Source organism: Callorhinus ursinus, unplaced genomic scaffold, assembly GCF_003265705.2.
Source record: "Callorhinus ursinus isolate GAN/ISIS: 27379988/994484 unplaced genomic scaffold, GSC_fseal_2.0 scaffold9, whole genome shotgun sequence".
Taxonomy (NCBI): Eukaryota; Metazoa; Chordata; class Mammalia; order Carnivora; family Otariidae; genus Callorhinus; species Callorhinus ursinus.
Genome location: NW_027397071.1, coordinates 6,633,258 through 6,773,987, shown reverse-complemented (window position 1 = coordinate 6,773,987; position 140,730 = coordinate 6,633,258). Strand labels below are relative to the sequence as shown.

General features: G+C 41.0%; 1 protein-coding gene and 3 long non-coding RNA genes across 8 annotated transcripts; 3 read left to right on the top strand and 1 right to left on the bottom strand.

Annotated features, from left to right (window-relative positions):
• Positions 1–24,295: 24,295 nt before the first annotated feature.
• On the top strand, positions 24,296–42,436 carry LOC112824638 (uncharacterized). 3 transcript variants are annotated; one of them, XR_012379316.1, is made up of 5 exons: positions 24,296–25,847; positions 26,653–26,806; positions 27,789–27,898; positions 33,621–33,669; positions 42,306–42,436. It is a non-coding gene; the product is annotated as an uncharacterized lncRNA (long non-coding RNA). The 3 variants fall into 3 exon arrangements; XR_012379314.1 differs by having other exon boundaries at positions 26,483–26,806; XR_012379315.1 differs by lacking the exon at positions 26,653–26,806.
• Positions 35,936–93,137, bottom strand: SLC16A1 (solute carrier family 16 member 1). Of its 3 annotated transcripts, XM_073896119.1 has the most exons (6): positions 81,532–81,678; positions 69,780–69,870; positions 54,940–55,200; positions 49,073–49,216; positions 42,355–43,221; positions 35,936–39,818 (listed from the first exon to the last, which is right to left on the bottom strand). In XM_073896119.1, the coding sequence occupies exons 3-6, from the start codon at positions 55,154–55,156 to the stop codon at positions 39,547–39,549; spliced, it is 1,500 nt and encodes a 499-aa protein (XP_073752220.1). In that variant the 5' UTR covers positions 55,157–55,200; positions 69,780–69,870; positions 81,532–81,678; the 3' UTR covers positions 35,936–39,546. The 3 variants fall into 3 exon arrangements, with proteins under 3 accessions (XP_073752220.1, XP_073752221.1, XP_025728223.1); XM_073896120.1 differs by lacking the exons at positions 69,780–69,870; positions 81,532–81,678 and adding an exon at positions 93,118–93,137; XM_025872438.2 differs by lacking the exon at positions 69,780–69,870 and having other exon boundaries at positions 81,532–81,687.
• On the top strand, positions 81,872–110,174 carry LOC112824524 (uncharacterized). The gene is made up of 5 exons (XR_003208463.2): positions 81,872–82,109; positions 93,135–93,223; positions 103,907–104,074; positions 105,406–105,511; positions 106,176–110,174. It is a non-coding gene; the product is annotated as an uncharacterized lncRNA (long non-coding RNA).
• LOC112824523 (uncharacterized) lies at positions 82,131–87,958 on the top strand. The gene is made up of 2 exons (XR_012379317.1): positions 82,131–82,638; positions 87,649–87,958. It is a non-coding gene; the product is annotated as an uncharacterized lncRNA (long non-coding RNA).
• Positions 110,175–140,730: the final 30,556 nt, after the last annotated feature.

Genomic DNA, 140,730 nt, shown 5'->3' with positions numbered 1-140,730 from the left:
CTCTTATCTCTCCTTTGGCTTATTTTAATACCCTCCTAATTGGTCTACCTGTTTTTTCTCTTCCTCTTCTACATTCTATTTTAGACCAAGTAGCCAGAGTGACAGTGTTAAATGTAAATCATATCATGTCATTACTCTACTCAACCCCTTTCAATGTGAGAAGATGAATAAAATTGGTAAATCTCTCTCTCTCTAGACTGACCAGAAAAAAGAGATGCTGTAAATTACCAATATCAGTAATGAGAGAGGACATCATGACAGATCCTACAGATATGAAAGGGATAATAAGAGAATATTATGAACAATGTTATGCCTGTGCATTTGACAACTTAGATAAAATAGATAAATGTCTGAAATGACACAGAATATCAAAGCTCATTAAAAAATAGATAATTTTAGGGGCACCTGGGTGGCTCAGTCGTTAAGCATCTGCCTTCGGCTTGGGTCATGATCCCGGGGTCCTCAAATGGAGCCCCACACTGGGCTCCCTGCTTGGCGGGAAGCCTGCTTCTCCCTCTCCCACTCCCCCTGCTTGTGTTACCCCTCTTGCTGTCTCTCTCTTTCTCTGTCAAATAAGTTAATTAGTTAATAAATCTTAAAAAAATAATTTTAGTAGCCCTATAAATTCAATTTATAGTTAAAAACCTTCCCCAAAAGAAAACCCCAGGCCCAGATGGCTTCACTGGTGAATTCTATTGAACACTTAAGGAAGAAATAATATGCCAGTTATACACAAACTCTCCCAGAAAATTGAACACTAGGATATACTTCACAATTTGTTCTATGAAACCAGAAATGCCCTGATACCAAAATCAGACAAAGGCATTACAGAAAAAGATAACTGCAGATCAATACTCCTCATGATATCAATGCAATAGCTTTTTTTTTTTAAGATTTTTTTAATTTATTTGAGAGGGAGAGAGAAAGCATGCGTTGGAGCGAGCCAGAGCACAAGAGCAGGAGGAGATGGAGAAGCAGACTCCCTGGTGAACAGGGAGCCCGATGTGGGACTCAATCCCAGGACCCTGAGATCATGACCTGAGCCAAAGACAGACACTTAACCAATTGAGCCACCCAGACACCCCTATACTCCAATTTTTTAAAAAATCGCTTCTCAGCCTTTTGGCTAAGATCAAGTACAATTTTTTTAAAAAAGGAATTAACTACTGATATACACAATAACATGCCTGAATCTCAGTGAATGAAAGAAAACAGAAACCTACGTTCTGTATGATTCCATTTATATAAAATTCTAGAAAATGTAAACTACAGTGATAGAAAGTAGCTCAGTAGATGCCTGGGGAAAGTGGAGAAGCGCAATGGTGAGCAGCAGAAGGGATTCCAAAGGGCACCAGAGTATGATGGACATGCTCACTATTCTGAATGTGGTGATGTAGTATACACATGTCAAAACTTATATTGTACACTGTAAATATGTGCAGCTTACTGCCCATTATATCTCAATACGTCTTTTTTGAAAATTAAACCCACCACAGACCAGCAAACATAAAGGCCTACATGGATTGGAAGATTCATCATAATGGCTTACAAAGCCAGACATGATCTGCCCCCAGAATCTCTCTGACTTCAATTTCTTGCTACTCTCTTCTTTGCTTTCTGATTCCAAACACACTGGTATATTTTTTGTTCTTGGAATACCCTTTGAGTGCTTCTAACCCAGGGCCCTATACCAGGGTTCCCTCTACCTAGAGTACTCCTCCCTCAGATATTTGCATGCCTAGCTCATTCACCTCCCATGATGGTCAGTTTTATGTGTCAACTTGGTTCGAATGTAGGCCCCAGTTATTTAATCAAGCATTAACTAGGAGTTTCTCTGGTTGAACCCCTGACTAATATACCTCCTCAAGTCTTTCTCGAGTGTGACCTTCTCTAGTGGTCCTTGACAACCCCATTTAAAATTGCAACCCCTGACCATTTAGATCTCTGTTCCTGCATTATTTGTCTTTGGTAAAATTATCACTATCTAAGATACTATAACTATCTTATCACATGTACTAGAATTATAGCTCCTGAGGATAGAAATATTTTTCCTAGGGCGCTTGGGTGGCTCAGTTGGTTAAATGGGTGCCTTTGACTCAGGTCATGATCCCAGAGTCCTGGGATGGAGCCCCAAGTTGGGCTCCTTGCTCAATGGAGAGCCTGCTTCTCCCTCTCCCTTTGTCCCTCCCAATCATGCTCGCTCGCTCTCTCTCTCTTGCTCTATCTCAAATAAATAAAATCTTAAAAAAAAAGAAATCTTTCTTCCTTGTTGTCCTTTGTTGTAACCCCAGCAATACCTAGTATACAGTAAGAATGAATGTTTTAGCAAAAGAGGCCAGGAAAGCAGAGAAAGTACACTTAATCCAACCCATTGTAGAGGAATCAGGGAAGATTTTCTAGAGGAGACAATACAGTTAGGTGAAGACATTTGGGGTAGGAGGTGACATCTAGGATAAGGGAATTTAATCTAAGCAAAGGAGAACAGCAAGTTCGGAGGCCTAAAGGCAATAATGGTAAGAACTAACATGTATTATGTATTTACTGTAGACCAGGGACTGTGTGTATGTATTCTCCATGAATTCTCACAATTACATGAGGTAGGTACTAATATTGTACCAATTTTATGAATGTGGAAATTGAGGCACAGAGAGATTTGGTAACTTGCCCAAGATCACACAGCTAGGAAGAGGCATAGCAGGGATTTGACTTTAGGCAGTCTGCCTCCAGAATCTATTCCCACTCCACTGAGAGACCTGACATGGTACATATGTGTGGAAATGCCTACAATTCAGTGAGTTTGGAGGGTGGAATATGAGAGGACATGGAGAGAAAAAGAGAGAAACAGGCAAGTGGACCCCACATTCTGGGACTGGGTCTTGTTTCTACCTCCAACTAGCTGTGGGTATCTGAACCTCAGAAAGGAAGGGTGATTAGATGATGCCCAGGACCCCCTCCAGTTCCCAGAGCTGTGTCTCTGGGGATCACGTATCCTAGAATTATGCTAAGTGTTATTGGAGCAAGGTGGGTGGGGAGGGGAGAAACTGAGATCATAGCATAGTCTCGATGCCAGCTGAAAAACCATGCCAGATGCCAACAGAGCTACTTGATAACAATACATGACAGTCACAACTAGGGGAAGTTATCTGAAGACTTCACCTTAGAGTTTAGAGAAGGCAAAAGTGAGTGGGAGTTTTCTCCCATGGAATGGGACAAGATATTTGCAAATCATATATTTGAAAAACAATCACTATCCAGAATGTATAAGGAACTCCTACAACTCAAAAACAACAACAAACAACCCAATTCAAAAATGAGCAAAGGACTTGACGTTTCTTCAAGCAAGATACACAAATGGCCAATAAGCTCATGAAAAGAGGCTCCATATTGCTAGCCTCTAGAGAATTGCAAATCAAAACCACAGTGAAATACCACTTCACATGGCCATTAGGATGTCTATTATCAAAACAAAAACAAAAACAAAAAGGAAAATCACAAGTGCTGGCGAGGATGTGGAAAAATGAGAACTCTGTTGGTGGGAATGAAGAATGGAAAACTGTTTGGCACTTCCTCACAAAGTTGAACAGAATGACCACATGACCCAGCAGTTTCACTGCTGGTGTATACCCAAAATAACTGAAAGCAGGAACTCAGATATTTGTACACCCATGTCCATAGCAGCATTATTCACAATAGCCAAGAGGTGGAAACAACCCAAATGTCCATCGACAGATGAAGAGATAAATAAAATGTGGTGTGTACATAAATGGAATATTATTCAGCCTCAAAAAGGAATGAAGTTTGTTCTTTCTTTCTTTCTTTCTTTCTTTCTTTCTTTCTTTCTTTCTTTCACTCATGACCCTGAGATCAAGGGTCACATGCTCTACCAACTGATAGAATGGAATGAAATTCTGACACCTGCTACAACATTGGTGATTATGCTAAGTGAAATAAGCCAGCCACAAAAGGATTCTGCCCATACGAGCTAACTAGAGTAGTCAAATTTATATAGAGAGAAAGTAGTAGAGTGGTTTCCAGGAGCCAAGGGACGTGGGGATGGGAAATTGTTTCGTTGGTATAGAGTTTCAGTTTTGTAAGATGAAGTTTTGGAGATTGGTTGCACAACACTGTAAATGTACTTAACACTACTGAGCTGGACACTTAAAAATGATTAAGATGGTAAATTTAATGTTATGTGCATTTTACCACAATTAAAAAAAATTTTTTTTAATTAAAAAAAGGAAAAAAAGAAGCAGTGGAGTTAGGATTCCAGTTCAGGGCATTTAATGACAGTGCCTGGTCTTAACACAAGTCTACCCTGGTGCTGCAGGTAACATTATCCACGATCCGTGCACCTTAGATGGCAGCCTGTCACCTAGTCTTGCCAGAGCATGTCCCTTGGAGTCCATTTATATGAGGCAACGTCATAGAGAAAGTAGAATAGAGGTTATCGGGAGCTGGGAGAAGGAAAGGAGGAGGCATTACCATTGACAGAGCAGTTTCTGTTTGGGATGATGAACAAGTTCTGGAAAGGGACCGTGGTCATACTTACACAACTTTGTGGATGTGCTAAATGCTGCTGAATTAAACGAAAAGTGGTCAAAATGGTACATTTTATGTATGTATATTCTTCCATGAGTTTTTAAAAGGTAGTTTTTAAAAGGTGAGAGGGATGGCTTCTAAGTTCATGGCCCTACACAGCGTTTACCTCTTACCCTCACATTTACCTAGACACACACACTGAAAGCCCCAAAGACCATCCGGGGTGACAGACAGGCAAACCTTTAATTAGACTTAAAAAAACTGGCAAACCTGACTGGCTAAGAGACAAATTCCGTCTTCCCTATCTGTTGCCTTCAGTCAGTTGACAGTTCCTGCCCACCAGCAAGTTCAACCATAGCCTGTCCACTTGAACTTCCTCTTCTGTTGCTCCCCTCTCCCCAGCCTTCTGTCCAGGCAACCTTGAGGGCTGCTTGTGGAAATGAGCGGAGTCAGTTTGGATCTAAACTTCCACTTCCCCTCGCAAATCACTTAACCATTCTGGGCTTCAGTGTCCTTTTCCGGGCAATAAAAATAGTAACTAACTTAGAGGGTTGTGGTGAGTAGTGAGTGATTTTATCTAAAGAACTTGGAACAGTGCCCCGCGCATAGTAAGCACGTGTTTTTGTGATTTATTATTCTCCCAGATGAGGCATGTAAGAGGCCTTGAGGGGAAGGAAAACTAACAGGTGGGAGCAATCCCGTAAACAGGAAGGTCAGAGTGTTCATGGTGCCTAATGGCCTCCTTTCTCTTCCAAGTTTATATTTGCCTCTTTCTGGGTTGGCTTCCTCAAAACAACAGACCCCGCCTTGATGGAGATGTATGTGCAAGGAGTTTACTGGGGAGTACCCTCTCAGGAACAATGCCTGTGGGACGTGAAAGGGCAGGGCTGGGGAGAGGGGAAGTCGAATTGCAGAGCGCCCCGAAGGCCTCAGCTAACCCCTCGGTGAATTCTGGATTTGGACTGTTGGAAATGTCCCAGAATGAGGGCTAGTGGGGCTTTCTACTATTCCAGTGGTGGTGCAGGCTGCCACCAAGAGGGACATGTTGTCAGCAGCTGAGGCAATTCCCAGAGACGGAGTTGCTTGTAATCTGTCAGCCTTTAAGTCATTCTGCAGCTGGGCAAAGGAGCATGTCAGTTCTGGAGGAGGAGGGCTCAGAGGCAAACTGCAGCATCTCTTCACCTACCCTGTCCATCATCTCCATCCACTTGCTGCACAGAAGCTTTGGGAGCAGCTCCACCAGGATTCTGTTTGGCCCCTTTCTTTGGTGAATCTTGCAAAATGAAAGTAAAGGGATGAATTACAAACACAAGTGAGAATCATTGCCAAGGACTTCCCAGAGCCTAGAGAAAGTACACAGAAGTTTACCAAGGAATTTAGAATAGTTCCAGGAACATATAATCCAAGATGCCAGATCTGTATCAATTGGCTCATATGTTTGTAGGCACTCCATGTGCAAAATTATTGGATGGGAAAGGCAAGGCAAGTAGACCCTGAGGGTAACCTAAGAGACCAGAAGTTGGATAAGAAAACAGGGGGGTTTGAAAAACTGGAGACATTGCACAATGCACTTTTGGAAGCTATCCTCAAAGTTTTTCCTATGAGAACAGAATGAACTCTAATTCCGTCCTGCAAGCAAAGGAAGGGTGAGTCCAAAGAAGATGGCAGGAATAGGCTCCTTAATGCCTGTAGAGAGCACTCAGAAACAAACTTGGGGCAGATATGACTCTAGCTCTCTCCTCTCTCTCTCTCTCCTTTTGTTAATGGCCTTAGGCTAGAAATAGGGGATTTAGGATGCAAGCAAAATTTTGAATGGGAAAAGCCCTATTGTCAGATATCTAACTTCTCACTAAACATGTATAAAAACTGATATATAATTTACAAACTATAAAATTCACCTTTTTAAAAAGATTTTATTTATTCTAGGGAGAGAGAGAGCAAGAGCATGAGTTGCGGGGGTGGGGGAGGCAAAGGGAGAGGGAAAGAATCTCAAGCAGACTCTCCGATAAGCATGGAGCATGTTCGAATTATCTGACAAAGAGGTTTTTTTTTTAAGATTTTATTTTTTTATTCATGAAAAACAGAAAGAGAGAGAGATGGAGGCAGAGGGAGAAGCAGGCTCACCGTGGAGCAGGGAGCCTGATGCAGGACTCGATCCCAGGACCCTGGGATCAGGGCCTGAGCCAAAGGCAAACATTTAACCGACTGAGCCACTCAGGCACCCCCCTAACAAACAGTTTTTAAGCAGCTCTAATGTTTCATTGAGCAATTATGAACACACTTGAAACCAATTCAAACATAAAAAGTCTCAGTAAAGAAACTGAAGACAAGTAAGAGCAAATGGAAATTTTAGAACTTAAAAATACAATAACCAAAGTAAAAACTTAATGGATGAGCTCAACAGCAGAATTGAGGGGACAGAGGAAGGAATCCTTTAACTTGAAGATAGCACAATAGAAATTGCCCAATCTGAGCAAAAGAGAGACAATAGAGGGAAAAAAAATGAACATAGAATCAGGAACTTGTAGAGCTAAAACAAAAGATCTAATAATTGTATCACCAGAGTGCTGGAAATAGCAAGAAAGAGGGCAAAGATGAAAAAGTATTCAGAGAAATAATGGCTGAAACTTTTCCTAAATTTCCTGAAAATCTGTCCAAAAGACATAAGCTTACAAATTCAAGAAACTAAGTGAATCTCAAATAATATAAACCCAAAGAAATCCATACAAGACACATCACAGTCAAACTTCTGATAACTAAAAACAAAGAAAAAAATCTTAAAAGCAGCAAAACAGAAAAGATGCATCATCCCTAGGAAATCAATAGTTTGAATGACAGCAGGTTTTCTCATCCAAACCCATGGAGGCCAGAAGGAGACGTGGTATAGTATTTTTCAAGTGCTAGAAGAAAAGAACTGTCAACCCAGTGTTCTATATCCAACAAACATATCCTTCAGGAATGAAGGAGAACTGAAGACATTCCCAGAGGAAGGAAAATTAAGAGAATTTGTCCAGCAGACCTACCCTAAAAGAATGGTTAAAGGAAATTCTCTAAACCGAAAGAGAATGATAAAAGGAGGAATCTTGAACATCAGGAAGAAAGAACAAGAAAAAGATTAAAAGTACGGTAGGAACAACTGGGGTAAAGAATACTTTGCATCACTGGATGGAGAAGGGCACCCACTAGCCCACACCAGAGAATTTAAATCTTGGTTTTTGTAAGTCATTAAAATTTTGTTGTGTACTTTCTTCTGTAGCATTGCCCATAATGCTGATTAAATCATAATAGACTGTTTTAACTTAATTTTGTAATTTTCCTTTTTTCTATTAATTTCATATTCATTATAAATCTTTTAAAAATATTAATATAAAAAATCAAATTGTCGTAAAAATCAGTGTAACTTACCACATAAACAGAATATAGGAGAGAAATCATTTGACCAGCTCAAATGAAGGAAAAAACATTGACAAAAAAAGTAATTAAAGGAAAAAAGTAATTAAAGGAGTATTAGAAAGAGTATCATGGGTGAATTGAACTTTTCAGAGATGGTTTCTTATTTTGTAAAGTGAATTATTTAGAAGACTTAAGGAGATGTATATCAACAACCTGCTGTCTAGCACAGAATAAGGGCTCAGTTGATAGCTGTTATTGATAACATATTATTTACATAGGAAATATATATTACATATATGCTAATTACATTGGAGATATATATATGGGCTTGGAGTCCTATATGAAGACATAAAAAGGAAGGACCTATTTGGGAAAACATATGAAATAATACTTGTATTATTTAACATAGGGTTAAAATCTATGCTACATAAAAATCTTATTTAAAGTTATGATTAAAATGGGCCCTCGGGGCACCTGGCTAGCTCAGTCAGTACAGCATGTGACTCTTGATCGCAGAGTTGTGAGTTCAAGCCCCACATGGTGCATGGAGTCTGCTTAAATAAATAAGTGGCACCTGGGTGGCTCAGTTAGCTGAGTGTCTAACTCTTGGTTTTGGCTCAGGTGGTGATCTCATGGGTGGTGAGATCCAGCTGTCAGCAGCCTCCACTCTCAGCAGGGAGTCTGCTTGAAGATTCTCTCCCTCTGCCCCTCCCCCCACTCATTCACTCACACACACTCTCTCTAAAATAAATAAATAAAATTTTAAAAATAATAAAATAGGCCCTCAATAAAAAGGCAGTGAATAGGAAGACACAACTCACAAATAGAAAATGAAAGACGAGACTGTGATATGCAGATGGAAGTGAAAATGTTACTCTTTAAGAATTTTTTCTTCTCATGTGTGATGGCATTTAATTAAAGAAAGAAAGCATTCCCTTCCTTAGTCTGTGCTCTTGGGATCCACCATTCTGTTGGGATTTTCTTGAGCAGGGTGTCTTCCTGATGATTTAAGAATGCTTTTGTTAAAAATAAAATGTCTCAGGGCTCGTGGATGGCTCAGTCGTTAAGCGTCTGCCTTCGGCTCAGGTCATGATCCTGGGGTCCTGAGATTGAGCTCCACATCAGGCTTCCTGCTCAGTGGGGAGTGTGCTTCTCCCTCTCCCTCTGCCCTTCTGCCTGCTTGTCCTCTCTCTCTCAAATAAATAAAATCTTAAAAGAAAAAGAAAAAATAAAAATAAAATGTCTCTTAATTATAAAAAACTTAGAAAAAATGTTTAATGAAAGTGCCCAATGCTGAATAAGTTGGGGTGAGATAGGCAATACTCATCTAAGGCTGTAGCAGCTCAAGTTGATACAAAATAGGCCTGAAAAGCCAGAAATTAATGAAAAAAATAATGCAGAAGAGAGTGGGTTTTGTATATTACTCTCAAAATATATGTTTAATAGTTTCCTAATTTCCTTAACAGTAGGCTAATATTGTATATGACGACAAACTACGAAAAGGTCAAGATCTAATTTAGACGTCAGAAATTAACATCTCTGCTAGAGGAAAACAGTCTGGGTGAAACTGGAGCATGGCTGTGGCCCTCCCTTCCTCACCAGATGGTGGTCGAAAGGCTCTCATGATGAGTCCCTGGGACAGGTTTTGTCAAAAGTCAGAGTGTGGTTGGGTGATACCCCTTGGCCACGTTAGACTTGTCCTGTGAAGCTAAAAGCCTTCTGGCTGACAGGGATAATAATACTCACGATGGGTAATCAACCATTAGTAAATCATTCCGGTTGTTCTACTTTAATCATCTGTCCTGAAATATTCAGAGCGCAAAATGCATTTCAGTTTAAATGGTCGCCAGGGCTTTCATCTAATCCAGTGGTGGGTTCAGGTTTCATCATATTTTTGCACAGCGTGGGTGTAGAGCACAGGCTGAGAGTTCTGAGAGAAGCTCCAAATGGAGGTGCCACCCCACACTGGAGGAAGGGGACCTATGTGCTACAGGAAGAGGTCACAGGAGGAATGGCCAGAGCTCTGCTTTCAGATCTGGGACTTCTGGGTCCTGTCCCTAGCCCGACACTGGCTCTGCTGAGAGACTCACATGGTCTTCCCCAGTCCGTGATTGTGAGCATTTAAAAAGTTCCCAAGCTTTTGAGGTCATAAAAGGAGCCCTGAGAGTGGAGGGATCTATGGGAACATAGCTGGGAGAGGGGCTCAAACCACCAAGCATTCAGTCCTGCCCAGGAAACTGTGGACAACTAGAGGTTTGGGAAGGCTCAACTCAGAAAGCCTGTCAATATAGAAATGGCTGACATGTCTCTAAATCATGTCTGAGGAGCTGCGGTCCTGATTGGCAGCCAGGGAACCTGGGAAGTTTGAAGGGTGGGTTGGCAGGATTGAGTGAATCTGGGCCTTTCTGCTTGGCGTGCGGAGAGAAGTTCACTTCTTGGGCAGACCCCAACTGATGAATGGGTTTGAGAGCAAGGCCAAAGGGCACCATGTCCTAGACTCAGCAGTCCAGCCCCATAGTCCAGTCTATCCTCTTTTGTTCATTTTTAGGATGTGATTAGAGTCAAAAATGAGTTGTTGTAGGAATCAGTGTTGGGACTACAGTGATGCAAGTGAGCGACCCAGGGTACAAGACTTAAGGAGCCACTCACCCGCAGAGACCAACTCCATATTTGTATGATCTTGAGCAAGCGTCTCCTTAAATCCCACACCTCCTTGCCGCAAGGTGGTACTGGCCCCGGTAGGGAGCTCTCCAGACAACTGAATTGCCTAGGCTCCCCATCACTTGTGGCCCCAAATCCTCTTCTCCTATTTCCCAGATCTCTGGAGTTTCCCACCCCAGGTACAGTACCCTGAGAATCTAATCTTAGATTAGATTTGAAAGAAAGGGCAGTGGTTAGTTCCATTCGGGCTCCCCTGTATTCTCCCTTGCCTGGACCAAAGACGGATACGGGGAGAGTGATTTCCAAGACGGACACATCTCCCTTATCTCCACTCCCTGAGTCCAAGCCCAGCTGAACACTTAAATAGTTTCTCATCCTAATTCTTAAGGAATGTGAATTTCCACTGCCTCCTCCCATCCTTCCATCAGCTCAGGACACTCGAGTGCTTTCACTGTGGATTCCCTTCCCTGTCAGCTCTGGGCGGCTCCATTCTGATCTCAGAGCTAGGAGGTGGACCCACTCTCTCTGGTATAGCAGCCCTCTCAGCTGCAGCCCTTAGTCTTTGCTTAATCTTTGCTTTACTCAGCTGCCTCTTGGCTCTAAGATAGCTGCCAGGAGCCGGCCCCTGGGGGAGGGAGAAAGCCTTACCACTCAGAGTCATCCTAGGCAGTTGGCAAACCGCCAAGTGTGGGATTTCAAGAGATCTTCCCATTTCCTATCAAAAAATTCCTGTTTTACTTCACAGATGTATATCTCTCTATGAAAATGCAGATTCCCCGGGGAAGGAGAACACTTTACTCGGTCATCAAGCACACCTCGTGTGAATACTCATTGCTGAGTAGTAATGCATTGAATGGGTGTATCACAATTTGCTTATCCATTTCCCAGTTGAGGGAGATTTGAGGTGTTTCCAGTTTTGACAATTACAAATAAAGTCCTCATGAAAGCATTCGTGTAAAAGGTTTTGTGTGGACATTTCACTTCTGACCACTTTTCGTCGTTTTCAATGCTTTCATTGAAGGTTTCCAAGGCACCATCATCTCTCCCAGTGGCCTCTACGGTTCTCCTTGCTTGCACTCTTGCCTCCCTACAACTCATTCTCTGCAAAACGGCCTGACTCAAATTTGGAAAATTTCACTCAGCTGTATCTCACTTCAGTTATAAGCTCTTTCATGCATCCAATTACTCTTAGAATAAAATCCGAACTCTTTAGGCTTCCTTGCTCACAAAGTACTCAGGCCTAGTCCCATCATTCGTCTCTGAACACATCCTCTACTTCTATCCTCCTCTGTGCTCCAGCCCAGGGGCAGACCCAGGTTTGGGGGGACCTGAAGCTTATATAAGCTGTGGGCAATGGGAGAGCAGATTAGAAAAATAAGATAAAATGAAAAATCAATACAGAGCTTTGGAGACATCTATGAGGGTCCCTGGAAGCTTACGCTTTATTAGCTTTAGGGTCAACTCCCTCCTCTTCCATGTTCTCCTTACTGCTTTTTTTTTAATTGAAATATAACATTGTATAAGTTTAAGGTATTAGATTCCCCTTACTTCTTTCCGTCCCTTTGCTCTAGCTGTTCACTTTGCTTGGAATGCTCCTACTCTGAATTTGCATCCGACCATTTCTTTGACTTTTGAATTTCAGCTTAAATGTCACTTCCCCAGAGATGCCTCCTCTAAGCACCCAATTTAAGAATCTACCTAGTCATTATGCTAAGTGAAATAAGTCAAGCAGAGAAAGTCAATTATCATATGGTTTCACTTATTTGTGGAACATAAGCATGGAGGACATTAGGAGATGGAAGGGAAAAAGGAAGGTGGGGGAAATCGCAGGGGGAGACGAACCATGAGAGACTATGGACTCCGAGAAACAAACTGAGGGTTTTGGGGGTGGGTGGGAGGGACGGGTTAGCCTGGTGATGGGTTTTAAGGAGGGAGGGCACGTACTGCATGGAGCACTGGGTGTCATATGAAAACCATGAATCGTGGATCACTACATCAAAAAACTAATGATGTATTGTATGGTGACTAACATAACATAATAAAATTAAATTAAATTTTAAAAAATAAAAATAAAAAAATCTACCTAGTCGTTTGAAATAACATCACTCTGTTTTAGTGCTTGGCACAGCACTTGTCCTATTTGATTCTTTCTTACTCATTTATGTATCTCCTACCTGTCTTCCCAAAGGGGAACATCATTCCATGGGGGGCAGGGACGTGTCTGTACTGTTCATTGTTGTATAGGCAATGACTTGAACTGTGCCAGGCACATAGAAGGTGCTCAGGAAGGAACAGAGACTCCACCCTCAAGGAGTCCACCATCCTGTGATGAAATCAGACAACCCATAAAACACCTGAAATGCAAGATAGAAGGGCACTGACATGATAAGGGGGGTGCAGATGAAATCAGAGGACAGAAAATATCTCTTCTGATGGGGGAGTTAGGGATTGCTGACCAGAGGTGGAGTCCTTCGATCCGGGCTTTGAGAGATAGGTGTGATTGAACATGTGAAATGTTAAAGAAAAAATTATGCAATGACAATTGTTTAAAGCATGGTAAGGCAGATTTCACTCCGGACCATTATAAAAGAAATGGGGACCACTGCAGTGGATATTTGCCTGAGGGGAGAGATTGGACTCAACTTTGAAAACAGTGTAGGCAAGTGAGAATTTATAGCCAAGGAGCAGGGTGGAGATCACTGGATGGAAAATTACCAATTGGAAACATTAAACGTAAGGGGGCTTCTGGTTAAACAGAATCTAACAGGATTCTTGCTGAAGACAGGCTACAGTGCTCAGACATCACCTGGAGGATGGGGGAGGGTGAGGAACCTGACTAGATATTAAAAGTGATCAGAATCCTCCAGGAGGAGGATTCTTGCTAAACTGACGTAGTAGGTCTTGTGCTAAAACTGGATTTTACAAACACATGTACAGATGGGCCTAGGAGAAGGATCAGGAGTCTGACTAAAGTTTGGTCAAGCAAAAAATCTTAGTCAGAAAATAGAGCCATGATGGGGCATTTCAAATAGGAAAGAGAATGAGGTTAAGTAGAGGGTGTGTATAGGAAATGGAAACTATGAGTGTATTAGTTATTTAATGTTATGTAACAGACAACCCCAAAACTTAGAGGTTTAAAACAACAAATATTTATTCTTTCTCACAATTCTGTGCATTGACTGGGCTTTAATGTGGCTACACTCAGCTGTTAGCTGGATTGGAAGATCCAAGATGGCTTCACCCATAGGTCTGGAGCCTTGGGGCTGGCTGTATTTTGAGGCTGCTCTATTTTCTTCCACATAGGAAAGGAAACTCTGCTGTGAGGAAAACTCTTCCTCCTCCAACTCCAATCAGTGATTGAAGACTTGTAAACTAACTGCCAATATACAGATTAATAGGAGAAAAGATAAGGGTTTTTTTATATATGCACAGGAGCTTCCAGAAATAAAGTTTTATATATATCAACTTAACAAAAGTGGGGTTATTAGGGCTTCAGTGAAAAATATGGAAGTTTCTATTAGGCTGTTTGATGCTGATGGAAATGATCAGTCTGTCTCCAAGGCAGCTGAACTCACAGGAAATTCCCTTGGAGGAGGAGCTAATGGTGTTTTCAGAAAGTTAAGATAAGTCAGATAAGGGAAATTCAAATAAGATTTCTTTCTGTATCTTCTATAGCTCAAATTTTTCACTTTCTCAACTTTAGGGAATCCCAGTGGGTCCCCCCCCACCTCTCACCCTCCGGAAGGCTAGATTGGCTTCCTATAAGGAGAGTTGCTCTCAATTCCTCTAGGCCCAATTGGGTTATAATTTAAATGACATCATAGTTTGATCTACCCATACAACCTTTTACAAGGGCTTTTTCCTCTGGGTACATTTAGCTTAGGGGAGGAGATCTAAAAAAAATTCCTATCAGGCTCTGAATATCAGCTTCCAATTGGCCAAATTTCTGATCATGGAGTTATTAAATCCTGTCAAATATCTTGTCAGGTTTCAAGCAGGACAAACAGTAAATATTTCTGGCAGTATTGCACAAACTAGAAGACTGTATCAAACATATTTCTAAAAAGCTGAAAAATAACCAAATCCTTACACATATATAATTTAGGTATATTTAGTTATTTGATGAAATAAATAGTTGTATAAAAAAGCAAGGGAAGACAGGATTCTAAGGAGAAACTGAGTAAGAAGCACTGGGAATCCCACTGGGACTACATTTGCATTTTGAAACTCTGCAGTTTATTGAAGACTTGCTGTAAGTTGTGGTTCATTTCAGTCAACTTTAGCTATGACCACAGTAACATCTACCCATCCCTCCCACCAGCCATGTGGCAGGCAGATGTACATGTGTTCCTGACGCAGCTTGTGCACAGATCATGGAAGTCAGGGTGGATAATAGCCACCTTATCCTCCAAATATGTGGAACCCATGCTCTGATTGCTGATTGAGACTTTTAATCATAGAGGTGCAGACAAAGAGATGGGTACTCATCGTTGCAGCTCCCACCCAATATCGCAAGCCCCTACCTCTCTAGCTGAAGTGACTTCCAGGGGATTTAAAATGCCGGAACTCTCCCCACCCCTCATTTTTCTCTTTTTCCCCTTTTGGGAGCCAGACATTAAGGACTAGGACATTCAGGGTGCCTGGGTGGCACAGTTGCTTCAGTGTCTGACTCTTGGTTTCCACTTAGGTCATGATTTCAGGGTCATGAGACTGAGCTCCTGTCAAGCTCTGTACTCAGCACAGAAGTCTGCTTAAATTCCTCTCTCCCTCTCTCTCTGCCCCTCCCCAACCCCATGCATCTCCCTCTCTCTCAAATAAATAAATAAACCTTAAAAATTAAAACTAGGACATTCAGAAACAACTGCATATATAGGGGGAAATTAGAAAGTGACTATGCATGCCCAGAGAAAGTATCAGAAAAGATCTCTGAGAAGACTTTAAAATTTACACCTCAGGTTAATCCTTGGCACAAAACATCCTACACCAAGCCAAATAATAATGATAATAATAAATAACAACCCTGATGAAAGGGAAGAATCTGATTTCCAGAGTTATCACATTATTAAAATGTCCAGTTTTCAACAAAAAAATCAAAAGTCATAAAAAGAAACAGGAAAGTATGACCCACTCAAAGGAAAAAATGATAGAAACTGTCCCTGAGAAAGACCTGATGTCAGATATGTATGCTAGGCAAAACAACTGTCATGGGGTGCCTGGGTGGCTCAGTCAGTTAAACATCTGACTCTTGATTTCAGCTCAGGTCATGATCTCAGGGTTGTGAGATTCAACCCTATGCTGGATTCCATGCTCAGCAGGGAGTCTACTTGAGATTCTCTTCTCCCTCTCCCTCACCCCCCCTCAGCTCACACTCTCTCTCTCTCTCTCAAATAAATAAATAAATCTTAAAAAAAATAAAACAATTGTCTCAGAGAACTAAATAAAGATGTGGAGAAAGTCAAGACAATGATGTCTGAGCAAAATGGAATATCAATAAAGAGATAGACACCCTAAGAAGAAACCAAAAAGAAATCCTGGAGCTTAAAAGTAAAACTGAAATGGGGCACCTGGCTGGCTCAGTTGGGGGATTGTGCAAGACTCTTGATCTTGGGGTTGTGAGTTTGAGCCCCACATTGGGTGTGGAGATTACCTAAAAATGAAGTCTTAAAAAAAAAGCATAACTGAAATGAAACATTCACTAGAGAGATTCAAAGGCAGATTTTAGCAGGCAGAAGAAAGGACTGTGAACTTGAAGATAGGATAATGGAAAGTATGGACTCTGAAGAGCAGAAAGAAAAAAGATGGAAGAAAAGTGAACAGAGCTTAAGAGACTTGAGGGACACACCAAGTGGATCACATTTGTATTGTGGGAGTCCCAGAAGGAGAACAGAAAGTGGCTGAGAGACTATTTGAAGAAATAATGACAGAAGACTTTCCAAATTTAATTAAAGACATGAATACATCCAAAAGGTTCAATGAACTCCAACCAATTCCAAGTTCAGTGAACTTGGAGACCCACACTGAGACATAATCAAGCTTTCAAAGACAAAGACAAAGAAGGAATCTTGAAAGCAGCAAGGAACAAATTATCATGTACAAGAGATCTTTTTTTTTTAACTTTTAAAAAAAGATTCTATTTATTTATTTGACAGAGGGAGATCACAGAGGGAGAGTGAGAGGGAGAAGCAGACTTCCTGCTGAGCAGAGAGCCTGATGAGGGCCTCAATCCCAGGACCCTGAGACCACGACCTGAGCCAAAGGCAGCTGCTTAAGTGACTGAGCCACCCAGGCTTCCCTGTACAAGAGATCCTTAATAGAGCAGCTTTCTAATCAAAAACTGTCAACCAGGAATCCTATATCTGGCAAAATTGTCCTTCAAAAGTGAGGAAGAAATTAAGACACTCCCAAATAGGGGTGCCTGGGTGGCTCAGTTGGTTGCCCCTCCCCCACTCTCTAAATAAATAAAACATTAAAAAAAAAAAAGACATTCCCAGATAAAGAAAAGCTGAAGAAGTTCATTACCACTAAAGCTGCCTGCAAGAAATGCTAAGAAATGCTGTAAGGTAAAATGAAAGGACACTAGACAGTAACTTGAAGCTATATGGAGAAAGAAAGATTTCAATAAAGGTAAATTGCCCACAGGCAATTACAAAAGCTAGTTTTATTGTAACAATGGTTTGTAACTACGCTTTTTGTTTCTACATGATTTAAGAGACTATAAAAAAAAAACAACAATTATTAGTATAAAAGTTGGTATTGTTGTAACTTTGGTTTGTAACTCCAAATCTTGTTTTCTATATAATTTGACTAATGTATTAAACAGTATTAGTTTAGGTTTTGGTCTTTAGTATTAGTTTAGGTCTTTGTATAAAGATGTAATGTGGACTAGAAGGAGTAGGTTGTAGCTATTATAAAGAGGCAGACTTTTTATGTTATTGAAATTAATCTGGCAATAATTCAAATTAGAGTATCATTAACTTTAGGGTGTTACATGTAATCCCCATGGCAGACACACACACACACACACACACACACACACACACACACACACACACACACAAAGCTACAGAATATATATGAAAGGAAATCACAAAGAAATTTAAACATTCACTAGAAAAAAATTAATCTGGGGCACCTTGGTGGCTCAGTTGGTTGAATGTCTAACTCTTGATTTTGGCTCAGGTCATGATCTCAGAGTCATGAGATTGACCCCTGAGGCGGACTCCACACTCAGTGGGGAGTCTGATGGAGATTCTCTTCCTCAACCCCTCGCCCAGCTCACGCATGCACTCCCTCACTCTCTCAAAATAAATAAATAAACAAATAAATATTTTTTAAAAATCAATTAAACACAGAAGACAGTAATGCAGGAAATGAGGGACAAACAAAGATATAAGGCATATAGAAAACAAACAGCACAATGATAGAAGTCCCTCCTTATCAGTGATTACTTTAAATATAAATATATTAAATTTTCCAATCAAAGACCTAGACTGGCAGAATGGAGAAAAACACATGTCTATATGCTACCCACCAAGAGACTCAAGAGCCAAAGACACAAGTAGGTGGAAATTGAAAGAATGGAAAGAGATAGTCCATGAAAATAGTATCTAAAGAGATCAGGAATGGCCATAGAATATCATACAAAATAGACTTTGTTATTATTTTTTAAAGATTTTATTTATTTGACAGAGATTGTGAGAGAGGGAACTTGTGGAACTTGTGTTCCACAAGCAAGGGGAGTGGGAGAGGGAGGGAGAGGGGAGAAGCAGGCTTCTGGCTGAGCAGGGAGCCCGAAGCGGGGCTCAATCCCAGGACCCTGGGATCATGACCTGAGCCGAAGGCAGATACTTAACAACTGAGCCACCCAGGCGCCCCACAAAATAGACTTTAAATCAAAAAAGTTTATAAGACACAAAGAAGACATTATATATTTACAGAAGTTTCAATATAGCAAGAAGATAAAACAATTATAAACCTTCACATAACAGACCAGGAAAATATATGAAGCAAAAACTGATGGGTTGAAGGGAGAACTAGAAGGTTCTATAATACTAGTTGGAGACTTCGATACCCCATTCTCAATAATGGATCCAACAACCAGAGAGAAAATAAGTAAGGGAACAGAGGAGTTCAATAAGACAAGAGAACAACTAGATCCAACAGACATGTTTAGAACATTCTATCAAACAACAACAGCACATACATCCTTCTCACACGCACATGAGACATTTTCTAGGACAGACCATATATTAGCCCACAAATTAAGTCTCCATAGATTTTAAAAGACAGATATATGGAAAAAAAGACAGATAAATGAAGCTATCTTCTCCAACCATAGTGGGATGAAGTTAGAAATCAATAACATAAGGAAAACTGGATAATTCACAAAATTGTGGAAATTAAAGAACACATTTTATTTTATTTACTTGACAGAGAGAGAGCACAAGAGAGCACAAGCAGGGGGAACAGCAGAGGGAGAGGGAGAGAGAGAGAAGCAGACTCCCTGCTGAGCAGGGAGCCCAATGTGGCGGGGCTGCATCCCAGGACTCTGGGAGCATGACCCGAGCCAAAGACAAAGGTTTACCCCACTGAGCCACCCAGGCACCCTAAAGAACACACTTTTAAACAACCAGTGGCTCAAAGAGGAAATCACAAGGGCAATTAGAAAATACTTAGAGATGAATGAAAATGAAAACACAACATAGCAAAATTTATGGGATTCAGTAAAAACAGTGCTAAGGTAAGGGGGGAATTTATAGCTATAAACACCCACATTAAAAAACAAGAACAATCTTACATTAGCAACTTAACTTTACACCTTAGGAAGTAGAAGAAGGAAAACAAAATAAACCCAAAGCTAGCAGAAGGAGGAAATTATAATAAAGAGTAGAACAGAGACAGAGAATAAAAAAATAATACAGAAAAATCAGTGAAACCGAAAATTGGTTCTTAGAAAAGATCAACAAAATTGACAAACTATTAGCTGGATGGACTAAGAAAAAAAGAAGCCTAAATTACCAAAATAAGAAATGGAAAAAAAAAAAGGAAATGAAAGTAGGGACATTACTGCCAATTCTACAGTAATAAAAAATAATTATAAGAGTACTATAAACAATTGTATGCCAACAAATTGAATAATTTAGATGAAATGGACAAAACAAAACAAAAAACAAAAACAACCAAGACTAAATCATGAAGAAACAGGCAACCTGAATAGACTTAGGACTACTAAGAAGACTGAATCAGTAATCAAAAATCTCCTGACAAAGAAAAGCCCTGGACAGGATGACTTCACTGGCGAATTCTACCAACATTAAGATTTATATTTATGTATATATACACGCACACACACGCGCGCGCGCGCACACACACACACACACACACACACACACTAAAAAAGCTAGGAATAGAAGGAAACCACCTCAACATTAAAAAAGCCACAAAGGAAAAATCCACAGTGAACATCATACTCAATGATAGAAGACTGAATGCTTTTCCTTTAAGATCAGGAACGACGCAAGGATGTCTGCTTTCATCACTTCTATTCAACATAGTACTGGGGGTTCCAGCCAAAGCAATTAGGTAAGGAAAATAAATAAATAAAAGACGTCCAAGTTGGAAAGGAAGAAGTAAAATTATTTCTGTTTGCAGATGATATGATCTTTATATAGAAAGATTTTACACACACACACACTGATTAGAACTAATAAATGAATTCAGCAAAGTAGCAGAATACAAAGTCAACACACAAAAATTAGCTGTATTTCTATAAACTAACAATGAACAATCTGAAGAGGAAATTACAAAAACAATTTCATTTACAACTGCATCAAAAAGAATAAAATACTTAAGAACTAACCAAGGAGATGAAAGATTTATACAATGAAAACTATAACACATTGCTAGAAGAAATTAAAGGCATAAATAAATAGAAACACGTACTATGTTTATGGATTAGAAGACTTAATACTGTTAAAATAGCAATACTGGGGCACCTGCATGGCCAGTCCGTTAAACGTCTGACTCTTGGTTTCCGCTCAGGTTGTGATTTCAGGGTCATGAGATCAAGCCCTGCATCAGGCTCTGTGCTCAGAGCAGAGTCTGCTTGAGACTGTCTCTCCCTCTAAAATACATAAATAAATCTTTAAAAATAATTAAATAAATAAAATACAATGTCAATACTACTCAAAGCAATAAATAGATGGGAGTGCAATCCCTGGCAAAATCCCAATGGTTTTTTTTTTTTTACAGGAACAGAAAAACCCATCTCCAAATTCACATGGAATCTCAAGGAACCCTCAACAGCCCAAACAATCTTTTTTTTTTTAAAGATTTTATTTATTTATTTGAGAGAGAGAGAATGAGAGATAGAGAGCACGAGAGGGAAGAGGGTCAGAGGGAGAAGCAGACTCCCCGCCGAGCAGGGAGCCCGATGTGGGGCTCGATCCCAGGACTCCAGGATCATGACCTGAGCCGAAGGCAGTCGCTTAACCAACTGAGCCACCCAGGTGCCCAGCCCAAACAATCTTGAAAAGGAAGAAAACTAGAGGATTTATACTTCCTGGTTTTAAAACTTACTATAAAGCTACAATAGTCAAAACAGTAGTATTGGCATAAAGACAGACATATAGACCAATGGAGTATAATAGAGAGCTCAGATATAAACACTCACAAATATGGTGAAACTATTTTTAAAAAGGCTGCCAGGACCATTCAGTAGGGGAAAGGGCAGTCTTTTCAGGGAATGGTGCTGGGGAAGACTGGACGTCCACATTCGAAAAAATGTAATGTAGTCAGGCCTTTACCTAACACCACATACAAAAATTAACTCAAAATGGATCAAAGACCTAAACGTAAGAACTGAAACAATAAAACTCTTAGAAGAAGACACAGGACAAAACTTCACGGCACTGAATTTGCAATGTTTCTTGGATAAGACACTGAAGGCACAGGTAAGAAAAAAAAGACAAATTTGACTTCGTGGAAATTTTCAAATTTTGTGCATCAAAAGATACTTTCGGGGGCTCCAGGATGGCTCAGTCGGTTAAGTATCTGCCTTTAGCTCAGGTCATGATCTCAGGGTCCTGGGATCAAGTCCCACATCGGGCTCTCTGCTCAGTGGAGAGTCTGCTTCTCCCTCTCCCTTTGTGATCTCTGTCACTTTCACTCTCTCTCAAATAAATAAAAACTTTGAAAAAAAAAGATACTCTCAACAGAGTAAAAATGCAATCCACAGAATGGGAGAAAATATTTACAAATTATATAACAGAAAAAGGAGTGCTATTCAGAATATACAGAGAACCCCTAAAACTCCACAACGAACAAATAAGCTGATTCAAAAATGGGCAAAGGACTTGAATAGGTGTTTCTCTAAAGACATACAGATGGTCAATAAGCGCATGAAGAGATGCTCAACATCACTCATCATGAGGGAAATGTAAATCAAAACGGCAATGAGATACCACTCACACCCATTAGGATGATTATTATAAAAACAAAACAAAAAAAGAAACAAAACCAAAAAACAACCAGTGTTGGAAAGGATGTGGGAAAGTTAAAACCCTTGGGGCAGCTGGCTTGCACTCTTGATCTTGGGGTTTTGAGTTCAAGCCCCACGTTGGGCATAGAGCTTACTTAAAAAAAAAAAAAGAGGGGCACCTGGGTGGCTCAGCTGGTTAAGTGTCTGCCTTTGGCTCAGATCATGATCCCGGGGTCCTGGGATAGAGCCCCGCATCCCACTCCCTGCTTGGAAGGGAGTCAGCTTCTCCCTCTCCCTCTGCCCCTCCCCCTGCTTGTGCTCTCTCTATCTCAAATAAATAAATAAAATACTTTTAAAAATGAGAACCTTTGTGCACTGTTGGTGGGAGCGTAAAATGGTGCAGCCACTGTGGAAAACAATATGGTGGGTCCTCAAAAAAATAAAAAATAGAATTACCTTATGACCCAGCTATTCTGCTTCTGGATACACAGCCAGAAGAACTGAAAGCATGGTCTCAAAAGAAATATTTATATACACATGTTCATAGAAATATTATTCATAATAGCTAAAATGTAGAAGCAACCCAAGTGTCCATGGATGGGTGAATGGATAAGAAAATGTATAATGGGATATACACACAATGGACTATTATTCAGCCTTAAAAAGGAAAGACGTTCTGACACATGCTACAACATGGATGAACCTTAAGGACATTATGCTAAGTGATATATGACAGTCACAAAAAGACAAAAACTGCGTGATTCCACTGAGATAAGAGACCTAGTCAGGTGCATAGAGACAGAAAACAGAATGGGGGTTGCCCATGGCTGGGGGAGGGAAGAATGGGGAGATGTTATGTAATGGGTACAGAGTTTCAGTTTGCCAGGAGGAAAAGAAGTTCTGGAGACGGATGGTGGTGATGCTTGCACAACCTTCTGAATGTATTTAATACTTCAGAATTGTACATCATATTTTATATGTATTTTACCACACTAAAAAAAAAATGGAAACAAAAAGCAAGAGAAAACATGAAATTAGGGTCAGTGAAGAGGAACACAAAGGAAGGTGCAACTTTCTAAATGATTCAGCTCTCTTGTCAGGTGGCAGGTTCCCGGATAATAACTATATTATGTTTTAGAGCTAACATTTTGTTAAATTGTCTTTTGACATGCACGAATATTGACTTGGAAGATACAGGGAGAAAATCTTCAGGGGTGAAAGAGGAGGGCGTGCAGCTTGGGCGCCGGCCCCGGGGGAGCAGTGGGCGCGGGCGGGGGCGCAGCGGGGCCCCTGGGGGGCAGCTCAGCCCGGGGCTCGCCCCTGAGCTCCTCAGCGAGCAGCGCGCCGGCGCGGGAGGAGGACGACGGCGGGGAGCTGCAGCGCCGCTTCCGGCCACACGAGGGCGCCCCGCGCTGCCGCATCCAGCCCGGGGCGCTGGACCCGAGGGGGGCCGGGGAGGGCGCCTTCTGCGGGGCGAGGGGCAGCGGGGAGTAGGGGACGGAGGGAGTCCTGTCTGCCCCCAGACCGGCCCCCTCTCCAGGTTCCTCGTGTGGTCACCCTTGAAGAAGGGCCGTGTGAGGTCCCCCGGACAACTGGTCGCGCGGGGCCGGCTTCCAGGCCTGAGGAGTCGGCGCGCATGTGTCGGGGCTGCCTGCGTGGGGGAGGGGAATGTGTGCTGTAGGGAGGGGTGTGGGTGTGGAGCTTTCCCCGGGGATGCCGTGGAGGGTGGGAGGGGGCGTGGGGAGGGGCAGTTCCTGCCGGCCGAGGGCTGTAACGAGGAGCGGAACCTGAAGCAAGGAGCAGCCCAAGTGGACTCGGCGCCTCCCCCCCATCGGGGTCCGCGGAGGGTCTGGCCGCGGCGAGAGGTGACTGGCCGGAGGTGGCCGGCGCCTCCCTCAGCCTGGCGCAGCGGGATGGATAGGGAGAGCTTCCCTAGGGGCTTGCAACCCCCCACCCCACCCCCCATCCCCACCCCCCATCCCCCATCCCCAGCCCTCTCATCACCCAGCAAAGGCTGTGATGCACCGCGGCTGCCCGGTCCTGGGCTGCGACTCAGAGACCTGGTGCCACCAAGATGTGCCCAGGGGCATAGTCCAGCAGAGGTCTTGTGACCTAAGAAACACCACTGGTCTCACTTTGACCAGAACATTTTTTTCTTCTGAAAGCTGCCTCGGGCCATGGCAGGGAGCCCAGGTTTGGAAGGGGGAGTGAAGTGTGGTGGAATATGCCACCCCCAAATATGCCCTTGGTCATAAGGCTTATTTTGAGCTGATTGTTGTGACAAAATACAGACACCGGAGAAAATAGTAGAAATTACTCTTTTGAAAGGGAAACTTAACATTTGTAGAGGAAATATTCATTTGTAAGGGTGTCTCCCTCTCTGTAGTAGGAAGAGAAGCTGACTCTCAGTCACAAGAGACTCTTACCCAATGGAGAGAGCAGTGATTTAAATCTGCCTAAGAAGCTTTACCCTTGTTTACCCTGCTTTTCCAGGTAACCTCCGGTTCAGACCTCACCCCACCACCCTCGCCTTTTGTTCTTTAGCTGAAGATGTTGTTGCGGCAGCTGAGTTAGGCCCCTGGGAGGATTGACTGTTTTTCCTCTTATCTCAAATATATATAGGAGGTACACATATGAATAAACTTTGGTTTGTATTTCTCATGTTAATCTGTCTTTTATTACAGGGGTGTCAGTAAAGAACTCAGAAGGGTATAGGAAAAATTATTTTTCGGCTCCTACACGGGACACAGCTCCCAGGAGCCTAGAGGCTTCCCCCACCCCCCGCCGTGGGCACTGGGCAGCTACTGCACATGAATAAGCTCTGCAGGCTGTACCCTGGCCTGGCGTCTCAGCTGGGGATTTGGAGAGCATTAGGGTTAGTGGAAATTAAACCCAGGGTGGGAGGCTCAGGCCGGTAGGCTGAGGCCCTGGACAGTGTCCCAGAGCAGGAGGATGAGGAAGTCCTGAGGCTTCTCAGAGCCAGAGTAGGAGAATAGCAAGCCTTAGGAGTCCTTAGGGTCCTGAAACAGGCTGGCGACAAAAGCAGGACTTTGCAGTGCCTAGGAGACCCCCTGCTGGGGAGGGGTGAAGAAGAACAGAGCCTCCCAGGGCTTCCCATCCGACAATCCCTGCTGTCCTTGTTCTGTACCCTTCATCTTTTCCAGGAGCTTCGATTCCCAGGACCAGGCAAACAACCATGAGAAAGATGTGAGAGAACATCTTCCTGGAACGTGACTACTCGAGGGAGTAGCAGGACCTGACACGGAGCAGGGGTTCCGGGGAGCAAGGCTTTGTTACCCTGTAGTCATTTGGAAGAAGGCCTTAGTATCAGGTCTGGGTTGGTTAAAAGTCTAGTTCAGCCACTTAGTAGCCATGTGACCCTAAATGAGCAAATTTCTCTAAGGTTCTAACTGAACCTTAGTTTCATCATCTACAAAGTGGCAACAATAATGATCTCACAGAGTTATGGAGATTCAGAAATCAGGAATGTGGAGTATTTCCGGAACAGAAAGTGCTATTTACTGGCATTCTTTTCCAGGGCCCAGCCCCCCAGGGGATGACTCCAGGCCGCTCACCTTTCTAAAAAAGCAGGCCTCCCTTCTAGGCTCCTATAATTGGCCTGCACTACTGTGATAGTGGTAAGAAGTTACGATATCAGCCAGGCAGTAAGTAATCGGCTGCTGTCTTCCCGTTGACAGCCTCGGGGGAAATGCCTTGGTTCCAAGGAGTGCATCTATTGGATGGCAGACCGTAAGTCTTCGGGGTGAACATGCAGGTGGGTCTCTCCTTTCATCTGGGATCTCACAGCAGAAGGAATGCAGAACTCTAAAAGCAGAAAGAGACTAGGGATGGGTGCCTGTTCCAGCAGAGGTTGGGGCCCAGGGGCTTTGTCTAAGGCTCTGCTGATGCCCTTTGTACCTTTCAGTCATGGGGGTGAGAGGTCATAGGTCAGGGCCCTCCTACATAGGGAGAGGAGAGAAGGCCTGAATGTAGGCTCTGTGTCCACAGCCTCTCCCTGGCCACCCTCAGCCCCCCACCCCTGCTCCAAAGCCTCTCAGTCATCCAGTTCAAATTCCCTTAGGTGAGAAGGGGAGAAGCTTCCCTGGTTCCTGGCACATAAGAACTGCTTAATAAATGTTGGTGGAATTGAATTGCATGTAGGCCATAAGGTTCACGGGAGGGAAGAAGCTTTCTGTGAAGTCAGTCCAGAGGCAGGGAGACTGTGGGTGGGCACCACCCCAGGATCCAGTGCCAGGAGCTGGTGGGGGCCCCACCCTTCCAGGTATATCTGGTCACGAAACCTGGCAGCCACCCCAGGTTTCTCCCTGCTCCCACCCCCACGCCCTCCTGTGCACTCTGCCTCCTCCTAAACTCCCAGCAGTCTGCCCTCTTTTCCCTGTCCTCTTCTAGGCAGGCCTTAGTTCCGGCCCAGGCTGCTGCAGTGTCATTGTTGACAACCTCACCTGCAGTCCTGCCCTCTCCAACCGATTCCACAGACTGCAGCAAAGTGATTTTGAAAAACCAGAACGATGACTCTTGTCCCTGCTTAAATACCTACCATGGCTTCCCATTGCCCACAGGATAAAGCTTAAATTCTTCAAAATGCTGTGGAAGCCCCTGGAGATCTCCACGCCCCTGCATTCCTCTCCAGCTTCATTTCTTACCCCACTACCCTCACTCATCACTCTCGGACTGAACTGTCTACTTGTGGAAAATGCCAAGCATCTTGCAGGGGTTTGTATATGTATGTGCGCCCCTAAAGTGGAAATTAGCATTGTCACACACACACACCCTTTGTTTCTTCCTGCTTAATTTGGTTAATTTGTAGTTTTCCCTTCCAGCCTTGTATTAGACTCTATACTACTGGAAAGCTGGCTCTTACCATTCTGCGCCCCACCCCCACACTGGTACAGGTGCGCCCCCTCTGCTCTCAGCTCCCTGTGCTCCCCAGGCTTTTAGGACAGACACACTGTTACACCAGCCACATTCCTTGATGATTCCAGTCTCTGCTGGCCCTGGAGGGTCAGCCCTTCTTCAGGGTCGGGCTCTGTCTTGTTCGCTGTTGTATCTCCTGGGGCCTGGCCTGGAGCTGGCTGTCACCACCACCGGAGCCTCCCCAGAACCCTCCCCAGAACCGCCTTCCTTCAGCACCTGCTGTGTGCCTTGGGTGGGGGTGGGGGGGGTGCGGTGAGCTCTCTCCAGGCACAAACCCAGTTGTGGTTAACCCTCTTGTGGCCGAGGAGCACCCAAGGCCCCTTCCCCACTATTTCCTGTCCTTTGCAGGCAGAAAGCTACAGCTGTATCTCCCAGGCCGCCTCCTTCCAGAGTGTGGGTGTCTGCTGTGAGCCGGCACTCGGCCCTCACCTGGGACTCAGAAGGTGGAAGGGAGCCAGAGGCCGCCTTCCTGGGCTTTGGCTGCTCCTTCCTGACACACAGGGTCATGCAGACCTGCGTCTTTTCCTGGTGTCCTGGGCGCAGTCCCATCCCTGCTCACAGCCCTGTGGCTCCAGATGCCCCCAGCTCCGGAGGCTCCAGGGCAGGGGGCAGATCCTCTCAAGCCTCAGCCTACCCTCCTCCCCTCCCCCATCCAGCCACCCTGACCATCCCCCAAGCACCTAAGCCCCTGGGTGAATCACTTTCTGCCCCAAATACCCCAGTGTTCGGATTTCTGCACGGAACTCTGGCTGATACAACCCTTGTTATCCTTCTTTTGCAGATGAGGGGACCGGGGCAGAAGTGACCTTCCCAGAGCTACATGGCCAGGGAGTGCTGGAGCCGGGCTCTGAGGCCAGAGCCACCACACCACCTAGCCTCGGTGGAAATGGGGTGAGGTGTAGCAGGTGCGGGAGGTGGCTGGGTGGGCTCGCAGGCCTAACTGCCATGGTGGGTCCCGAGCAGGTGCTCCGGGTGTCTGCCCCTCCTGAGAAAGGTAGCACAAGGGAGGCAGGGTCCTGGGGACTGTCCCAGAGGCCCGGGCTGATCCAGATGGGATGTGTGAGGCAGGGAGGCTGCTAAGAGAGCCAGGCTGCTAAGAGAGACCCTGTTGGTCACCTCCCGTGGTTGGAGCAGATCTGCAGTGTTGGGAGAAACACTTCAGTGATCAGGTCAAAATCAAAAGAGGTGGATGTTATGGTGGAGGTGTTGCCAGGCCGGTGGGGCGGGAGGCTCACTTGGGCGGCACCGCCTTGGTGAACTTAGAATGGTTTGGTCTTGTTGGTGTCCTAGGGTTGAATGGAGCTTGGGAGCCTGACGGACATTGGAGGCTCAGGTTTATACCAGAATTCAGAGGGAGAGTATGGCAGGCAATCAGACTGACTGTTCCTGCCAACATGCTATGTATATCATTTCCTATTAGGCAGCTAAAACTATAGAAGCGGCCAGAGCGTTGTCTGGTGAGGAGAAAAGTAAATCCAAGGAGTTGGCTGGTGCTTCAAGTATTTAAACGAGGCCAGTCTTTGACTGACTACATCTGAGGGCACTGAGCAGGACAGCCAATCTGCCAGTTTCGTCTCCCTGAACAGGTCCTTCTCTGGAGCCCCCATTCATTCATCCTTTCTTTTTATATATTCAACAAATGAGTCCTATCAGATAATAAGCATATTCAGATACTCCCTGCCTCACAGAGCTTAAATTCTAGGGGAGAACACATTTTCCTGAGTTTCCTTGTTGATTATCCCCCTTTCAACATACTGCCTTTCAGCTGGTGAGTACCGTTTTCTTTGCAATGACTTTTTTTTTTTGAAGATTTATTGATTTATTTGAGAGTGAAAGAGAGAGCACGTGCATGTGTGAGTGGTGGGGGGGCACAGAGGGAAAGAATCTCAAGCAGACTCTCCGCTGAGTGTGGAGCCCGATGCGGGGCTCAATCCCATGACCCTTAGATCATGACCAGAGATGGAACCAAAAGTCAGAAACTTAACCAACTGAGCCACCCAGTCGCCCCTGCAATGACTTTAAATGAGCTAGTTCCCTAAGTAAGACTTGGGGAATGCTTCAGGGTTACCCCTGCCCATAATAAGGACTTCCATTCCCAGAGATTTGAGGGAACTCAGATTCTTCCACGGCCACCCATCTGGCAACAAATGTCCAGCCACAGGTAGGAAGAGGAAGGGGTCTGACTATGGGTGTAGAACAGACACTTCTTCATTGATTTCTCTGAGGCCGCGCAGAGCCTCACAGGGATCTCCTGTGTTTTGCCTTTCATCAAACCTGGGCTTGGGCAACATTGTGAGCAGTTCCCTTGAGTTTCTAAGTTTGGCATCTGGACTTTCAGGGCCCTCATCACACTATGTCGTAAGCCTTGATTTCCTTTTATTTCCCACAATAGACTGAGTGCTTCTTGAAAGCAGAGAGCAGGCCTCATTCCTCTATCTTCCTAGCCTAGCCCAGGGCCTGGTACAGTCTGTGTTTAACACCTGCTTGCCAGTTGCTTCTTCCCTGGCCCCAACACAGCTCTCTGAATGCTCTTCTCCAGCAGAAATGTAGCCTTCCCTTTCTCTACCCAGCTCAAATGTCACCTCCTGCAGAAATTTCTCCAGCCCCTAAAATCAAAATGGATCGATGAGTTTGTGTGTTGTTTCCTCTCATCTCAAGCAGCTCACAGCTGGTAGGGTCTAGAAAGGCAAACTGATGAGTGCTGTGCACTATTATGCGAGGAAAAATTGTTAGGTTTTACAAATGGGCAAAGGATTCCTGGGTGTTCTGTCAATGGAAGGCTGTGAGTTTTCTAGGGTTCCGGGCTCTCTGGCTCTATAGGGATCTCCACATCTGTCTGTCTTCTGCTGGGCTATATTACAGCTCTGCGGAGATGGAAGCTAACCTGTAGAGGGCTGAAAGCAGTACAGATGCTCCCTGTCTGGTGTACAGTGCAAGTTGCTCCTATTGATGGCAGTGCAAATGCATTCTGTCCAGTAGAGAAATCTCCATAAATCCACTTCTCAATTGAAACAGTTGTAAAATCTTACTGCTTCCCTCCTTAATGACTTATATAAACATGTATTTTTATATCTGTATGAGAGTTAAGATTTTACCATTTTTTTTTAGATTTGAGAGGAGAGAGAGAGAGTGCAAGCTGGGAGAGGAGCAGAGGGACAAGGAGGAGCAGGCTCCATGCCCAGCACAGAGCCCTACATGGGGCTCGATCCCACGACCTGAGATCATGACCTGAGCTGAAACCAAGAGTCAGACACTTTAACTGACTGAGCAACCTAGGCATCCCTGAATTTATTTTATTTTTTTATTTTTAAAAAATATTTTATTTATTTGACAGAGAGAGAGAGAACACAAGAAGGGGGGAGCAGCAGGCAGAGGGAGAGGGAGAAGCAAATTCCCCACTGAGCAGGGAGCCCGATGCAGGGCTTGATCCCAGAACCCTGGGATCATGACCTGAGCTGAAGGCAAACACTTAACCAACTAAGCCACCCAGGCGCCCTGGTGTTCCTGATTTTACCTTTTTTAAAAAAGATTTATTTGCGAGAGAGGGGGGAAAAAAAAACGTGAGCAGGGGGAAGGGCAGAGAGAGAGGGAGAGAATCTCAAGCAGATTCCCTGCTGAGGGCAGAACCTGACCTGGGGCTCAATATCAGGACCCTGAGATCATGACCTGAGCCAAAATCAAGAGTCAGACACTTACAACTGAGCCACCCAGGTGCCCCTATGATTTTACCATTTTGAAAATTATTCTTTGGCAGTGGGAAGAACTATCTAGGACAGAGATAGTGGTAATTCCTACTGAGCATTTATTCAGGTACTATGCTAAGGGTCTTATAGACCTGGCCGTATTTAATCCTCATGGCAACCCTATAACGTTAAGTTCTCCATTTTATGGTTGTACAAACTGTGGCCTAGAGGTTAAATAACTTGCTTAAGGACTCAGAATTAGTAAGTGGCCTACTTGGAATTTGTACCCAAGGCCTGGGATTTGGCACAGATCCATACTCTGTGCTGTACACGTAAGGACAATTAAAATGAATTGGGGGTGGGCCGCCTGGGTGGCTCAGTCGGTTGGGCATCTGCCATCGGTTCAGGTCATGATCCCAGAGTTCTGGGATCATGTACTGCACCGTGCTCTCTCCTCGCCAGGGAGCCTGCTTCTCCCTCTCCTCCCTGTTCCTGCTCTCTACTGCTCACTCTCTCTCTCAAATAAATAAATAAAATCTTAAAAACAAAAAAAAAAAAAAGAACTGGGGAATCAGTAAGGCCTCCTGTTAAGAGGAGACATGAACTGAGTTTCAAAGGATGAATAGGAGTTGGTGCAGAGAGAGGAGAGAGGGGTTACCAGACACAAGTGAGCACATAGGAAGGCCGGGAGGTCGGAAACTAGGGCCAGCTTTAGTAACACATTCAGCTGGGCGGGAGAGCAGGGTGCGGCTGCGGACTGGCAGGAGATAAGACTGGAGCAGTACACAGGTGCTGATCGCTGATTGAGAAGGGCACCTGGGGGTCAAGCTGAGATCGGACTTTATCCTCAAGCTATAGAATTTTAAGCAGAGGAGTGACACGGTTAGATGAGTTTTATTATTTTTATCTTTATTGCTTGTATTTGAAATTATAAAAGCAGCTGAGAGACTTGGTCTTTTTAGAGAAATCATTTCGACAGCAGTGTTGAGGTTGGATTGGAGGTGGTGAGAACAGAGGTAGGGAGGCTGTTAAAGGCTAAGCCTGTGGCAGGGAACCAAAGGAGGGAATGAAGGGAGAAACAGGAAAGCAGTTCAGTCTACACATTTGGGCAGCTGATGAGGCACGTGGGGGTAGGAACGGGGAGACGGAAGGAGGGGCTGGGGCAAGAGTGGAAGTTTAGGAACCCTCCCAAGTGCTTGCCTGACCTACTGCAGGCCAGTTCTTGCTCATTCTCATCGTTGGAGAAGCAAGATAGTACTTGGAATTTAAAAGGAGAAGGGTTGTTAATCAAAAGTAAAGCTCTCCTTTTGAGAAGCATAGATAAATAGGGCCTGACAGATAGGCACCCAGGCCCTTCTCTTTTGGTCTCAAAAGGGGGAAAGAAGCAATGAGAAAGGAAAAGAAAGACAAATCACAATGACAAGAACCATTAGAAACCTTCTCTTGATAATTATTGATGTACAGATTGTTAGCACACCAGGTGATTTCTAATCCTAGCCCAGTTCCCCTCCTGGCTTCTTAATGGCTGCTGGCCACTTTCTCTTGGGACCTGGCCAGAGTAAGCTCAGGAAATGCAAACTTTTAATTCTGGAATTAGTAAAGCATATTAGGAAAGGAAATCCACAAGTGAAGAAATCACATTATGAATTCCAAAGCCAAGGAAAAGGATTGTTAAATTAGATTGTGAATTCACTGGGGGCAGGACCATTTTACTCACTTTGGTGCAGGGCCCGAGTGATTGGTCTGGTCACTGTTCCAAGATTACCCAGGATTCGGCCTCTTACACTCTTGGAGGTCTCCAAACTTCCAGCCAGTACCTTCAGCTCTAGCCGCTGAGCTGTCTGCAGTCTTGCTCTTCTGCAGCAGGGGAGATGCCCTGCTCAGATAAGACCCAACTAAAGGGTCAGTATTCTTCATTATACCTACCTCCCCAGGATTTTGCATGAATCAGGTGAACAGCATATACTCAAAAGGCCTTTGAAAACTCTGATTAGCCATACAGATGTTACCAGCCGTTCTTTATTCCTTGTTCTGGCTGATGACTTAATTGACACTTACTATTTTTTAAAAAGATTTATTGGGGCACCTGGGTGGCTCAGTCGTTACGCGTCTGCCTTAGGCTCAGGTCATGGTCCCAGGGTCCTGGGATCGAGCCCTGCATCAGACTCCCTGCTCGGCGGGAAGCCCGCTTCTCCCTCTCCCAACTCCTCGTGCTTGTGTTCCCTCTCTTGCTGTCTAATAAATAAATAAAATCTTAAAAAAATATATAGAAAGATTTGAGAGAGCACACGGGGGAGGGGCAGAGGGAGAGAATCCTTAGCAGACTCCTTGCAGAGCCCATCTCATGACCCTGAGATCACGACCTGAGACAATATCTGACACGCAACTGACTGAGCCACCCAGGCGCCCTGCTATTTAATTTTTAACACTATGAGCTCAATGTAATGCTACTATACACTCCACAGAATGCTGGGTAATTTTACACTGAATCCTCACAATTTTGTTTATTTTACCAGAGGCTCAGAGAAATTAACTTGCTCAAGAATATACTTTTTGTCCTTTTTATGGTTCCATGTGCTGCCCTTGCCCCCACAACACTTACTACACAGTCCTTCCCATTAGACTAGAAGCTGTGGGTGCCAGGAACAAAATTTTGTTCACTGTTTTCTCTATTCAGCAAATAAGCACATAGATGTTAAAAACACACCAAAATACTGTTTTCCTTATAACCTGATGTTCACTGTCTGTCTTCTGCTCCTAGAATATAGGATACATGGGAAGACCTACTGTGCTTTGCTCATGGTTGGATTCTCAAAGCCTAGAACAATGCTTGGGACGTAGTTAAGAATCCAGTAAATACTTGCTGGTAAATAAATGAGAGCGGTGCAGGCAAGCAAATTCTTTTTGTGACATCAGTGCATTTTTTTCAGATGCTGATTCCAGTAAGATAATGTTTAAGACTGCAACACTGTGATGTGGGTAAGTGCTGAATGCTCTGGCTTTCTGAGTTAAACATTCACTTGCAGCGAAATGATGATCTGAGGGGGAACCACAGGAATGCTGTCCCCAGGAGCACGATCTCCAGGGAGGGGGCACCGCAGGCTGACACAGGTGGCCCATGGAGTCATGCTCCACAGTTCTGGTCCAGACCAGCAAAATCATGACTTGAGACCACTGTGCTCTTGAGTTCCATGTCTCATCCTCCACCCTTTCACCACATGCAATTCTCGAAGAAGCAGGAAAAAATAACCTGCTTGTAAACAATCATCAGCTTCATTTTCTTAGGAGTCATGTTTCTTGCCAGAACCCTTAACTGTACTATTTTTTCCCTGTGTAAACCAGTATTACGTGCTACATTAAATATTTTTAGTGTAAAAGTTACCATCACATTAAGAAAATTTAGAATGTGGAAAAATATAGAAAAAGTCACCTCTAATTTTACCAGTCACAAAATAAGCCTATTTGTATATGTTCTTTCCCCTGCCGTGCATGTGTATATATGCATGTGTATGTGTATATATACATATGAACTTGCATCATGGTAGTTTGTGTTTTTTTTTAATATAAAGATTTTATTTATTTGTCAGAGACAGCGAGAGCATAAGCAGGGGGAGTGGCAGGCAGAGGAAGCAGGCTCCCCGCGGAGCAGGGAGCCTGATGCAGGGCTCAATCCCAGGACCCTGGGATCGTGACCTGAGCCGAAGGCAGACGCTTAACCAACTGAGCCACCCAGGTGCCCCTTGTGTTTTGCCTTTAACATCGTGCCATGTTTATACCACAAGGATATAATAACCATTCATTTAAATAATTACTGATATACACTTTAAGATTAAAGACAGACATTTTTCTTCTGTCAATTCCAAATCTGGAATTCTTAGAAAGATATGAACTCATGGCACTTGACACACATCATGAAATTGCTGTCAGTATGTTAAATACCAATTTATTCGGCCACTAAGTGGTAATTTATAATTTAAATCATGTTATCACTACATTATCAACGTAGTACAAAAAAATTAAGACCTCATCAAGTCTTCAATTTGCATTTAAGAACACTGCTGAGACAGACAACTTTAATCATGACTGGTTACTAGTTGTATTTCTTCTTTTAGAATCATCACAAATATTGAGAGGAAATGTTTATCTGCCGCTAGTTGGGCCTCTCTTCCTTGAAGATGGTGTACTATTAGAGCATCAGGAGCAAGGGTTTTGGGACTCATATCCCTCTTGTGAGCAAGAGCTGGGCATGTATGCCCCAACCTCATCAATTGTTCATTTCATCCATTCATTTACCAAAGAAAGACCATTACATTTATAAGAATAAAAGGATCTGATCAAAAGGAGAATGTGATAATTTAGCTAATATTCTTTATTTTTTATTTTTCAAGTAGGCTCTACACCCAACATGGGGCTTGAACTCAAACCCTGAGATGGAGAGTTGCATGCTCTTTTGACTGAACCACCCAGGTTCAGTCAAATTTGGGAATTTGCTAATATTTATTTAGCTAATATTATCAAATTTAGCTAATATTATCTTTAAAAGTCACTTCCAAACTATCCTAAGTAATGATCCATCTTGGGAATTAGAAGAGCAATTTTTTCCCCAAGTATTAATTTTCTTTGATTTTTTTTTTATAGTCAGGTATTTACATTCGTGAAGCCCTTATTTAACATAAGCTGTCACATATCAACTAACCTTCCTGATAACCCTGGGGGGGGTGGGGGGTGGTACTAATTATTATTAACACCTTACAGAAGAAAGAACCCTGATGCTTATGGAGGCTCGGTAACCTGGTTGAGGGCACACAGCCTCAATTTGAATTCAGGTAGCTTATGTGGTTAAGCGAGCAGCAGGCTGCAATCCCACGGCTGGCTATCCTGGTCTCCTCTAGGCAAGTGAGGGTCAAAGTTAGCAAAACGAAGTAAATCAGTGCTGTTCAGCTCAAGAAGATAATCTACACATACACATGGGTACTTTTCCCAATCACTGTCATTTGAATGATTTTGTCACTATGGCCCAGACTGGATGAGGGGAAAAAGGGGAGACTGAATCTAAAATGCTAAAGCTAGAACACATTTCAGAAGTGATGTACTTGAAACCCTCTAAATGCTTCTACCCTCTGAAGTAACTTGGCTTAATTGCTCAAATCTGGGCAAGCCAAGCAAGCTTGGACTGTCACTTCCTGTCAAGAACTGAAAGAATTTTCATATTGACACAAGTCTGTCATTAACCTCTTTCTTCATGTCTTCTAGGCAAATGCCTGCCTGACCTGATTATTAAGACAAGCCATGTTGCAAAGGTGGAAATTTACTGTTCACCTCCCTCATCTTTCCAAGCAAAACAGGGAGAGGGGGGTGCACACCTGATTATTAGGTTTGTTATACTGTGAACCATTTTCTAGGTAAAACCCAGACATTTAGGTTTTTCATACAAACCAATACCCAATTTATCATTCTGAAATTCAATACAGTCAAACACTGGTACAAAAATATTAAATGGCTTTTAACAAATTTTTTTCCTTTTTAAAATACAGGATTAATATTGACATGTGTATCTATGATACAAACAAACTAAATTCAGACAACCCAAGAATTCAGAGGATTAGTCATCTGCGTGATTAAATCAGGGATAAAACACCTCTGAATTTTCCATAATTTGTTTTTACCATCATGCTTTCCTGAATATTTTGTAGAAATTACTTATTTATAAGATAACTTAAATTCTCAACAGACTGGAGTATAGCACACTAATTAATACAGTCTTGTCACCATGATCTTCTGCCATTGACCAACGTACCAGTTTCTTAATTTTCCGCTTTGGCTGGGGAGCCTTTTCAGAGTATGCTCTTAAACAAGACTTTTTAGGCCCTACAACTACCTAAGAGCTGTATATGTTCTCTCTGTGACTTATGGAAGGTGTGGGACAGAAAACAAAGATAGGCAGGTGCTCTTTGCGTACGTTTGTTTCCAAAGCAGCCACTGAAACTGTGTGAATTGGAAGAAAACAGTCCTCACATGGAGTAAAGGACAATAGACTGGATCAGAAAGCTCAGCTGCTTCCCGGTGTTGAACACAACCTACAACACAAGGAGAATTCACTGACTGATAACAAGGAACAGATGGCACAGAGTAGGCCTATACTGGGTTTTAGTGTTGGCTGTTACCAAAACTAATCTTGAATAAATACTTTAATGCTGCCTCTTCAGGGGGAAAAAGTCAGGGTTGCACTGGGCAATAAAAGGTTTAATTCCAGCTTTGAAACAGTTTTTAACCCTTCACTAACAAGATTCAACTACTGAACAAAGACTAAGCAGGGTCTTAGGTATGGACGTAGCTCAACAACTGGGATGGAGTGATGGGGGTTCAGGACAAGGCTGCCCCAAAATGTGCCACTTTGGCATGTGGAGTATTTGAGCTGAAGGCAGCCAATGCCTAACAGACTTAAGGGCTTTTTACCTCACCTGCAATTGCCTAAAAGAATTCAGATAGGGAGCCTGTACCAGGAAGAGTGGTATTACCTTTTTGTTTTTTAAACTCAAGACTTCTCTGCATGGCATGGTTTACCAAACAAACATTTGCTCTTTCCATCTTCTTGTAAATTGTCTTTATTCCTTTTGAAGCCGCAGACCCTACCCACCCCTCCTTAGCTTTGGATGGCTTGTAAGTCTTAGTTGCCTGATTGTTTTTGACCCTCTCGTGTCTATGTGAAGTTCCCGTTATGTATGAAATTAAATTTTTCTCCTATCTTATCTGTCTTATGTCAATTTAATTATTAGGCCATCCAAAGAACCTAGAAATAAGGGTAAGGTTTTCCTCCCTTACAGGAGAAAATAATCCTGTACTACTACTCCTCCACCCTACCCCTTCCCATTTCCTTTACTTATATTACCTCATGGACAGTGATCCTCATTTTTATGGACAGGGAAAAGAGGCACAAAGAGATTATGGACTTGGGTCGATGGAAAACAGCAGAGTCCCAACTGGAGCCAAGCCTGCCAACAATCACAGCAGGCTTCTCACCTCAAATTCCTTCTCCATCTGCCATGACACTCAGGCATTGAAAGGGAATTTTCATTGTGTTTTTAAGGTTAACTGCTTTGGATGCTTTCAGAGAGGTAATTTCAAAATTCCCCTCTTCTTTGCCTTTAAGAAAAGGAGGAAAGAAGAAAAGTAAAAATAAGCCATATACACAACTCCCACAGCACATAAGCTGAATGGTTTAATATTAGCAAGGGCCAAATTGGATCTTGATAATGAAAATGAAGACACAGTAATATTTTCTCAAGAAAATAAACATTTGGAGGGAGAAGCATTTCTTAAAAAAAAGGAAAAAAGAAGTTTATTTGGAAAAGCCAGCCTCTTACACAAAAGGTTTTGTACCTATACTTCACTGTGTCAATTACAATGATATTTTTAAATGCACTGAATATAATTTATTGAGTGTCTATCATTATCTTCTTGTGCATTTTAGAAGATATTAGGTTAAAAAATATTTACAGATTTCATTCTGGTCCATCCTCCCTATCCTCATACTAAACTCATTTCTCTACTTTTCAAGTAAGTAAAAAGGGTCACAATACTTTAGTTTTATGTGGAGTAGTAAGAATGTGTCCAATAATTATAAGCAAAACATAATTCTTTTCAGGCCTCCTCAGAAAAAGAAAAGGGAGCACCTTCCCTCCCAATCTTATTCTTACTGGTTTGCCTGGGGCCAAATTACTCTGGCTTTCTTTAATTAGCAAAGATTTAAAAAAAAAAAGAACAAACAAGCACACAAAGATTGAGTATCTCACACACAGCTCTAAGCTAGACACAGATATAAATGGAACCACTATGAATCAATGGGGGAAAATTCCAGGAAAATCAACAACAAAAAAATTCTAAGTCTCACAGTTTAACTGAGGTTTTGGTAAAACTGAAGCTGAATTCAGCTGATGTTTGAAATATCTGTCTACATTTAATTAGATGTGTTGTATTTACTAAGGAGGTACAAATATATACTTTTGCATATTTTAAAATTAACTTTTATAGTGAAAAATACTAAGTAATTTCAAAGGGGGCAATGGTCTATAACCACTCAAACTTTGTCTTTGAAAAGGGAAAATAGTAATTTAATAATTTTATAATTTTATAATGAAATAATTCTCAAGCACTAATAATATTAGCATCCCAAGAAAAGATTCCAGAGGGGTGCTGATGAGTACAATGTGTCTAGAACGGCCAAGATGTTTCCAAAGTTTTATGCCTTAAATTTCCTAAATATATAGCTATCAGGCACTATGCCAGGCAACTACTGATGCAAGGAAAGTATTTTAGTCAGGATTTTATAAAATCCCAACTTCCAACCAATATTTCTATTCATAAATCTTCCAGTGGTGATGTCTGACAGTATATTACAAATAACAATGAAGCAAGATTAATTTTAAATTTTAGATTTGTCAGAAACAAGTTAGTTGTTATTTTTCCTTATAACATAACACTTAAAATAGATGAATTCAGCAGAATGGTTTAAAAAGTTAAGGCTCCCTAAAGAGTTCTAAAGACTAAAACTTAAGGCACATATTAAAATCTTCTGGACACTGTTAAAAGCTAGGATTTAAACAAACAAACAAAAAAAACCCCACACTACGTCCTTCTCTCATTCTTTGCCAACCACTCCCTCCCCAAAGGTATGGCATTTTTAATTCAGGCTGCTGGTAAGGAGTGAAAACAAAACTTCCATCACTGAACACCTGGTACAATTCCCACACACATGTCCACTGTTGGCATTGAGCACCACTGCTGGATTACAGGCCAGTAGATATTTTCAAGGATCTTGGGTCACAGATGCTTCACTGACCCTTGGGCCCCAAAGGTTTAGACTGGACTCTCCTCCTCTTTGGGACTTCCTTCTGTGTCTTTCTGCTCTGCAGATTCTGCTGTATATTCTCTTGGCTTCTCAGCAGCATCCACACTGGTCTCCTCCTCTTTACTTTCCTTTTTCTGCTGATTCTCTGCTTTCTGCTCTTTTGCCACAAGTTGATAATTGATGCCCATGCCAATGAAGAGATAGATGCCTGCTATAATGAGGATCACACCACATGCCCAGTAGGTGTATTTGTAGTCTCCATAGATGTCATTCAGACGACCTAAAGATATCCAAAACAAAGTTATGTGGACAAAAGTAAACAAGTATACCTTCCCCAAAGAGAGCTGAAGGATCCACTCAGAAAGAAGATGTCAACCAATCCTCAGAGAGCCCACAAATGACCGTTTCATCTAAAAAGGAACTGCTAACAATGATCTCATCTTTTATGATGTCACATTTGGTTTTAGATGGCCTTACCTATCCTGTTACTTTTGTACCTTGAAAGTAATGAAATCTTGGCCAGTTGGAATGGGGAAAGACCCAGAGATCACCTAGAATCAAGTCTCTCCCTTCACAATGGAAAAATTTGTTGCTCAAAGGAGATGTAGGAGTCTTGCCCCAGGCCCCAGAGCTAATTGCAGTCTCCCACCAACGCTCTTTTGCTGACATCAGCATTCCCAAAAAGCAGCCCTGGGGACAAGTTACAGAATTAACTAATAGCAACACCTTTCCACCATCCTAAGTGCTTAGCCCTCACGACAGGCAGCATCTGTCATCACGCTCACTGTGTACAAAGTCAGACTTAAGAAATGGCACATCCTAGGCTCCTCCAGTGAAGAGTCACCACGTGCATTAGCATATTAAAGGTTTTGCAAGGTCCTCTAGTAGAGCAATCTATCAAACTTGGTGTTCCCCAAATTTTTTTGGCCATGAAATCCTCACGATAGAATTTATTAGCATCTCATCAAATTGGCATGTTAAGGAATAAACTCTGGAAAACCCTACTCTGTACCTCGGAGAAGGACTGAATATAACCAATTCAAACAGGATTCCATGTGCTTTTGTAACTCAGGGCACTGGCCATCCAGCCAAACTTACTGAGCCTACGCATGCACCAGGCACTGGGCTACTGGCCGTGAGGATAAGGGAGAGCAGAGGAGAAAACCTCCACAGTTCACTGGACAAGAGAAATGTTAATCAAATAATTACACAAACCTGACAAGGAGGGTTTGCAAGCAGAAAATAGGGGGTTGGCAGCAGCAAGCAGGGTCAGGAGGCTTCTCTCAAAGTATAAATGAAGCAGAGACCTAGAGGGGGATCGGAGTTATCCAGGAGGAGGGCATGGGAGAAAGCTGTGGCCAGGGAACAGCAAGTGCAAAGGCAGGTGGGAGGAAGCCGGGTGTGAGAGGGAAGGAAGAAGGGCGGGGCTGCTGGAGCAGAGAGAACAAAAGGTGAGTGACGGGAAATGAGGCTGGAGACATTGGTGGCCAGGCTGGGGGGCGCCTCGTAGGCCACATTAGGGAATCTGATCTCCACCCTGAGAACAATGGGAAGCAACTGGAAAGATCTAATCAGCTGGGTTATCAGGTTTGTATTTGCACAGATAAATTTTGCCTGCAGAGTAGAAAACAGATTGAAGTCCTGATAGAATGGAAATGGGTAGACCAGCCAGGAGGCTCATGGAGTAGCCCAGATGGGAGACAGGAGCTGTGGACAGGGTGGTGGTGTGATGGAAAAGTGGACCAATTAGAAAGAGATTTAGGAGATGAAAACTGACAAGACTTGGCAATCACTGGATATGGGGAGGAAGAGAACAATATCAAAAGATAGCTGTAGGACTTCTTTAATGTATCCTCACTCACTAGTCAAATCATACTTCTAAGAAGTATACATCTAAAGGGAGGGCCAGGGCGCCTGGGTGGCTCAGTTGGTTAAGCGACTGCCTTCGGCTCAGGTCATGATCCTGGAGTCCCGGGATCGAGTCCTGCATCGGGCTCCCTGCTCAGCAGGGAGTCTGCTTCTCCCTCTGACCCAACCCCTTCTCATGCTCTCTCTCTCTCTCATCCTCTCAAATAAATAAATAAAATTAAAAAATAAAATAAAATAAAAGGGGGGCCAAATTATATTTTCACTAATGTTATCTAATGAGGTATTAATTTAAAAAATGAAGTATTTAATAACCTTAGGAAACAGTTCCCAAATTATATACTCACTTACTAGCCATGTGATATAAGGCAAATTATTTAACCTTTCAAAGTTTCTATTTCTTATGAAGTAGGAACTCTAACAGTCCTATTTCATAGGCTTGTGAGATATAAGAGGATATAGAAAATGGTTAGAACAGTCCCTGGTAAACCATGAGCTTACATGGTAGCTATTATCAGCGATGGAGTTGGATTTTACATGTTTTTCTACAACAAGCACATAAGGTTTTTTGTTGTTGTTTTTGTTTAATTTTTTTATTATTATGTTATGTTAATCACCATAGTTTTTGATGTAGTGTTCCATGATTCATTGTTTGCATGTAACACCACAGAAGCAAGTAAGTTTTTTGAAGAGAAAACATAATTCAAAAAAAGAATGCCATTCGTAAAAATATTTGATTCACCTTTCAGGTTGTTGGTTCAGTGTAATCAATTCTGTAAGAATCTGAGCAATTATGCTGTGCCAAACATTGTGCCAACACTCAGGCTACAGAAATGAGAAATACTTTCTGCCACCAAGCAGCTTACTAATCTTGGCTTTCTATCACCTTTTCCATCTTTAGTGCCTATTTCATGTTAACAGAACCAAAGAGGTAGTAAGGCATACTATACCTAAAAGCGGTGGCCCCAGGAGGACTGGACAGCATTCCACAATGGTCACCAATCCCACGGCGCTGGAGAACCTCTGGGGTCCAACGAGGTCCATCAGTGTTTCAAACAACACTGAGCTGAGCCACCCAAATGCAAATCCAAAGAATCCCGCATAGACACAGAACCCAATGTAGCTGGAGGATAAAGGTGCTAGCAGATGACACACTCCATTTGCAACAATAGAAGCTGCAAAAAAATACTGAACTCGAGGTCTTATCCACTTGGTGTTGGCTACAAGTCCCATAGAAGGTCTGGCTACCATGTCAACAAAAGCCAGAATGGAAAGAAGGAAGGCAGACTTCTCACTAGAGTAATGTTGACTCTTGCCATAATTACTAAGAAAGACCAAAGGGGTAAACAGTCCAAAAAACATGAGCACGTTTCCGGACAGGTATAGCAAAAAGCCTCTGTGTGTGAACAGAGATAAGTCCAGGAATTTATTAATTGTTTGGAAGACTGATCGTTTCTCTTCTTTGCGGTTTCCTCCAATAAGATCTATATTTGCATCACCTGCTCCCTTTTTCTCGTCAGATTTTCCAGGTTGCTGAAGGGATTCTTTAGACCTATCTTTCCCTGCACTTGTTGGTGGGGGCCCTATTGGACGCATCAGGGCTCCAGCTACACAGCAGTTTAGTAGGAGGCCCCCAAGAATTAGGAAGCTCCCTCTCCAGCCAAAGATACCAAAGAAAGCCTGATTGAGGGGGGCCAGAGTGGAGAGGAACACAGGGCTGCCTGCCATGGCCAGTCCATTTGCCAAAGGTCGCCTCTTGTAGAAATACTTGCCAATCATGGTCAGAGCAGGATTCAAGTTGAAGGCAAGCCCAAGACCTGGGGAAGAGGGAGAAAAACAATCACATAAATGTCAGAAACATATTTGGAATTACATAACCAGACTAAGAAATTAAAATGAGAAGTATAAATAATACAAAGGAGATAAAAATCCTCACCACTACAGGACATACTGTATAGTGGTTTAAAGTATGGGATCTAGAACCAGACTACGTGGGTTCAAACCTCAGCATCACTATTTACTGGCTGGTAATATCAGACACATGTGTTTCCTCATATGTAAGAGGGGCACACAGCACTACCGTGAGTAAAACACTTAGAAGAGTGCCTGGCATGTAGTAAGCACTCAATAAATGTTATTTTTATTATTGTTGCTTATATTATTTGTCTAGTCTTAACGGAATCACCCGAGGAGTCACTGTAACAATAGAAGATCATTAAGTAGATAGTTACAATTAGAGACAAAATTTTACAACAGAAAATGCAATACAAAATTATTCCTTTTACAATCGCTCCAAAAAGTAAAAAAATGTGCAATTTAGAATCGCTATAATTGTGTAACTTTCCTAAAGGGTTAGAGAATTAAAAAACCACAAACACACACATACACACACACACACACACACACACAGTTTTTGGATAATAAAACACAGCATTATCGTCAGTACCCCGTAAATGAATGCATTAATTTAATGTGATTCCAATGAAATGTAAGTGCATTTCATTTTGGAATAGGTAAAATGACTCTAAAACATAGAATGCATGGGAGTCAACCAGAAAATTTTTGGTGGTACTGGAGGAGTGGGACAAACATTAACAGATACTTAAATGGACTTCCAAAAGCTACAATCACTACAACAGTGTGGCTCTGACTCAGTATAGGTAAACACTTATCGGTGAAAGTGGACAGAAAGTCCACGAACATACCTGATTTTGATATATATATGATTTAATGTAAAATGATTTAACATAGATATGTGATTTAATGTAAAAGTGAAATTTTAAATTACTGTAGAATTGTTCAATAAACAGTGCTGTAAAAGTAAATATTCAAATAACTTCTAGATGCTCTCTCTGGCCCCCACTTGCTCCAACTCCCTACTATTTATGTTTAAGTGATTCACAGAGGCTTAAACCAATACATCAGGGCTGATCACTCCCCCTTTTCAAGCCTGCTAATGGCTTCCCATCCATAACCTTTATGTTGGCCCTTACCTCTCTTCCTCCTCTCATACCAGACCATTCTCACCTGTGCCAATAAGCACACTGTTGACCTGGGGCTTAGGTTCCCCTAAATTTTCAACAAAGCTTGTTCCCTGTTGCTACTCAAATCTCTTGGTTAAGGTCATCTCTTGAGAGTGACCTACCTTTGTAGACTACCCAGTCCTTCCCTGTCAGAACATTTTATTTTGAGGCTTTGTATAGCATTATCACTACCTGATATTTTTCCTATTTCTTCATACATTTGCGAGTAGTATTATCTGTTTCCTCCCATTAAAGACTATGATTTAGCCCTCGTTGTTGCTCTATTCCCAACAAAATCTAGAACATTGCTTGACATATACATGGTTGTTAATAAATATTTGAGGAACTAAAAGAGCAAATGAACAAACTGACTAACCATGTGGGAACAAACAGAGTTTCATATTTCTTTCTTCTCATTTTATGTAAAATGTTTTCTTCCATTCAGAAATTTAAAATGTAAGAGAACATATGTTTAAGAGAATATAATAAATGGAAAGACATTCCATGCTCATGGAATGGAAGAACAAGTATTGTTAAAATAGCCATACTACTCAAAGCAATCTTTGGATCAGAGATTGGATCCAATCTTGATCCAACCAAAGATGGATCAAAGCAGATTAAATGCAATCCTTATCAAATTACCAACAGCATTTTTCACAGAACTAGAACAAATAACCCTAAAATTTGTATGAAACTACAAAAGACGCCCAAATAGCCAAAGCAATCTTGAAAAAAAAGGGAACAAAGCTGGAGGTATCAAAATTCCAGATTTCAAGTATATTACAAAACTGTAGTAATCAAAACAGTATGATACAAGCACAAAAATAGGCACATAGATCAATGGAACAGAATAGAAAGCCCAGAAATATACCCACGATTATACGGTCAATTAATCTTTGACAAAGGAGGCAAGAATATGCTATGGGAAGAAGACAGTATCCTTAACAAATGGTGGTGGGAAAACTAGACAGCTACATGCAAAAGAATGACACTGGACCACTATCTTACACCATATACAGTCATAAACTCAAAATGGATTAAGGACCTAAATGTGAGACCTGAAACAGAGGCAGTAATTTCTCTGACATCAGCTGTAACATCTTTCTAGATATGTCTCCTGAAGCAAGGCAATCAAAAGTAAATATAAACTCTTGGGACTGCATCAAAACAAAAACCTCCAGCACAGCAAAGGAAACAATCAACGAAACAAAAAGACAACATACTGAATGGGAACAGGTATTTGAAAATGACATATCTGATAAAGGGCTAGTAGCCAAAATATATAAAGAACTTACAACCTATACACACACACACACACACACAAAACAAATAATCCAGTTGAAAAATGGGCAGAAGACATTATAGATATTTCCCCAAAGAAGGCATACAGATGGCCAACAGACACATGAAAAGATGCTCAACATCACTCATCACCAGGGAAATGCAAATTAAAACTACAATGAGATATCACCTCACACTTGTCAGAATGGCTAAAATCAAAAGCTCAAGAAACAACAAATGTTGGGGAGGATGCAGAGAAAAAGGAACACTTGTGCACCGTTGGTGGGAATGCAAGCTGGTGTAGCTACTGTGGAAGACAGTATGGAGGTTCCTCAAAAAACTAAAAACAGGACTACCATATGATCCAGTAATGCCACTACTGGATATTTGCCCAAAGAAGACAAAAACACCAATTCGAAGGGATATATGCACCCTGATGTTTACTGCAGCATTATTTACAAAAGCCAAATTATGGAAGCAACCCAAGTGTCCACTGATTGGTGAATGGATAAAGATGTGATGTGTGTGTGTGTGTGTGTGTGTGTATAAAGGAATATTATTTTTGTTAAGGATTTATTTATTTGAGAGAGAGTGCACACATCCGTGCATGGGAGTGGTGGGGGGGGTGGGAGGGGACAGAGGGACAGGAAGAGAATCTCAAAAACACTGCCCACTGAAAACAGCCTGAGACAGGGCTCAATCCCAGGACCCTGAATGATGGCCCGAGCTGAAACCAAGAGTCAGATGCTCAACCGCTCAATGGACTGAAGCCACTCAGGTGCCCCTATACAATGAAATATTATTTAGCCATAAAAAGAATGAAATCCTGCCATGTACAACAACATGGATGGATCTAGAGAGTATAATGTTATGTTAAATAAGCCAAAGAATACAAATAGCATATGATTTCACTCATGTGTGGAATTTAAGGAACAAAACAAATGAACCAAGGGGCAGGGGGGAGACAAACCAAAAACAAACAAAACACAACAACAAAACCCCAGACTCTTAACTATAGAGAACAAGGGGAGAGGGGGGTGGGGGGATGGGTAAAATAGGTGAAGGAGATTAAGAATACATTTATCTTGGGGCGCCTGGGTGGCTCAGTCATTAAGTGTCTGCCTTCGGCTCAGGTCATGATCCCAGGGTCCTGGGATCGAGCCCTGCATCGGGCTCCCTGCTCAGTGGGAAGCGTGCTTCCCCCTCTCCCACTCCCCCTGCTTGTGTTCCCTCTCTTGCTGTATCTATCTCTGTCAAATGAATAAATAAAATCTTTAAAAAAAAAAAAAGAATACATTTATCTTGATGAGCACTGAGTAATATATGGAATTGTTGGAGCACTAGATTGTATACCTGAAACTAATATAACACTATGCTAACTACCCTGGAATTAAAACACAGTTTTAAAAAAGTAGGCAAATATATTCATAATCTTAGAGTGTAGAACAACTTTGTAATAATGATATACAAGACAAAAATCATGAAGTATTGAGAGTTTTGAATACCTGAAATTGTAGATGAAGAGGGAAAAAACTGGAAGACTAAATTAAAAAATTTTCTTCCAAACAAAATTCAACAGAAAAAATTAACTGGGGACAGATATTTGGGGGGAGGGGGAATGGGAAGTTACTGTTTAATGGGGACAGGGTTTCATTCTGTAAGATGAAACAGTTCTGAAAATGGATGGTGGAAATGGTTGCATAAGAATGTGAACATACTTAATACCACTGAACTGAATACTTAAAAGATGTTAGGAATGTAAATTTTATGTGATATGTATTTTACCATAATTAAATGTAAAAAAATTTTTGGAAAAATAACTGTCTATTTTTTTTAAGATTTTATTTATTTATTTTGAGAGAGAGGGAGTGTGAGAGAGAGAGCATGAGCAGGGGGGAGGGGCAGGGGGAGAGGGAGAAGCAGACTCCCTGCTAAGCAGGGAGCCCAACATGGGGCTCAATCCCAGAACCCTCGGATCATGACCCGAGCCGAAGACAGACACAACCGACTGAGCCACCCAGGCACCCCAAAATAACGGTCTTATGCAAAGGGATAATAATTTAACCTGTAAAGTTATTACACGCTATTTTTAAATAGGTACACAAAAGCAGTCAATAAGCATTTTGTACAAAGACAATAAACAAAAAACCCGAAATACATAGCCACAAACATATTAAAAACATTTACTTTCCTAATAAAGAGATTTAAATTAAAATCAGGAAATACTGTTCACCTGTTAAATGATTCACCTGGCAATAATTAAAAAGGATAATATCCCATTGTTGTCAAGGCTGTATGCCCTCTCACATTATGGTGAGCATGATCCTTTTGGCAATTTAGCTCATATGTATCTTTAAAACACACAGCAGTTCCACTTTTACAAAGCTATCCTAAGAAAATATTCATGTTCACAAAGATTATCAACACAATACTGTTTACTAATAGTAAGAAAATGTAAGAAATCAAAAACAAAACCCTAAATATTGAACAATTAACTAAGAGACTGGTCAAATAAAATTATGGTACGTATCGGGATGCATGGCTGGCTCAGTCATTAGAGCATAAGACTCCTGATCTCGGGGTTCTGAGTTCAAGCCCCACATGTGTCATAGAGCTTACTAAAAAAATTATTGTACATATCTATTCAATGGAATAACAGATTAAAAATCTTGTAATATTTAATGACATGGAAAGATGTTCATGGTATCCTGTTAAGTGAAAAACTGGTTACAAAACATATCTGATTATTTTTTGTATTAAAAAAGGTTTTATCTTTGTGCACAGGAAAAAGTATGGAAAAATCTAAATCAAAATGTTAATAAAGTCTCTGGATTGTGAAGTTATGAGTAATCTTTATTATACTCATCAGCAGTTCATTACTTTAATTTGGCTATCAAAAGAGGAGGAAGGAATTATTAAGTGGGTCTTCTATCCCTCAGAAATGTATTTGGACATTCTGCCAGATAATTCCTGCTTTATATTTTATACTCTCTCCTGCTCCAGTAGAAGCCTATCCCCTGTGGGAAGAAGAGGTAATGAGAAAGAGTAATAACCAATGATCACCCTTGCAAGAAATTGCCAAACACATTTTATCTACCACCACTGACTATTCTTAGGACAAGGGATGCAATCATCTCTTTCATTATTCATTCATTCAACAGTGAACACCCCCTGTATAACAGGAATTTCCTTAGAAGTTTGCTTTTCTAGTACCCTTTAATGTATTTATAGCTCTTCAAAATGATAATCAAGTAATTTCTATAAGGTAGGAATTTCACTCAAAAGATCTGAAAGATGAATGTTAAATGAATACCAAATAGCCAGCAATAAATTAATGCTTGAAAATGAATCAACAGTAACTCACCTCCAATGACTCCAACACACAAGTAAAGTTCCTGAACAGTATTACAGAAAGAAGCCGCAACCAAGCCACAGCCTGATAAGCAGCCACCAACAATCATGATTGGACGACTGCCATATTTATTCACCAGGATACTGCTGATAGGACCTAGGAGAAAAGCAGAAATTTAGTTAACACAGAGGAAAGGAACCAACTCCCTCCTATCTACACAAGGCATTGACGCTAAATGACAAGTCCTTTAAAATAAACAGATAAAAACAAAGACAATGGGAAGAATATTGCTTTCTACATTTATTTCATAGTCAAAGGTGTATTAGAAAATAAAGATGCTAAAGAACATCATTGTATATCTTCTTTATCTATAAATATTGGATGGAATTTTATTAAAATATCAGACTCTGGTTCTCTCCTTGATCTTCCTCTTATAAGGCAGAACTGGCTGAAAACACCTTGGTAATGGATGTTGATAGGCTTGTTGATGTATCTAGGATATGATAAACATATTTAGTAAGTTTGCTCTGTTTTAATTTTTGGACAGGCACTCTAATATGATGATATTAGAGCATTATTTACACATTATCATAAATGTAGTTTGTGACATATTTTTTAAAAAGAAAAAATCCCTGAAAAATACGTAATTATTTTTTCCAAGTTTAAGTAGCTTTGCAATTAGGAAATCTAAATTGAGGGCGCCTGGGTGGCTCAGTCGTTAAGCATCTGCCTTCGGCTCAGGTCATGATCCCAGGGTCCTGGGATCGAGCCCCGCATCAGGTTCCCTGCTCCGTGGGAAGCCTGCTTCTCCCTCTCCCACTCCCCCTGCTTGTGTTCCCTCTCTTGCTGTGTCTCTCTCTGCCAAATAAATAAATAAAATCTTAAAAAAAAAAGAAATATAAATTGAAAACAAAAAACTTCCCAGTTATACCTAGATGTCTCAGGTACTGAATTGAATATTTTAGAGTTAACCTGATTCCATGCCTAAATTACTGTTTCATGGTAGCAATACAGTGAAACTAAGCTTGCAGGAGATTAAATCAAATAATGGTTAAAATATCTTGGATCTAACAATTCAAGAAGATAGGAAATAGTGTTATCTAAAATAATCAGGTTAAATTTCCTCTGATAAAGGGACGCATACCAAAATTATCAGTTTTTCTTCAATGTGAAAGGAACCAAATAAAATGTGAAGTATTATAAGGATCAGGAAGAAAAAGATTTGATGCATTTAATGTATGTTTTCAAATATGAGTATCAAATGGGCTCTCCTTACTTGCTATAAATAGGTATAATCTGTAATTCCCCTTTCCAAGTTTTTATTTTTAAAGATTTTATTTATTTGTTTGGCAGAGACACAGCGAGAGAGTGAACACAAGCAGGCGGAGTGGGGGAGAGAGAGAAGCAGGCTTCCCGCGGAGCAGGGAGCCTGATGTAGGGCTCCATCCCAGGAGCCAAAGGCAGACGCTTAACGACTGAGCCACGCAGGCACCCCCCTTTCCGTATTTTTAAGTGTTAATTATAATAAAGTCCTATTCAAACCAAACAATGTTTTAAAAGCTGTAACATGGGGTGCCCGGATGGCTCAGTCAGTTGAGTCTCCAGCTCTTGGTATTGGCTGGGGTCATGATCTGGGGTGGTGAAATTAAGCCCTGCATGGGGCTCCACACTCACCAGGGAGTCAGCTTGCAGATTCTCTCCCCCTGCCCCTCCCCCCCCATGCTTGCGTACAGGCTCTTTCTCTCTCTCAAATATCTTTAAAAAAAATAAAAGCTGTAACACAACTCTTAAGTAGACTAACATTATTTTCTGATTACACTGACATTCATTGCATTTCATTTCTTTATAAAAGAATATGCCTCTGTCTGTACTTCATGGATAGGGACTTGGGGGAATGACAACTTTGTTTACATGACACCATACCTTACCTGCCTGGTTAAGGTAGAGGACTGCAAACAAGAGGATCACTGCAATGCATCAGTAGGGAAGGGCACACAAGGAAATGAACTGATGTTTGAACTTTGCAAAGTCACAAAGCTACCAAGAACCAAGTTTCAAATCCAGCCCATTTTCTCCCTATTACACTGTACTCCATATTTTTGGAACTAAGCTATTAAGCAGAAGACATAAAAATTGTGTTTTCCTTCTATTAGCACAGTAAATTCTGACCTTATTCTGCTCATTCTATAATTAGTTCCTTAGAAGACAGTAAGTCTATTTTTTAAAACAAATATAGAATGTACGTATTCAGAATATATTATTGGTTATATGTTGACATATTCTATTTCCATAAACACTATGGGAAATTCTGCAGTTACTTATATTCTAGTACTATACTCAAAGCTGCAGTATGATTCAATTAAAAGGTCAGCTCTGACCCCAGGGAACCCAAATTTAAATTATAGTGTATGTAAGCATGCAAGAAGGAAACAAACCTTTTTTCCTTTTTAAAGATTTTATTTATTTGAGAGAGAGAGAAAGCGAGAGCACAAGCAGGGGGAGTGGGAGTGGGAGAGGGAGAAGCAGGCTCCCCACTGAGCAGGGAGCCAGACTCGGGGCTTGATCCCAGGACCCCAGGATCACGACCTGAGCTGAAGGCAGATGCCTAACAGACTGAGCCACCCAGGTGCCCCAGAATCAAACCTCTTGATATCCTAGTGTTTCAGAGGACTAAGTCTCTTTAAGGCTGGGTCAAGAACTGGCTGCCAGGAGAGATTTCAGGCCCAACCAAGGATATGTATAAAGAAGTTTTCATTGACTTTCTAAGTCACTTCAGGAAAATACTAGACCACAGCTGGTTTGGAAGTAATTTGAATTTACAGCTTGTGTAAGGTGAAAGAATTAAATACTGAAAGAATATTCATGAAATATTTTCACATAAACTGGTCATGAAATAGATCTTGTATAGTCAGAATTACAAAGATCAAAATATTGCCACACTATCGACTTGTGAAGTAGAAGTTAATACTGTAACATCTGCAATATTAAACTAGGAATGTTAAAGACATTAGTGTGAAACTGAAAATATGCAAATTACTTTCCTGTTAAAAAAAAAAAATCGGAAAAACTCAAATAAAAAAGAGAGTAGGCAACTAAAATCTCCTCCCCTAAAAATATACTTACACTCCAACAAGCATCAGTATGTATCTCTGAACCAAAGTACTAAAAAAAAAAAAAAACTAAACCACTGGTAGTTCAAAATATATTAGTGTTGAGGGTGTGGCCCAAATACATTAAGTTAAAGAATTGTGGCAGTTGAAAACTGATGATAATTCTTAGGGGATATACCACTTAGGAGCCAATCAAAACAAAATAACCCATTTAGTAAAAATTCTGCCACAAGGCTCTCGATAGGCAATTTGTCTTTCAGAGTTATTTCAGGAAGGATGGCCCCAATTAGCTATCATTAAAAATAGAGAGGGGTACAGTTCATAGGCCTATTATAACACAAATTCAGAGAAATGTGCTAGTTATCTCTGGGTGAGGACAAAGAAGGAACTGTTTTCCCAGAAGAAAGTGTCATGTGCCATTAGTACAACTGACATCACTTACTTTTGATGCAAAATGCAAGTGGCTCTCAAGCTCTTTGGCAGCTCCAAATTATAACATGTGAACCCCTAGTTTATAGTCAGCTTAAAGATACCCTGAGCACCTGGAATACGTCTGGATAATATTTATACCAATTTCTTCAAGCCATCATAGTCAAAACCTGATTAGAAAATCCTGGCAGATAGAGTCCAAAGCTTCCAAAACTATTGGCTCTCAGAAACTAGATAATATCCAAGGTCCCTTTTGATTTCTCTGAACTTATAAAAAGAAAATAAGTACTACAATTTAGCACTTATATTCTCTAAAAGTACTTAATAGACAAAACAGGCATACCGTCAAAATTCAAAAGGCATAAAATAAAAAGATATATAGTAGAAAAACATAAGTCTTCCCTGTCACCTAATTCACCTCTCTCTAAGGCAACCAGGTTACCTGTTTTTTCTGTGCAATGAAATTATGTATTTAGTTAAATTATGACTTCAACTATTTATTCTTGTTTCATGAGTTTATGTTATTGTTTCAATAGGATTATAAGCTCCCCAAAGGCAGGTATCAGGATCAAGTGTTCTCTATCACTCACAATATCTAATCTAGTGTGAAATATGTGCATAGGGCTTAATATTGGTTGACTCTGCCAACAGCTTACTGGAATCCCAAGAATTCAAATTCTAAGGTTTTACAGTTGAAATATAGAATCTTTATACTGGCTATTAAGGAACTACATGTGAAAATAATGAGATACTAAACTGCCACCAAAAAGTAGTATTAACAGAGATGAAAGTTTGGCTAACTAAGCAGCATGAGGCACTGTCAATCTCAGTATCACTTGGCTTTAGAATCTCTCACTAAGCAACTATATATTTTAAGTATTACAGAAGGTTTTGACTTTTACATGTTACATTGTGATTTGATGTTCCAAGGTGAAATGAACAGTATTTTATTTATTTATTTTACAAATTTTTATTTTATTTATTTTTATGTTAGTCACCATACAGTACATCATTAGTTTTTGATGTGGTGTTCCATGATTCACTATTTGCATATAACACCTAGTGTGCATTACAACACACGCCCTCCTTAATACCTACCACTGGGCTAACCCATCTTCCCACCCCCCTCCCTTCTGAAACCCTCAGATTGTTTCCCGGAGTCCACAGTCTCTCATGGTTCGTCTCCTGCTCTGATTCCCCCCCGCCACCCCGCTTCAGTTTTTCCTTTCTTACCCTAATGTCCTCCATGCTATTCCTTATGTTCTACAAATGAGTGAAACCATATAATTGTCTTTCTCTGCTTGACTTATTTCACTTAGCATAATCCCCTCCAGTTCCATCCACGTCAATGCAAATGGTGGGTATTCATCCTTTCTGATGGCTGAGTAATATTCCATTGTATATATGAACCACATCTTCTTTATCCATTCATCCACTGAAGGGCATCTCAGCTCCTTCCCCAATTTGGCTATTGTGGACATTGCTGCTATGGACATTGGGGCACATGTGCCCCTTCTTTTTCACTACATCTGTATCTTTGGGGTAAATACCCAGTAGTGCAATTGCTGGGTCATAGGGTAGCTCTATTTTTAACTTTTTGAGGAAGCTCCATACTGTTTTCCAAAGTGGCTATACCAATGAACAGTATTTTAAATAATGTTAAGTAAGCAACTTACTCTCCGTATATTTCCTTTAAACATGTCAAGGAAAACAGCAGGGAAAAAAATGATAAAACTTAAGTTTAAGATTCAGCTGAAATGCTTTTAGGGTGAATAACATCACAAGGAAGAAGAGGAAGACTTTTTTCAGTTAATTCTAACACCATGCAAAGATTTTACCTGAGACTTTGAACTATGCTATTCAGGTGAGCCTGATTTACTTTAATTCTCCCAATATCAATTTAAGAAAAGTCTTTATTTGTGGGATGCCTGGGTGGCTCAGTTGGTTAAGCATCTGCCTTCGGCCAAGATCATGATCCCAGAGTACTGGGATTGAGTCCCGCATCAGGCTCCTTGCTCAGGGGGGAGCCTGCTGCTCCCCCTGCTTATGCACTCTCTCTTTCTCTCTGACAAATAAATAAATAAAATTAAAAAAAAAAAGGAAGAAGAATCTTTGTGTTTATATCTTAAGAGTCTAGCAGAGAGCAGTAAGAAAAATCAGCTGCACACATGTCATTTTTCTGAGAGCTTTTTAATGATACGGAGTTGGACCAAATCACAGGACCTCACAGTTTCTCATTTCTGTTCAGAATACTACAGTGGAACAAACAGATCAAGAGTGGTCATGGTTAATGGGAATGAAAAAAATGTGACTAAAACAGCAGGCCTTGGGGGTACTTACCTCCACCATACATGACAGCCAACATGATTGAGGATATCCATGACACTTCACTGGTGGTGGCATTGAATATGCCTTCAATTTCTTTGAAGAACACAGTAATGGATTTGGGAAATGCGTAAGAGAAGCCGATGGAAATGAAAGCTCCAACTACTACTGCCCACCCCCAGCCTCCATCTGGGGGAGTGTATCCAACTGGACCTCCAACTGCTGGTGGCATTTTAAGTGTAGATGATTTCCAAAATGCAGTTCAGATCCAAATATCTGAAGGATATAAAATTAAAATACCATGTCAGTAATAAAGCACTTCCACCCTTTATAGCCAGCTCTCAAGTAACTGAATTGTTTCCCAATATTAATTTTCCAATAGAGATGATCTTCTAAGGACATTATTAGAAAAAGTCTTAGAGCCATGGTATTGCCCATAGTAGCTTAAAGGAAAACAGCTCCATACCATTTAAGGAACCATAACTGACATAAATCCTGTTCAGTACATATAGCCTTTCTATTTCAAATAAGCCTACTTGTTTCAGCAGTTAGTATAATTCCTCAAATTACTACTCAAATTACTACAGAATGCTGTTGCTGGTGGTAAAGCAAAATGGTACAGCCAGGTCAGAAAACATTTTGGCAGTTTCTTAAGAAGTTAAACATACAAACATATGACCTAGCCATTACATCCCTAGGTATTATCCAAGAGAAATGAAAACATACATCTTCACAAAGACTTACATAAGAATTCTCTAATAATTTTATTCATAATAGCCCCAAACTGAAAACAACCCAAATGTCCATCAACAAGTGAATGGAAAAATCATGGTATAGCCATATATTGGAACAATAAACACGAACAAACTAACGATGCATGCAAGAACATGGATGGGGCGCCTGAGTGGCTCAGATGGTTAAGCATCTGCCTTCGGCTCAGGTCATGATCCCAGGGTCCTGGGATCGAGTCCCGCATCAGGCTCCCTGCTCCTTGGGAGCCTGCTTCTCCCTCTGCCTCTCTCTCTCTCTGTGTCTCTCATGAATAAATAAATAAAATCTTTAAAAAAGAAAAAAAAAAAGAACATGGATGAATCAGAAAAGCTTTATGTTAAGTGAAAAAAGACCAGACATAAAAATATTCTGTATGGTTACATTTATATCGTTTTAGAAAAGGCCAAATTCTAGTAATAGAAAACAGATCAGGGGGTTGGGAGAAGAGGTTGACTGCAAAGTAGCCTGAGAGAATGTCTCTGGGTCATGGAAATGCTCTGTTATGATTGTGGCTGTAGTCACCCATCAAATTGTATTTACTGTATGTAAATAATACCTCAGGGGCGCCTGGGTAGCTCAGTTGGTTAAGTGTCTGCCTTCAGCTCAGGTCATGACCCCAGGGTCCTGGGATCAAGCCCCAGTTGTCGGGCTTCCTGCTTAGCAAGGGCCTGCTTCTCCCTGTCCCTCTGCCGCTCCCCCTGCTTGTGCTCTCTTATTCTCACTCTCTCAAATAAAAAATCTTAAAAAAATGCCTCCACAGAATTGATAAAAAAAAAAAATAGTTCAAAGACAGTGACAAGGGGAATAAAATCTGTTCAGTGGCATGTGGAGACAATACAGAAGCAAAAGGTAATGGCAGGCAAATTCTCTCTCTTGGCTATCTGGTGGTTAAAGAAGAGGAAAAGGAAGAAGACAAGGAAGAGGAGATGACACTCTCTTCTGAGAATTCACAACTACAGGACTGGGTGAGCTTGTGCTTGGCAGGTCAATGTCTGTGGGAAACCTCTGTTGTTCTTTTAGAGATATATTATGTTTAACTTTACTAGCAAAGATTTCCCACAAACAAAGCCCTGCCAAACATAAGCTGACAATATAAAATTTCCTATCTTTCTATCTATCTATCTATCTATCTATCTATCTATCTATCTATCTATCTATCCACTTAAAGTAGGCTCCATGCCTAGCGTGGAGCCCAGCACAGGGCTTGAACTCAGAACCCAGAGTTCAAGACCTGAGCTCATATCAAGAATCAGATGCTCAACCGAATGAGCCACTCAGGTGCCCTGACAATCTAAAATTTTAAAACACATCAAGAATCAATTAACCATGAGTGAAGTAAAGTCAATTCAATATAGCTGGATTAGACACAAGAACTACAGACATTGGATGTGAATATTTAAAATGATTAAAAGCATGAGATAAGAAATTAAGACCACTAAATAAAAACAAACAACATATTAAATACTATTAAAAGACCAGTTGACTTGAAACAGAACTTCTAGAAATAAAAAGTATGCTCAATGAAATAATAGGTTAACCAGCAGACTGAACATAGCTGGAGAGACCATGAATCTAAAGGCTAAATTTGAAGAAAATAGAATTCAGGGGAGAGCTTTATTCTGGAGCTGAGAGAGGAAGATTTAGAAACACGGAGTTGAGAATGGGAGCATCTGGCATACATCTAATGGGACTTGGGAAGAAGAGAATGGAGAGAATGGGAAAGAGGTATTTTCAGGGGTTAATGGCTATGGCTATTCCAGATGTGATGGAATAATATGAACCTACAGTATGAGGAAACCCAACAAGATAAAAAGAAAAACCTTATAAAAAACAAAACCATTGAGAAAATAGAGATTACATAACCAAGAGACAGTCACACTGACAAAACAAAATTCTCATCAATTTTGAAAAACTCTCAGCCACTATGTCTTCAAATATTCCTTCTTCCCTTTTCCCTTCTTCCACTCCCCTGAGACTCCAATTGGATGTAGGTTGAACCTTCCCATGGTATCTACTTTCTTTCTCTTCTGTGTTTTCCATCCTTAGTGCAGTTCCATCTATACTGAGAATTTGAGGCTTAGGATAGTATCTTCCTCCTGAGTGATTTTCATTTACCTAGGGCTATATAAAACTAGAATCTCTTCAAGAATATTTCAAGGACCAAGATGTTTTGTTCATACAGATGACTTGAAATCAGGTTGCAGTTCATTTGAGGACTGGTTTACCTCCAATGCACCCTTATTCCTATGGCACAGCCCTTTAGGATCCCAACCATTAAGAACAGAACAGAACTCTTACTCTTGATGGGCCCTAGACTCCCAACATTTGTTCCCTTGGATCCATGAAGCTTTCCAAAGCACTACTCAGGCCACCAAGAGAGTTGCTCCTCCTTCTATAACCAGAAAGCCACTGACTCCATAATCGTATCGCTATTGGCACAATTAGGAAGCCAACAATATAAAAAGCTGCCAAAATCAAGTAATCATCAAAATCAGGAAGTTGCAATCAAAGGTTGTTAATTTCTGCAGTTAGCTCCAGAACCATATGTGCCTCCCATGATAACATCATCAAGATGGATCCCACATGCCCTGCTTCTTAAAATCTCAAAGCTAGTGAGTAGACATCAAGAACTCTGTTCTAATTCTGCCTTACAAATGTCATATGAAGGGGCGCCTGGGTGGCTCAGTCATTAAGTGTTTGCCTTCAGCTCAGGTCATGATCCCAGGGTCCTGGGATCGAGCCCCGCATGGGGCTCCCTGCTCCGTGGGAAGCCTGCTTCTCCCTCTCCCACTCTGTCTCTCTCTGTCAAATGACTAAATAAAATCTTAAAAAAAAGTCATATGAATACATGTGACTGGCAGAATTTAAATCAAATTCATGAATATAGTTGCAAGGAAGCCTGAGAAATGAAGTTTAGCTTTAAAGCCTCTGCAACATATTAATGTACACTAGAAAAGAGGATGTGTAATGGATGCTAAACCTCATTTCCAAAATACACCTTAGACATACACAGTATGATTTATGTAAAATTTTAAATCATGCAAAACTATGTATGTGTATACCAGTGTCTTTATAAAGAGTATATATTGATACTATTATATACAAACATATACAAAATGGGTATATACAAAAATGAAAAAAAATTGCTATAAAAGTTACTAAATGCTTACCATTAATGTCTGTACTTATCTCATCATGGATTGGCAATACACAACAGACCAGCACTGGTCCCGTGGGCATACTTGATAGTGCTCCTTCAGAATTGTCTGGGAGAAGTGGTTCAAGAATGTTAGGCAAGGGCATCTCCTCCAAATCCTCCTGGTACTGGAACTTCCAAAAGGAAGTACTAGCCAAGATTGATGTAATCAGATATAGATTGGAGGCCACCACAACAATTATAAATTTGTTCCTATCAGGAGTTTCATTACTTGTCAGGATGGGTGAAATTGTGTCACAATATAATTCTCAACCTATTCTTGTTCATTGGTGAAACAGACAAACATGGCCGATGAAAAGGTGAAATGCCCAGGAAAACAGAGAACATACCATCCATTTCCTTTACAGAAGTTTAGACAGTATGAGAAGACATTTCTGAGAGTCAGTCACAAACTCACTAGAGTTGCAGATAGGTCCTAATCTCCTGAAGCATAATTCTCCATTGTCAAAGAATACTTTTTGCACAGCCAGAATTGCTGGCTTATCCTGATTCCAGGCACTTGGCGGCCTATCCGAGGATCCCTAGCTTGTTCTCTATGTGAAAATAGTGTCAACATCCTAAAATAATATTCTTTTCCTTGGAACTCTAGTTTGTTTTACTCAGTATGTACATTATTATGTGACACATCATTACCCGACTCCATAGTTTGCCTTAAGGTTCACTCTTGGTGTTACACAGTCCATGTGTAGACACATTTATAATGATATGTATCCACCATTATAGTATCATAATAAGTAGTTTCATGGCTCTAAAAATCCTTTGTGCTCCCAATATTCATCCTTTCCTCCTCTCTAACCCCTAGCAACCACTGATCTTTTTACTGTCTTCATAGTTTTGCCTTTTCCAGAATGCCAGAGGGTTGGAATCATACAGTACACAGCCTTTTCAAATTGGCTTCTTTGACTTAGTAATATGCATTTAAGTTTCCTCTAGGTTGTTTCATGGCTTCATAACATATTTCTTTTAAGTGCTATATAATAATATTCTACTGTCTACATGTACTACAGTTTATTTATCTGTTCACCTACTGACAGAATCTTGGTTGTTTCCAAGTTTTGGCAATTATGAATAAAGCTGCTATAACTTCCATGTGCAGGGTTTTGTATAGACAAAAAAATATATTTACTGTCTTGTACATTAATTTTACATTTAAAATTTGTTAAGCTTAACAGTTACATAGAACAGAATTTCTGGCATATCATATGTTGTATTCTATGTGCTTTAAATATATTTGTCAAAACTCTGGTGCTAACAATTTAGCCCAATTTATAGAAAATACCATATAGTCTAATTGGCCGGATTTCTGTCAAACAAAGTCATACCTCATTTTAATTGAAATACATGTATTGACACCATCCCTGTGGTAACTATCCCACTTTTTAAATCTAATTCTAACTTAGAAAACAGAGAAAGAAGGAGTTTGTTGTTCAGAAGGAATAAAGTCCTGCCTCCCCCAATATTTCCCACCTAACCCCTCTTTGGATTTCTGTCATGGGACACTGTGGGACAACGCATTCTGCAATTTTCTATTGTTTGGGGGACCTCAGAGATTTTGATAGTATGGGGGCAATGAATCATAGTCAGAATTAGGATAAGTGAGAGATATACCTTTCTTTCATAAAGGGGTTAAGGGCTCTTGGAGAAAACAAACTGAAAAAGGAAGGAACAAATTGGAAAAGAAAGGAGAGGACCCCAGGCATCCATTTTCAGGAGAGATGATTTTTAGTTCAGAGTACATTTGAATCTGAAAATCTGAAGAATAATTCCCTTAAAAATATAACTCAGTTTAAAGATTAAAGTTCTTTGTCCTAGGGTATTTTAACTACCTATGGCAGGAGGGATAAAGATATTTACAAGTTGAAGCTTCCTAAAATTTCTACCAGAATAAATATAAAAAGCTATGTAACTGCTTTGTTCTGCTAAAAGAAACAGTCTCAATTCTAAAATTATGTTAAACAGAACTGCTCCAGGCATTACTTTTACGAGTTTTCCCTTCATCTAAGTATGAAAAAAGAGAAAAGCACTTGAAATTTTTCAAAGAACACTAAAAAGATTAATTCGCCCCAGATTGTTTACACATAGAGAGATATCCACACAGACGGCAGAGCTATTTAATGCATCAAGCTCTGACTCGAACAGCTAATACGTGCTGGACGTGATTAAACTTTGAGCTTAGCTGCCAGCTATGATTTGTCCCGGTTAGTTAAAGCAGTTACAATCTTTAGTCACTAAGACTTGCCTCATCAAGTTAGTAATACCTTATTCCATAGTGTCAAAATTAGATTTAAAACTTCAAGAAGCTTTTTGGGGCGCCTGGGTGGCTCAGTCATTAAGTGTCTGCCTTCAGCTCAGGTCATGATCACAGGGTCCTGGGATCAAGCCCCATATTGGGCTCCCCACTCTGCGGGAAGCCTGCTTCTCCCTCTCCCACTCCCCCTGCTTGTGTTCCCTCTCTTGCTGTGTCTCTCTCTGTCAAATAAATAAATAAAATCTTTAAAAAAAATAAAAAATAAAACTTCAAAAAGCTTTAAAAAGATTCAGAAGGAAGCAAGAAGTATAAGAGAATACAAATTTTGAAAACAACACTTCAAAAAAACAGATATGGATTCAACACAGTTCTGCTACCATCTGACAAGTGGCTCTCTGTATTAACTTAAAAAATTCTGATGGTACACAGTAAAAAAAAAATGTGTATTATCATTATCTAAATATATTATTTCCTTTTAAACTGACCACATCTCAGCTATTAACAAAAGGGTTCATACAACAAGTAAATTATGAGAACAGGCTCCCTCACACAGTATTCAGAGCCCCGTTGAGAAGGAGTACTCAAGTCCAGAGGCTAAAAGGGATTAAAGTTTAAGATTTTAATCCTTACAGTGTGCACAGTAGCTTTTCTATTAGCTTAGTTATTATTTGATGACTCTCCTGCAGTTCCCTGAAAGTGATGGGGAGATTAAAAAAAAGTGATATAATGATGAGGAAGTTCATCATCAGTTTGCCTTGTAAAGGACAATGGGAAACAACTTTAACTTCTTGACAATGACCATGGTGCAAGAATCACCTAATTTCTCCTCTAATCACCTTCTGACCTTTTTTCCTTTTCTCGTGACTCTCAGGAATTGTGCAAGTAAACTAATCTGGAAAGCTGAAGTTGTGCTACCTACTTAGCCCCATGCTCTGCCCCCACTCCTACTCATTATGTTCCCTACATTTTCTCCATCAACATTTAAAACAAAGCCACTGTCATTTCCTAAAATGACAAGGGCCAGTTGGTGAACTTAAAAGAGGCAGAAAGTATCTAAAATCAATAACCTTAAAAGAATTTGTTACTAAGTGTAGACTAGTTTTAGGTTTCAAATTCACATGGAAACATTCACATGGAAAATCCAGAAGGCTGATTTACTGAAGCTATTGCTGTTAATGTGGATAAGCGACTACTCTTTACTACCGGCCCTAGTCAAGTTTCATGGTTTACAGAACTACCTGTGTCAAGGTAAATCCCAAGATTCAAGGTCTAGGAAACCTCACCTTCTTTTACCTTCTTTTCCACTTGAAACAGAACAGAAAGAAACAAAAGACTGTGAACAAAACATTAAAAAAACATAAAGCACTAGTGAAAGGAGAAATATAACTATACTACTGTTAAACTAGCCAAAAACTCAGCAGTTATGAAATGCATGGTTTTGATCAAACTCAATATAAAGAACCTAGAAAAATATAAACCTGGCTCTGCAAACTTCCAAATGTTTGTATCTCCCTTACCATTGAGGGCAAATCTGACCAGCGATACAAAGAGTTAAATACACTATTCTTGAAGAGAAATGAACAATTTGCTAATTGTTAAAGAAAGATTCTACGTTTGTCCTTCATAATATATGAAAATTGTAGATCTTACTTATGTTTAGCTCATATTTATAATCTCTAAAAATATCAATATTTTAATTACTAATAATTTCTAGATTTTTCACTATTTATATGGTCAGACTATCCTACCCATAGATATAAAATAGATTTCTTTTTTTAATATAACAGATCTCAAAGTTTTTGGTCTAAAGCAACCTTAAGCAGATACATAGTTGTACAAGGGAGTATTTTAATAGTCTTTTCAGATAATTATGGATATTTTACCTTGATACACCAAAATTTGATAAACTATTACCTATCATCTTTTTTTTAAGATATTTATTTATTTATTTCACAGAGCGAGTGAGAGAGCACAGGCAGGAGAAGCAGCAGAGGGAGAGGGAGAAGCAGGCTCCCCGCTGAGCCAGGAGCCCGATGTGGGGCTCGATCCCAGGACTCCGGGATCATGACCTGAGCCGAAGGCAGATGCTTAACCAACTGAGCCACCCAGGTGCCCCTATCATCTCTTAATGATTAGTTACAATGTGCAATCTAAGGATTCCAACCCTGAATCTTGTGGTCCTTGAGGGGCTCATAAACCACACTTTGAGAATGGCTGTTGTTTCAAATCATTAACTCTACTTGATTGCAAAAGTAACTAAATTGATATCTATTGGTTTTTGGCTGATTCAGATGGTATATCATCTTGGTGCATTCAGAATCTCTGTGGGCTAGGCAGTATTTTGTAAGTGCTTTAGTAAATAATGATGTGTAACTTGAATGTATTAATTACAGAAAAAAGCTGATGCACATGTATACAGGAAAGGGTGGTAGGAGATGATGCAGAATGGACTATTTTTCATTGTTAAGTCATGTCTATTTGAACTATATATATGTATTTTATACTTTGATAAAATTATAAATATATAACCTCTCATGTATTACAGTAACTTTGAATAAGGACGTCAAATCTTTGCTCTTTTTATTTAGTCAGTTGAAAAGAAAAAAAAATGTGGTAATTCTATTATAAAACAAAATAATAATTTCCTTTCCTTTAAGAGTTCTTTGGCTTAGGGCGCCTGGGTGGCTCAGTTGGTTAAGCGACTGCCTTCGGCTCAGGTCATGATCCTGGAGTCCCGGGATCGAGTCCCACATTGGGCTCCCTGCTCAGCGGGGAGTCTGCTTCTCCCTCTGACCCTCTTCCCTCTCGTGCTCTCTATCTCTCATTCTCTCTCTCTCAAATAAATAAAATCTTTAAAAAAAAAAAAAAAAAGAGTTCTTTGGCTTATTAGGCATTCCCTGTCAGTCTTGTCACATTTTTTTTAAGGATTTGAGAGAGGGAGAGAGCGAGCACGTGTGCACATGCGCATGGGTGGGAGGAAGGGGAGAGGGACAGGGAAAGAGAGAGTCTCAAGCACACTCGGTGCTGAGTGCAGAGCCGATGGTCGAGGTGGGCTTGATCCCATGACCCTGAGTTCATCACCTGGGCAGAAACCAAGAGTCAGACACTCAACCGAATGTGCCGCCCAGGCGCCCCCTCCTCACATGTCTTTTTGTTGTCCCAAATACCGTATGTATTCTTGGAGAGTATTTTCTACCCAAACCAGGAATTTGGTCAAAGTTTTCCCAACAGAAACCTCACAATATATACCTGTCAGGACCCAGAGCACCATGAAACAGATGAAACCTAACATTTGTATCTGTCCTCATTTCTACTCTGATCTAGAAAAGAACTGCTGTTTCAAGTAAATGTATCAGGTGCCAAAGGGTATGTGATGAAATGAAGGGTGTTTGTTTGAACTAAGGGCTTTTCACCGCCTAAAATAAGACTGAGTGGTGTGTCAGAAATCAAGGGACAAGGGTTTCTGAAACATAAACAGTCAATACCCTTAATTTCCAGCCCTCCTGCTACCTCTCTATCCCCTGCGGTCTTATGTACAGATTGTTCAAGCATAACACTTTTCTATGTTATGAATGACAACTTTCTATGGATCTTCCTTAAATACTAGTCAACTACCTTTTGCTCAGTTGAGGAAAACCTCAAGGCTAAAATTTTTTGAAAAGGCAGAAATACAAATTTATCAATAACACAGAGACATATGAACATTAAGACCCAGTATTGAGAAAGGCTTCCAGAGAATAGAATTTAGTGCCACCACCAAATGACATGCATTATAAATATTCCTGGCTTATTTCATGAAATGGGTTTAAGCTATCCTACAAGGTTTCCTGGCAATTAATATATATCACCTTTTAGATCAATATATCACTATTATAGTATCAGAGCTACTTTTGCTGTACCATCAACAAAGCCAGGCAAGCTATTCAATGAATGACAAACATGGGGAAATTTTGGCCATTTGCAACTTCAACTACAAATTCCCTAAGAGGGGCACCTGGGTGGCTCAGTCAGTTAAACATAGGACTCTTTTTTTTTTTTTTTTTAAGATTTATTTATTTTAGAGAGGGAGGGAGAGAGAGAAGTGCGTGGCCAGGAGAAGGGGCAAAGGGAGAGAGAATCTCAAGCAGATTCTCCGCTGAGCCCTACATGGGGCTCAATCTAACAATCCTGAGATCATGATCTAAGCTGAAATCAAGAGTCAACACTTAACGACCGAGCCACCTAGGGGCCCCTAAACATCTGACTCTTCATTCTCAGCTCAGGTCTTGATCTCAGGGTTGTGAGTTCAAGCCCCATGTTGGACTCTACACCGGGCATGGAGTCTACTTAAAAAAATGAAAAGTAAAAAAAATAAATTCCATAAGAATCTACAGAATGCCCAAGACTTAACAGTAAGTGAAAAATCAATTTTTGCTTATTTCTTCTTGACTGGGACTACACTGATGCAGACTTCCAATTAATTTATCATGACTGTGTTTAATGCTCTAATAACAGCCCTACGATGTTGCTATAACAACCCACATTTTTAAATGTCAAACCTAATCTCTTGTAGTTGTTTTAAAAAAGAGGATTAGGAGCGCCTGGGTGGCCCAGTCAGCTGGGTGTTGGACTCTTGATTTTGGCTCAGGTCATGATATCAGAGTCATGAGATCAAGCTCTGCATCAGGCTCTGCCTCAGTGTGGAGTCTGCAGGAGATTCTCTCCCTCTTCCTCTGCCCCTCCTCCTGCATGCTCTCAAAATAAGAATAAATTTTTATATATTAATAAAATTAAATAAAATCTTATTAAATTAAATAAAATCTTATTTTTAAAATTTTACTAATAAAAATAAAATCTTTAAAAAATTGAAAAATAGAGGATTTAATGTTTTTTAAGTACTACAGAGAACTGATGAAGTTGATCGTATCTGCAAATGAACAAAGTAATATGCAAGCTTAAAGGTAGTGAATATACAAATATTGTAACGTGTGTGTATACATATGTATGTACACATATTTACTTATTTAATTCTCTTTTGTCAATCTCAACCAATATCATGCTCAATAATCTGAATCTGTAACACTCTTTAATTCTCCTTGTAAGACAATGATTTCTGGCATCCATTCAACCAAATAAGCATAATTTTAGGCAAGTGGGTGGGGTAAAGAAGTATGGTCCCTGATATGTGTAGAAACTCTCAATTCAAGGTTCTGGTTTCCCTGTTGAGAGTTAATCTTAGTATTTTATTTCTCTTCTCCCCATACCAGTGCAATTTCTTTCAAAGGTAAGTAATCTACTTGTAGACTTTCAGAATATATAATATTGATATATATTAATATGCATTTTAAATTGAGAATCAGAATTTTCAAAATTAGGAAAAGAGAAACTTCTACTTACTTTTAAAGTCTGATTTGCAAACTATAAGCATAACAAACTAATTCCAATAAAAATTTCTCTCCCTTTGGGGCATATGGGTGGCTCAATCGGTTAAGCATCTGCTTTCAGCTCAGATCAAGACCTCAGGGTCCTGGGATAGAGCCCCATATCGCTTCTCCCTCTCCCTCTGCCCCTCCCCCCCTCAGGTTCTCACTCGGTTCTGCACGCGCGCACTCCCTCTTTCTTTCAAATAAATAAATAAATAATCTAATATAAAACTCAAGATTGCATGAAAAATTGTGAACTTGTTAAAATGTTTATTATAAAAAGGTTTCAAGAAACTAGCAACTAGGGGAACCTGGGTGGCTCAGTTGGTTAAGCGACTGCCTTCGGCTCAGGTCATGATCCTGGAGTCCCAGGATCGAGTCCCACATCGGGCTCCCTGCTCAGCGGGGAGTCTGCTTCTCCCTCTGACCCTCCCCCCTCTCATGCTCTCTCTCTCTATCTCATTCTCTCTCTCAAATAAATAAATAAAATCTTAAAAAAAAAAAGAAAAGAAACTAGCAACTATTTCTACTACAGCTGACAAATAGCAAAACATGAGACCCCACTTAGCATCTTTTAATACTAGGGTTCTGGCTCCCAATTTTCTAAGAGTAAGTAGACTTCTAAGGGGACATAGTATGAAGAACAATAAATCTTCAGTTTAACATTGCTCCTAGTGAATTACTACTTCAAGAAGAAAAAAGTGAAGCTCATTAGCTATTAAATACCATCCAGGATGAAAAGTAATAGTCTTATAACACAAAGAAATGAAAAGACATTCCATACTCATGGATTGGAAGAACAAATACTATTGAAATGTCTATGCTACCCAAAGCAATCCACACATTTAATGCAATCCCTATCAAAATACCAATAGCACTTTTCACAGAAGTAGAACAAGCAATCCTACAGTTTATATGGGCAATCCTACAGTTTATATGGAACCAGAAATAGCCAAAGCAATCGTGAAAAAGAAAAGAAAAACTAAAGGGATCAAAATTCCAGATTTCAAGTTAAATCACAAAGCTGTAGTAATCAAAACATTAATGGTATTGGCACAAAAACAGAACCACAGACCAATGGAACAGAATAGAAAATCCAGAAATAAACCCACAATTATGTGGTCAATTAATCTTCAACAAAGAATATCCAATGGCAAAAATATACTCTCTTCAACAAATGGTGTTGGGAAAACTGGATAGCTACATGCAAACGAATGCAACTGGACCACTTTTTACAATATACACAAAAGTAAATTCAAAATGGATTAAAGATCTAAAGATCTAAATCCATAAAAATCCTAGGAGACAAAACCGGCAGTAACTTCTTTGACATTGGCCATAACAACTTCTTTCCAGGTATGTCTCCTGACCTAAGGGAAACAAAAGCAAAAATAAACTATTGGGACTACATCAAAATAAAAAGCTTCTGTGCAGTGAAAAGAAACAATCACCAAAACAGAAAGATAACCTACAGAATGGGAGAAGATATTTGCAAATGACATACCCAATAAAGGGTTAGTATCCAAAGTCTTTAAAGAACTTATAAAACACCCAAAAAAACAAATAATCCAATTAAAAATAGGCAGAAGACATGAACAGACATTTCCTCAAGGAAGACCTATAGATGGCCAAAAGACACATGAGAAGATGCTCAACATCACTCATAATCAGGGAAATGTAAATTAAAACTACAATCAGGTATCACCTCACAATTCTCAGAATGGCTAAAATCAATAACTTAAGAAACAAAAGGTGTTGGTGAGGATGTGGAGAAAAAGGGGCCCTCATGCACTGTTGGTGGGAATGCAAACTGGTGCAGCCACTGTGGAAAATAGTATGGAGGTTCCTCAAAAAGTTAAAAATAGAACTCACAATCCTGCAATCGTACTTCTGGGTATTTACCCAAAAAATACAAGAACACTAATTCAAAGGGATACATGCACCCCTATGTTTATTGCAGCATTATTTATAATAGCCAAGATATGGAAGTAGCCCAAGTGTCCATCGATTGATGAACGGATAAAGAGGTAATGTATATACATACAATGGCATACAGTCATAAAAAGAATGAAATCTCGCCATTTACAAGGATATGGATGGAGTTAGAGTACAATGCTTAGCGAAATAAGTCAGAGAAAAATAGCATATGATTTCACTTATATGTGGAATTTAAGGAACAAGTAAGCGAAAGTTAAAAAATAAAAGGGGGGCACTTAGGTGGCTCAGTCGTTAGGCATCTGCCTTCAGCTCGGGTCATGATCCCAGGGTCCTGGGATCGAGCCCTACGTCGGGCTCCCTGCTCCACAGGAAGCCTGCTTCTCTCTCTCCCACTCCCCCTTCTTGTGTTCCCTCTCTTGCTGTGTCTCTGTCAAATAAATAAATAAAATCTTTAAAAAAAATAAAAAATAAGAGGGGGGGAGAGAGACACAAATCAAGAAACAGACAATTAGAATAAACTGTTGGTTACCAGAGGGGAGGTGGGTGGAGGATGGGTGAAATAGGTGATGGGGATTGAGGAGGGCACTTGTGATTAGGTGATGATACAGGGTGAAGTATGGAAGTGCTGAATTACTATATTGTACACCTGAAACTAATAAAACACTGTATGTTAACTACTAGAACTATAATAAAAACTTGCAGTCCTTTAAAAAAATATATTTTATTTATTTATTTTAAAGAGAGAGAGGGTGTGCGAGCCAAGGGAGGGGGGAAAGGGAAAGGGAGAGGCAGAGAATCTCAAGCAGACCCCTGCGGAGCCTGATGCAGGGCTCGATCTCAGGATCCTAAGACCATGACCTGAGCCAAAACCAACAGGCAGCTGCTTAAATGACTGAGCCACCCAGGTGCCCCCAGTAATAGTCTTATAGTAGCAGATTAATTCTTTATTCTTGTATTTAACAACTTCCTAAGAGCCATACTGCATTCCTTGGGTATTGCACCCTTCCTTTCCACTACCCAAGCACAAACTGTGGTGTAACTTTCTTTATAAACACTACAATCCCAAAGAACAAGGGTTAGTTTCTATTCATGCAAATGAAGGGGCATACCTTGTTAATAAAGATTCATACAAAAGCAGGATTTTAGTGTTATGATCCCAAAGAGGATCAATTATCAATGTCCTAAATTTCATGAATGTTTTTGCAATTCAGGTTTTTAAACTTAAATATAATAGGACTATATAATCATTTTAAGAAATTATATCAGGTTATACACCAACCTTTTTTCCATTCATTTAATAAAATTTGAGTGCTTGGAGCGAAAGCAGTAAACTAAACAGACATGGTCCCTGCCCTCATGGAGTTTAGATTCTAGGGAAGAAAGAAAAAAAAGGTAATGTATCTGAAACTTTATACTGGTTGGAGGTTGTGAGGGGTAGATAATAATCCTCTTTCCATATACTGTGTTGTTTGATTTGTTCCAACCAACATTACTTTATAATTATATATATATAATACATTACTTTATAATAAAAAAACACAAAGTAGCAAAGTAATAAAAGATGACAAGTTATACATACTCATTATAGAGAAATTAGAGGATATACCGATATAAATAGAAAACAAAGTCTGCCCGGGGGCACCTGGGTGGCTCAGTCTGTTAAGCAGCTGACTCTTGGTTTCAGCTCAGGTCACGATCTCAGGGATCAAGCCCCACATCGGGCTTTGCACTCAGCAGGGAGTCTGCTTGAGGATTTTCTCTCTCTCCCTCCCTCCTATTCCCCCACCCACCCAACTGCATGCCATCCTCATATCACTTATTCACATTTTGATGAAGATTCTCTTAAACTTCTAGGATAGTGATACATAAGCATATATGTAATATAAACATGGGGTTATATTTCATGCTGCTTTATAGCCTGCTTTTTCCATTTAGTATCAGAAATATTTTTCGGGATGTGTCCAGATCTATAGTATTATTTCTGAATCGTGGCTTTCTACTTTATAGTAAGGTTTAAGACAGACAATAACTGAATCTTCATTTTTTTTTACATTTAAAGTTCATGGATTATTTAACATTAGATGAGTTAAATAACAGGTAACTCTTCAACATTACAGGTCTGTGGGTTACTCAGGGCTGAGCATTAAGATTCCTGGGCCAAAGTTGGACACCTAGTCAAATGAAGTGGTAAACTCATTTTTACTTTTTACTGCAAGCCCCTAACTTCAGAGAACTTTCCCACTTCACTATGGTTAGCTACCTAGGCTACCCCTTAAAGTCACGCCACAAAGAAATTAATGTATGTTTTAATATATATTAGGAAATAACAGTATAATAAACTAAGACAAAACCCATGAAATCAAGTTAGTTTCGTTCTCTTTAATAGTGGGACTTATTTGCAGGGATAAGGAGGCAGATGAGGATGTCCAGAAATTGGAAAAAAACTTCTACGGATATTTCAAAGCTTTAAGCATAGTTCATAGAACCAATTCTTTATTATATCAGTCACAATTAAAATGTATACTTAAAGTTTCCTTTTCCTTCATACTGTTGTATCATTAGCACTTATCACACTTATTAGCAAAGATTGAGGCTTTTTTATCTCATAAACCAGAAAGGAAAGAAGGAAAGGGAAAAAGAAGAGATATTCTGGTAATGCTACTATGGAAGAGTTGGAAGTAGAGGAGGGAAAAGTAAGGGACTTTTGAAGTATGTATTTAGAATTCATGATGGAATCACACTTCAGTTAATCTCAGTTATGAGGGGCACCTTGGTGGCTCAGCCGGTTAAGTGTCTGCCTTCGTTCGGCCCAGGTCATGATCCCAAGGTCCTGTGATGGAGCCCCGCATTGGGCTCCCTGCCCGGCGGGGGGCCTGCTTCTCCCCCTTCCCTCTGCTGCTCCCCTTGCTTGTGCTCTCTCGCTCTGTCTCTTAAATAAATAAATAAAATCTTTAAAAAAAAAAATCTCAGTTGTGAATGAGCAAAGGGAAGAGAAAGTCAACTGCATGATTCCTTAGGAAGAAAAGGACAATTCAAGAGGCACCACCGCTTTAGGAGACCTTAAAGACCATATCAGAAACAAAGGCAAAAAGATAGTATAGTTTTATTCCAAATTCACATATGTAATAAAAGCATTTAGTAATTTATAAAAATGAAATTTTCATTTACTGACAATTTCCATAATTCTAATTTTATCTAATACTAAAAATCTACTCTAGCCCACCAATATCTTTATTGTTTTTCTGAATACATCATGCCACATGGAGTTAATTTCCTCCATGATATCTTAGCGCTTCTTAGGTAGTGTTCTGAAAACTCTAAGACACTAAACTGTATGTCTACTTCTCTCTTTTTAAGTAACTATTTCCTGGGGCCCCTGGGTGGCTCACTCATTAAGCGTCTGCCTTAGGCTCAGGTCATAATCCCAGGGTCCTGGGATCGAGCCCCACATCGGGCTCCCTGCTCCGCGGGAAGCCTGCTTCTCCCTCTCCCACTCCCCCTGCTTGTGTTCCCTCTCTCACTGTGTCTCTCTCTGTCAAATAAATAAATAAAAATCTTTAAAAAAAAAAAAAAGTAACTATTTCCCTAATTAGTTTAGGTGTGTGCTTTTAGATCATGAATTAAGGACAGAGACTATTCTTACTAATTTTGAAAAATTTAACCTCCTGGGTGGCTGAGATGGTTAGGCATCTGCCTTGGGCTTAGGTCATGATCCCGGGGTCCTGGGTTCAAGTCCTACATCAGGCTCCCTGCTCCTTGAGCCTGCTTCTCCCTCTGCCTGCCACTCCCCCTGCTTGTCTCTCTCTCTGACAAATAAATAAAATCTTAAAAATAAACAAACTTAAATAGCCTTCTAAATTGTTGACAATACTATACTGTCTTTTAAGATAATTATCGGTTCCTTTATTAGAAATATACAATTTCAAATGAGTGTTTTATTTTCCTGTAAACTACAGTAATTGTTAAACCATTCGTTCTCCCTCTACTAACTCCATCAAGTAGTATTCTAGGTGACAGAGTAAATACAAACAACATCATTACACAATCACAATAGAAAGCATGTGTCTTGGGCACCTGGGGAGCTCAGTCAGTTAAGTGTCTGCCTTCAGCTCAGGTTATGAACCCAGAGTACTGGGATTGAGTCCCGTGTCAGGCTCCCTGCTCAGCGGGGAGCCTGCTTCTCCCTCTCCCTCTGCCCCTCCCCTCGTGCTCTCTCTCTCTCTCACTCCCTCTTTCTCAAAATAAATAAATAAAATCCTAAAAAAAAAAGGATGTCTTTTTTTTAAGATTTATTTGACAGAGAGAGACACAGTGAGAGAGGGAACACAAGCAGGGGGAGTGGGAGAGGGAGAAGCAGGCTTCCCGCTGAGCAGGGAGCCCGATTTGGGGCGCCATCCCAGGACCCTGAGATCATGACCTGAGCCGAAGGCAGACGCTGAACGACTGAGCCACCCAGGCGCCCCTCTTTCATTTTTATTTAAGTAATCTCTACACCCAACATAGGATTCAAATTCACGCATGATCAAGACTCGCACACTCTTCTGAAAGAGCCAGCCAGGCACCCCAAGGATGTGTATTTCTAATCTCCAGAGGAGGTATTTCAAACCTGAATTCCACTGACACCATTAGGGATTCACTTAGCTGAGCAAAATAAAATCCTGCATCTAATAGAGTAAACTTGTGAAGATAAGATATGAAGCACCTTTGCTGATATATCCAAAAGAGGGCAGGAAAGTCCCAAGTCAATAAAGACACCCCCTATTCCACTTAACTTATGGCATTTAAGAGAATTTGGGGGGCACATGGCTAGCTCAGTCAGTGGACCGTGCAACTCTTGGTCTTGGGGTTGTGAGTTCAAGCCCCATGTTGGGTGTAGAGATTACTTAAAAATTTTTAAATTTTTTAAAAATTAAAAGAGACACAGAATTTTGGAAATGTAATTTAAAGTTATATAAACCTATACTTCCTGAATACAAAGGAAAATTATTCCACCCAATTTTATAGAAATCATCTCACTAGACCCTAGAAAATACACACAAGCATTTTGTTCCCTATTATTTGTGAGGTCAAAATTTATGATTTAGTACACAAAAGTCAATGACCAAATAATTTACATAAACCTGTGACACCATGATTTGTATGCTACATTTCATCATAGCTTCTGGCTAACCATTCTTGTATCAGAACAGACATGTAAGAGTTAGGAGGAGTTAGGAGCAGAAGTTCTTAGCCTCTTTGGTGCCACAGATTCCTTTGAGAGTTTGGTAAAACCTGTCATTATTCTTGTCAGAATGATGTTTTTAAATGCATAAAATACAAACATAATTGTCAAAATATATTTTTAATTGATATGTGCTTTTAAAAACAAATCAGGTAAGATCTAGTAGTAGGTCTAATAACCACAGTAATTTTGAAGTAATGATGAATTTAAATAATTTCAAGATGGCTGCAACCACCATATTATATGAAAATATGTGATTTCTTTTTTTTTTTTAAAGATTTTATTTTATTATTATTTGAGAGAGAGAGAATGAGAGAGAGAGTGAGAGAGCACAAGAGGGGGGAGGGTCAGAGGGAGAAGCAGACTCCCAGCTAAGCAGGGAGCCCGATGTGGGACTCGATCCTGGGACTCCAGGATCATGACCTGAGCCGAAAGCAGTCGCTTAACCAACTGAGCCACCCAGGCGCCCCGAAAATATGTGATTTCTATTGATGACAAAGTCACAGGTACTGCTAAAACTACTTATGGTTTGTTGCCTACATTCATAGTTGAAATAAATCTAAATTTTATGTAGAAGTTAATGAAAAGATGTATTTTTTTTTTCTCCAGCAAGTTCAGAGACTCCCTGAATTCCATCCACCATGGAAGACCAATCTGCAGATCACAGGTTAAAAACCCCTGACAGGGGAATAGAAGAGAAAGTTAATCAAGTAAAAGCTTTGAGTCTCAAAACTATATAAGGCAATTTAAAAAGGCTTTGTTAGAAGTACACTTACCATGATGAACACTGAGTAATGTACAGAATTGTTCAATCACTATACTGTATTTCTGAAACTAACGTAACACTGTATGTTAAATGTATTAGATTTAAAATAAAAACTTAATTAAAAAAAAAAGGGGCGCCTGGGTGGCTCAGTCGGTTAAGCGGCTGCCTTCGGCTCGGGTCATGATCCCAGGGTCCTGGGATCGAGCCCCATGTCCGGCTCCCTGCTCGGCAGAGAGCCTGCTTCTCCCTCTCCCTCTGCCTGCCACTCTGCCTACTTGTGCTATCTCTCTGTCAAATAAATAAATAAAATCTTTAAAAAAAAAAAGCCCCTTTACTATCCAAAGCAGTTTAACACACTAGAGCAGCATTATCAAGCTTTCATTCACTCAATAATCTTTGGTGATTTACATAGTAAGAGCAAAGCAAAGGGAAGAAATATTTTTCAACAAATGATCAAATAAATATGCAGCTTACAATGCTTGTACATTTTGAGTAATTTCTTTTATATGAAGGCTAAGTCATTGTAATCAAATTAGATTAAACAGTATTATGAGCTGTGAGTAGTAATGGAATAGTATGGACAACCAACAGAGCTGGATCCTGCTTCTTCTGCATAAATGGTCAGTTGTACTCCTCAATAGCTTAGCCCTTGCAGCCAAGTCTCCCTGTTGGTAGATGTGAGCTCGTGCTGTGATTGTGTGTACTGTGATCCCAGAAGAGAAATCACCATTTCCTTAAGATCATTATTACTGTTTTATCACTTCTTTATAGGATATGAGGGCTCAAACATCTCAACTATACTAATCTTGGCACACAGATCCATTATAAAATGGATCCTAGGACCAGGAAAAAAGAAAAAAAAATTACAGGGAAAAAAGCACAGAGAAAAATTTCAGTTTGTCAGTGCAAGTTAAAGAATAACATACAACTCAGAAGGGTAACCTGGAGTCATATATTGAAGACTAAAATCTATCCAGACAAATACTAAATTTGGTAGGCACTAGAAAGCCATTAGAAGATTTTGATTAGAGAAATGACATGATCAGAACTGGTAGCACATTATAGAACAGACTGGAAAAGGGGGAATGGCAATGATGGTACAAAGCCACCACTGCAACAATCATGGCAACAGCCGAAACTAAGGAGTAATGATAAAATGAAAAGTGGGGTGGGGTTGGGGGGAGAGAACGGACATGAGATATAACAAAGAAGAGAAGCGTTTGGCACATAATTGCATTTGGGAGGGCAGGGGGCCCACTAGGGAAGTATTTAGATGACTGACTCAGAGGTTTTAAGCCTAACTGCTTGAAAGAATGTAGTCAGAAGAAAAGACAAGGTTTGGGGATGAAGGGAAGTTGAAAACAGGCAGAAATAATTAACCTTAGGCAACATTTTAAGTTTGAAATGCCCAAGAGATAATTAGAAAAGCACATCACTGATAATAGTAATCAATCTCTGTACTTAAGGAATTTAAAATCTGTATTCTGGGGCGCCTGGGTGGCTCAGATGGTTAAGTGTCTGCCTTCAGCTCAGGTCATGATACCAGCGTCCTGGGATCGAGTCCCGCATCAGGCTCCCTGCTAGGCGGGGAGCCTGCTTCTCCCTCTGCCTCTCTCTCTGTCTCTCATGAATAAGTAAATAAAATCTTTAAAAAAATAATAATAAAATCTGTATTCTGGTTACAGCCTGAGATTTAGATTTGGTAGTGATTCTACCAGAAATTCCCCAAAATATATGGGAACAAATAAGCTCTTCAAAAAAGAGCAGAGAAGACCAAAAGAAACCGTATCAATGTAGGAATAGAAATTCTAAATATTCCAAATGCTAAAAAACCATTTGAAATGTTAATATCAAGTGCTAAAAACATTTTAACAAAATACTGGCTTTTAAAGAGGATGTACCTTGATACATTTAAATACATTTCTCAAAAAGATAGTATCTCAATCATATATGACATTGTATTAAAACACAAACTTTAACTTGCTCTTTCTATTCAAAAACCACTTAGAAGAAGGTGGTCAAAAGGTACAAACTTCTAATTATAAGATAAGTACTAGCGATGTGAGGTACAACATGATCACTATAGTTAACACTGTATATGATATATATGAAGGTTAAAAGAGTAAATTCTGAGTCCTCTTCAGAAGGAAAAAAAATTTTTTTGCTCTTTATCTAACGAGCTGGTGATGGATGCTAACTAAACTTATTGTGGCAATCATTTCACAATATATACTAGTCAAGCCATTATGCTGTATAACTTAAACTTACACAGTGATGTCGATTATATCTCAAAATAAAACTGGGGGGGAAAAAACCCCTACTTCTCTCTATAGAGGTATTCTAGTTAATCAATTATGAAGGAATGTTAAGAGATGCCTGGGTGGCTCAGTCAGTTAAGCGCCTGCCTTTGGCTCAGGTTATGATCCCAGGGTCCTGGGATCAAGTCACACATCGGGCTCCCTGCTCAGTGTGGAGATTGCTTCTCCCTCTCCCTCTGCTCCTCCCTGCACTCTCTCTCAAATAAATAAATAAAATCTTTCTCTCTTAAAGATGTTATTAGAGAGAGAGAGAGAGAACACAAGCAGGGGTAGCAGCAAGCAGAGGGAGAAGCAGGCTCCCCGCTGAGCAGGGAGCCCGACGCGGGACTTGATCCCAGGACCTTGGGATCATGATCTGAGCCGAAGGCAGACACTTAAAAAGACTGAGCCACGCAGGTGCTCTAAATAAATTTTAAAAAACAAAACAAAAGGAACGTTAGAGAATTAAAGGCTATTTGCAAACCACTAATGAGAAAATGGAACGATGCCATTAATACAGCAGAGTCAGTGATAACCAAACATAGGCCTCCTGATGGAAATATACGTCATCACCTAGGAATTATACTTGTCCTCTCCCCCACACTGTCCCTACCCTCAGAAATCAAACCTGAACTGATCTAAGCATGCTTGAAGTCTTCAACCTAGCTACCAACTTACAGGATCAAGGGACATGTTGAACTAAAACATGTTAAAACTATTCCAGAGGGATATATTCAACAAAATCCAGAATGAGGGAAACTTCAGGAAAAATAACCTGGTTCCTTCAGCAAATAAATTATGAGGAATGAGAAAGGGGGAAACTGTAGATTAAAAGATCTATCAACCAAATGTAATATGTGACTGTGTTTGGATCCCAAATCAAACAAACCAATTATTTAAAAGCAACTTGGGGGGGGGTGGTAGTGCCTGGGTGGCACAGTCGGTTGAGCATCCAGCTCTTGGTTTTGGCCCAGGTCTCCATAACAGGGTAGTAAGATAGAGTGCCACATCAGGCTCCGTCTGTACTCAGCATGGAGTCTGCCTGAGTTCTCCCTCTGTTCCTCCAAATCATGCTTTCGCTCTCTCAAGTAAATACATAGATCTTAAAAAATTAAAAAGAAAAAGCTGAGGGATATGACGCCTGGCTGGCTCAGTCAATAGAGCATGTGACTCTTGATCTCGGGGTCTTGAGCTCAAGCCCCACGATGGGTGTAGAGCTTACTTAAAAAACAAAAAAATGCCAACTGAGGAAAATTTGAATACTGCCTTGTTATTTGGTTATGTTCATTTTTACAGGTGAGATAATAGTATGTGGTTATGATTTTTTGAATAATATCTTTTAGAGATATACTGAAATATTCATAGACGGAGTAATTATACACATATAACTTGCTTCAGAATAATCCAGTAGTAGTTGTGGGGGAGTAGAAAAGGGTACAGATGAAACACTGGCTCTCAATTGTGCTTGAAATTTTTCGATAATAGTTTGTTTAGAGGGGAATAAATAAAAAAAAATCACTATCAATCACACCAATAGAACTACAAAGAGGACAGGAATGGATTTGTTTTATTTCCCAGACTTACAACCTGAGCAGCCCTGGGCTAGTCATACAATGTCTTAATTGCCCCCACTGGTTAAATGGAGACAAATACCATCTGATAAACCCACAAAATCATATTTGCTCAAGCTAGAAACCTCGGAGATACTGTTACCTCTGGCTGCCCCAGTTTCCCACATCTGGTCCGCCACTGAATCCTGTGTTTTCCCCCCTCTTCCCTCCTACCACTAGTGTCCATCACTGTGGTCTCACACACTCCCAACAGCCTTCCTTCAGCCTTTTCCCCACATTGTATGCAAAGTGAGGTTCCTAAAATGCAAAATATGATCCTCAACTCCACTTAAAACCCTTAAACCGGGGCGCCTGGGTGGCTCAGTCGTTAAGTGTCTGCCTTTGGCTCAGGTCAGGACCCCAGGGTCCTGGGATCGAGCCCCACATCAGGCTCCCCGCTTGGCGGGAAGCCTGCTTCTCCCTCTCCCACTCCCCCTGTTTGTGTTCCCTCTCTCGCTGTCTCTCTCTCTGTCAAATATAAAATCTATAAAAAACAAACAAACAAACCCTTAAATCGCCTTTGATTAGCTTCAAGGCAGGAGTGCTTCCTCAAATTTTTAACCTAGTCCTTTCCCTAATTCTTTAAAATGACTTATAAGGCCTTCCGTTATCTGATTATCTACCTCTCCAACTTCCATCTCTCCCTAATTTCCCTTCTCCCTCTTATGCTTTAGCTTTGGTAAATTCTTGCAGTTTTTCCAATGTACCCTGTACTCTGACTGTAGCTTCAGCATTCATGGCTGGAATGCTCTTTCCACCACCACTTCCTGGCCTAGTTAGCTCCTAACCTTCAAGTCTAAAAAGTTAAGTAGCATTCCTCAGAGAGGTGTACCCAGATTGCTTCTATACTAGGTTGTTGGGTATCTTCTCCTAAGTAGAGAATACACTATTTCGTTCCACAGGAACCTGTACTTCCTCTATCATAACACTCAATATTTGTTTATAAAGAGTACTTGTGGTAATCACTGTTACCTGTCTATCTGCTCTCCAGTTAAACTACAAACTCCAGGAGGGATAGGGCCAGAATCATTGTTCATTGCCGAATCCTAAGTCTCTCATAGTGCCTAATAGCTAATAACAAATTGCTGAATACAAAAATATTCACAACTCTCTGGTCTGTTTTTCTCACATCCAAGTTCCATCTTCCTAGTCTTCATCTGCGACAAAAACAGACTGGCCATATAGGCATTTACAGGGACCTAAATCCTATATACAGTAATGCATTATAAAGTGGATTGAAAACACAATGGGAATGAAGGACATAAACCGGGAAACAGTTACTCAAAATATCTATTTTAGTATAAATTTATATCCATATTAACAATTTTACAGAAAGCTCAAGAGTGCCAATCTGATTAAATGGGAGTCAAAAGACACATTAATTCCCACAAAAACATCAACAAGTTTTCACACCTAAGATGTTAAGTCACTTAACTTACTCCAACTTCAATTTCCTAATCTGTAAAATAAGGGAATCTGACTAGCTGGTCATTAAGATCTTTTCCAGGGTTTATATTATATGCATTAATATTAGAAGATAAAAAGACATGTAAACTATTGAAACACTATCAAATGGTTTCATCCTATGACCTTTTTAATCCTTTTTTTATCTGTTTAGGGATGTTATAGCCTATTATGTTAAGCTTACAACCAAACCTTTAAACCTATTCAGCTATAAAAATCTCACAAAATGCTTTCCAGACCATTAACTTGCATATTTAACAAGAATCACTGCAATATGATTAAAGAACAGCATTTATCTAAACCCTAAATTACTCAAGTATGTTAAACTTTTAAATAATACTTACCCATTACCTATATTAAAGGCTAGATGTCATGAATTCCTGGTATTTTCTATGGCAGTTTGAAGGCAAAGTTGTACTCCAGGGCATAAGACTTGGACTTATGGGTACTACTTAACACCAAACTAAAAAGCTGAAGATACATAGTCTCTAACTCACTCATAGTTCTGGTAAACGACACTGACATTGTTTATTAATGCCTAATTCTTAGTCATACTCTTCCAAACTCTCACACAATTCAGAGTTCACCCTATCACGACACTCCACTAGTTACTAAGCCCACATTTGTTTTATCAGGGCACTGACGTGTACGCATTTTATTTCGAAACCGGAATAACTTTTGAAAAAAAAAAACATTTCAAAACTAGTTATGGTAAAGAGTAGCTCTGTAAACATTCTACTGCTATCAGGCGCCTAGTTCGTAAGCAAACGCTGGAAACCCGGCTCAAGTAGAAATCCGTTTGTTTCTTGGTCGAAAATAATTACAAAGTAGTTTGGGCCACTGCTTGTCACACCAAATCAGTCGTGACAAAGACATGAAATGCTTAAAATGCACGTGGAAAAAAAGGATGTACTTGGAACAAAACGAGTGCATCTGACCAAGAGTGTAACGCTATCCTTCAGATTCCTCCCCACAGGGCCGCCTTCAAGACCAGGAGCGCGAGGGCGCTGCAGTCGATGTTCCGCAGCCACAGGTTGAATGACAAAGAGTCCCCGTCAGCACCAGTCCCGGAGTCGGCCAGCTGCCCTGTTCCCTCCGCAAAGTCCCCTCGAACCTTGCAGTCACGTCCTGGCTGCGGGGGCTGCGGCTCCCCAAACCACTCTCGCAAGTCACCAGGTGGGGCAAGGATTGGCTGGCCGAGGTTGGGGCGGGCATGCCACGAGTCCAAAATAACTCCCGCCCGAGTCCCTTCCCTCGGAGCAGAACGCGGCCAGGAGAGCCGGGAGGCACCACGTGAACCAGCCCCACGTCGTCCCTTTTCCAAATCAAAAGCATCTCTTGAGGAGACTCCTGAACGCTACGGGAAAAGCTACTTGCCCAAGGTCACCGGCACCCAAGCCCAACTCCCCCGCCAGGCCGGTGGCCCGCACCTGACTATGGGGCCGCAGCTCGGCGGGGCGAGGCGCTGTCCCCATCGCCTCAAGGTCTCCTTCCCCAACGCCGCGCTCCGGGGCTAAGCGGCTGCCCGCCGCCACGACGGCCCTACCAGGCCGCCTCCCTCCCCCGAGACCCAGGTCTGCGCCCCCCCCCCGAGGCTCCCTCCCACCCGCCAGGGCGGCAGGGGCACCGCGGGGTCCGCGCCCAGCGCCGCCGCCGGCCGTTACCCAACTAACCGTTATGCGCTGTTCGCGCCGCCAAGCGTGTACGTGACACGACTGGAGTCCCGCAGGGCCCAGGGTCCAGGTCGCGTCCTTCGCCAGCTACCTCGTTCGCTCTCTCGGGCACACACGCGGCCGGGAGGTCACGTCGCAGCTCGCCAGCACTTTGTCGGGCCGGGCCCGCGGGGCTGCCTTATAATCCTCCGGGGGCCGGAGCATGCGCACAGGGGGCGGAGTCGGCCCTCCCGGCCGCCGCCCCCTCCCCCCCCCATACATACGCCCGAACCGCGACTCGCGCCTCCACACGCTCTCAGGCGCGCGCGCCCGCCCGCGCTCTGACGCGCGCCGGCGCCCCCTCCCCGCCACGTGACCGGCGGCCCGGCACGACCCGCGCTCCGCGCCCCCGCTATGCGCTTGCCACAGGGCTGCTGTGTTCCTCTGCGGAGCTCGCCCCTCTGGTTCCCAGTCCAAGGAGTTCGCGGTGACCTACACGCGTGCGGGACATCGGCGCCGGCCTCCCCCTCAGTCTCTGGCAGAGAAAAGGGAAAAGCCGCCAAGGACGAATGGGGCGTACCCCCGGGGGCCTGACTCAGGTGTGGGGGGCGACGGGCGCGCGGAGGAGCAGGAAAGCGACTGGAAGAGGAGGGACTGGGCAGGGTGTGAATGGATGTGGAGCCACCTCGGGCCCGGGAAGAGGCCTAAGGGGCGGGCGGTGAGAGCGCTCGGGCTGTGGCCTCCGCAGAGTTCGGTGAACTCGGGGAAGTCACTCAAACCCTCGGGGCCTGTTTCCTGTTCTCTAAAATGGCAACAGTAGTAGAACCAACCTCCTGGGCACTTTTGATGAGAGAAGTGATGGAACTTTCTTAATACAGAGCCTCCCCTGTGGCATTTGATGAATGCTGAGTGTTAAACACAGAAGTCGGGAAAGAAGAGCAGGTCAGAGGGTGATGAGACTGGTCCCTAGGGAGGTGTGTATGTTGGAAACATGGAGAAACGAGAATGCAGAGGCCAAGTTTTTCTGGACACTGAATGTTCGCGACAGGATATAATTAGAGCTAGCAGTTCTGAGGGACTGATTATATACTTAGCAGTTCACCTGAATTATCCTCATAACCTTCTGAGGTAGGTAACTATTATTAACATTTTACAAATAAGGGGCTTGAGGCTCAGAGAGGTTAAGTAACTTTCCAGAGGTCACAGAGTAAGTGACCAACATCCAAAGTCAGACTCCAGAGCCTGATTTTGTTCTAAGAGCCATTGTAAATTCTTGAGCAAGTCCAGACACTGGAAGTGTATCCTTTTAAGTGATCAGCTTGAATAATCATGAAGTGTCTCTTTGTTAGCTTTTGGAAGATACCAAAAATGTATGAAGGCCCCTACCTTCAATGAGTTTACAAGTTCTTTGGAGGGTTGAGTCAGGCAGAAGAAATCAACCAATATTTGATGACCACTTGCTGTTGTCCCCAACCCTGCCCTCTCTCCCCTTAATTCTCACAGCCTTGTGAGGTTGGCCTTAAGGTTTTGTCTTGCAAATGAAGAACTAAGTTTGAGGAGTGGGGGCTTGAGGGATCAGGTTCTGAGATGTAAATGTTACTTTCCCTTCACCCACTCTGCCTCTGTTTCACACAAAGGAAGTTTTCAGTTATAGTTCAACACCTCAGAAGACAGTACATAATCTATGGCCCAGCACCGCCTATGAGCAGTAACTGCTTTTCACTTGATAAATGCAGAGAATTAAGGCAATTCAGGCCACCCCAGTGGCCAGGATTTAGAACTGCAGGGCTTTAGGATTGTTAGGGTGGTAGCAGCAGCATTCATGGTAGATGGTAGGAGAACTGAGTTAGGGAGAAAAACGGGACTGGTTCAGACATGAGCTTATCAGGTCCAGAACCGTAGAATGTAGTGGGAAGTGGTAGAATAAGTTGACTCCCAGGAAACCCGAAAAGAAGGCTTATGTAGGAACAGAGTGGGGTAGGTTTATAATACCAAGCCAGGAGCCAGGTCTCAGTTCCAATTTTGTTACTTTGCACTTACAAGCTCTGTATCCCTAGGCAAATTATTTTACTCTCCAAGCCTCGTTCTCTGCTCTGTAAAACAGGGATAGTACCTACCTCATAGGGTTTTTATGATAATAAAAATAGTATTTTACTTAAGAGTCTGGCATATAGTGAGGATTAAATAATCGTATAACCATGAAAAACCATGAGACTGAATCCTAAAGATTAATTCTAAAAGCACTTGAATAGACCGCTTCCAGGGCCCTGAGGGGGGCCCTAACAATGTGTTCACAGAATCATGTTAGTGCTTTATTGTAATTTTGTATTCCTTTTCTTGAAAATGTCCACCAAAATTGTATACACCTCAGGCTCCACAAAATCAGGATCTGCTCCTAGCAGTAGTGTTGTGATAAGGGTATAGACTTTGGAATCAGAAGGCTTGTTCCCATAACTTATTATCTGTGTTACTTTGGACAATTCAGTGAACTCTTCTGGGCCAGCCAGGTAAACTGAAGATAATACATACCAGCCTGAGGTGTTGTGGTAATCAAATAAGAGTATTTGCAGAAGGGGTTGATAAAACTTGGAAAGCACTCTACAAGTGTTTGTGATTAATATTATAATTTGTTCATAAAGTGCATAAGAGGGAAAGATCACAAGCAAGGGAAAGGTTCTCAGCTTAAAAGTAGAAATAGGATGGGTGAGCTGGCAAAACTGATGAAATGATGCAGGTAAAATTCTTGCTTTTCTCTAGATTTCTTCCTGATTAATCCATGAGACACTGAAGAAATAAACTAGTAAGCACAGGATCAGAAATTTAGAGCTGAGAGGCAGTTTTGCAGAATAGAAATTAAGGCCCAGAGAAGCTAACTTTTCTAAGGCTATTCATCTAATAAATGGCATGACCAGAAGAACCAGATCTCCAGCCTCTAGGTTCTTCTACGGTACCAAGTTGTGGGGTTTTTTTGTTTTGTTTTGTTTTGTTCGGGATTTGTTTGTTTTTTTGAAAGGCTGTCTTTTATTTTCCTTAAGATTTTATTTATTTATTTATCTTTTGGGAAAGAGAAAGAGCGCAGGTGCCAGCAAGGGTGAGAAGTGGAGGAACAGAGGGAAAGGGACAAGCTGGCTCTGTGATGAGGGACACAGGCTGGAACCCACGACACTGAGATCATGACCTGAGGCAAAATCAAGAGTTGGTCGCTCAGCAGACTGAGCCACCCAGGCACTCCCTAAGTGCGGTTTTTATGATAAAAGCATTTTAGGGGCGCCTAGGTGGCTCAGTCAGTTGAACGTCTGCCTTCGGCTCAGGTCATCCCAGGATCCTGGGATCGGGCTCCCTGCTCCGTGGGAAGCCTGCTTCTCCCTCTCCTACTCCCCCTTCTTGTGTTCCCTCTTTCACTGTCAAATAAATAAATAAAATCTAAAAAAAAAAACAAAAACATAAAAGCATTTCATCATGGAGTCTTTCAAAATCATTACATCAAAACCAGAAAAGGCGTGATGTTCTTTAGTGGCTTCCGGCTTTAGCATGGAATTCCCCAAATTCACTTTCCTGTTTTAAAGGCTGATAGACTGGATGATGCATGGGTAATCTGCTGTTGGCAAGCTTGTTAAGTGAGCAAAATTTCTGAAGATTTTAAGGTAGGAGTTTTAACCTCAGAAATTAGTATTGGGATGAGAAATGCAAATGCAACAAGTTTGAAAATTGAAAATTTTCAATTTTCAAATTGAAAGCTATTTAAGCTGAGTAAGTTAACCATTTATCTAGAAAAGGAAAATAATAAAGTTAGAGTGTATTTTCTCTGGAATTCAAATACTTCACTTACATTCCCTTAATTATTCCATCATTTCTGTGGTGGAAGATGCTATTATCCTCATTTCACTAACACCAAACAAAGCAGGAAGGGGTTTTTTAAAAAACACAATAATAGTTTATTGATTAAGAATACTTCCCTACTTACAATTTATAAGAAGTCAAAGGGGAATATGGAAAATGAAATTTGAAATTTGCTTTTGTACCATGTATGAAAAAAAGTCTGCTAAGCAAATACCTAGCATAAAGAAGATAATGTCAATGCTAAAAAACATTCTTTAGAGAACTCTTGGGGCACCTGGCTGGCTCAGTTGGTGGAATGTATGACTATTGATCTCTGGGTTGTGAGTTTGGGCCTCATGTTGGGCGTAGAGATTACTTAAAAATAAAGTCCTGGGGTGCCTGGGTAGTGCAGTCAGTTAAGTGTCCGACACTTGGTTTTGGCTCTGGCCATGAGATCAAGCCCTGTGTCGGGCTCTGCGCTCAGCATGGAATCTGCTTGAGATTCTCCCTCCCTCTCCTGCTTGTGTGCGTGCATGCGCTCTCTCTCTCAAAGAAATAATCTTTTTAAAAAAGTAATATCTTTAAAAATAATAATAGAGAACTCTTTCATTCAGAACATCTCTAATTTTATGTTATATATCATTGTGGTCTTGCTGCATCCTAAGGGCCAAGTCTGGATCTAAGATGAATTTGCTACCCGTTGAAGGAAGACTGACTCAGTGTTGGTGAGATGTATGTGTTTCAAGCATTGCCCTGAGCTCTCCCCATTTTTCCTTGGCACTTCTCACTCTGTTTTGACCCTTCCCTTATCTCACCAGCCTGCAGTTTGGCATCCTAATCAGTTGGCCTCTTTGGCTCTCTGCTGGCAAGAGATGATTTGGTTAAAACAGTCAAAACAAACTGCCACATATGAAGAGTGCCTCAGCAATTTGGTAGAAAACAAAACTCTCAATAAAAATTTCCTCAACGTGACAGATTAGTCAAAAATGATTATATCCAATTACTGAATTTTTGTGTGTTTAGTAGTTTTGATGGCCAAATATTTGCTTTTCTACTTCTTTGAGTCTTTGAGAATTTTTTTGTGAATAAATATGTGTTTTTCAAGGAATCATACTGTCCTACATTTACTAGCACACATGTACTAATTGTAATTATACGTGTACTAATTGTTTACTGTGTTTTTTAATATTTGCAATGGCTTTGATAGTGAGGGATATTTATATTGTTTTTTAATAATTGTCTGAAATTGAGATTAAACCCCAAACTTGGGGGGGGGACCTAAAAAATTATGATAAACTCGCGCTAATGCTTAAAGACTTCAAAGTTTTAAAAGATTTAAAGACTTTAAAGGTCAGAAAACAATACATATGTATTGTTATATACCTTGGTAACAAGTACCAAGGGTATTCCTTTTGACCTGTTTAGCCTCTCATTCAGTTTGTTTCAACCAAACTGCCTGAGGCTCTGTTTGTATATGGCAGTACAGTTCCCATACGCTCACTTCATTCCTGGTCTGATAAAGCTTGTGTCCTGCTTCTTATTTCTGCCAGCACAGAGACAGTTTTGGTGTCTGCTCTTTTTAACCTGTATCATTAATTAGGGTCTTTCCTGGCAAACATTCCTTCTAGGCATGGTTCTACATATTTGCCAGACCTGTCTAACTTCCTGGCTAACCCAAAGCTCCTTCCTTCCTTTTACTTTTTCTCCCTCCTTCCCTCCCTTCTTTCCCATCTTTAGTATTCTAGGCAGATGGGGTGGAGATTGGAAATAATAATGATAAATTGATGATAGCTAGGATTTAGGGAGTGCTTACTATATATTAGGCATGGATCTACGCACTTTACACATATTAACTCATGTACTACTCATAAAAATGCTATGAACTAAGTACTGCTATAATCCCCAGTTTACAGACAGACACAGATACAAAAGGTTAACTTGCTTAAGGTCACATAATCAGTATTTTCTGGAACCATCAGGAAGTATTCATCATTTCGTTCTCGCCAAAAATACATGAGCAGAAGTTGTCATTTATAACTATTAATACCGTAGGAGATCACTCCCTAGAGTTTGAAGGCCATCTTGACTTAGGAAAATCCTGTTCTAGTTTCCTTATATCCCTTGTAGGGCTAAACAACCCTGACAAAAGCTGTTGGCCACGAAATCTGCCTTCGAAACCAAAAAATGCACTACAGGGAACTACTCCCTGCTTATCTGAATTTGGGATAGTTGTGCTCACTTCTTGTATTCATAAGGCACTTCTAGGCACCAAGTTGGGGGTGGAGGTATTGAGACCTGTTTCTTAAACTTCATTTTAAGATCACCTGTATTCTGGGAAGTTCTGCGTGTCCTGGCGCCCATATTCCATGCTGGGAGATCTTTCTGAGAACATGGACCTTTCAGCCCCTACTCAGCAGCAGCAACAAGCAGTTGGAACTCCAGAACAGCTGTACCTCAAGCCTGATGTGACTCAGAAGAGTGGTGCATGCAATGAAGGAGGCCTCTTAGGGCATAATGACTAGCTTTATGTATCCCCCTGCCTGGGTAGCCAGACCTGGGTGTTCTAACTGGACCTTGAGGCTGCTGCACTGGTGAACATGAGAGGCTGAAATAAAGCATGAACTCAGTCTGTGGTGACTTCTGAGAACCATCAATCTGCCACAGGGCCCATGCCGTACAATATCTTATGTCGCCTGTACCCAAGTGAGGTCCAGGGGCTACCAACCCCACTTTTGAGCTGTGTATTAATGAGAGGGAAGCCTCTTCCCTCCCCCCAGCTTACCTTTTATACAAACCATTAGTTCAGATGTTATACCTGTTGTACTCTGATAGGATTATTTTTACGGCCATAGAATAAGGTTATACCCCCCTTTGAGTAAGGTGGAATGGTTTCCTTAAATAAGACATTTTCATTATCAACCAATCATAGAGGAAGAAGGTCCTCACACACAAAAAAAAAACTTGGAACATAGAACAGGTAGAAGGGGCACTTGTGGATTTACCTTTTCAGGGTTTGAACTTAGAGGAGTTAAAAAATGTTGAGGGCCCTCCTTACTGATATGAGGGAAATGGCCTTTGCCACAGAGTTGCCTAGTAGGAGCCAGGCCAAAAGGCTTTCCTAGAGACCCAAAAGGGAAGGTAAATACTCATGTTTTGTAAGTCTGTTTATTGCTGCATTACTCTGCTTATCCCTGAATTTTAGTCAAGTTTAATCTGAATCACAGATTCAAACTGGGAAGTCTTCAAGGACTAGGAAAAGTTAATCAGCCTGGTATAAGATAATAGGGAGTGGAGCAGTATGTGAAAGTACCCTTCTAGGCCTCAGAGTTCAGATGTTTCAAATGTGCTTCATGAAGCCCTTCCCTTTATGGCACTAACTACAGTACATGTTTGCTTGACATTTCTACATCATACATTATTCAGTAATACAAAAGAAAATAGAATTCTTTAAACTAATACTTTATTTTTAATCAGCATAAAGGAGAAAACAACAGTGACAGAAAATTGTGTGGGGGTTAGAAAATGAGGAATGGACAGGCAGTTAGGGAGGGGAGGGAAATACATATTGCAGCACCTAGTTCCAGCTCGGGCTCTGCTGTGCTATTTAAGAAGCAGGCAAAAAGGGAGGGTACCTGGGTGGCTCAGTTGGTTAGGCATCTGACTCTTGGTTTCATCTCAGGTCATGATCTCAGGGTTGTGAGATCCAGCCCTACGTGGGCCTCAGCACTGAGCGTGGAGTCTGCCTAAAGATTCTCTCCCTTTGCCCCTCCCCCCCATCTCGGGCACCCATTCTCTTTCTCTCAAAATAATAAAATCTTAAAAAAAAAAAAGAGCAAGCCGAAAGGGAAGTGCTAACGCACCCCCCAGTCTTCCTCATGGTGTTGGTGATAATTTGTGTCACATGCCCAAGGGAAAGTTTAATGTCAGAACAAGAGCTTAGCAACAACATTTGGCAGTCTCCTCCCTCTATGGAGATTCTCCTTTTAATGTCACCTTTGGCAGATCAGGATTCACATTTAAGAGACCCAGTGGACCTCCTGACAACTTCCTCAAAATTCCACAATTTTCTCATCTCAGGCCCATGGTTCCATTTTGGTCATCATGGCCACAGTGACTGAAACGGCCCACTACATCCTTTGAAATGGACAGCCTTCAGCTTCCGATTCCAAGCTAACTGCTTATAGACAAGTTCTTTTCTCTCTCGTGTCTTCAAACTCATGGTCTCAGACTGAGGGCTTTAACTCTATCCTGCTTTGGCAGGGCCCTCTTTAGGTCTTCTAGGTTTACAAATATACCTTCCCCTGTTCACCACCTCCAATCTGGTAGCAGGAAAGAAACTGGAAAATCTTGTAGTAGGGGAATACCCTTTGTACTATGCTACCAACCTCCAGGACTGCTAGTCTACTCAGTACCTCAGGGCCAGAAGTAGAGTAAATCTCACCAAGCTCAGAATACGGTATTCTGAGGAAGTCATCGTTTTTACCACTCCCTCATCCCCACCGTGCACACACATCTCATGTCGTTTTATGTATACTCGCCTTAGCCACAGCAGTGGGAACCAGAATTGAAAAGTTAAATGCCACAGAAGTTAGTGAGAGGCACAAAGACATAAATTGCAAACAGGTAACACTCATCAGGGTAGCCATCCAAGTCTAGAACTACATACACTGCCTTCATCTCATGTTCTATCAGGCCCAGACAGGCTAGAAAAACAGGGGTTTTTGCTCCTGTTTCCAATGAAAAGTTAATCTGGAAGCCTTCTTCTTCTTTTTTTTTTTAAGATTTATTTATTTATTTATTTGACAGAGAGAGACAGCACAAGCCGGCGGAGCAGCAGGGAGAGGGAGAAGCAGGCTCTCCCCTGAGCAAAGAGCCCAATGCAGGGCTCAATCCCAGGACCCTGGGATCATGACCTGAGCCGAAGGCAGTCACTTAACCAACTGAGCCACCCAGGCGCCCCAATCTGGAAGCTTTCTAACTCCATCTTGTATAACCCCTGTGGTCCACTAGTCATTCCTTTGACCAACCCAGGTGTGAGACCACATTATGCATGAAACAGCCAAGATGTGCTTCAACCATAACATGGAAGTACATGATTCAGGCTGTGTTGGCAACCAAGCCCACTTACAGAATCCAGTGGAGTGAGAGAGAGATGGATTCCAAGTGTTATTGGGGAGAACTCTTCATCACTGCAGCCATGCACCTAAACAAAGGTTTTTCTACCAAGAACTTAGGGAAATCCCATCCCATCTCCCCAAACTTACAGATATGTTGCTAAGCTATTTTTAGCTTATAAGTCCTTTAAAGCTGAGATTTAAACCTAGGTCTGCTTAACTCAGCCTGTGCTAAAGTCTAGGCTATTTTTTATTTTATTTTGTTCAAAATCCTCAGGTTATAGGGAAGGATAGTGATGAGGAGGATAATAAGAGGCAGAATATGCGGGGTTGTTTCAAATTCCTAACCCTGACCATTCAGCCTTTGTACATACTGTTTCTTCTTCATAGAAAACACTTCTTCTTTCTACCTAGTAAGCTGTGTACAGGACAACCTGGAGATGAAAGAGAGCCAGATAGGGCGCCTGGGTGGCTCAGTTGGTTAAGTGACTGCCTTCGGCTCAGGTCATGATCCTGGAGTCCCGGGATTGAGTCCCACATCAGGCTCCCTGCTCAGCAGGGAGTCTGCTTCTCCCTCTGACCCTCTTCCCCCTCGTGCTCTCTATCTCTCATTCTGTCTCTCAAATAAATAAATAAAATCTTTAAAAAAAAAGAGAGAGAGGCAGATAGACTAACAAGGGAGTAGTTTTAGTAATTCTATTATGTAATTCAAACCTCTTCATAATGCAATTTATGTTCCCCACTGATTAATGTGAATTAATAAGGTTTCATAATTATAACCAGATTCTTTTTACATAATTATTGTTTATACTTGAATAAATTGCTTAGGAAGGCCTCCTCCTCATCCAAATTGAATGTAATGTTTCATTTCCTATTTCCTTTATGGGGGTACATGATTATTTTGGGAAAAGCATTGGTTTGAGAATTAAACGCTACGTCTTGCTCTATCTCCCCTGGAAGACCTAGATCTCTTTTATTTTTTTTTAAATATTCATAAGTCTTACCAATCTGTGGGAAGGGCTCTTAGTGGATCCTCTCAAGTATTAAGGACCTCAGGCAAACATGTATGCAGTTTTTGTATTTTAAAATTCAGGTATTCCAAAGCCCTCATGTATTGTCCACTATTAACACAAAAGCTGCAGAATTCAGGAATTATCTTAACAGTATCGGATAGCCGTATAAACATGTTGTGATCTAATTTATACATTCTCCATGTAGAAAACTTTTCCTCAGGTTAGGAAAGCAAATTAAATTTCTCCTTAATTTCCACCTGAGAAGTGAAAGCTGGGGTGTGTGAGGGACAGGGTATATTTTAAGGTAGATAAGAAAGACCTAATACCTCAAGGATAGATTTTCTACTGTATGTCGGAGGGAAGTTTAAATTATGTGTTAGGGTTTGGTGTGCCTTCCTGTCAATTTGGGAAGTTAACCTTTCCAGGACAGTCTCTACTAGAAATTAAGGCTTTCTTTTCAAAAAGATTTTTGCCTACTCCTTTTCAGAGAGATTGCAAGACAGTTTTAACTCACTGAAGAACATTTCCCACCTTTCAATTATCCAGTACAGCTGTAGTACAGTTCTTTTATTCCTCTTCCTTTTCTTTTCCTTTCCTTTCCTTTTCTTTTTTCTGTTTTTTTCTTCCCCTTTCTTTTCATAGACTAGAAGGTATCCAAAAACAAAGGTGTTCAAAAATGGAAGTATACATACATGAAGACTAAGGACAGTTCCATGTACCCAGGTCTCTAGGCAGTCTTCCTCCTGGCCTTTTCCTCTTGCATTCTACCCTTGTCAGGGGGAAAAAAAAGATTATAGATTCCCACTTAAGTGCCTTACTTCCCTGAGAATTTTGATTCTTGTATTCAAGACCTATATGGAGTTTGGTTTAGATAGATTTTATGACACCAGAATTGTTGAAAAGCAATAAATTACTACTGTAATTTGTTTCTGTTTATTTTAAATATTAGTGATCTCTGTTTTTAACTTGTTTGGGAAAGAAGGAGCTATGAACTTTTCTCAGCCTTTGATGCAGGACTCTAGCTAAACTAGCAAAAGATGCTGCCTCAAAGAAACTAAACATTTTTTTCTTTAACCATTTAACTTTCTATTCTCCTTCAAAATGTATCACTATAAACTTCTTACAAACAGGGACTGTTTCTTCTCTTGGTATCCTACAGATTGCTATATATAAAGGTACAGCATGGCTAATAAAACCTTTTGACTATTCTGAAGTGGTAAGTGTCATTATAATAATGATGATGATAAATAGCAGTTAGCATTTACAAAGCCAATCTACGGTGCCAGACACTGTTGTAAGCATTTTACATAGAGTTGCTCAACGTAAAACCACTTATCCAGTTGTCTTTATTTTTTTGGCAAAACTCTTTAAGAATCTGTGTGCTTTAGTGAATTCCACAGTTCAGCCTTCATCTCCCCAACAAGAATAGCTAGAATTCCACTGTCATCCCTTTTTCATTTTGATTCCAAGAAACTGTCACTTTTTAGATCCATGCTTGTCCATAAGGTTTGACCTAAATACACAATAGGTTACTGGTCTGCTTATCTTAGCACATAAGGCAGTAAACAAAGCCAAAGTAACTTTGCACTTAGTGTAAACTCTTGATTACCTTCACTGAAGTAAGAGATACAATAAACATATTCATTTGAAGTCGTTCCTACCTTTTATTATTTTTCAGAAAAATATCAGGACCAGCTTCCTCAGCAAATGTAGGGAGATACAGATCTTCCTGGACTTATGATGAGGTTACATCCCAATAAACCTACTGTAAGTTGAAAATATTATAAATCAAAAATGCATTTAATACCTCTAACCTACCTTACATGGGCTCAGAACGCTTATGTTAGCCTACAGTTGGACAAAATCATCTAGCACAAGTCTATTTTATAATAAAGTGTTGCATATCTCATGCAGTTTATTGAATACTGAAAGTGAGAAACAGAATGACTCTGCAGGTACAGTATAATTGTTAAGTGTAGGGGTTGTTTACCCTCGTGATCACATGGCTGATGAAGCTGCAGCTCACTGCTCCTGCCCAGCATCACGAGAGAGGATCATACTGCATGCATATCACTAGTCATGGAAAAGATCAAAATTCAAAGTACTGTTTCTACTGAATGTATTGCTTTTACACCATGTAAAGTCAAAAAAGTGTAAGTCGAACCATCCTAGGTTGGGGACCATCTGTATATGAAACTTCCTTGTAATAAAGAGTAATGGATTGTTCCATTTAGAAATATAACAAAGTGACAATAGTTTTTTCCCCAATTCAGCCTTTATTTCTGTTTTAAAAAGCCATTTAGGGGCACCTGGGTGGCTCAGTTGGCTGACCATCTGCCCTTAGGGCTCAGGTCATGAGCCCATGTCCTGGGATCTAGGCCCACTTTGGGCTTCCTGCTCAGTGGGGAGTCTACTTCTCCCTCCCCCTGCTCTTGCTCTCTCCCTCTCTCTCTCAAATAAATAAATAAGAAACAAAGAATAAAAATAAAAAGCCATTTAGTAAGGGTACCTGGGTGGCTCAGTCTGTTAAGCCTCCAACTCTTGATTTTTGGCTCAGGTCAAGGTCTTGGGGGTCATGGGATCGGCCCCTGTGTCGGGCTCTGTGCTGGGCGTGGAGCCTGCTTAAGATTCTCCCTCTCCATCTTCCCCTTCTCCCCCCTCCAAAATAAATAGCCATTTAGTCTCATGCAATTATGAAATTTCACTGTTAAGCAGTGAGTGGAAGGTTGATAAAACTGCCACTAGACAAGCTTGGGACCTGACTTATTAACAATAGAGTTAGTGCATTTTCTTCTAGACCGTAAGAGGTGTTTTTGCCAATGAGTGGTAATTCTTTCACAGATTTGGGGGATGGAGGATAATCTGGCTTTATTACTTAGGAATTTTTAAAGGACTAGCCTAGAGCCACTTATAAAAATGCTGTTCTATCAACCAAAGCTCTTTTCTTGGCTATGTCACAGTTCTGCCATTTCTGAAGATTTACAGATATTGACCATTTACAGCCTTAAAGTTTGCTGCAGTCTGGGCACATAACACCACAAGGCTTTAGTGCAAGTTTAAGACATTGATTCATTTTACTTAATTCATTTATTCATTTATTCTTTCATTCCATGTTTATGAATGCCTACTATATGTAATAAGATTTTTATAATTAAATTCTATTTTTAAATTGTTAGTTCCTGTACATGGAACAAAATTTTTAAGGTTCAGGGAATATACAGTGAAAAGGAAATCTTGCACTCCTGTTAGCCAGCCATTCATCACACCTCCTAGAGTAAACCAGTATTAATAGTAACATTTTGTTATGTTGTATCCTGCATATATTCTATGTATATAAAAAATACACACATTTTTAATATATAATGGTATATGGCATATACTATTCTGTTCCTCTTTTTTCACTTAACAGGTTCTAAGCTTTATTGTTCTTTTGGTACATTAGATTAATTTCAGTATCATAACCAAGACATTTCAATATTAAATTGTTAAAAAACAGGATGCTCCAGAAAAGACCTTAAAGTGATATCCTTAAAGTCAATAAGGACAGTGTTTGTAACAAATCAAAAAGTTATCACAAAGATTTGTCTTTTCTAAAAAAACAAATTCTAAAAAGAGTTATACACATGAAACAACCCAAAACAGAAATTTAAAAAGAATAATATATATTGAGAAAAGAATAGATAACAGGCTCAGAAAAAGGTAAAGGGGCAGTAAGTTATGTGAAGATGTGCTTTGTTATTCTGTACATGGCCAGTGAGTTATAATTTGTTCTTTTGAGTGATCAACTATCAACAATAACCTGCTCAGCCAGTAAGTCAGAGCCCAGCAAGGGGGTTCTGTGTCTTTCCAGTGTCTCTAACTTAGTATTTCTTCTAAAGGCTCTAAAGAGCACCACATTTGTTAAGATCACTGAAGGCTATTGTTTTGTGTTTTTTTTAAAGTTCTGGTGAAGGTAGCCACTTCCAAGGTGTTTGCCTGTTTATTTACCTAGCTAGTCCCCCCACAGAATGTGATGAATTATAAGTACATACCTGAATGTAAATCTTTTGCTGCCATAATTTTGATACACATTGTATAATAAGTTGTACATTTAAAATCAAATACCTGCAATGCGCTAACTTTCTGCCAGTTTATCCAGTATTGGCCTACCAGTGTTTAAGATTTATTAATGTTCAATGCATAAAATTAATGAAGTCTTAGTATTTTATTCAAAATACTTCATTATTAAAATGTTGTTGGAAAAGGTGCTCCAGAATAGAGCCCTAAAATGACTGATAGGTTGAGATTTAAAAAGCAAAATGAAATCATAAAGTGATTTGTGGATAGGCCAGAGGAAAACGGTAAAAAAAAAAAAGATATTAATTGATGTTTTGGTCTGGGACCATAATTAGGGCGATTATGATCTCCAAAAACAACTTTGAATCTCCCTGAATCTGCAGGGCAACATCAAAAATAATGAGGAATTTGAGGTGTCTCAAAAAAAAGTGAACAAGTAGAAAAATGAACAAAGTAATGGAGTAGACAACCAAAGAAAAAAGAAATGTAAATGACCAAAACAAAACAAAAATATTCAGTAATAATCAGATATGGATATTGACAATCAGATATGGATATTGAATTATAAAGCCTACAACCTCAAGGGTTTTTCTGTAAATTATAAAACCTGTTTTATAACCTCCAGGGTATCTGGAGCACACATAAATTACTAGTAGGAATATCTCTAGTTATAAAAAAATGTTCTTAGGAAATAACCACTTATCCTTGTAAAAATTTGTTAACTACAATGTTATTTATCACACAGAGTATAGTGCTCGCTTCGGCAGCACATATACTAAAATCACACAGAGTATAAATAACCTAGATGTCTAACAATAATAGATGAGTTAAATTGTAGTATTTAATAGTGGATTGCAAATGCAGCATGAAGAAATATTATGCTTTAGAAGAATGTGAGGAAATCTTTATGGTGTATTATTAGGTAAAGAATTCAGGTTTCAAAACACTAAGTACAACATGATCACAATTTTATTTTTTAAATAAATATGCATAAAAATATGGGCACTGAAGTAATAGAAGATTATAACTCAATTGTGGGGTTATAGGGTGGTATTTATTTTCTTTATATCTTTATTTAGATATATTTTATAATTTTTAAGTGGTGCCATGACTACTTGGAGGGAAAAAAAAGGCAGACGTTCTATATAGAGAGCTTTTTATTTTAAGCATCTGTGGTAAGTGATTTAAAAAAAAAAACTGGAAAAAATTAAGCATTCCATGTACAACAAGGATGGCAAAGGGGAGAGTTTGCTTGTCAAATGAAATCACAGAAAATTCAAACTGGAGGACGTTTTAGAAATAATTTAACTCAACTCCCTCTATTTTACAGATGAAAAAATTAAGTCCAAACGTAACCAAGGCCACAAAGACAGTGTTTAGAATCCAAACAATACTTGGATTTTCTTATTCCTAAGATCCTTATTTCATCTTTCTTCCTTTCTACTTATGTATTATAATGCCATAATTGGCAACTATGTTCTTTTAAGTCTGAAAAAAGAAACGGAAAACTTTAGGATAAGGAGAAAAAAATTTAGGATAAAGGATATCTCAAATAACATGGTAACATAGCTTTGCTTCCTATTTTTGAATTAGCATTTGCCAAGGAAAAAAGAATACACACATACTTTGTACTTGTCTTCAGAATAGCCCATTTGAAATAAAACCTCTAAATACAACTTCAGGATGGTGACTTAAATATCCCTCTTTCTTACATTCTTCCTTTTTCCCCAGCCAGTGCTATTAACCTCAAGGCCACAGACTGATTACAAGAAGTAAAAATTAAAATCAACTGTTTCCACAGGACCTACTAAAATCTGATACTGGCTGATACTGAAATGTTTATGCAACTGTAATCACAAACAATGTGTTTGTCAAAGAATGTAGTACACACGTATTCGAAAAGGAACATCATGTATATACCTGTTCATACATTTATACATCCAACTAATATTTATTGAGTACCTATCATGAGACAGACACTGCTGTACTTGGGTATAAAGTGGTTCTTGAAACAGACCCCAAACCTGACCTTGGAGCATACAGTCTAGTGTATAATAGTCTCCCACTAAATTATATATTATAAGGCAGCAATCAAGTCTTATTCAGTACAATGAATATAGATTTTCTTTCAATATAGACTAAATGAATGAATTTCCCAGGAGTTACTTTGCCCTAAAGTAAGAAGTTGTTTATTATTACTTCAGACTTGTACTTGTGGCAGTTGAGGAATAATGTGGCCTAAGGAACGCTGATAAAACCTCACTACTAACTTTAGCATGCTTCTTCCCAAGCCAACCTGTCTTTCAAATACCCCAAATTGGGCCTAATGTCTGGTTATGAAAAGATTTCTGACAAAAAGTCATGTAAATGTGGCCACCCAGTGATAAAACAAGCAGGCTAAGTGCTCAGAGACTGCTGTCATTTAGATTAGAACAAATTATTGTTATTATTGTAATTTTGTTCTTTAAAAAGAAAACCCTCTGACATTTATTTTACAGTGATTTTCTTAGTTGCATGAGATATTTGGGAAAGTAATCTGAGAGATTATATGACCCAGCATTTTTAGAATAAGTAACAGATTTCAACACCAACACTTAACAGAAATATCTAAAGTAATACATTTTTAAATGATCAGAATATCAGGAACTTTTAAATTTTTAGAGATTAATTGGTATGCAAACATACCATTTGCTGACATCTCAGTCACTTCAGGATCTGTGCTCTTGAATCAAAGAATCAACCTATAAGAGCTTTCCTGTTTTCTCCCCTGTAAATAACAGATTTTTCTACCTCAGTTTACCTGGGGAGGTAAACACAAAATGAAAGACAAAGACTGATTAGCTCTCCTAAGCTCTGGTCTACCTAATGGATAAAGTGGCACTTACCTGGGACTTCCAAGAGTTAGCCTTTACTGTGTCCTCCAAAGGAAAGAGAATGGATTGTCCTCCGGGCTGATATAAACGGGAGAAGAGGGCAGCTATAAGTGACCTTGTGTTCTGATATGGTCCTGGCATCTGGACAGAATCTTTTTGGTAGCCTGTGCTTTGTCACTTTCTAGCAAGTACAGAGGCTGGGCACCATGAGATCCCAGGCCTCCTTGAGAGTAGGAGAAAGGGATCTCAATATCCTCAGCATTTGGTTGTCCGTCTCAGATGAACTTTTGAGTCCAGTTAATGAGCAGGCATCATGCCAGGAAGAGATACATGAGCTTGGACCTCGAAGGGTATGTACTCTGAAGCTGAAATCATAAACCAGAACATCTGATTTGTGTCTCACACAATGAGGGAAGGGAGGGCTGTTGATGGAAATGTCACATGCAGCTGCTTTTAGCGCTTGGCTCTCACTGAGGAAGCTTCCCCCTCTGCCACTACACCGTACCCTCTTCCTGCATGAAAGCCATTTAGGGCACTTTAGTTCTTATCCTGCGTGCTGTGAAACAGGCTGAAAATTTATATCTGTTACATCAGTCTGGTTCATGGCTGATTGATGTACCTGATGGGCTTACGGGAGTGAGCTCAGTTATGTTTGGGTCAGGAAAGAATCTGCCTTAGACAATTGTGTGCCATGCTTTGTAAAGAAAAGAATATGGCTTAGGGTCCTAATTAAACTATTTGTTAAACATCATCCCTTGAACAAGTCACTTTCTTCTACCACTTCTCCAGCTATATGATTAAGCATATAATCCTATTGAGATTTCCTAGTGGGGTTGTGAAGACAAGCTATTCCCTCCATCTGGAATTCTTTCCCTTGCTTTTCCATGCCAAATCCTCCTTATTCTCGGTATTTAAATTCAAACATCAGTTTTTTTAATTCATTTATTTATTTTTAAAGATTTTGTTTATTTATTTGATAGAGAGAGAGCACAAGCAGGGGGAGTGGCAGGCAGAGGGAGAAGCAGGCTCCCCGCTGAGCAGGGAGCCCGATGTGGGGCTCAATCGAGGACCCTGGGATCATGACCCCAGCCGAAAGCAGACGCTCAACCAACTGAGCCACCCAGGCGCCCCCAAACATCAGTTTCTTGAGATCTTCCCTGATCCTACTTTCTTACTGCTGAAAACCAAGAAGTTTCCCAGTTCACGCCATAGTACCTGTTACTTCCCCTTTCGCAACCTATGTCATGCTTATTATATAGTTCAGTGTCTAGCTTCCCTATTAGACTCTAAGTTCCATTGTGGTAGGACTCTGTCTTTTGCACCTGAATCTCCAGCACCAAGCATTGTGTGTGCACATATTTGGTACTTAATAAACATTTGTTGAATAAATGATGAATTATATCTTATAATCACTTTGAGATTCCTTTGTGAAAACCAAATATTGAACTTTCTGTGCCCTCCTATCATGCAGGTAATGTTAAGAACAGGTGTTGAATTAGAGCCAAAAGGACGGCTACTTATTATGCTTTCCCCATGCCTGACTGCTGCTTGCCTTCTCATATCACCACAGTCTAAATTCTTATCATCATGGCAAATTGTTCCCAACTCCCTAAGCGATCATTTCTAGGAAGATTGCAGTCTGTGTTCATTTTTTAAATGAAACCAACCATCCAAACTGGCTTTTAGAGTCGAGTGTTGTATTTCCTCATATTTTAGTCAATTTAAAGAATCATTAAGCTCCCATAGAAAAGATTTCATGTAATTTGTAATTACATTTTAGAATGAGTTTGCCAACTTCAAATAAATTCTTATCAAAACGTTGTCTTCTTGTCAACACTAGGTGTTTCTGAAATGTTAACCTGAACTTGAATACCTTAATTCTTTCTGAAAACTTTTCAGATTCATAGTTGAAATGAGGAAAAACAGCTTCAGATGCCATTTATTAATTCATTGATTTATTCATTCAATAATTGTTAGTGAACACTGGAAGCCAGACACGATTCTAGATATTAGGGGATATCAGTACATAAAACAGATTCTTGCCCTCAAGGAAATAATTATAGGACTACTGTGGTATGGACAGTACTCACCAAATATTCCATTGCTGCTCTGCATTTCCCAGCCTCCCTTCAGGTAGGTTGGGGTTCTGTGATTACTTCTGGCTAATGGCCTGTGAAAGAAGTGACTTGTATCACTTGCAGGCATCACTTTCAGACTGAACAAGTTATAAGCTAATAAGCCTCCCATAACCCTTTTTACCCTGTCACAGCAAGCTTGGAGGTTACATATTGCCCATGGTACAGCTATAAGATGGGAGAACCTGAGTCCTGTTGGCTACTGAGTGAAGGGGTGGAACGACACACGACCTTCACCACCTGTCACCCTGTGCTAGATATATGACATGTGTGAGATAGAAATTTTTGTTGGTTAAGCCACTAAGGATTCAGGGTTTGACCTCTGGGACAGCCAGCATTAACCATCCTGAGTAATACAACGTGTATTATTTGTTTAACATCTTTTATATTTGTAGGCTGTTTGTAATAGTGATTTATTATTGTTAAAACCCTGACAATTCACTTTCCTTGCCAAAAGGGAGACATATTCAATGTTTATCCTGAACTACTGTGTCCATTCTCATCAAAGCTGCTTTTATATATATATATATAAAACAGTAGCACTAAGATTGAGATCAGCCTTGTAATTTTAGAGGGAAAAAATGGATTTTAGGCTTATTCTAGAGGACTGAATTAGGATGAATCCTTATCCTGATTCTATAGCTGTTTGAGTAGGTTATTTCATCTGCCTTATTTTTCCCATATATAAAACTGGGGCTAATATTCTGCTCCTGATATTATAAGGTTATTATGATGATGAAAATGAGTTAATATATAAACCATGAAGCACTTATACAAATATAATATGACCATTCTCATTGAATCTAAGACACCACAGATTATAGGGTACACCATTATTTTATATTCCACTGAGAAAGAAAATAATGGTACAAGTTAATCTATGGCACAATACTTTCTTATCACTCAGCCCTCATTAAAGGGCTTATTTTGCTTTATTTATTTATTTATTTATTTATTTATTCACTTTTTTTAAAAATATTTTCTTTATTTATTTGACAGCGAGAGAGGGAACACAAGCAGGGGAAGTGGGAGAGGGAGAAGCAGGCTTCCCGCTGAGCAGGAAGCCCTATGCAGGGCTCGATCCCAGGACCTCAATGCGGGGCTCGATCCCAGGACCCTGGGATCATGACCTGAGCCGAAGGCAGACACTTAACGACTGAGCCACCCAGGCGCCCCTATTTTGTTTATTTAAACATTGATTTTCGGGGCGCCTGGGTGGCTCAGTCGGTTAAGCGACTGCCTTCGGCTCAGGTCATGATCCTGGAGTCCCGGGATCGAGTCCCGCATCGGGCTCCCTGCTCAGCGGGGAGTCTGCTTCTCCCTCTGACCCTCCCCCCATCTCATGTGCTCTCTCTTTCATTCTCTCTGTCTCTCAAATAAATAAATAAAATCTTAAAAAAAAAATAAACATTGATTTTCTTTTTTATCATATATAAAAGCTTTGCTTTAAAGGGAAACAATTCAGTTAAGGTAGTCCAAAATGTCATCGTATTCATAGTCTGTCTTCTGGAATCACTTTTCAACTCTGAAAAATTGATGAACTGTGTTTCTCAATGCAGTATTACCCTCTGTGCCATCAAAAGCAGTGGCAGGGGCACCTGAGTGGCTCAGTCAGTTAAGTGTCTGACTCTTGGTTCCGGCTCAGGTCATGATCTCAGGGTGGTGAGATTTGGCTCCAGGTGGGGCTCTGTGCTCAGCGCAGAGTCAGCTTGAGATTCTCTCCCTCTGCCCCGCCCCCGCTCATGCTCTAAATAAATAAATACATACATAAATAAAATAAAATTAACATAAAAGCAGTGGCAATGCAGCAGTGCTGAGGCAGGGCTTCATTTTTTTCCTAAGATTTTCTTTCAACCTTCTGACATCGATTCTACAAACTTTTATGTCGACACTTTCTTGTTCTTATGGAAAGGTGTCGATGGAAGGTTTTCAGACAACAATTAGGATTCATATTTCTTGTGCAAATGTTGCTTAAGTGATTGGCTGACTGAAATGTCCTTGGGTTTCAGTTGTCCAGTCATTCAACCAAGAGTAACAACCAAGTTTGTAGGTAAGCAGACAACAGCCATTACATCAAAAGTACTAAGCAGTGGAAGAAGCTGAAAAACATCAATTGCTTCAATTTCAGAGATGTTAAAAAGTGAAAATATATGTATCTTGGAATAGGTAAAATAAAGTATTGGACTTGTTTTTATTTTTTACAAATAAAGATATATAATATCTTTAACCTGATATCAGCTATGCAGGAGCTCACAGGTCATTCTTTGATCTCCATCTCATCGTTAGCACTCTGATCCAGGCCTTCACAATCTTCAGTCTAGCACAATGCAGTAAGAAGAGTCTGGGGTGCAGGGCAAACAGAACTAGCTTTGGGGTCTGAAGACCTGAGTCTGACTCTCAGCTGTGCAATTTTTCAGATGTGCCACTTTTTAGGGTCAAGGTACTACTCTGGGGGCAGTAACTAATTCACAAGGTTTTAAACTGTAAACAAATCCACATGCAAAGGGAGGGAGTGCCAGGGACTGTGCTGGGTGCTTTGCATACATTATCTCATTTGACCTGATGTAAATGTTAAGGCATATGGTGTCTTGATGGTCACCTTGCTATCTAATCCAATTTAGGCTGTATTAATAAAATACCCTTTTCATTGCCTCATACTTTAAAGCAGAAATCTTCTAAGGCTATTGTTTGGATCATAAACTAGTTGGTGACCAAGAGCCCATTACAGAGCTGAAGCCTCTCACTTATTCTTGCCTTGTAGTCCAGAAATATTTGAAATAAGAGACCCTTGGGCTACCAATGTACCATCTTTTCTGTGACTCTGGTGCCAAAACTAGCCCCAGAGGACCATGCAGAAAGTTTTTAATCAATGGTAAAAAGTCCAAAATGAATCTGAGATCCAGGGTGTGGATTTAAACAGGCACTAGGCAATTTATACAGATTCAGGTGACAGAAAGTGCATCCAAAAAACATGGTCGTAGAAACCAGAGGCCCCAGTGACAAGGAGATAGTTTGGGGGGCCATAACTCTATTTTGGGGAAGGAAAGTTACCAGCAAGAAATCTAGTACTGAGGAATAGAGATAAAAGGCAGAAACCGCCCCAAAGCCCAATTACCTTTGAGACTGACTGTTTGAACTAATGACCCACTCTCTTCATATTCTTCTAGCAGGAAGAATTGGGATGCTTGATTTGGAGCAAAGCTTAATCTACAGGTTAGGGTTATAGATGATCAAGCTCAAAGGCTAGATAGAGGATATGAATGAAACACGTTATTACACCAGCTATATGAAGTGCTATCTTGGAATACTAATAGTTGGGGATAAGGTGGAGTTGGTAGTGGGGGATGAAGGAGGGTGGTTAAGCAATAAACTTTTTTATGTTTCAGATGTCCACAGGATAGAGAACTTTGTGAAGCCACAAAGGAGCAAAGACCTACAAAAATTAGGGGACTTCCAAGACCCATCTCAAGACTACCTTTTTTAGGACACCTTCTCCAACAGCAATGCTATAATCTTTAATCTGTAACACTCATATTGTTCTTTGACTAGTTTGGGTATGTACACAAATTCCCCTGAGGATTTTAAGCATGAGGTCAATAATAGCATTAAAAAAATATTCTTCATGTACAGTACCTAACATAATGCTATGTACTGCTAAGAAAACTTATTAATGTCACTCCTTCCTATTTGAATCTAATGGAGATTATATCTTGCTATAATGATTGCTATAAAGGTGAGTACCCAGATTACTTTTTGCCATTCAGCCCACGTTTTTCCACAAACCCAGCCACTCCAGAAAATCTATCTTATTTGCAGAACTATTGCAAAATCTGACACTCCACTTCACTGGAACGCCCTTGTAATTGCCAAATGTTGACTTGCCTCATGGAAATTCTTGGCCAGAAACCTATGGATTGCCAGCCTTTGCAGCTGTTGACCCTAATTCTCCTATAACATCAAATCAAACAACATTTCTTAATGACCTACTGAGAACAGACACTGAGCTAGTTGTCATCGAAGGTATAAAGATATGATCAGTGCCCTCAAGTAGTTTATAGTATATATAAAAACAAACATATGAACATTTAAATACCAGGTAAAGGCTTTGTGACAGTTATGAGCAGTAGGAGAAACAGCAAGGGCAATGATGCAGGAAAAAAAAATGGCTAAGAATTCACTGCAAGATGAGGCATGATTTCTACCCCTTCTATCTAGAAAACCAAGAACCCAGTGTAGGAACTCCTCATGTCCTGTTTTCTTTTGTGTCACTATTTTGAAGTTCAATTTATGGAAGAGATACGGTGTCCTTATCCCCCACAAATCTTTTTTTTTTTTTTTTTTTGAGAGAGAGAGAAAGAGAGCATGGGGGTGGGCGGTGGGAGGGGCAGAGGGAGAGAGAATCTTAAGCAGCCTCGTGGAGCCCGATGCATGGCTCCATCTCACAACCTTGAGATCATGACCTGAGCCAAAATAAAGAGACACTTAACCGGCTGAGCCACCCAGGCACCCCTGTCTCCTACAAATCTTTTGTATACTGTAGGCCACCTCCTGGGTTCTAGGTTCTTACCTCTTGACCTGAGGTTGCTTAGTGGCACCCTTTAGATTCCTGCCTTGGGAAAGCTTCACCTCCTCTCTGCTACTAATTCTATATGTTAGAGCCTAGACTCTTTTTGGTTTTTGTTTCCTACATAAACTCTGCCCAACATGGGACTCGAACTCATGACCCTCAGATCAAGAGTCACATGCTGTGCTGACTGAACCAGCTGGGTACCCCTACTCTTGTTAGTTTGTTTTTAAGTTTTGTAGACCTGGGGACCTTGGGCTGGTACTAGGCCACAAAAATGTATTTATTCATGTTGCCACAAGACTTACTCTCTTCTCCTAGAATGGTGGACCAGGATATATGATTTCTACTCATCCTCATCATGCTGCCTAGAATATGATCTTCCTGGAACAATCTTTTCTTCTGAGATGAAGAGACTTTGTCAAAGGTAGTACAACAGCCACTGTCCCTATTCCTTCACCTCATTTTCCCTGTTCCCTCCCTACCCTCTCTTCCTTGGCGACCTCATCTGTTTCTCTATGCGAATGAATGTTATCCCATTCCAAGTCTTCAATCAATGTGTTCTAAAAGGAGAGAAAGCCTAAGAGTATGAGTCAACTTTATTCCTGGTACTGAACCCTGTTTGTTCTCTTGTTAGTTGCCCTGAGGAACAGGGAAGAGAAGTTCAACTTCTCTTTCTCTTGCTATTAAAGGGAAGTGAATGGCAGTCAACCCACTTCATTAAATTAAAAGAGATCCCTTTAAAGGAAAGTGTTAACACACTGAGCTCCTGTTACATACACCTAGAGCATTACAAAATATTTGCTTTATGGTGCCTAACATGTTACAGTTCATCTTGGCATTGGCTTCTGAGGCCAAAACAGACTCAGACTACCCCAGCTGATCAATAGGCATATGGCTAGTGGCCTGGTAGGTGAAAATTCTCACCTTTAACTTTTCCAGGTGTGGAGAGTATAACAGTGACCTGTCCTTACATACTTACCTTTTATTACAGTGATTTCTGTGTGCACCTATGTCTCCATTATGATGTGGCCTTTTTTGAGGAGAGAATCCCTTCTCTCATTCATCTTTGTTCTCCTCCACATCATCAGGTGGTACATTGCACTTGCCAATGTTCAACAGATGCCTTTGAATCGATCAGTGGAGCAAGACTTGCTAAAGTGGTAACCTGTTGCCTGGCTTTGTGGAAGTCTTTCAACTGTGTGTGCCAGCTCTCTAAGTATTAAAAATAACAACAACAACAATTATAATAGGAGTTACCTGTGGAAGCCATGAACAGCAATTCCCCTGACAGCCAGTGACAACAAGAGAAAGGGGAGGGAGTCATGCTGGGAGTCATCGAGAACCTAGCTAACGCAGAGCCAGGGAGCAGCTCTGAGGAATTATATCTAGAATAGAGCTGCTGGAAAACGCCCACATTCAACAACAGCATCCCCGACTTTCACTACTCGGCAGATAGCCTCTGAGAGACCTTGCTCCATGCGTTGCACAGTGAGTGAGGAAGGGGAGATTCTGTGGCCCCAGCCTGTAAACTTGAGAGATTCCCTGACATGAGGATTGCTGAGAGACTGAGCAGATGCAATAGGAATGCCTGCGTTCTTCCCTGACTGCCTATTTTGGCCATCTCCCTGCTTTTAGACTCTGCAGTGGAAGGGTCAGAGGCTTTAGCCAATCCAAAGATACAGGAGAAAGATGTGGAATCTACCTCAATGGGTAGGGCCAATTAAGACAAGAAGGGAGTGTTCAGAAAACAAAGTTGCAAGAATCTGGAGTCGTAAAAGGGCCAAGTCTTGCTACTCAGTTAACCCCTAAACACTGACGGGAACTTCATTTTAATGTATGAATGTTGGGGAGAGGTGGCATATGGTAAGAAATCATGGCATCTTGAGTGAGTGGACTTGATTGTCTAGTCCCCCGGTTGGCCTTCAGTGAAGAGAATTAGTAACTGTATCTTGACTTCCCTGATCAGCCCTCCCCCTCTCTCCCAGCATCATCTAGAGATCTTTTCAGGGAGAGGCTGTGCAGTCATGTGTCCGGGCACTAGGAACTCTGGGGCTCCCTGAGATTCTTTCCATCCTGTAGAACGGAACTGGCAATGGTAGGCCTTGAAAGCCAAGGGCTTCAGTTCTTGTACCTTCCCAGTAATGCTGGGAAAATCCCTCCCCCTCCTCTCCCGCCCCCCACCCCCGGGTGCTCTGCCTTTGCTTTGTGTCTGAAAATACGGAAACGCCTCACCTGCAGAAGGAGAGGAGAGGAGTTTTTCCACACTGTACTTTCCTTATGATCTGCTGTGCATGGCTGTCACATGGCACGTGTACACAGTGAGGCATCCATTCCTTGCCTGGAGGTTCTGAAGTTACCCTGAGCCCAAAGGTTCTGGGGTAACTGCCCTGCTTTAAATCTCGGCTGCTGTAGCTGGTAGAGCTTCCAACCTCTTTGGTTCCAGCCATTCCATATTGTTATCAGCAGGAGACTCCCAGGCATTCTGGAAGTCTCTGCACGAGAGGAGCAACCGCTGCTGTTGCCATAGCTGCCTGGACCTACAGCAAAGAGCCAAGAAAAAAATCATTTCACACCCTGTACACTGATTTCCCCCAGAGCTGGCATAGCCAGGCGGTCAACAGAGCCATGTAAATCTTCAACAAGCCTGTCTCTTTCAGTAGCTACAGAAACGGTGTTTGCTACCTTTTAGACTGTAGTAGGTGGGTGAAAATTGCTAGCAACAGTCTGTTTCTGAAGCTGGAGAGCCAACCAGCAAAAGTTCCTTTTTCTTTTTTAATATTTTTTATTTTTTTAAAGATTTTATTTATTTATTTGACAGAGAGAGACAGCGAGAGAGGGAACACAAGCAGAGGAAGTGGGAGAGGGAGAAGCAGGCTTCTCACTGAGCAGGGAGCCCCGTGCGGGACTCTATCCCAGGACCCTGGGATCATGACCCAAGCTGAGGGCGGATACTTAGCAACTGAGCCACCCAGGCGCCCCCAGCAAAAGGTTCATAGAGAAGGCAGCTTCCATCAGAGGGGTCTGTCTCTCATTGCTTCTCTGAGTCCTTTGTGGCCTCAGAGCAGACTCCCCTCCGGAAGAACCTGGAAGTCCAGCTGCCCTTTTAGATTTAAACCTGCAAATCAATGCATAATGCATCTAAGTATAGCTGTTCAGAATCTTAGTAAAAAAGAATTATGCTGTAACCTGAAAAAAAATTAACCTCAGTTCAAGAAAGAACATAGAGTCAGCATGAGTCGGCCCTGAAAACTTAGGAAGAGGATCTAGGAGGCAAATCCTGATGGTGTTTATCCAAGTGTTTTTAGGTGAGAGGTTACACTGGTCTGTTCAGTTTTGGAAGCAGGTAAATTGCTGCTTTGGAGTTGGATGGATTTTGTTCTATCAAACATTCACGCATAAAACAGACATCCTTATTTCTAGTTCCACACTCCATAAGCAACCTGCTCTTAGAATCAGATTTCCAAGTGTTGGTCACAGGACAAGAATGTTTTTATTTATTTATTTTATTTTATTTTTTATGTTTTAAGTAATCCTAACGAGGGGGTTCAACTCACTACCCTAAGATCAAGAGTTGCATGCTGTATTGATGGAGCCAGCCAGGCACCCCAGGATATGAATGTTTTAGCCCTTAGCTATTATATTTCTTTCTATTTATATTCATAATTTTCATTATGAATACACTGGTGTTCTGGATTTGAATACCAGGCTCTGGGAGAAGAATTCACGATCTGTGTGTTAACAGATTGGATTTCTAAGCCTTTAGGGCTAAGGGCCAGAACCTCACTCTGATGAAAGATAAGACCATATCATGGAGGACCTTTTGTGGTTCCTGGAAACTCCTTGACTGGCCGGTGATCAATATCTTTACTACTCAGACTGCCAACGTTATCAGGGTTTTGTCTGTATTCAGGGACTGGCAGGATAGAATTATGTTTGGGATCCTGGTCTGGAGTCAGATAGACTTGATGTATATGTCTTTTCTTTCACTTCTAACTTAAGCAAATTGCATAATCTTTCTGTGCCTCAATTTTCTCATCTGTGATTTGGGCATAACAGAAGTGTCTACTTCATGGAATTGTTAGGAGACAATGAGACAGCGTGTTAAGCACTTTATGTATACTAGGCCCGTATGTAATACCTAACACAAAATGTTGCTTAATAAATAGTAGTTACTCTTCTCTCTAGAGCTCTCACTAGATGCTAGGCACTGTGCTAAACATTAATATATTTGCCCAAAATAAAACAGTTGGCAAGTGGTAGATCCAGGCCAAACCTAATGTATGTGACTACTAGCTTAAACTGTCTCTGATGGTTTAACAAACACAGCAAACCTTGAGCTTCCAAAAAGTATTGTCTCCTTCAAAGGAATAAATTTGGAAGACTGTATATTTATTCCTCAGCCTATTCAGGACTCCTCTCTTGAACTCATCTGGACAAATCTTTTTTTCTTTTTTCTTTTTTTTTTAGAGGCGAGGGGCACTGAGGGAGAGGAAGAGAGAGAATCTTCAGCAGGCTCCATGCCTAGCACAGAGCCCAATGCATGGCTCGATCATGAGATCATGACCTGAGCCAAAATCAAGAGTCAGATGCTTGACTGATGGAGCCACCCAGATGCCCCAAATCTTTGTTCTTTAAGAGAAGATTTGATCTTCCTTAATAACCAAAACTTACTTAGTGCCAAGCCCAGTAAGCAAAGTGGAGAATTACAGTGGGACATGCTATCTTTGGCCTAAAGATGTGGCTAAGAAAGCAATTCCACAGAAGTAGCAAATACCTCTCTGTCACAAAGCATTTTCTATCATGGCTGACTTCACTTTCCTATCACATTGGTTTTGTATGGAATGAAGTAAGAAAATATGTATTATAAAAAAAAAGAAAATATGTATTATTATTTGTAAATTAGGTTAGCTACAAATGGGCTAAATTATTGTAACTAGTTAGCAGATTAATACAAAATAAAGTTTGCCAGTGAAGGCCTTATCTTTTTAACAGTTCTATCATTGACATGAAAATATGCTCATCAAACAAAGTTGAGAATGAGTGATTTTTTTTTTAAGAGGAGGGCGATTGAGGGGCGCCTGGGTGGCTCAGATGGTTAAGGGTCTGCCTTCGGCTCAGGTCATGAGCCCAGGGTCCTGGGATTGAGTCCCGCATCGGGCTCCCTGCTAGGCAGGGAGTCTGCTTCTCTCTCTGCCTCTGCCTCTCTCTCTCTCTCTCTCTCTCTCTCTCTCTCTCTCTGACTCTTATGAATAAATAAATAAAACATTTAAAAAAAAAAAGGAGGGCGATTGAAAATTTAGTTTAACAGAGTTAAATGTAAGACCCTGTACTTCAAGCTAGAAAAAAATAACTACAGGGGCGCCTGGGTGGCTCAGATGGTTAAGCATCTGCCTTCGGCTCAGGTCATGATCCCGGAGTCCTAGGATCCAGATCCACATCGGGCTCCTGGCTCAGCGAGGAGCCTGCTTCTCCCTCTCCCTCTGCCTCTCTCCCTGCTCATGCTTTCTCTCTCTCTCTCTCTGTATCTCTGTGTCTCAAATGAATAAATAAAATTAAAAAAAAGAAAAAAATAACTACATGTACAGAATATAAACAATATAACCTAGCAGAAGTATGTCAGAAAAATGCTTGGGGAGGACCTGGCTGACTCAGTCAGAACAGCATGCGACTCTTGAGTTGTGGGTTCAAGCCCCATGGTGGGTGTAGAGACCACTAAAATAAATAAATAAAAACTTAAAAAAAATGCTTGGACGTTTTAGTAGAACTTAATCTAAGCTAGTGACTGCCAAGAAAAATACTAAGATATTTAGCTGAATTAAAGGAAGCATAGATTCTAGACAAAGGAAGTGATATATCCACCCTACTCTGCTGATTGGATTTCTAAAAGCTCCAACTTAAGAAGCTACAGTTTGAATCTGACCAAACTGAACTGCATTCAGAAGAGAGTAATCATGGTAAAAGAATCTGAGAAATGTTGAATGATTAGGAGATGTGTTGTTCAAAGGTGAAAATATTGGGGCCATGAAAGAGTCCTTTAAATATTTAAAGTGCAATCATACGGGGAAAAGATTCAGTTCATTTCATATGGCAGCAATGGATGGTATTAAAAAAGTGGGTGGAAGCTTCACTGAGATAGATTTTTAGTTCAAAATGCAAAAGAAGTGTATAAAATTTTGACAAAAAATTAAAAATGAAATGAGGTTTTGGGAAAAAGTTTCCCCATCGCTTGAGGTGCTCCCGTAGAAACAGAAAGTGAACTAGTTCTTTCTCCCTAAGAAAGGACTTAAGCCTCTCTAAAAGGATAAAGATCCTATTTATAATCAGCACCATCATCCAAAAGCAACTTTAAAGCACCCTATGTTTTGTGAAGCTAGAGCCACCAACTGTCCTGATTTTCCCAGGACTGAGGGGTTTCTTGGAGTGTGGGAGTTAGATGGCTAAAACTATAAAAAGTCCCATGCAGACCACAGCAAATTCATCACTACAGAGCTGAAGGAGTTTTGGTTAAAGAATGTCCTTTAAGTCATGTTGAAACACACATAGAATATACAGAATCAAGCCTTCATTGAATCAACACATGAATTAATGAAGGCATTGTCGTTTATTTTCCATATAAATGAATTTTCCAGGTATTTATTTATTTTTTTAAAGATTTTTTTAAATTTTATTTATTTATTTAACAGAGAGAGACACAGTGAGAGAGGGAACACAGGCAGGGGGAGTGGGAGAGGGAGAAGCAGGCTTCCTGCCAAGCAGGGAGCCCAATGCAGGGCTCGATCCCAGGACCCTGAGATCATGACCTGAGCCGAAGGCAGACGCTTAACAACTGAGCTACCCAGGCACCCCAATTTTTTAAAAAGATTTTATTTATTTGAGAGAGAGAGAGATTGAGAGAACGAGTGGGGGGAGGGGCAGAGAGAGAAGCAGACTCCCTGAGGAGCAGGGAGCCCAACTTGGGACTGACTTGGGACTCGATTCCTGGATCCTGGGATCATGACCTGAGCCAAAGGCAGATGCTTAACCGACTGAGCCATCTAGGCACCCCGAATTTTCCAGATATTTAAAGTTTACTCTTTAAATACCAAGAAATTTATATGTATTAGATTTTAAATGTCTTAAAATACATTACATAGTTCCCTGTGCTTTTTATCAGACAATATGGGATATAGATGTCTTTGTTTGAAAATATATTAGGAAAGAGTTGGGATTGGAATATAGAGCAGTAAAGCAAAATAGGTAGGACTTAAGTTTTGAAGTTTGACAGAGGTGGCTTTGAACTTGCCTCTGTCCATTGTAGCACATCAAGTTATTTAATCCATGTCTCAGTTTTCTCACCTGTAAATTGGGGATAATAGTTACCTACTACATAGAATAGTGCCCACTGGACCATAGTAAGCACTTAGTAAATGGTAGCTATTTTATCATTGTTGTTAATAACCACAGAGTTATTTTCTGGGCTAAACAGATCTAGCAAGTTGCTCTGTCTTCTAGATCATCTGAATGGACTCTGCTGTCTGCTATCAGAATCTCTGGTTTGTGTACTTGATCTCTTTATTTTATACACAATTGAATGACTGTGTGAGCGCACTTAAACTTCTGAAGGAACAAAATGCATGTACTTTTTGATGGCTGTTTACTCACTGATATCTAGTCCCTCGACTGTATTCCAAATACTTGAGAGTTTTGGAAACATCATCTACCTGTAAGTGTGGCATTGCCAAAATCAGTCAATTAATATGCTTACTTAACCAGCAGTTTGAAGTTTAAATGATTGTTGTGGGGTTTTTTTAAAGATTTTATTTATTTATTTGACAGAAAGACACAGTGAGAGAGGGAACACAAGCAGCGGGAGTGGGAGAGGAAGAAGCAGGCTTCCTGCGGAGCAGGGAGCCCGATGCAGGGCTCGATCCCAGGACCCTGGGATCATGACCTGGGCCGAAGGCAGATGCTTAACCAACTGAGCCACCCAGGTGTCCCAGAGGGTAACATTCCTAAAGCACAAGAATGAGACTTTTTAGTCCGTAATTGCTTTTCCCTGGTAACTTTACCCTTGATCCTGTATGAAAAAGCAGTAGATAAACATGCGTGGGAGATTCACAAAGAGAAGGGTTGAAAACAAGAACATGGAGGCACACTTAATATGGCTGCACTGACATTCCCTATCCTCTCTCCCCTCCTTCTACCTGCAGACTTAACATGCCAACACAGATCTGTGGGTCATCACTTAACCAACTGCACTCCTCCTTACAGGACTGGACCGAGATTACCCCTTAAAGTTGTTCTCTTAAATCCATACCACTCCCCTTCAGGTGTGCCCTGGAAAGGAGGAAACACTTCAGAAGAGTAGATGAAATCAAGCATACTGGCATCATTCACATATCTGTCAGAAAATTGTGGAATTTTTAAAAATCTCTTGAGGGAGGCCAAAGTTAACCTGTTTGAAACTGACCACCGGGAGTTGGCCCTCTGTCTAAAGGTTTGGCTGTAAGTAAACAAACAACAAAAAAAATTAAAGACCTTGTTTTTGATCAGACTGTTCAAAGAAAGACTTTTGTAGGTAAAAGTTCACTAGGTTGAAACAATAGAAACATTTGAGAGTGGAATATCGCCTTCACCCTGAGAGCAGAGGTCTTTGTTCACCTTTGCTGGCCTCTTTCGAGAGCGTGGATACGACTTGCTTCACCTCTCAGAATATTTTGCACGTTCATCTTTGATATTCGGAGAGTCAGAAAATACTATGTTCAGCAGTTGGGCATTTAGGTCTAGGAAAATTTGGCAACAACTTTCAGCAGGGTTGGTCTTTACTTGGCAAATAACCTCTTGAAGAATTTTTAATGATTAAAAAAGCAAGAGGAAAAAAAGAGCAGAAACTCTCTCACTCCCATGGCTCTGTATAGATCCCACTGTAGATTCTCAAACTGCTTCTAAAAACCACCAAGAAATGAAAAAGTAGCCAGCCTGGCCCTTCCCCTGATTTAAGCCTTACCTTTTTTTTTCTTTTTTCCTGGAACTAGATTTATTGAGTGAATGGCTATTTTAACTCCCTTCCTCCCCATTCCACGCCTCCCCCCTTTTAACCTTTAAGAGATAGAAAAATGAACTTAATCCTTAATTAATGAAGTTCTAAGTGAGAAAAGACCAAAAATAATTACTTTTTCAAGAATGTTAAGGTAATTATATGTCCATGCATTTGCCTGTTTGTTCCAGTTGTGGCAAGCATATGTCCTAAATTTTCAGGGCAAGATTTGATATATCTTCTCTCAGAAGTCCTTTACTCCTCAGATTATAAAGTTAAGAAAATTTTCAGTTTGTAAAATATGATTATTTTAGCTGTGGCTAAATAATCCCACAAAAGACTACAGAAGGGAGGCCAGCAAAATTAAGTGCCCTGACCTCTCCCCCACTGTAAAAGTCTGAGGTTGGAAAACAAAATGAGATTAGTGATACTAATTGATCAAGTTATATATTTTTTGTACATTTCTGGTTTTAGCTCTGTTAAAAATAATGGTATGGAAAGCTGTTCGTTAACCTTAAGACTAAAATTGTTAGTTATTTTACCAGCAAAATGGGTTTATTTGGGAATAATGGAGAATTGCGATTTCAGGCACGGAAGCTGTGACAAAACCATGGGAAAGTCCAACAAACGAAGGAGAGGAATCTTATTTTATGGAGAAAAAAGAGGTTGGAAGGGATTGTTTTGAATGACAGCCCATTGAAAGAAAGCAAGAGTTCGGGGTGATGATGTTTTCTCATTGGCTGGGTTGCTGGGGTACTCAGTTTCTTGAATGAGATGCAATGCATGTCCTTTCCTGTTGGAACCTGTAATTGATGATTCTTTCCTGTTGATTCTTCTTTTGGGGTCTGTAATCGACAATTCTTCCTCTAAGTAATGTAGGGCTCCCCCTTCCAGCCTCCCATTCTAGACTCCCAAGTCCACTTTAGTGAGGTTTCTTTTTATTAATTTTCACATGTTTTTGAGGGAAAGCTTGTTAAAATACAAATAGTTATCTTATCTTCTACCATCTATGTCCTCTTACCAAGGTAATAACAAGTCATATCCCCTGTATGATTTTAATGCACACTAAAAGAACAGGGCATAACACAATTATTGCTTGAATTATCCTGACCTCCGTACTCTAGTGTAAGTGGAGAAAGAGAGGAGTATTGGTTCATGTCCCTTCTGAGTGTCCTCCTCCTAATGGGAATTACATGCTCTTCCCAGGTACCCAATGCATCATCTGCTACTCACCATCTATTTGCTCCATCATGGACCACCACTCACGTAACTGCAGATCAATGCCCCAAACTCCTGGATAGAGTTCTCTTATAGGATGTTGTTCCCTGTGATGGGTGCAGCATAAGAGTAAATGTGAGGCAGGGCATGCTTCTGTTTACTCTTTCATCCCTTTATCCTCCACGCCTCCATCACACAAGGTAGTGTAGGCCTATTAGACTTAGGAAATGGTTGGAATAACTTAAGGAAATCACAGTGTGGAAAGAGAAAAAAAATTTAAACTGAATGCGAAATCTGCTGTAATCACCCAACTCACAGTGCATTTGATAGGTAGGAGCTCTATTTAAACTGCCTTCCTGATAATCCCATCAAGACTTCCACTTAATATCATTAATTAGAAACTTAGACTCCTGGCCAAATAGACCTGCTGCTTCAAGAGCGAAGTCCATATTCTATTCTTGAATTTCTCATGTCACTCTGGTTTTAGCCTAGTTCACTAGAGAGTGCAGAAGGGAGACCAGCAAAATTAAGTGCCCTGACCTCTCCGCCGCTGTAAGAGAAAGTCTGAGGTTGGAAAACAAAATGAGATTAGTGATACTAATTGATTAAGATATATATTTTTTGTACATTCCTGGTTTTAGAGTATCAGTGGTAGTTCAGCTAAGTAACCTTTATTTTTTTAAGATTTATTTCTTTAGGGGCGCCTGGGTGGCTCAGTCGTTAAGCATCTGCCTTCGGCTCAGGTCATGATCCCAGGGTCCTGGGATCGAGCCCCTCATCAGGCTCCCTGCTCGGTAGGAAGCCTGCTTCTCCCTCTCCCACTCCCCCTGCTTGTGTTTCCTCTCTTGCTATCTCTCTGTCAAATAAATAAATAAAATAAAATAAAAAAAGATTTTTTTTTATTTGAGAGAGAGAGATAAAGAATGGGGGGAGGGGCAGAAGAAAAGGGAGAGAGAGAATCTCAAGCAGACTCCCCACTGACTGCAGAGCCCGACTCGGGGCTTGATGTGGGGCTTGATCCTACAACCCCAAGATCATGACCTAAGCCAAAATCAAGAGTTGGATGCTTAACCGACTGAGCCTCCCAGGCACCCCTAACTAACCTTTACAATCATCCCAGGAAAGTGAACAAAACATTACACCTTTGCCAGGAGATTGCCTTGTAGATAACCCAGTCTATAATCTTTCTACCCTACCTTCAAGTCTGAGAACCCTGCCATTTCCTAACCTTTGCTGTGTGGCTGCCTGCATATCTTTGGCAAGCTCTAGTCATTACCCATGGTGTTGGTGTCATCCCAGGACCTGTCCCAGTAGTTAATTCTTCAAGTCTGTTATTCAGTCAAAACAACCCAAATACTTTAGACAATTCCCACAGATCGACCAGTCGTGGTTCTTAAGTTCTACAGCCCTACAGAAGAGTCCAGATGGGCATATTAGACCTCCTGCTGTGATTCCTGTTTGTCTCCTCTCTGCTGTGAGTAGCAAATATGCCTCTTTATTCTTAAAATTGCCTAATCAGTAACTGTTGGAACACAAATGCATGCACACCTTTCAAGGTCAAATGTTAAATCACAGAGACAATATAAAACCTAAAGCTCTCAAACTGCCTGCAAAGCAAATTTTTCCTAAAGACTTATCTGATCTGCCTATTGTTGTTTTTTTTTTTATGGTCTTTAAATGATTTTTAATGTCTTTAGAAGGGGGAGGCAGTTCCCATTTTCCCCCAATCTCTACTCTTCACTATTATTTACATCCAACTGCATCACCCATTTATATACTGGCCTGGCCTTCGAAAATGTTTGAGTTTGAGATCCCTGCATCTAAACCCACAAGGAGATACACATTTTCCTAATTACCCTATAATATGTAAACATCTCTCCTCTCTCCCCCTTCTGCTTTTAAACCTTGCCCCTTGGACCTTCAAGTTATAATAGGCCACTCCTTTAGCCATTCCCAAACCATGTGAAGTTTTTGAATGTTCCTTTAAGGATCTAGGCAAGTCCTTAGCAGACTTCTCTTCCTGCCCCCCACCCCCAGCCTTTGAGCTACTAGAGATGGAGGGGAGGTTTGATTCTTCGGGCCACATTAACAGTAGCTATTTTCCAAATTCTTCCTTGGCATTCTCAGATATTGTTTGGAATACTGATAACTGAGCAATAATTCCTTCAGGATTTAGTTTAATACTTTTTCATTTCCTCTTGTTGTGCCACCATACATTTTCATGTGTTGAACAAACATGTAGTGAACTCCTGCTATGATTCGGACACATTTGTGCTGGGAATAGAGCATTGAAGAAAACAAAGCTCCCTGCCCTCATGAAACTTACATTCTAGTAAAGGAAACAAGACTTCTGGAAAGATGGCAGAGTAGGAGAATCCTAAACCCACCTGTCCCATGGACACACATAGAAAACAGCCACATCAGAAACCCATAAAACAAGCAGAAGACTGGCAGAACAGACTTTTCACAGTTAATCATAGAGAGGAAGCCACATCTATAAAAGAAACAATTTCAGTAACCACAGTAGAATCCCTATTGTTAATGTCTGTAATGCTGAAGATTTAATAGACTCTGACTTTAATTTGGAATTATCTCATTCATGTAATCAGGAGATTTTATCTCAACTCAAGTAAAGTAATTGCATGTTGTTAAATACCGACTTAGTAATAAAATGGTGAAATGGAACCAGTCTGTGACTAGTTAGCTCAATAGATAGGGAAAGGTATGACGACATCAAGGTCATTAACTCTTGGGCTTATTCTACGCACAAACTAGTTAATATCTTTCAGTCTCATTGCCACAGACTACTTTGCTAACCTGGGCGGTCCTCCTCCAGAGGCATGCAGTTGGAGACAAGAGAAATCAGGGGATGATAGATTAGGTGTCTTTAGCACTGTTAGAAAAACAGTTTAACGTCCACATCCTGATGATGGTGTTTTAAGAGGACTTCTGGACAATAGTGTCATTGTGATCAAATGTGGCCCAGGGCAGTCTTCAAGCTGAAAGCTCTCCAGGCTTCCTTCTGTCTTCACCAGCCAGGAGAATCATGAGGGAGTTCTTTTCCTTGAATAAGATCCTTGAGATGGGATGGCAGTCCTTTGATTTCTGCACTGTTTCCGTGGTATAGTCAGTCTTCAAAAGAGTTTCTGAATTAGACTATTAATGCCCATCATTTTAAGAGCATAACAAATATGATGGGGGTGTTTTGAGAACTTTAGCTGACACATTCTTGTATTCAGGCATGTCTGGAGGACCTGGCTGCCAAGGTTCCATATATGTGAAGAGTTAAAAAAGAGCTCATTCTAATGGAAGAGAGGGCCGCAGGACAGGGTAAACCACAAGAGAGGAGTGATTCTGGGCACAGATCAGATTCATATTTAAAAGGGAACTAAAATAAAGGGCCTATAAAACCCAAAAGAGTCATTACCATAAAATCTCTGAGTCATCAGGACCTTAAAACAGCCTTCCAGGTTGACCGTGTCACTGTGTGAAGAAAAAATGGGGTAAAGAGTGCTTTTTCCAGGTGGGATTTCTATTGCAAGCATTAAGAAGCTGAAACGGTCAACATTAGGGCCCCCAAAGAAGCAGGGGCAACATCACCCTTCAAGGAGCATTGGTGACGTATTAAAGACATCCATACTTCAGTGCTTTGGCCCTAGCATCAGTGTGTGTGTACAGTTTGGCTTAAGGATGACAGGAGGGCTCCTGGGTGGCTCAGTCGTTAAGTGTCTGCCAGGGTCCTGGGATAGAGCCCCACATCGGGCTCCCTGCTCCATGGGAAGCCTGCTTCTCCCTCTCCCACCCCCCACCCCGCTTGTGTTCCCTCTCTCGCTTGCTGTGTTTCTCTCTGTCAAATAAATAAATAAATAAATAAATAAACAGATCTTAAAAAAAAAAAAAAAAGAGGATGACAGGAGATTGCACTGAAGTGAAGTGGAAAGGAAAGAGTACCTGTAGGAGTGGTTAAATGTAGTAGTTGAGACTGTGGTTCCACAGATTTCTCACTGTCAGAGAAAGAAGTTATAAATGTATGGAAAGGAGAAAGGCTGGGATGAATCCTGCAGTGCCGGACTGAACACATTGTTTCTAAGTGTGTGTGTGTGTGTGTGTGTGTGTGTGTGTGTGTGTGTGTGTGTGTTGGGGGTTGGGGAGGTTGTCTTCTGAGAGGACCTGACAGCAATGGCACGCTAGTGCAAATTAGCACACCTAGAATCCAAGTCTTTCTAAATACTATTCTCCACTCACGGAATCAGAGCTTAGAAAAGTGGCTGGTTTCAAGACTGGTGCTAGGAGAATACTAGGAAAACCTGGACCATCTTATTGTATGATAAAGTTAGGAAGCTCAAAGAATTTTAGGGACATGTCAAAAGGACGGTTTGAAGGGATTCCCACTAGTTGTATCAGGGACAATTTGAGTATCATAATAAATAGTGTCAATAACAGATTATAACCCATTGAATAAAATAGGACTCTGTGAGTCCCTACTGGTATAAATGAACAGACAAGCAAATCATGGAGAAAGGTATATTTTTCCTTACAGTAGAATACCAACTAAAAAATATAAAAGGAATGAAAGAATTATGAAATCACCATTTGGCAATCATCTCAGTAATAATTGAGTCGGGCAAGAATCATCAATGCATGCTAAAACTAGTGGGTAAAGTTTGATGAGGGACAGAATATGTATATAGTGTCAAAGTATCTCCCCACAAGGCACTTGTTAATGATGAAGGGAAAAGCAGTAATTTTAAAGTGGAGAAAATGTAACCAAGTCATTAAAGTTAACTTCAATAGTAATGGAACAAATCAACTACTATTATGTACTGAGAAGATCACAACGTCACTTCTGTGGTATTTCTGCTAAGAATGCATAACCTGAATCCAATCATGAGGAAACATCAGACAGCCCAAGTTGAGAAACACTCTACAAACAACTTGCCTATAACTCTTCAAATATGTCAAGGTCATGAAAAACAGTATGGAAAATCTAGTCTAGATTAAAGGAGACTGAAGATACTTGACAGCTGAATGTTGATCTTGACAACAATGTATGATCTGGAATTTTCTTTTACTGTAATGGGCATTACTGAGACAATTGAGCCAAGTTTGAATGAGGTCTATAGATTAGAGAGTTTAATTGAATCAATACTGACTTCTTAATTTGCATAATTATATGGGATTGTGCAAGAGAATGCCCTTGTTGTTTGGAAATACACACGGAAGTACTTAGAGGGGAAGAGCATCATGTCTACAACTTATTCTTAAACAGAAAAAAGTTTAGAAAAAATTATAAATAAATGCAGAGAGTACACAAGCATGCACAAGTTTGGCCTAGGTTGCTAGGAGAAAGAATTGAAATTAAGAAGCATTATTTACATGACTAATCAGAAATTCTGAGAATATGCCTCAAAGCCCTTTTTATTTGGTGCCTGGTGCCAATTTATGATGTAAGATAAGGTAGCAGCCCACATGGCAGATAGTCTTGAGTACCGGTGAGTCATTCTCTATGTCTGAGACACCTACAGAACACTCTTCTAACCCAGTCAATTTAACTCACCTCAACTTCAACACAACAAGCTCCTCTACCAAAAATTCTTCCTTTTTTTTTAAGATTTTGTTTATGTATTTGAGAGAGAGAGAGTGTGCTCATGAACAGGGGGGAGGGGTGGAGGGAGAAGCAGACTCCCCACTGAGGAGGAAGCCAGTAGTGGGGCTCGATCCCAGGACCCTGAGATCATGACCTGAGCTGAAGGCAGACGCTTAACCAACTGAGCCACTCAGGTGCCCAAATTATTTCTTTCTTTAACTTTCATATTCAGATTGAGTTATTGCAGTCACAAATTCCATGCAACTCTTCTGCTTGAGCAGTAAAATAATCCATTTACTGATGACCAGGTTTAATCCAAACAAATTCCAAACACTTACCTTAATATAGGGATAAAATATTTTGGACCTAAAAGTCAAAGCTGATTAAGAAACAGCACAGACTGAACCACCACCAACCTCTCTTTGCTCTATTATTTCTGTATCACTTGTGGGCAGGAAGCAGCCATCTTGAAATACAAATTTTACTTGTTTCTTTAAAAAAAAAAAAGAAAAACAAATAGATGGTTTATTCTAAGAATGTACAGGAACTTATATTCTAAACGTCCACCAATACATATTCCAGAGACTCTTATCACCTCAGAACCCTACTACAGCTTCTCTTTAATCTTTTTAAACATCCTGTTACATAAACCGCAGCTGCATCTATAGCAGGAAAAATAATAAGATAATAATTGCTCCAACATCAAAAGCACTTGGGTGGGTCTTACATAGACCTTTAGTCTTCTCTCCCACCAACACCACGTTCTAAATTTTTTTTTTTTTTTACCCACCCACATTAATGTATTTTTTGTTTGTTGTTTCCTTTCCCCTGAGTAATTACTATGAAATTTTGCCAGGTCAGAAACTGTTCCCAGGAAGACACCCTGAATATTAAGAAAGCAGACAAATAGTACCTGAAGATAAGATGTGACTCTTTCCAGGCCTGCCCCTCCTTTGATTTCTGTCTCCATTTGAATGTGATTAATTGGTGGAATTGCACGTCCTCAGTGTTGTATGAGGGAGAGTTCCCCTGCCTGACCTATGCTAGGAATTTCCTATTCACTTTAATGGGAACTTAACTGTCCTTATCACCAGTATTAGGGTAAGAACCACACAAATTGTTTTATGAGGGCTGTGAATCTAATATGTGTATTCCTCTAGCAAGCATTTCTTGATCATTTATTAGAGTTAGGAAGAGTTTTAGAAGTCATTTTGCTTGACCTGTCTTCCAACGCCAGCATTTCTTCCATAATTTTTCTGGCAAATGGTCACCAGCCAAGACTCGGTTATTTATTATGAAGAGGAGCTCCCCATGGTGTTGGGCAGCCCATTTCATTGCTGGACAGCTCTCATCATAATTCTTGCTGCTTGCTGTCGTTCTTTGGGACTTCCACAGAATATGTCTACCCTTCCTCCATATGCCAACCCTTCACACATCAGGTGGCTGCTAATTTTTCCTAAGTATCATCACTCATAATGATTTTTTCAGATCACGTTGAGTGATGGATAAACATCCAAAAGTTAATAGTAGTTAACTCGGGAAGGTCAGATTGTGGTTATTTTAAAAATTTCTTGCTTGTATGTAAATTCTAATTTTCACAATAAATATTTACTTTAATAACTGACAACATTATTTTTATTGGACTTATTCTATGCCAGTCCTGGAATGCATATGTAATTATCCTGCAGTAATTCTGAGAGATAGGAATTATAATTGTTCCCATTGTACAGATGAAGAAACTAAGGCATAGAGGGATTAAATAATTTGCCACGGTCAGAAGGTAAGTGACTGAAAAGAAATTAGAACCCAGGTTTGCCTAATTCTTGACCATTCCTCTTATAACAAGAAAAACAATTTTTTTGAGAGGTATTTGTTTTTAGTGTGGTGTCCAGAAATTGATACAATATACTAGGTTTGATCTGAACACTGTAATTACTACATCCTTTGATTTGGACACGGGACAATCTATTAATGTTCCTAAGACTTCATTTGACTTTTTTACATGTTATATGACTCCTATAGGAGCGTTAAAAAATCCTTTGGCTCTTATTTTATTTTTCCACCTTGACTCCCTCTTTGCCCATCCTCCTTTGTTACCCCAACAGCTCTTACCCCTCCATAACCATTTTTTTTTTAGAGATTTTATTTATTTATTTGACAGAGAGACAGACAGACACAGCAAGAGAGGGAACACAAGCAGGGGGAGTGGGAGAGGGAGAAGCAGGCCTCCCACGGAGCAGGGAGCCCAATGCAGAGCTCGATCCCAGCACCCTGGGATCATGACCTGAGCCGAAGGCAGACGCTTAACAACTGAGCCACCCAGGTGCCCCATAACCATTTTATCAACCTAGTTAACATTTCTCTCCATGCTCCTATAATCATATAGACACATACAAATGCACACATATTTGATTTTCTTTGTAATTTAAGAAGTGACTACATTTTTGCCTCTCACTTTTACTTAAAATAATTTCTTGTATAAAATCTCTCTAAATCAAATTCATTCCTTTTAAAGATGTTCTAAAATATGGATGTACTATAATTTTTGCAACCATTCCCCTATTGATGGGTAGGCATGGTATTTATAGTGTGTGTATGTGCATGTGTGTATATGTGTGTTGACATGGAAAACATTGCTTTAATAAATATACTGGCACATATGTATAGTAATATTCTTACTTCAATAGTTTTCTTGAAACTAGTGGTTTACTTTAGTAGGATAGATTCCCAGAACTGAGGTTGATGGGTCAAGGGATATATGTATTTTTAAAGATTGTATTTTTAAGTAATCTCTACGCCCACTGTGGGGCTTGAACTCACAACCCCGAGATCAAGAGTCGCAGGCTCTACTGTCTGAGCCAGCCAGCCACCCCGAGAGGTATATGTATTTTTAAATAATAGCTGTTGCCAGATTGCTTTTCAAAAAGCCTGTAACACTTCGTATTTCTTTTTTTTTTAATATTTTATTTATTTATTTGACATAGAGAGAGAGAGACAGAGTGAGCACAAGCAGGGGGAGTGGCAGGCAGAGGCAGAGGGAGAAGCAGAATCCCCACAGAGAAGGGGGAGCCCGATGCAAGACTCGATCCCAGGACTCTGGGATCATGACCTGAGCCGAAGGCAGTCGCTTAACCAACTGAGCCACCCAGGCGCCCAACACTTCGTATTTCAATAGCAGCACATGAAAATGCTCTTTATCCCACATCCCGGCAGCAACAGGTATTACAGAAGTCATTCCAATAAAACCCCTGCGAAACAGATCAAAGGAAACTACTTAAATCTGGTAAAAATTATGTACTGCAAATCAACAGCAATTCTAATCCTAACCGGCAAAAATATTAAAACTCTTTCATTTAGGGACGCCTGGGTGGCTCAGTCGGTTAAGCATCTGCCTTCGGCTCAGGTCATGGTCCCAGGGTCCTGGGGTCGAGTCCCGGAGTCAGGCTCCCTGCTCCCTTCTCCCTCTCCCTTGCCCCTCTCCCCTGCTCTTGCTCTCAAGTAAATACAATCTCTCAATACAATCTTAAAAAAAAAAAAAAAATCTCTTTCATTTAAAATCAGGATCTACACATTGAGCTTTTAATTAAATATACCTTAATTAAATTTAATTAAATATGCCAGGTCTTTTTTACTCTTAACTTTAAAATTGATGTACAGGGGTGCCTGAGTGGCTCAGTTGTTAAGCGTCTGCCTTTTGGCTCAGGTCACGATCCCAGGGTCCTGGGATCTAGCCCCACATCAGGCTCCCTGCTCAGCGGGAAGCCTGCTTCTCCCTCTCACATTCCCCCTGCTTGTATTCCCTCTCTCGCTGTGTCTCTCTCTGTCAAATAAATAAATAAAATCTTTAAAAATAATAATAATAAATAAAAATAAATAAAATTGATGTACAGGGCGCCTGGGTGGCAGTTGGTTAAGTGTCTGCCTTCGGCTCAGGTCATGATCCCAGGGTCCTGGGATTGAGTACTGTGTCTGGCTCCCTGCTCAGCGGGGAGTCTGCTTCTCCCTCTGCCCCTCCCCCCTGCTCGTGCTCTTTCTTTCTCCCTCTCTCTCAAATAAAATAAATTAAAAAAATAAAATTGATGTACAATGTACATATAAAAATGTGGACAAATCATAAGTGCACAGATCAACGAATCATTACAAAATAAACACATCCATATAACCACCATTTAGGGTCAAGAAATAGACGTTAGCAATGCCTCAAAAGCCTTCCTCATGCCCCCTCCTAATCATTGATTGCCCTCTTCCTCCTTCCTCAAGCGAGCCACAGAATAGTTTTGCCTGGTTTTGAAATATGTAGAAAGAGAATCGTGTAGTACACACTCTTGTGTGTGTGTCTGATTTCTTTCCCTCAGCACTACCTTAGTGAGGTTTCTCCATGTAGCAGGTATCAGTGGTTCATTCATTTTCATTGCTGCACAATAGTTCATTGTAGGAATAATATACTACAATTAATTACCCATTCTGTTTCTGATGGACTTCCAGGTCCTTCTGAATCTGAAACCTGTCATCCAATATATTAGCCACTAATACTCCCAGCTTTGTATCATCAGAAATTTGGATGTTCACACTATTTATTTATTTATTTATTTATTTAGATTTTATTTATTTATTTGAGAGAGAGTGAGTGAGAGAGAGAGAGCACGACTGACAGAGGGAGAGGCAGGCTCCTCCCTGAGCAGGGAACCAGATGGGGGACTTGATCCCAGGACCCTGAGATCATGACCTGAGCTAAGGGTGATTCTTAACCAACTGAGCCACCCGGGTGCCCCAGTGATCACACCACTTTTGTCTACGCAAATCATTGACATTTACCCATTTGACAGGACCAGGCAGATTTGCGTCAGACGATTAGAGATCTCCCTTCAGGTTAACCTTAATACACTAATAAATAGTATTTGGGCAAGTTGTTCAATTAGCTAACACAGTAGCTATCTGTAGTGTCATTTAGTGAATAACAAAATTTACTGAAGGTATACTATGTTCTAGGTACTAACGGGATGAAACAGTGAACCAGAGAGATCAGATCCACACCTTCGTGGAATTTACATTTTAGCTGATGAGACAAATGTAAACAAAAAGCAAATAATTTAGATAATTTTAGCTAAGTGCATTAGGAAAGTGAAACAGAACAACACGATAGGAATTGCTGAAGGGAGGCAGACAACTCGAGAAGGAGCTATAGCCGCATGAAGTCAGGGTGTAATAACAGCCAGGCAAGGACATAAGCAAGTACAAAGCCCTGCAGAGGGGATAAGCTTCAAGAAACAGGAAGGCTAGTATCCCTAGAGCCAATTGTGAATGGAAGCAAGCAGAGGAGAGGTAGACAGGAACCAGATCATTTCGGGTTTCAAAGTCCTAAATGTCTAAATGCAATGATGAGACGGATAAGAAGATACAACCCCCAGATAGCCCTTTAAGGAAATGCTATGTCCCCAGAAATGAAGAGTGTAGTCAGCAGACAGCCTGAAGCTGACAGCTGTCTCAGGGACTGCCTTATTTGTAGAGAGGCTTGCTGTCTGAGGACATACGCCGCTTAGAGCAGACCACATCTGTGACCGAGTGAGCAGGGATATAAATGCTCACTCATTTTGATCTGGCACCAGAAAATTCTGACCAACAGTACTCAGTTCAGAGCTCCCTGATGGGTTGGCCCAAGCTTTATTGGGCCGGTATCACTTTCTTCCTCCGCCCAGTCCTGCTTCCTCACCTTTTCTTTCAGAGGTGTGAAACCCTGATAAACATCTCAGATCCCAAACTTGGTCTCCACATCTGTGGAGAACCCAACCTGTTACAAATGGGGAGCCACTGAAGGATTTTAAGCAAAGAATTCAAATGGTCTGATTTAGTTCTTAGATCACTCCAGCTGCTGTACAGAGAATGGATTATGGGAGGTAAAAGTGAAAACAGTGGCCCAGGAAAAAAGATGGTGGTGGCCTCATCTAGCGGGGAGAAGAAGGTAGGGGAGAAGTGAGTGGATTTGGGACCGAACATAAAACTGATATAAAACTGGTTATAAAGCTGATAACCATAGTTCTTCCCAAGCGCTTTGATCAAATGTCTTGCTAGAAATAAATTTAGTTGGTCTTTGTATTTCTTTAGCCTACCTGTCCAGCCTTCATTTTGCGCGAGGAAATAGCCACAGGGCGCCTGGCTGGCCCAGTTGGAAGAGTGTGTGACTCTTGTCAGGGTTGTGAGTTTGAGCCCCACGCTGGGTGTAGAGATTACTTAAATGAATAAAAACTTAAAAAAAAAAGGAGGGGTGCCTGGGTGGCTCCGTCATTAAGCATCTGCCTTCGGCTCAGGTCATGATCCCAGGTCCTGGGATCGAGCTCCGCTTCAGGCTCCCTGCTCAGTGGGGAGCCTGTTTCTCCCTTTCCCTGTGCCCCTCCCCCTGCTTGTGCTCTCTCTCTGACAAATAAATAAATAAAATCTTAAAAAAAAAAAAAAAAAGGAACTAGCCTGTGTGGTATGGCCCCTAGTTTCCTGGATAGTCTCACTCTTGTACTCACCTGTTTACTTTTCCAACCATGTCAGCTTTTTCTCCGTTCCTTTAGCATGCCAAGTTTATTGCTGCCTCATGCATTTTTTACAGGTGGTTTTTGGATTGTCTCTGTAGCACTCCCTACACTCTGCCCATGTACATCCTATTCATCCTTCAGGGCTCTGATTACATGCACCTCCACACGGAGGATTTCTCTAGCATCGCCCCCTCCTGCAATGAGGCTAGTTCCTCTAATTATGCACTCACACAAATCCCTATGTCTTCTTTCATAGCACTTATCACAAGTTGTAATTATGCTGTAATTTTTGTTATTATTTATCTTCCTCAGTAGAGTTCCACAAGGGGCAGGAACATACCTGTTTTGTTTTCTGCTTCATCCTGAGTGCCTTGCACAGTAACTAGGACCAAGGAGGTGCACAATAAATATTTGTTCAATGAATGAACTTGCCCTTAGTGGATCCATGTTGGTGCCTAGAGTCGATTCCTTTAAGCACTCGGTTTTGTTTTGTTTTTTTTTAAATATTTATTTTAGAGAGAGAGCACGAGTGGGGGGTCGGGGTAGAGGGGCAGAGGGAGAGGGAGATAGAATCTCAAGCAGACTCTGCACTGAGCACAGAGCCCAATGAGGGCTTGATCTCATGCCCCTGAGATCATGACCTGAGCCAAAACCAAGAGTTGGACGCTTGACCAACTGTACCACCCAGGTGCCCCAATTCCTTTAAGTGCTCTTAAAATGTCTTTTAGTAATCCATACAAAAATCTCCCAGGGATCACTGAAGATTTTCAGACTATGGTTTTTAGGATCTCATTTTTTTCTACACACACCAAAAAAAACACTTTTTTTTTTTAAGGATTTTAATTATTTATTTGACAGAGAGACACAGCAAGAGAGGAAACACAAGGAGGGGGAGTGGGAGAGGGAGAAGCAGGCTTCCCGCTGATCAGGGAGCCCAATGCGGGGCTCGATCCCAGGACCCTGGGATCATGACCTGAGCCAAAGCAGACACTTAATGACTGAGCCACCCAGGCACCCCCAAAAAACACTTTTTTGAGTAAAGATTAGTTACTATATTATATGGAGCTAATTTTAAAATAGTACCAAATAGTTATAATGAAAAAAATAATAATAACCCTGCTTTATTCCCCAGTCTTACTCTCTAGATAGGCAACTACTTTAAACTAAGCAGGTTTGACCAATCTTCTATCTTTAAAATAAGTCCTTATTCACACTTGAAAATCAATACATCTCACCTTCCGACACTTCTCCCACTGTCAAAATAATTTTTAAGTTTTCATTTGTGGTTTGCCATCACACTGGCAATTTGTTTCACCATCTTTCAGTATTTGGGACTAGGAATCTTGCTTTGTTAAAAGGCAGAATATCTCATATTATCTCACCTCAGTGGAACTTCAAACTTCTTACCTGTTTGTTCTTCCCCTTCCGGCATGAAAATGATCTTTTTTTTTTTTAAGATTTTATTTATTTATTTGACAGAGAGAGAGAGAGAGAGCACAAGCAGGGGGAGCAGCAGGCAGAGGGAGAAGTAGGCTCCCAGGGAGCCCGACACAGGGCTCTACCCCACAATCCCGGGACCATGACCTGAGCTGAAGGCAGACGCTTAACCAAGGAGCCACCCAGGCGTCCCTCTCTTTTCTTTTTTTCAATGGGATATAATTCAGATACCATAAAATTCACCTTTTAAGAAAGGTATCTTTCTTAAAGAAGATGGAAAGAAAAGCAGACCTTCCCTGGTTTATCAGCAGACATGCTATTGCTTTCTAGAAGCAATGTCCCCTACCCTCCTTAAAGGATGGCTGTGGGTTCCAAAGCTAAGGTAAGGAGGGAAGGCAGTAGTGAAGGTAGAATTCAATGTGGACTGATTCTTTACATAGTTTGGAGTGTTACGCTACCCAGGTCCAGTTTAAGAGCCCCTTGTGCTCTAGGCATTGCTACCTTTGGAGATCCTTTGTAGTATCCTAAATACGTATTAAAATATACAATCGCATTCAAAATCAAATATCAAAATTCAGGGCGCCTGGGTGGCTCCGTTGGTTAAGCATCTGCCTTCAGCTCAGGTCTTGATCCCAGGGTCCTGGGATCGAGCCCCATGTTGGGCTCCCTGCTCACCAGGGAGTCTGCTTCTCCCTCTGCCTCTCCCTCTGCCCTTTCTCATGTACTCTCTCGCTCACTCTTTCAAATAAATAAATAAAAATCTTTAAAAAAAATCAAAATTCACTGTAAGAATGTTTATAGAATTTTGTATAATTTTTCTTTTGAAATTATTGAGCTATGAGCAAGTAATGTTTAATATGTATTTGGTTATCACTTCTCAAGAATTATCATACAATCTTGTGAATTTGTATAGAATAAAATAAAATTTAACGTTCAAATACTGTTCTTTTTTTTCTCTGTTAATATACAGTGTTATCTTAGTTTCAGGTGTACAATATCGTGATTTAACACTTCCATACATCACCCAGTGCTTACCACGAGAAGGGCCCTCCTTAATCCCCATCACCTATTTCACCCATCCCCACCCACATCCCCTCTGGTAACCATCTGTTTGTTCTCTAGAGTTAAGGGTCTGTTTCTTTCTTTTTTTTTTTTTTTGAGATTTTATTTTTGAATAATCTCCACACCGAGCGTGAGGCTCAAACCCACAACCCCAAGATCAAGAGCCCCATGCTCCACTGACTGAGCCAGCCAGGCTCCCAAGAGTGTTTCTTGTTTTGTCTCTTTCTCTCTCTTTAACCCTCAGATACTTTTCAAATGTAATAAACTTCTTTTCAATGTTAATTACATAATTAATGAACTTCATATGTTACATATGTAGACATTTAATTGTTTTATTTATTTGCAGAAAACTGATGGTGCACAAAAATAACTTTTGTTTTAGATGGCAGTATTTTTTAAATTATGTGGTAAACAAATCAACCAATCCAGAAAAGTATAAATAGAAAAGTGAAGTCCTCTTATCAGTCATTCCCTTTTTCTAGAGTCTACAGACAGCCACTGTTGAGTGGGTCTTGTATGTCCTTCCAGAAAATTTGCATACATATCCCAGCATGAAATATCTACAAAAATACACAAATAGTATTGCATTATATATATTGTTACACATCACGCTATTTTTACTTTATAGATACTGTGGGAGTTTTTTCATATGTATAGATTTATCTCATCATTTTCAAATGTTGCAGAACATTCCACAAGATGAGCTATAACGTATTGAGCCAGGTGCCCTATAAACATAACTTTTAAAAAATGTTTATCTTTTTTAGGGTAGTGGCATTGTGGGTGACTTTTTTTTGCCTATTATGTAGAACTGTATTAATGTTGTTATACTGGTCACGTAATTAAAATTTTAAAAAATTTGGGCGCCTGGGTGGCTCAGATGGTTAAGCATCTGCCTTCAGCTCAGGTCATGATCCCAGAGTCCTGGGATCGGGTCCCACATCGGGCTCCCTGCTCCTTGGGAGCCTGCTTCTCTTTCTGCCTCTCTCTCTCTATCTCTCTGTCTCTCATGAATAAATAAATTTAAAAAAAAATCTTAAAAAAATTTTTTTTTAATTTATTAAACATGGGATGCCTGGGTGGCTCAGTCGGTTGAGCATCTGCCATCGGCTCAGGTCATGATCCCAGGATCCTTGCTCAGTGGGGATCCTGCTTCTCCCTCTCCTGCTCCCCTTGCTTGTGCTGTCTCTCTCCCTCTCTGTCAAATAAATGAATAAAATCTTTTAAAAAATGAATAAAAAATAAAAATTTATTAAACAAAAAAAGAACCATCCCTTAGGGTGTGATTTGCAGTAACAAGTTGAATAGGAGACTCTGGATGTCAGTAAAGACTGAGAAGGGGCATTTGAAACCACCTATTCAGGAGTAGATAATGCCCCCTAATTACATTTTCAAGAGAGACCAAAACCAAATTATTGGAAGTTAAGAGCCAAAGATAACTGTGAGTGGAGATAATTCGTTAAAGGAGTTTGACAAAGAAGGACAGAAACAGGACAGAACCTTTAGCAGCAAGGTTGGGCAAAGGCTTTGTTCTGAGTTGGAAAGATACAGACAAAACAGGTGTAAGCCCTGTGTTCTTAGCTATTTCAATTGCAAGCCTGAGGAAGACCTGATTAACAGTGGAAAGTTGATAGAGGGCTTCTTCACCTTTCTTGTTGTCATTTTACTTTGAAAAACGGGAAGACTCTTAACAATAGAGAACAAACTGAGGGTTGATGGAGAGAGGTGGGTGGGGCTGGGCTAAATGGGTGATGGGTACTAAGGAGGGCACTTGAGATGAGCCTTGCATGTTGTACATAACTGATGAATCAGTAAATTCTACTCCTAAAACTATTACACTATATGTCAACTAACTAGAATTCAAATAAAAATTGAAACAAAACAAGAAGAAGAAAAAGGGAGCAGAGGGTAAGGGTCTTCATAAATTATGCTCTTGAGAGGTCAGTGGCAGGGCATTAGGAAGGGGAGGAAGCCATTTGATTTATATATTCCTCACATTTCACCCGTAAGCAAAATCTAGCTTGTGTCAAGCTGGCTCTTCTAGAAAACGTGGGGCTGTAGGGAAAATGTATCACATTTAAAATCCTAAAATTAGATTTGCCTTAGTGAGGGCCCCTCAGGGCTTCCCCAGATGAGTGTGTGTTTTGAGGATGAGAATGGGGAGAACAAAATAACCAGAGAAAATAATTGTTAGGCTGATTAACAGAAAGACTGTTAGGCAAAAGCACTGAGTTTGACCATTGCCCTTTACCTGTGTAGTTCTGGAAGTAATATCCCCATCTTTGCTTTAGTGGGAGGATTAACACTCACTGGGGGGAATTTCCTGCTAGTTTGAAGGGGAAGGTGGTACCAGGCTAGTGGAGATGTATTTTGTACAAGGCATCGGATCGTTCCACACTTGTCATCACACCGCGTGAACAGCACTCTCTTCTAATACCCAGAACCCTCTGTGCCGAGGCTGAATCAAGGTCTCTGGATACCCTATGCTGGTCAGGCTGTCTGGGAGGGCAGAGGAGGGAGGGTAAGTGACTTCTCACATTATATCTTTTGTATCTTTTGAATTTTGTGTTGTGAACATGTATCATTTTATTTAAAAAAATATTAAGTTGTTGTTTTAAAGACTTGATTAAGGCTGGGAAGGAAAATTGAAGGCTTTGTTCCCTCTGGTCAGTATAGGCTCCTGGATTTGCTCCGTTTCATAACCTACTTGTTCCTCTCATTTGTGACTTCATAGTGTGACCTTTTAGTTTAAGTACCTCTCCCTGCGAACCACACCCCCAGCCCGGGTTATCTAATCTAATCTAAACAGGTCAATTCGTATGTGACATCTCATTTTCTTCCACCCCATTTTTTGTTTCCCATCAGCAAACAAAACATCTTGTTAAACACAGACTATCTACCTCAAGTTTGAGATCAGAGTTACAGTCAGATGCCAGCCCTGCTATTTACTAGCTATGTGACCTTCTGCAGGGCACATAAAATGTTCTGGGATTCGGTTTCCTCATGTGGGGCTGTGGATGGTGCGCCCACTAGATCAGGGGTCAAAGCGGGTGGGTTCAACTTCTGGTTCTGCCACTTTGTTGATTTGTGCCCCCAGACATGCTGCCTGACCTGTGAGCTTTAGGGTCTCTGAAATGGGGACAAATCTTACTTTTGAGAGTAAGGGAGGTTGTAAAAGTGAGGTAAGAGATGCGAGGTGGCTGGCGTCTAGGACACAGGGTCTCTCGAACCATATTAGTATCTTTTTCTTCATCTTCACTTCCTTCACTCTGTTTCTTTAAATGATTATTATTATTTTTAAAGATTTTATTTATTTGAAAGAGCGAGAGAGGGGATGCAAGCAGGGGGGGTGGTGGAGGGGGAGAGGGAGAAGCAGACTCCCCACTGAGCAGGGAGCCTCATGTAGGACTCGATCCCAGGACCCTGGGATCATGACCTGAGCCAAAGGCAGACGCTTAACCAACTGAGCCACCCCGGCACCCCTCTCTGCTTTAAAAAAAAAAAAATTTTTTTTTTGTTTTAATTCAGATCCCCAGTGTGTTATTCAGATCCCTTGCCTCTCATAGGGCTTTATAAACTGCAAAGCAGAAACAGAATATGTGGTTGTTTTTACACGAGGCAGACAGACACAGGGCCCCAGGCTGTGAATTTCTCTGACCTCTCTAAACTATGCTTGAATTCCAGAGGAGAGCTCTGTTTTTCTAGGTGGAAGTTAGGTAAACTTTTTCAGGAGCACACCCCAGGCAACAGGCTGGGGGCTGGGGACTACCTTCAGGAAGTCCTTTTCATCATTTGCAGGAGGCTCAGCATCATGGAGCCACCTGGGTGCTGGCTCGCTGCCTCTGGATGACAAACTGCTCAGGCTTTTGAGGTGCTTTTTTTTTTTTTTAATAAAAGTCATCTCTACATCCAACGTGGGGCTCCAACTCATGACCCTGAGATCAAGAGTCACACGCTCTACTGACTGAGCTAGCCAGGCGCCCCTTAAAGTGCACTATTAAAAACCTATCCATACACAGAAGACAGACTGATAGGGGTGATGATGTTAATGATACTAATAATAGTAATAATAAACCACACCGGCTGCTCACTATGTATACTATGCTCTGGGAGAAGTCAGAATGCCTTCAGCCCAGTACTTGATTATTAAAGATTTTATTTCATTTCTATCTCCTCTGAGGTTTTACTCCTACAGGCACATCTAGGTAGGTGTAAAATAAGAGTTCTAAACCAGGGGCACCTGGGTGGCTCAGTCAATTAAATGTCTGCCTTTAGCTCAGGTCATGATCCCAGCATGCTGGGATAGGGTCCCAAATCAAGTCCCCCCCCAACATCATATGGGCTCCCTGCTCAGTGGGGAGTCTGCTCTTCCCTCTCCCTCCGCCCCTCCCCCGCTTGTGCTCTCTCTCTTGCTCTCTCTCTCACTCACTCTCTCTCTCTCAAATAAATAAATATTTAAAAAAAAAAGTTCTAAACCAGACACACTAAGAGAAGCGAAGAGAGAAGACAGTTAAGCTAAAAGTTGGCAATCTTGTCATTTTAACTAGTTTGGACCTGAGCCAGAGGTACAGGTGGAAGTTTAGAGAAGTCATTAAGACACTTGGCCCTGCCCCTCAGTGGATTTGTAATCTTTATTAAACAAGCAATTCTCCCTGGGCCTCAGTTTCCCTATCTAGAATTGAGGAAAATTGGTGAAATCATATCTAATTCTTCGTAGCTCTAACTTTCCTAGACCAGATGCTTACACATTCAAATTCTTCCTTGTCACTGGGTCCTCTTCAGTGGACAACGGGGAGGAAAGAAGCCTTCCCTATCTGATAGAGCAGCTAGCACTTGCCGGGCACTGGGGGAGGGATCTTGCATACATTAGCATACATTAATGTATATACATTAACTCATGGGACAGCGGTGCTGTCTTAATTTGACTAGTGGTCTTCAGAAGGGGGGGTGGGCACATCCACCAGTGCTGTCATCACAAGGTTCTCTCATTCTATCTTATTCAGAAAACAAGGAAGTAGGTATTCCATAGACAGAAATGGATAGATGGAAGTATATATACATACAAAATCACTACAAATAGTTTATACATACATAAATTACATATTGATGTGTGGCACAGAATTTGAATTTTACATGAGGGATGCAACATTTAAAAAAAGAAAGAGTTGACGTTATCCCAGACACTGGAAGTAAGAAAATCGCAATTACCCCACCCAACAGATGCTTTACTTGGAGGGAATTGAGAGCCCATAATATGCTTAAATCAAGTTTCACATAGAAATCACAGGTGAGCTGTTTCTCAATCCATTATTTCCTTCCTTCCCCAGTTAAAAAAAAAAAATTACACATGCAATTCCCTAAATCATTCTCACTGTGAAAGAGCCCCACAATGCAGAGTCAAGAGCCCTGCAGTCATTCCCACGGCCCTCCTCTCACCCCTAGCCGCCCTGACCTCTCACCAGAGGGAACCCAAATGATCATTTTGCTGTGTATTCTGCCCACTTTCAAATTAAAGTTTCATTATTGCTATCCTTCAGCTGTTGCCTTAAGGAAAAAGAGCCTGGCAAGAGGAGAAAGTGGGATTCGGTAACCTACAAAATATTTTAGGCAGGACCCTTTTCAAAACGCAACGGGCAGAACTGGAAGTCGAAAGGCGTGTGGTTTCCAGTGCAGGGCATCTGGCCACCTCCACCTTGGTAAATACTCTGACTGGCTCTGGCCCTGGCCTGCCTGCCAGACAGCCAGACACAGGAAACCTGACAAATCACTAGCATCCTTTGCTTCTTTATTTTTATTCTTCATACTCCTCAGTCTCCTGTCCCCTGGTAATGGCTGGGAATCGGAGTTTCTCTTACACACAGTAGCAAGGGCATACTTTCTCTCCTTCTCCTTCCTTTCTGAAGGACAATGTCAAGGACATGTCCAGGCCAGGTCAGAGAATGTTACATCAGAGATACTGCTGCTATATTTACCCCCACTTGCCTTTCAAGCAAAGCAATTTATATGATGAAAAACAGCAGAGACAGGCTGTCCTGGGGTATCTTTAGAGAAGAAAAACACAGGATTTTAAAGCTGTGTATGATTTTATGTTGCAGTACATTTCTCTCGGGGCAAAATTTCTTTCCCTCTTTCTTTTCACTTTTTAAAATTCTGAGGACAGAGTTAAAGAGACTTATTACTTCACCCCAGGCCTAGAGACCAACAGTTGCTACTCAGGGTTTAATCCATTCCAGGCTGTCACTATAGCCTTGAGACAAGAGAGACTAAACAGAATGACAAGCAGAATCACCACTGGATTTGCTTTGCTATGGAAGTTTCCATATTGGCCTCTGTCGCACTCTCACCCCCAACCCCCTCTGTACTAATTATGTTTATTCTCCAGGCCTCAGTTTCCTGCTCAGTAAAATAGGAAGACTCAATTCTGTTTCACTTGGAAGAGGGTCATTAGGGGAATAAATAGGAAGAGAGTCTTGAGGTGGGAAAAAAGGGTTATTCAGCTCTGATTCAATTCAGCAGTTGCTTCTTGAGTACTTACTAAGTCCTGGCAGAGGGGACCACCCAGTCAGACACTGTACCTACCCTTAAAGAGTTAATAATTTGATAGCTGGTAGAAAACCAAATTTACAAAGAAACTTCCATGCCCCAGTTTCAGAGGAGGGAATGCTGGGGGAATTGGGAGAGGGTTTAGGGGAAGCTGCTAAGGGAGGGGTGGCATTTGAAATGGGAGGGAACAAGACAACATTCCTGAGAGAGAATAAAGAATAAAGGAAGGGGCCCGCACCTGGCTGGCTGAGTCGATGGAGCATTCTACTATTGATCTTTGGGGTTGTAAGTTCGAGCCCCACGTTAGGTGTAGAGATTACGTAAAGTCTTAAAAAAAAAAAAAAGAATAAGAATAAGGAGAAGGAGAAAGGAAGTCACAGGGGAACCAGAGCTCAGGATGAGCTCAGGGGACAATGAGTACGCAGCCTGGCACATGACAGGGAGCACGGACAATAAGCTGGGTTCACGCTGGAGAGGCTACAAAGTCTGTGCTTAATCCCGTAGGTGTCACAGAATTTGTAGAGGAGTGACATGATTGGAGTAGTGCTTCAGGGCAATTACCGCGGCAGCTGGTGGGGGGGGATGGGGCAGCTTGGAGGGATAAGGGGAGTGCGTGCTCCAGTGGGGTGAGGGCAGAGCACGGCCAGGAGCTCCTTGCTCCTGGACCCGTCACCCGCCCTGAATCTGAGTCAAATGCTGCTAAAAGAAGGACTTTCCTCCTAAGCACTTACACATTCAACAGTTAGACTTAGCCAAATCTGGTTTTGGTGGACCTCTTTTCCAAGCTGACTCCTGGCTGCCCATGAGAGCATGAACTTCCTGCAAACGGGGCCTTTGTTCTGTTCTTCACGCTCCTCTCTGCACCAGCAAACTGATGCCCTCTACACTGTTGTCAGCGGGAGCCCTCAGGGCCAAAAGATTGCTGCTTGGCCTTCAAACCCAGACTGCAATTTCCCTCTGTTTCCCCAAAACATCCAACTAGTTCAGGGTGAAAAAGGAAATGGTAGGCAGATGGGGGAGGAGGGGATGTCCTGTGTCCCGGCAAAAGACCAATTTGGGTTATGGTCCTTTGAAAAAATCCAAAGACCACGTTCGTTGAGCAGTAATTATAGTGTCAGGCATCCTGCACTTCAAACTCATCACTCCATGACATCCAGTTGGCAAGCCTACGGGATGGTTACCATTATTTCACAGATGAGAAAACTGACGCACAGAGTTCAATAGTTTGGTCATTAAGTCCTAACAAGGGACAGAGGGAGGATTTGAACAGTGTCTCTCTGCTGTCAAAGTCCATTATCTTAGGGGCGCCTGGGGGGCTCAGTTGGTTAAACATTTGACTCTTGATCTCAGCTCAGGTCTTGATCTCAGGGTCACGAATTCCAGCCCTGCATTGGGGGCTGGGATGTGGAGACTACTTAATAAGAGAAAATAAGAATTAAAAAAAAAAAAGTCCATTACTTTAACCACTGTGGTCTATTGGTCCTTCTGCATTATGGACCTAGATACCCAGGTCAGCGTTTCTTCAAGATTGCGATCTGTACCCTTCTCCTCCACACAATGTCCCTGTTACTTGAATGTTTACTGAGGAGTTGATCCCTTTGGATTAAAGACTTTGTTAGTGGAGATTACATTGCAAAGACCTAACCTTTCACTGTTACATAGCTCTCAGGGGTAGATCTCAGTGCTTTGAAAGATTTTAACCTGCCAGATAAATACCCCTTATTGATTAATTCCATTTCCCATAAGACAATCAGGTCTATTTCACTGAGTTGACGGGACACCAGATTAAAACAAAGGAATCTGAGTAGCCTAAAAAGAATTGACAATTTCTATTAGCTTCTGAAATGGAGAAAACAGCTCTCAGACCCCCTTGGACCCTTCAGGGTAATGGGGGTGGGGTGGGGGAGTAAAATTTTGGCCTGGACCCCTGTTGGGAAACCCTGCTCCTACCTTCTATGGTAGAATGCATTTTAGAGAGCTCTGTTTGATGGTCAGGGAAGAGAGCAGAGCCCCTGAGGAAGGAGGGAGAGAAGAAGGGATGGTGAGAGAGAGGGTCAGAGCACCTTTCTGGTGATTCTCCTGCCTTAAGTATGCTTGTAGCTTGTAGCTAATTAACTAAATTAGAGCCAGCCTTGGTTCATTTGGGAAGGCATCCATGGAAAGATCATGGATTCTGAAGAGAGGCACATTTGGACTTTTTCTCACCACCTTGCCTAACTTCTGAATCCCATGGAATAAAATAATTACTTTTTAGGATTGTTGTATATGAGATAGGATATGTTTTCAAAAAATCCTGGTATCGGAGCGCCTGGGTGGCTGAGTTGGTTAATCCTCTGCCTTCAGCTCAGGTCATGATCCTGGGATCGAGCCCCTCTTCAGACTCCCTGAGCAGTGGGGAATCTGCTTCTCCCTCTCCCTCTGCCCCTCCCCTTGCATGTGCATACTCTCTCTCTCTCTCTAATAAATAAATAAAATATTTTTTAAAAACCCTGGTATGGGCGCGTGGGTGGCTCAGCAGGTAAGTGGCTGCCTTCCCCTCTGGTCATGATCCTGGAGTCTCGGGATTGAGCCCCATGTCAGGCTTCCTGCTCATCATAGAGTCTGCTTCTCCCTCTGCCCTTCCCCACTTGTGCTCTCTTTCTCTCTTGCTCACTCTCTCTCAAATAAATAAAATCTTTCAATAAATAAATAAAGTCCTGATATTAATAGGCATTGAATAAAGGCCAGTTAGTAAAAATCTTGAGAACTACCAGGGGCGCCTGGGTGCCTCAGTCGTTAAGCGTCTGCCTTTAGCTCAGGTCATGCATGATCCGAGGGTCCTGGGATCGAGCCTCGCATCGGGCTCCCTCTCCACGGGAAGCCTGCTTCTCCCTCTCCCACAGCTTGTGTTCCCTCTCTCACTGTGTCTCTTTTTGTCAAATAAATAAATAAAATCTTCAAAAAAAAGTCTTGAGAACTACCATTTTGTACTGATTTAAGAGGTTTCAGAATCAGACAACTTGTATAATTCAGACTTTCTTATGAATTTCAAGTCTATTATCACTAAGAAGTAGTGGTTGAAATAAACTAGAAAGACCTCAGATATTTTTAGTAGACGAATGGCCAGCCAAACAGAAGAGCAAGACCTTAATGAATTTGCTGATCCTCAGGAAGACAGAATGCTGAGGAAGCCGCCAAATCGTCAGAATTTTTCATGCAGCTTTTCTAACACCGTCCGGATTGGTTGTAGGCTGAGAAATAATCATTTTCCACATGAAGATCACCAAGGACATACTAAGTGGCATTATTTCAAGTTAGATCTTGAGACATAATTTTTGTTTATTCCTGTGTGTAGAGTCCTTCTTCCAAGATCTGCTGGGTTGGAGGCTTGATATTTCGAGGGTCTAGTTTTAGCTCCTTAGCTTCTTCCTGACTTTCCTGTTTTGTTTTATCCCCTGACAAATGGCCTTATCTCTCCAATCTTTCCAGGGACTGTAGGGAGGAAGGCGAGGGGGGGAGGTTGTCTCTCTTACTATAAGTGCCTCTTAAGCCAGGCTTAAGAGGGGGGGGGGGTGGGGAAGGGGCTGGTTTTTAATTTTTTTTAAGCATCCTGAGTGGTGACAACATTCACAGAGTCAGTGGATATTCTTGTTGGATTTCTGGATTCAAATAATTTCAGAAAGTGTAACTTAATATGAAACAACGTACCACCATTGTAACCATTTAAAAAATGCAAAGAATGAGCAAGGTAGGTGTGTGCCATCTCTCTTCTCTACTCCACAGGAGGTTTGTCCCTTCAGAAACTGGTTTGGGCAGATAGGGGTTGTCCTATCTCTCTCCAGTTCAGGTGTATTCAGAGACAGGAATTGAAAATCAGTGTATGTTTAGCAGATTTCCCTAAAATTAGGAGCCCCACACATGAATGTTATGAAACAGCGAGACCACCCCCTGTTTCCGGCAGGGTCTCTCTGCCTGAGACCTCCTTCCCTTCTTCAACTGGTGGGAGTCAGCTCAGCCATCCCCTCCTCAGGGAAGCCTTTCTTATCACTTTTTTCTTCATTGGTCTGGGTTAAATACAGGCTTAAATTCCTTCTCATAAAGCCTTAACTTCTGTGTAGCATTGTAATGGACCACTCACAAGTTGATTGCTTTGCCAGAGTATATTTCTTAGGAGATTTTTTTTTTCCCCCATCTATAGAAAGTATCACAAGATCTGGTATATAATAGGTATTTAATAATATCAGTTTGCTCGTGGAAGGAGAGAAGGAAAGAAGGAAGGA

What these genes read in the sequence shown, in the direction of transcription:
- SLC16A1 (XM_073896120.1), bottom strand. Translation starts at nt 55,156, where the DNA reads ATGCCACCAGCAGTTGGAGGTCCAGTTGGATACACTCCCCCAGATGGA. An exon ending in GGCTGTCATGTATGGTGGAG is followed by an intron (nt 49,217 to 54,939) that starts GTAAGTACCCCC and finishes CTTTTCTCCTAG; the next exon opens with GTCCTATCAGCAGTATCCTG. An exon ending in CCTGGGGCCACCGCTTTTAG is followed by an intron (nt 39,819 to 42,354) that starts GTATAGTATGCC and finishes GGATATCTTTAG; the next exon opens with GTCGTCTGAATGACATCTAT.